The sequence below is a fragment of the Mastigoproctus giganteus genome, chromosome 8 (genome assembly GCF_048544385.1).
Source record: "Mastigoproctus giganteus isolate SK-2022 chromosome 8, ASM4854438v1, whole genome shotgun sequence".
In the NCBI taxonomy this organism is placed as follows: domain Eukaryota; kingdom Metazoa; phylum Arthropoda; class Arachnida; order Uropygi; family Thelyphonidae; genus Mastigoproctus; species Mastigoproctus giganteus.
In genome coordinates, this window is record NC_143582.1 from 213,901,731 (window position 1) to 214,032,276 (window position 130,546).

Genomic DNA, 130,546 nt, shown 5'->3' on the forward strand with positions numbered 1-130,546 from the left:
AGAGTTGGCAACACTGGTTTTAAGTTTTTAAGATGGCGATGCTGCAAGTCGCTGTTTTTTAAGACACATCCATTCCCCCACCTTCTGTATTTTATTTGTTTTCATTATATAAACCGAATGAAATTTATCGAATAATCAATAAGTTGTTCAGTGTAAAATCGAATTATTTATCGATAGCCCATGTCATTGGATAGTGCCCATCACTAGCATAGTGTACTGTATACGATAGATCTGCGATGTCTAAAGTAACGATGGCTGCGATAAAACGCGTGGTGGTTAATAATTTCTAAGTGAGGCTCTAGCAGAGAAGTACTAGCATTGATAAAATTATCACTGCTTATTCGTGTTTCGAAAGCACTCTAATTATGTCTGCGTTTTCTTCAGATAGGGTTGTATCAATTACAAATAATTTCAATGGATTGTGTGTGTTTTTCGGGTGGATTTTTATTTTTTAACCGTCAGGGCGTATGAGCTGGTTTTAAGCCTTGATGTTTATGAAACTGCGTAATTACTACAAAAATGATAATTTTCTAAAAATATATGAACTAAAAAAAACATAAACTATAAATAAAGGAACCATTACGATATTAGTAATTCATGCATACAGTATGTTTGCTGTACTTCGCACTCGAGTAGTTTTTTCTTTCTCAGAATTCAGTAGTTCTAAACGAGCGCTATCCTCTTATATCAAAAAACATGCAGTGGTTCAGTTTCAAAAAAGAGACCGTATGCTGTTGGTGTTTAAATATGACTGTTTAGATATGCCAGAGAAACTGTTTCGGGTCAGCTCTAACAACAGCAGTCCCTTGAAAACATTTTTTGTCCGTGTTGTTAGAGAGATATTGTATCACACGAGGAGGAAAAGTGAGGACATGCCAATTTTAGAATTTCATAGTTTTGTTAAGAACTTTAAAATTACTCTTAGTTTTAACGACGAATTTATTTCACCGGACGTGAAGAATAAGGATGCTTGGCAAGACGGAGCAGTATTTACTATTGGGGACACGAAATATGAAGTATGCGTGAATATGCCAAGGGTAAAATCAATAACATTGCCAGAATGTATCATGGCTGGTTTTCCAGTATGCCCTAAGGTCAGTTTTGAATTTGCAAGTGAAGAACATAGCCAGTTTGTGTGGTATAAATCTTTAACTGCAGATGAAGAGTATAAATCGAAGAGTGATGTGAAACAGACAGACGATGTTCACTCAGAAAACTCAAAATCGGGTACGTGGTTAGAAGCAGGCAGAGGTAATTTTTTATTGACAACAGCCAGTGATGTGGGGAGGCAATTAAAAGTTGGATGTACACCTAAGTTAGAAAATAAAGTTGGCTTTGAAGTTTTTTCATCAGGTATGGTAGAAGCAGCCCCAGGTGTTTGTCCATTTGAAGAAAGGCATGTGTACACAAAAGATTTAACAGACTGTAAAAGGTATGGAACACCAACATTAATAAAGTAAATGCAAAAATAAGTTAAGAGCAGCATTATGTCATCTTATGACATATCCATCACTCCCTTTCAATATACAGTGGCAGTTATTTAAAAATGATTTAGTTTGATTTCTATTGAGGAAATGAATTTATTTATTCCTTTTTAATCAGGGCCATGGTGGCTAATTTCAAGTATTGGGTTTATTCCGAAGTGTTTCAACCTTAATTAAATATACGCAATTTAGAGATGCGGTGCTTTATTGCCGAAGTTATCTTGACTTAAATTCAAAATATCGCAGCACAGTCTTTTCAGCCGACCGGGCTAGCCACGTGGGTAAAGTGCCTGCCTGACAACCCAAAGGTCATGGGTTCGAATCCCGCCTCGGGCTTGGATCAGAGTAAAATGCAAAAACTTTGGGAGGTGCATTGCATTATGGCCCCAGAAGCCAATGTGCCAACAACTAACAAAAAAAAAAAAAAGTCTTTTCAGTGCTGTTGATAATAGATTGGTTTAGTTGTTTCATTCAAAAATTTTAACAAGAGTGGCTTCACTATGTTTACTATTTATTTAGCATTAAAATAGGCAAGCATTATTTATTTTTATTTCAGCATACTTTGTAAAATTTTAAAGTATTTTATTTTGATCTTCTTCCTCATAGTTAATTTCTAAACTGCATTAGTGATTGCTATTACAAATGGAAACCAAGAATTGTGGCTCAAGTGTTCTTCCCAGAATCAGTCATGAATATAAAATACCATAGCTTTTCATTATTTGCAATTAGTTTTCTGCAAATTGATATGAAAAAAAAAATTGTAATTTTGATATATTGTCTTTTATCCACTTGTTAACAGCTATTTTGATTGTATTTTAATTTGTTCCATTACAGGATTGTTTGATGTCATTACAAGTGTGTTTTAAGGAAGAGTTTAATGATTTATGTAGACTGCTGCGTTTCTAAATAGAAATCCTGATAATGCTTCATTTTTAGCATTCATAGAACTTTCATTGCAGAAATAGATTTGAGCCCTAGAAAACAGTCCAAGATTGTGACCTTACATTGAATATACTTTGCTTACTCAGAAGGAAAGTGCAAAACAGTGTAAAGTTAATATAGTTAGGGAAGGATATTACATGGTTGTTTTCCTTTAAGATTATTACTAAATATAATACCACTTTTATAACACATGAAATTAATAATATAGTTTATTAAGCTATTCACCTAAACTACTATACATTAAGGTAACATTTCAGATATCTTACCGATACCCAACATCAGACTGTGCTGCTGCTGACAGACTCCTCTTGCCAATGCTCCCAGAAACTGATGTGCATGTGTTTTCCCATTACTGTGAAATTAATAATATAGTTTATTAAGCTATTTGCCTAAAGTTATATCTACGGTCATATTTAAACAACAACCCCATGTGGTCTTTTTTTTGGGAACTGAACCATCATGCACATCAGGTTTCTGGGAGCATTGGCAAGAGGAATCTGTCAGCAGCATGGTCTGATGATGGGTATCAGTAAGATACCTTAAATGTTACCTTAATGTATAATAGTTTAGGCAAATAGCTTAATAAACTTATTTATTAAGAGAAAAATATTAATTTCACATGGTATTATATTTAGTAATAATCTTAGTGTAAAGTTAGTTTTGGGGCTGTTAAAAAAATAATTAAGCTGAAACATTGGAGGCCTCATTTTAGGAAGGATGTAGATTTACTTGAGCATGTACAGAGAAGGGCATCAAGATTGGTGAGGAGAATGAAGGGATCCTCTTACCAAGAGAGGCTTAAGTTCTGCAAATTGCAGTGGCTGGAGACTAGGCACCTGCACGGTGATCTGATTGAGGTGTATAAGGCCTTGAATGGGTTGAGCACGCTGAATTCTGATGGGATCCTTCCACTTGTTCAGATTACGAACCTAAGGGGGCATAAATTCAAATTAAGAAAAGACAGATGTAGAATAGATGTGCGGAAATTTGCCTTGAACCAGCGGGTGGTTAATTGCCGGAACAAACTTCCATCTGTCGTGGAAGTTGATAGATTGAATAAATTTAAGGAGGAACTGGACAGGCATTTGGAGGGAATGGTGTGATTTTTTTTTTTTTTGGCTGATGCTGCATAAGCTCATACACATGCTTTCTTGCATCACATGCCACTACTACTATTACTACATGACAGATTTAATTTAACCTCAACAAATAGGTTGATTGAAAGGAAAAGAAAAACACCCAAAATGGATTCCTATGATCAGAAGCAGAATAGGCTGTCGTATGACCAGTTTGATTTACAAAAGGATTTGGCTGAAACCAGTATGAAAATACAGGATTCAAAAGGTCATTGCAGACTTTGAGATTGACAAGAGAGCTCTTAAATGATCATAAAGCAACTTTTTGACTCAAGCTACGAAGGGTGAACTGGACCAACCAACAGGCATAAATTTGTTTCTTTATTGGGCTAAAGAAGATTGGAGCAAAGTTCTTTTTAGGGTCCATAGTCTAACAAAGGACCCTTATAATATCACTCAGTTGTCTGTTTGTCTGTCCATCTGTCACAGCATTGTATCTCTGGAACCACTCAATCTATTAACTTGAATCAATAGATTGAGTGGTTGCAGTAAAAATTGATCTTTGTTGACAAAAATTTGTTTGAGAAATGGGGGGTCAATGTGGGGGGGACAAAAATGTTTTCAATAACCTGTAGTTTATTATATGCTGTTGGAAAGAGCTCAACGAGCAGTTTTAAAATATAATTTTAAAATATTTTTAAAATTAAAAATGGTGGCACCAGACAGGTAAATGTAATTTTTGTTTCCCCCCCTCTATTTCTGTCGCTAATGGAGCTAAAAATTTAAAAATCACATTAGCTATGCATTATTTGATGCTTATCAAGGGGAAACTATTCTGATTGAAATCTAACACTTACATTTGTGTTAAAATTAAAAAACCAATTTTTATTGCACTTTGATAGCGTGCTTCTTTGTATTAAGTAACTCTCCTTTTGGTGACAAAAAGGTTGCTAAATAGTTAATAATTCTATAAAGGTCATTTATAAATTTTGCGACGAGAAGGATTTTTTAACAGTTTTCAAAGCTGGAGTTGTCCCGGCAAGGAGTACTCTGAGAGCCAGTGTTCAGGCGACAGTGGTGGGAAGGTGCCTGCACATAGTCTTGCACGCCCCTCACCTCCCAGTCGCTTCTCCCCCAAGGCTATAATCGCTTCTCCAGGAAGAAGTCGGAGTTGCTTCTCCCACCCTTGTCATTCACAACAACTGGAAAGACTCAAATAGACAATGTTTTCGCGAGCTCCTCAGTTTTAGGCCAAGCTGGGGTACTAGAAACTTTATTCAGTTACCATAAAGCTCTCTATTTGAGAGACTACACTAACAACCATTTGTGATCACGGATCCTTCATCCTGAGTACTCAGTAGTTGACCGATTTATTTCTGATTAAGGCCACTTTGGGGTGCAGAGAATGAAATACATGTAAAGAGGTCAAAGGGAGACTGTATCTGCCAAGTATGTGCAGCAGACAGCTAAACAACTTATTAAATGTTTTGGGGTTGTTTTTTGTAACAAGATAATGTATCCCTTGTACCTATTTTTGGGATGATGAATAGTGACAAATACATTCTAGTTTTAACAACAAAAGTGTTGTTAGAATTGAATAAGCTAGAGGCAACTGGGAATGCCTGTTTTCATCAGGACTTTGCTTCCTGCCATTCATCCAAAAAAGTTATGCAATTTTTTTGGAGGAGGTAATATGAAGTGCTTGGAATGAACTGAAAACTTCCTTAACTTCAGTTTCATTGAAAATCTATGAGCCCTCTGTAAGGACTGTTCAAACACAAAAACAGTGAAAGAAAGGGACTGTACAAATACAATGAAAGAGAAGAATGCCAGAATGAGTAAAGGTGATTATAAAGGCCAAAGGAGATTATATTAAATATTGAAAAGTGTATTTCTTTGGTTTTTATACTTGAATTATGAAATAAAAATATCTTTCTGTTCACATTAATTTGCATAAAACTAAGTTTGTTTATATAGGGGAGAGGGTATAGCATTAGCAAAATGATGCAAGGAAGCAAGCAATGATTCTGTCACATCAGCCATAAAAAATCCTTTAATGAATCCTTTACATTTATTCAGGCTACCCACTTCTATGACACTAGGTGGAAGATTATTCCAACAATCAGTTGCTTTCTAGCTAAAAACATTTACTCATCCGTCCTGCAACTTCCCCTTATGTGTGTGATCTGAAAATGGGTAAAGATTCTATCAGTATTCAGTTTACTTCAAAGCCTTAAACACTTCAATCAGGTCTCCTTGCAGATGCCAAGCTTCCAGAAGATGTAATCCACATAACTCAAATCTTTCTTGGTAAGAGTATCCTTTGACTAATCTTGTTGCTTTTCTCTGCACCTGTTCAACTGATCTACATCCTTCTTAAAATGAGGCCAAACCTGTATGTGTTACTCAAGATGCAACCTAATCTGCCTTATATAATGGGATAATTACCTGTTTTTCCCTAATGATAAAATTTGTGTATATCATTGACAGAATACCATGAGTTTTCTTAGCAACTTGTCTGCACTGCTCAAAGAACTGCATCTTAGACTGTACAATTACACCTAGTCTTTTTCATTCTCAACTACCTTGAGTTTGGTACCACCCAAATTGTTATTATTCCGAGCTTACTGCTACCTGAATGATCCTTGTATTTATCAATGAAAATGGCAAACCTTATTTGCCATTTTCCAGTCAGTTTGCCACTTTTTTGTTGGAGTAGTATAACCTGATCACATCAGCAGACTTTGGTATTAAACTTGATATTAGCATTAGTAAAGGCACAATGCAAGAAAGCAAGCTTATATAGCATCAGCCAAAAAAAACCCTATCTAATTTCGCCCATCCACGTGCTCCAAATGTTTGTCTAGTTCTGCCTTGAATCTTTTTAAGCTATCAACCTCTACAACGACAGATAGAAGTTTGTTCCAACAATCAACCATACGCTGGCTAAAGGCAAACTTCCGCACATCTATCCTACAACTGTCTTTCCTCAATTTGAATTGATGCCCTCTCAGGCAATTATTCTGAGCAAGAGGAAGAATCTCATCAGCATTAAGCATGCTCAAACCATTCAAGGCTTTATACACCTCAATCAGATACCTCGCAGGTGCCTAGTCTCCAGACATTGTAATTTGCAAAACTTAAGCCTTTCTTCATAAGAGCAACCATTTGTTTCATTCACTAATCTTGTTGCCCTTCTCTGCACTTGCTCCAGCAGCTCTACATCCTTCCTAAAATGAGGCATCCAGACCTGTATGCAGTACTCAAGGTGTGACCTGACCATTGCCTTATACATGGGGATAATCACCTCCTTATCCCTGCTAGAAAAATTCCTGTATATCATTGACAAGACATCATGAGCTACTCTTGCAGACTGTCTGCACTGCTCAAAAAAACTTCGTATCTGCCTGCACAATTACTCACAGGTACTTTTCATTCTCTACCACTGTCAGTGTAAGTACCACACAGTTGATACGTTACTCTGGGGTTACTGCTTTCCATATGCAGTACTTTACATTTGTCAATGTGGACATGTGTATATGTAAAGGGCTGCTCCTAGAACGTTTGTTTAACTCTGCCTCGTATCTCTGTGAAGAACAGTATCACTACAAATGGGCCAGATGTGTGTGTTCTGTTCCGGCCGCTTGGCTACCTAGAAGCATCAGTCACCTGGACAGATGATTCTGGGTACTCGTCCACACCACGGGAAGGTGGGCCAGTCCATGTAAAGCACGTACTGTCTCAAGAGAGACTCTGACCCACCTAATGTTGTCAGAAGATAGGCCCATTCCAGAGGGGGGGGGAACGATCACCCATGGTGCTGGATTTGGAACTGAAATTATTAAAATAAAACATTTATAAAAATAAATTAATAAATAATAAAATAAATCAAAAAAATAAATAAATAAAATAAAAAAATGTTAAAACTTCAGTTGCCACCTCTCAGCCCATTTGCTCAACTTTTCTAGATCCTGTTGCAGCAGTGTACTGTCATTAAAAACCCTGCCAACCTTTGTATTGTCTGCAAACTTGGACATTAAGCCTGACATATATATTCACCCCAGGGGCTCACATCTGGTGAGTATGGGCTTGGCATACCCAGGGTCCTGAGCTGGATATCATCATTCTTCTCTTCCTTGGTGATTCCCTTCTCTCTCTCTCTCTCTCTCTCTCTCTCTCTCTCAGGGTAACTCAGAAATATTTTTTTGGCTAGTGCAGCAAAAGCCTCAGGCTTCCTTGCACCATATGGCTAATAATAATATACCATCATCAATCATCATTAATAAATACAAAAAACAACAATGGACCCAACACTGAACCCTGAGGTACTCCACTAATAACATTCGTCTACGAAGAGCAGTATCCATTGATTACCACTCTGTCTTCTCCCACTTAACCATCCCTTTATCCATAGCAGCAATTTACCTCCAATACCATACTGCTCCAGTTTGTTCAGTAGTCTTCCATGTGCAACAGCATCAAAAGCCTTTCTAAGATCCAAATATATGATATCAAAATTATTCCCTTCATCCAGTTTCTTTGTGACCACATCATAGTATCCAATCATATTGGTCAGACAAGACTTCTCTTTAACAAACCCATGCTGTGTTTGAGCTATAACTGAAGTCTTGTCTAGATGATCCTGCAGTGCTTCTTTAACCAGTGCCTCCATTAATTCCCCTGGAACAGAAGTTAAACTAACAGGTCTGTAATTACCTGTTTCTCCCTTTGATTCTCCTTTGTGGATTGGGGTCATATTTGCACTTTCCAGTCTATGGGTACCTCCGCTGAGTCTAAGAAAGCTCTCATAATTATGACTGTTTGCTTACTTCCTTTGCTGCCTCCTTTAATATAACTGGATAGATCTCATCCATCCCAGGTGCCTTTCTTATGTTTATCTTTAACAATTTCTCCTCCACTTTGCTCTCAGTTATTACAAAATCATCTCCTCCTGTGTGATTGTAGATGCAAAATACTTAGTTTGTTAGCTACCTGAGCAGGATCATCAACAGTTGAACCATCGATATCCACTGGACCAATCTGATTCATCCCCTTCCTTGTAGAGTTTACATAAGTAAAGAACTCTTTGCTGTTTTTCTTTGCATCTTTTGCCAAAGATTTCTCGTAATCTGCCCTGGCCTGCCTAACCTCCTTTGTAACTTGGTTACAGACCAGCTTATAGCTATTGTAGGCTTCCGTGTCACCCATTAATTTGTGTGTGACATCCATTTAGGCCTAAACCTTGAACAATATTTCTTAATTTGGACAAAAAGTCTAGTAGCTTCCAAGATTATTTCCTTGAATGCTTCCCATTTAGAATTTGCTGTTCGTAACGTCATCAGTTGGTCCCACCGTATGGACTTTAAAAACTGTCTGAGACATTCATAGTCACCTTTCTGGAAGCAAAAACCCTTCCCTTTACCTCTGATGGTAGTTACCTCTTTGAGTAAATCCCACTTCAGCACAATGTGATCACTGCCTACTAGTGGTTCCTTTATCTGCAGATTCTTAATGTATGAAGAATCATTACTGATAATCAGATCAAGAGTATTACTTCCTCTTGTTGCCTCCTGAACATGCTGCTGTAGAAAACAATCATCCAATAAATCCACAAAAGCCTTGCTAGTGTTGTGAGTGACCAACCCACAAATTCCAGTCAGTATCTGGGAAATTAAAACCCCCCATTATAAGACTCTCTGATCTACTGGCCCACTCTATTTCACTGTACAGCTGTTTATTATACTCATCAAAGTCATTAGGCCTATAACATACTCCTGCTCTCACTTTTGATTTCCCAGTGCTTATTTCACACCAAACTGACTGGACAATGCACTGTCCAGCCATGTTGGCTGGCTGTACTTCCTTGGATTTTTGTGTTTCTTAACTAATAGCATAACCCCTCTCCCTTTCCTATCCTGTCTATCCTTCTTGTACACATTCTACTCCCCAAATTCCATTTCTGCATTCCTTATATGTATGTGGCACCACGTGTCTGGCCGACCGGGCTAGCCGAGTGGGTAAAGTACCTGCCCGGCAACCCAAGGTCGCGGGTTCGATTCCCGCCTCGGGCTTGGATCAAAGTACTGCAAAAACCTTGGGAGGTGCAATATGGCCACAGAAGCCGATGCGCCAACAACTACCAAATCAAAAAAAAAAAAAAAAAAACCACGTGTCTGATATCCCAACAATCTCTGCTTTTGATGTTTTCACCACCACCTCAAATTCATCAAATTTAATTAACCCAATTCCTTACATTGGTGTACATGTAAGTATACATGCACCTGTTCCTATTCTTAGCTACCCTAACACAGCCCATGTGTTTACTTTACCACAGTGACTCCCTGCATCTTGTTTTCCAGGCTCATTCCAGTAGAAGCAGTGCAAGAATCACTTTCAACTCTGCCAGCGGCTACTGTTAATCTTTTAGTCTGTGTATCCCCCCAAGCTAGCAGTTTTCTGACTCACCTAACGCCTCGATAGCATCAGCAAATATTCTTGCACCCTTTTTATTTAAGTGTATCCCATCCCTGTAGAAGCAGTCTCTCCTGTTAACAAGCACAGACCAGGCTGAGAAAAATTCTACCTCTTGAGCCTTGTACAATCTCTCCAGGGCCGAATTGATTGTAAGGCTCTCATCATGAACTCCCTCCTATTGTGTGTGGGCAGAATTGCAGACACTTTCAAATGCAACACTAATTCACGGCTTTTTTCAACAGTGACCTGTACTTGTTAAGTAATTCCACTTGTCTCCTACTCTTAATATCATTAGTGCCAATGTGTACAACAATATCACTTTTTGTGCCCTTAAAAGATGATATCTGCACAATGTCATCAACCTTTGCCCCTTGCAGATATACCCTGGTCCTGTTCCACCTATCCTTTTTGCACAATATGTTCCCCATTTCCCTGACAGTAGAGTCACTGACTTGGAAAGTGTCTGCAATTCTGCCCAGACACGATAGGAGGGAGTATATGATGAGAGCCCTGTCGATCAATTCGGCCCTGGAAAGATTCTGCAAGGATCAAGGGGTAGAATTTTTTTCAGCCTGGTCTGTACTTGTTAACAGGAGAAACTGCTTCTACAGGGATGGGATACACTTAAATAGAAAGGGTGCGAGAATGTTTGCTGATGCTATCGAGGCAGTGTTAGGTGGGTCGGAAAACTGCTAGATTGGGGGGATACAAGGACTAATAGATTAACAGAAGCCACTGGCAGAAGTGAAAGTGATTCTTGCACTGCTTCTATTAGAATGAGCAGAAGCCTGGAAAACAAGATGCATGGTATTTCAGAGACTGCTGGGAGCCATTGCGGTACACGTAAACACATGGGTTGTGTTAGGGTAGCTAAGAATAGAAACAGGTGCAGGTATACTTGCGTGTACACCAATGCTAGGAGTTTAGTAAATAAATTTGATGAATTTGAGATATTGCTCAAAACATCAAAGGCAGATATTGTTGGGATATCAGAGACGTGGTGTCACACAGATATAAGGAATGCAGAACTGGAATTTGGGGAGTACAATGTCTACATAAAGGATAGACAGGACAGGATAGGAAGGGAGGAGGGGTTATGCTATTAGTTAAGAAATACATGAAATCCAAGGAAGTGAAGCCAGTCGACATCGCTGGACAGTGCAGTGTTGAGTCAGTTTGGTGTGACATAAGCATTGGGAGAGCAAAATTGAGAGGAGTGTGCTATAGGCATAATGACTCTGATGAGTATAATAAGAAACTGTACAGGGAAATAGTGTACCAGTAAATCAGAGAGATTGGGGGATTTTAATTTCCCAGATATTGACTGGAATTTGTAGGTTGGTCACACCCACTAGCAAGGCTTTTGTGGATTTATTGAATGATTGTTTTCTACATCAGCATGTTCAGGAGGCAACTAGAGGGAGTAATACTCTTGATTTGATTATCAGTAGTGATTCTTCATGCATTAAGAATCTGCAGATAAATGAATCATTAGGTGGCAGTGATCACAGTGTGCTGAAGTGGAATTTACTCAAAGAGGTAACTACCATTAGGAGTAGAGGGAAGGGTTATTGCTTTCGTAAAGGCGACTACGATGGACTGAGGCAGTATTTAAATTCTATACAGTGGGACCAACCGATGATGTTACCAAACCGATGATGTTACCTAAACCTTGAAATATTGTTCAAGGTTTAGGCCTAAATGGATGTCAGATGAACTAATGAGACATATGGCAGAGAAGAAAAATGCATGGGATACATACAAATTAACACATGAAACAGAAGCCTATGATAGATACAAATTGATATGTAACCAAGTTACAAAGGTGGTTAGGCAGGCGAAGGCAGATTACGAGAAATCTTTGGCAAGGGATGTAAAGAAAAACAGCAAAGAGTTCTTTCCTTATGTAAACTCTTCAAGGAAGGGGATGAATCAGATTGGTCCACTTGATATCGATGGGTCAACTGTTGATGATCCTGCTCAGGTAGCTAACAAACTAAATGAATATTTTGCATCGACATTCACACATGGGGAGTTATTCAGCGAGGGGAATGCCAGAGGTGTATTCAACTCTGGCAGTAAGCTAGAGAATCTTGTAATAACTGAGAGTAAAGTGGAGGAGAAATTGTTGAAGATTAACACAAGAAAGGCACCTGGGGTGGATGGGATCTATCCAGTTATATTAAAGGAGGCAGCAAAGGAAGTAAGCAAACCCTTAGCCATAATTATGAGAGCTTCCTTGGACTCAGGGGAGGTACCCATAGACTGGAGATGTGTAAATGTGATCCCAATTCACAAAGGAGGATCAAAGGCTGATACAAGTAATTATCGACCTGTGAGTTTAACTTCTGTTCCCGGAAAATTAATGGAGGCACTGGTTGAAGAAGCACTGCAGGATCATCTAGACAAGACTTCAGTTATAGCTCGGACACAGCATGGTTTTGTTAAGGGGAAGTCTTGCCTGACCAATTTGATTGGATACTATGATGCAGTCACAAAAGAACTGGATGCAGGGAATAACTTTGATATTATATACTTGGATCTTAGAAAGGCTTTTGATACTGTTGCACATGGAAGACTGCTGCACAAATTGGCGCAGTGTGGCATTGGAGGCAAATTGCTGCTATGGATAAAGGGGTGGTTGAGGGGGAGAAGACAGAGAGTGGTAATCATTGGACACTGCTCATCGTGGACTAATGTTATTAGTGGAGTCCGTCAGGGTTCAGTATTGGGTCCCTTATTGTTTTCTGTATTTATAAATGATATTGATGATGGTATATCAAGCTTAATGTCCAAGTTTGCAGACGATACGAAGGTTTGCAGGGTTGTTAAGGACACTACTGACACTATGCTGCTGCAACAGGATCTGGAAAGGTTGAGCAGTTAGGCTGAGAGGTGGCAAATTAAGTTTAACATTGACAAATGTAAAGTACTACATATGGGAAACAGCAACCCCAGAGCAACGTATCAACTCTGTGGTATTACACTGACAGCTGTAGAGAATGAAAGCGACTTGGGGGTGGTTGAGCAGTGCAGACGGGCTGCAAGAGTAGCTCATGGTGTATTGTCAATGATATATATAGGAATTTTTCTAGAAGGGATAAGGAGGTGATTATTCCCTTGTATACGGCAATGGTCAGGCCACACCTAGAGTACTGTATACAGGCCTGGAGGCCTCATTTCAAGAAGGATGTAGAGTTGCTCGAACGAGTACAGAGAAGGGCAACAAGATTAATGAATGGAACAAAGTGGTGCTCTTACAAAGAAAGGCTTAAGTTTTGCAAATTACAGTGTCTGGAGACTAGGCACCAGCGAGGTGATCTGATAGAGGTGTATAAAGCCTTGAATGGTTTGAGCATGCTCAATGTTGATGGGATTCTTCCTCTTGCTCAGAATAATCACCTGAGAGGGCATATATTCAAATTGAGGAAAGACAGATGTAGGATAGACGTGCGGAAATTTGCCTTCAGCCAGCGGATGGTTGGTTGGTGGAACAGACTTCCATCCCTTGTCGTGGAAGTTGATAGCCTAAATAAGTTTAAGGCTCAGCTGGACAGGTATTTCGAACGAACAGAGGGGTGAAGTGGAAGTGGTTATTTTTTATTTATTTATTTATTTATTTTTTTTTTTGGCTGATGCTGCATAAACTTGCTTTTTTGCATCAAATGCGTCTACTAATGCTAATGCTAACGCTAACTAGTAGTTCCTGTGATTCCGGCATATTCTTCCTTGTGGGTTGCCGCTTTGCTGCATAATGTTCAAGTGTAAGCTCTGGCATTGATGTGGGCAGCTGAGAGCTTGATGGGCCTCTCAATTTAGATCCTTTTAGGGCAACTACCCTGTCCTTCAAGTTCTCATATAGGCCCATAACAACGCTGAATATGCCTACATCAACATTTTTAATAAATATTAAAAACAGTAACAAGGCCCAAATATTTGAGAAAAGGCCTTTGGTTTCAGGTTGCATAAATATTAGAAATATATTGATACCTCCGAAAACACAGAAACTGATTTATTAAACTAAGATACAAAGCTCCTGTTTTTGTTCAGTGTATCTTAGTTTAATAAATCAGTTTCATTGTTTTCGGAGGTAGCAATATATTCCTAATAGTAATAAGGCCTGTCACTAAATGCTGAGGGATCATGTGCATAACATTAGCATATAATGCAAGAAAGCAAGCTTATGCAGCATTAGCCAAAAAAAACCCTTCCCATTTCTTCCATCCATTCGTTCCAAATGTTTGTCTAGTTCTGCCTTGAATTTATTTAAGCTATCCACTTCCACAACGACAGATGGAAATTTATTACAGTGACAAATACCCGCCGGCTAAAGGAAAATTTCCACACATCTATTTGACAACTGTCTTTCCTCAATTTCAGTTTATGCCCCCTCAGGTTTGTAATTTGAGTAAGAGGAAGAATCCCATCAGCATTGAGCCTGCTCAATCCATTCAAGACCTTATACACCTCAGTCAGATCACCTTGCAGGTGCCTAGTCTCCACACGATGTAATTTTCAGAACTTGAGCCCCTTTTCATAAGAGCATCCCTTTATTCCTCTCACCAGTCTTGTTGCCCTTCTCTGTACTCATTCTAGTAACTCTACATCCTTCCTAAAATGAGGCTTCCAGACCTGTACACAGTATTCAAGGTGTGGGCCGACCATTGCCTTATACAAGGGGATAATCACCTCCTTATCCCTGCTTGCAAAATTCCTGTATGTCATTGACAAGACCCCTTGACCTGCTCTTGCAGCCTGTCTGCATTTCTGATAAAACGTCACATCTCACTGCACAATTAACCCCAGGTCTTTTTTATTCTCCATTACCTTAAGTGTAACATCACCCAGTTGGTACATTTCTCTAGGGTTACTGCTGTCCCCATATGCAATACTTTGCTTTTGTCAATGTTAAACTTCATTTGCTGCTTCTCAGCCCATCTGCCAAACTTTTCCAGATTCTGTTGCAGCAGCATATTGTCATTACTGTTATTAACAGTCCTCCCAACCTTTGTATCATCTGCATACTTTGACATTAAGCTTGATATACCTTCATCAATATCATTGATAAATTTACAAAACAACAATGGGCCCAACACCACTAATAACATTAATTCATGAAAAGCAGTATCCATTGTAGCAACTTGCCCTTATTACCAAACCGCTCCAGTTTGTACAGTAGTCTTCCATGTGCAACAGTATCAAAAGCTTTCCTGAAATCTTATGCATTATCCCATGAAGAGCAGTGGCCATTTATAACTACTGTGTCTTCTAACACTTAGTCATCCCTTTATTTTACAAAAATCATTCATGTAGAACAGTATCGAAACCTTTAATGAAATCTGTGTCATCAAAATATTTTTTTTTCATCCAGTTCCCTTGTGACCAACTGTATTCCTAGGGAAGGGCCTATTTTCATGTTTTCAAATTAAAGGAATGGTAATAAATAGATAAAGTAGAAAAATCTGCATTAGGTTTGCTATGAGAATGAAAGTAGTGATAATCCTGCCTAAGTGACGAATAAAAGAAATTTTCTTTTATTGGTCTACAAGAAATTGCCACTTTTAGGATCATTTTAATCCTATTCAGTGAGGTTTCTTCAATTTTTAATAAGGAAAACTTTGGAAAAGAATTACATTGGAAAGGATTACAAGTTACTCCTGAGGTATTATTTCAACTGAGGTGTCAAAATAGTTTAAGAAAAAATAATGCAGAGAAATGTTCTTTTTCAAACTTAAGTTTTTCCTTAGTTTGAGAAAAGAACTTGTAAGCTATATAACTTGATGTTACATGGTATCCAAGAATTAAATGTCCATTTTGACAAGATAAATAATGTATGCAGCGTGTTACATTTCGGGTGCTTCAATTTTTTTTTTGTTTAAATTAATTTAATTCCATTTTCTGTGATTAATAAAAGTGAAAAGTAAATAACTAATTAACTTATTGCCAATTAATTATTAAATAATTAACTGATAATATAAGTAATTCTTTTCATTTAATTGCAAATACCTCACAATGTACTATTCACTAAACTTTTTGCAATACTTCACTTTATCCCCTTGGATTTTAATAAAAATTGAAATGCAACAGATAATGCATGGATCTTCTTTGATTTAATAAAATAAATAGCAACACATATCTCAAATTGTAATCCCCCTTGGATTTTAATAAAAATTGAAATGCAACAGATAATTCATGGATTTAATAAAATAAATAGCAACACATATCTCAAATTGTAATATGCACTTAACATTTTTTTAATGTACTTTCCTTATTTCCTGCTATATTTTAATAAGAATTGAAACACTGAACATTTCATGTTTATGCAGTGATTATTGTTGTAAAGAAACAGTAATAATTCATTATTTATACATTTAGTGAATTGATAACAATAGGTTGATAACAAGCTCTTCAGAAAGGAATAATTTTGATGTGTGTAGGACTTAAACCGAGAACTTTCCCTTTTTGTGCTGTAAGCGGCAATAACCTAACCAACCAACCCTTTCTGTGTACCACATTTCCCACGGGTGCCTCCGTAGCCAGGTGGGAAGGAGCAGCAGTGCGTAGCACACGCTTCTTGATTAGACCGGGGTTCGAGCCCGTCACCACCAAATACGAAGGACACGGAAAGGTCAGGGAATGACCACCGCATATCCCGGAGCAATATGGCCTTAGTTGCTAATGCTCCTAAAAACCAAATAACAACAACAACATTTCCCATGCATTCCTCCAATCAGCATATAGCAACCAGCATAATATCCAGATACTTCAGCTACAATGTATCATATGTGGATAATCTGTGATATATATGAAAAAGAGAAATAATAACTATACAATTTCTATTTGTCCAATTTTAATGAAATTTGGGTTGTCCTGACAAATCTTTCTAAAACAGTCCTATATACAAAATTTCATGAAAATTTGCCCACTGGGAGCCAAGTGGAATGACTTGATGTAGAAAATAGGCTCTTACCTATATGCCAAAGGTTTATAAAATATTTTTATTACTAAGAGAATACTTTTGAAACTATGGTGTATATTTTGTTATATATTACATCTCAGTGCAAACAACCCTTCTCTTTTCATTCCTGGTCTTGGCACATTATAGCCTTAGTTGCTAATGCACCAATAAAATCCAAGCCAATCAACCAATCTTTTCATTTCAAAGAGTCACCAGTTTGATTAAGAGTTCAAGTATGTCAAACAACAACTTGCCTTCTTGTTACTTGTTTCTCTGCATTTTTTTTTTTCTTTTCAATTTTAGTTTATTAAAATTCATAGCAATAGCATTTTAGTTTATCAATCAAACACTTGTTACCTCACAAAAAGCAGAATTTTTTTGTCATTATTTTTCTCATATCTTTAACATATTTCTTGAAATTATTTAATATTTAAAAGTGATGATTATTCTAGTTAATTGTTTAATATTGTGATTTTGTTTGTATACTGGGTGGTTTTTAATTAATTCATTCCTTTTGTATCCTTTTGGACCTAATAGGACAATTCAGTCAAACATGTAATTAACATGTTTGACTGAATTAATGCATCAAACAAATAGATTGTTTTGCATTATCACAGAGATTCAGTTCACTGGGATTCATCTTTTCTGCATCACAAAATCAGATGATCTGTAGTAACTGATCAGATAATTACCCAGATCAGATGTTGATAGGCATTTGCTGTCAGCATTGTGTATTGTGTGAGATTTTCCTCTGCTCAGGTATGTAGAGATTACTAGCTAAGCATCCATCCCCTTTGATGCATGCTGCTTCTGTGAATAGAATCCTAGTCAGAAACTGGGGTTGTGTACAAAATAGTAAAGTGGCTACTGGCAGGAGATTTAGGATTATCAGTCAGCAGTGATATTTGCACTTCTATACATGTTAGAGATACCGACAATTCTTCTGACTCCAGTATGTGCTGCTGCCTAGTGTGTGTCAGTACTTAAGTTTGTTACACACTTAATTCAGGATCCTCTATGTCACTTTCTGCATTGGTCGGAATGGCAGTTCTGATTACATATAGTCAAAAATCCGGAGAAAGAAGAGTGCTGTCTGCTACCATTTGTTTGATTCTCATCAATAACTGAAAAAAGTTGATGGGAATCAAGTAATGTAATTAGCTGAACTCTGGCAAAGGGGTTTCAGTGCTGTTAAAATAATCTGAATGTACATACTGCTACATGGTGCCTGTTACATTGCCATGATACTAAAAAGATTAGATTATAGCAGCATATCATTTGAATGAATATAATTCATTATCTGCTATCCTTGTTTCTTAATATCTACTGCATATTGACTTAATAATAATAATAGCAATAAGAGTTTAATTGACGGTATTCACCTCAATTGATATGCTTAGTTACATGGTATTGAAGTGGAATGAAGTTTAAAATAAGTTAAAATAAATAAAGCCGGAATTGTTAAAAACCCGTAAGTACCATGTAACTAAGCAGATCAGTTGAGGTGAGTACCGCCAATTAAGCTCATATTGCTATTGTTACTATTAAGTCTTACATAATGGTACATTAAGAAGCTCTATAAATTACCTAACTACTGTATATTGTTAAAAAAGTTAACCGATTGTCACAATTCAATTTTAACTTTGATTTTGTTTCAGTTCACTGAAAGGTGCATACTTGATTAAGGGTTAACATATGTGTATTTATTTTCTTCTATAATTGTTTTCAAGTTTTATTTTGTTGATGCTTTTATTGATTATGATAAAAATGTTTTATTTCAGTATAAGGTGTGTGACTTACAATATTCTGTCAGCTGCATTTGCTAGACCTGACTTCTTTCCTTATTGTCCTCAAAGGGCACTTACTTATGGATATAGGACACAATTGCTTCTCAAAGAAATATTAGGTAAGAATGAATATATTTTAAGTAAAATACCTTCTAATACCAACAATTAAAAAAATATAATTGCTAATTGAACTGCAAATATAAGAAAGACAATTTATTAAGTAGAATAGGAAGAGAATTTATTACATTATGCAAAAACTGTTTTGCCATTATTTTCAAGAGAACCTGACTAGGTTAACAGTAAGATTTGTCAGTTTTCTTTGTTCATCACCTTCTGCATAGCAAAGAACTGCTTGTAGTTCAAATTTTTAAATGAAAACAAAAACAACTTCATTTTCATTTAAAAATGAAATCAAATTTCTGATTTCATTTTTTAAATTAAGCAATTTAAAATATACTGTCTTGAATTGTAATTATTAGTGATTATTAGACAGTCAAAGTTAATTTATTTCATGTATTTCAGTTTAACCAAGATAGTTGGTTAACCCCTGAAGAGCCAGTTGACTAGAGTATGCATCATAATGACTTTTGCCGACATTTCTACTTAATAAATACATGTGTGCCTGGAAGCCATTAAATACAAACAAAAAGTCAAAGCATAATTATATGCAATAACCATTATTGTAATAAACACTGATTACCATGTGCGGAGTACAATATGTAGACACCCATTGTTCATTTGCAGTCATCATCTGTATCCTCAATTACCGATATTCCCAATATGGCCTAAGTAGCCCTTGCACCAGAAAACTCCCCATAACGATAATAACAACGACACCCATTACTTGGAACTGTTAAGTCTGAGAACACAGGTTTAGAAAGTATGGGATTTTTATGGGAGTGGAATGTTATGCATGCGGGCATTGCAATCTCATGTTGATCATCCATTACAGCTTCTTTATGACATGTTTCTGTAAATATTTGTGTTACATATCTGCAAAAAACAATTGCTGAAATCTTATCACACTATTTATACTTCATATTAAAAAACATACTAGAATACCACAACACTCATACTAGAGACAGCATTTAAACTGTGATCTTTATTTCTTAGTTAATATTTGTAGAAGAATAAGAGAAATTTACCTCAATATGATATGTAGAACACTTCTGTATGACACTCTCCAGAAATTAAAACGAATATAAGATCAATGCAAAATGATTACAGTAAAAAATAAATTGAAAACAATTAAAAAAACCAATTGAACATAATTAAAAAATTTAAAAAGTTTAATGTAAATTTTGAAAAACGATTTTAAGAAAGGAAAAATTTTGAAAGGAAAATTCTTTGAAAATTTTTCAAAATTTACGTTAACCTTTTTAAAATTTTTAAATTAAATTTGTAATTGTTTTTTATTGTGTTCAATTGATTTTTTAAATTGTTTTCAATTTATTTTTTATTGTAATCGTTTTGCATTAATGTTATATTCCTTTTAATTTCTGGAGGGTGTCATACAGAAGTGTTCTACGTATCATATTGAGGTAAATTTCTCTTATTCTTCTACAAATATTGAAATCAACGTAGAATGTATTGAGCATCATAGCTGTGGTTTATACTATCAATTTCTTAGTTAAGTATGTTACCCACAGGATCAATCTGACATTATATAGGTTAACAATTTGGCTTAATATGCTGGCAAGTGTCATTCTGTGGAGGTTATGGGAATTTAAGCTACTGTATTATCTAATGAAAATTATGAGTTATCTCTGAATACTGATAATATGTGCATAACTTTCGAAAAACTGGAATATTCAAAAATCAAGCATGTGCTTCTTCCCAGGGATGCTTGAGGTTCTCTTGTATATATGTTTTGAGGTTAATTTCATGAGGTATGTTGATATATGAATTGTTTTGAGACATTCAATTCAGCCCTCGACAGATTGTACAAGGCTCAAGGGGTAGAATTTTTCTCAGCCTGGTCTGTGCTTGTTAATAGGAGAGACTGCTTCTACAGTTAAACAGAAAGGGTGCAAAAATATTTGCTGATGCTGTCGAGGCAGTGTTAGGTGGGTCGGAAAACTGCTAGATTGGGGGGGGGGGGATACATGGACTAATAGATTAACAGCTGGCAGAGGTAAAAGTGATTCTTGCACTGCTTCTATTGGAATGAGCAGCAGCCCGGAAAACAAGATGCAGGGGATTTCAGAGACTGCTAGGAGTCATTGTGGTGCAAGTAAACACATGGGTTGTGTTAGGGTAGCTAAGAATAGGAACAGGTACATGTTTACTTGTGTGTACACAAATGCTAGGAGTATGGTAAATAAATTTGATGAATTTGAGGTATTGGTCGAAACATCAAAGTCTGATATTGTTGGGACATCAGAGACGTGGTGTCACACAGATATAAGGAATGAGGAACTGGAATTTGGGGATTACAACGTGTACAAGAAGGATAGGAAGGGAGGAGAGGTTATGCTATTAGTTAAGAAACACAAAATCCAAGGAGGTACAGCCAGTCACCATCGCTGGACAGTGCAGTGTCGAGTCAGTTTGGTGTGACGTAAGCACCGGGAAATCAAAATTGAGAGTAGGAGTGTGTTATATGCCTAATGTCTCTGATGGGTATAATAAAAAACTGTACAGGGAAATAGTGGGCCAGTAAATGAGAGAGTCTTATAATGGGGGAATTTTAATTTCCCAGATATTGACTGGAATTTGTGGGTTGGTCACTCGCACACTAGCAAGGCTTTTGTGGATTTATTGGATGATTGTTTTCTACATCAGCATGTTTGGAAGGCAACTATCAGGAGTAATACTCTTGATCTGATTATCAGTAGTGATTCTTCATGCATTAAGAATCTGCAGAGAAAGGAACCACTAGGTAGCAGTGATCACGGTGTGCTGAAGTGGGATTTACTCAAAGAGGTAACTACCATCAGGGGTAAAGGGAAGGGTTTTTGCTTTCGTAAAGGCGACTATGGAGGCTTCAGACAGTCTTTAAATTCTACGCAGTGAGACCAACATCAAATTCAAAATGGGAAGCATTCAAAGAATTAATCTTGGAAGCTACTAGACTACATACCAACTAAGAAATATTGTTCAAGGTTTAGGCCTAAATGGATGTCAGATGAACTAATGAGACATGTGGCAGAGAAGAAAAATTCATGGGATACATATAAATTAATAGGTGACATGGAAGCCTACGATAGATATAAGCTGGTCTGTAACCAAGTCACAAAGGAGGTTAGGCAAGCAAAGGCTGATTATGAGTAATCTTTGGCAAAGGATGCAAAGGAAAAAAACAGAGTTCTTTACCTATGTAAACTCTAGAAGGAAGGGGATGAATCAGATTGGTCCACTGGATATCGATGATCCTGCTCAGGTGGCTAACAAACTAAATGAGTATTTTGCATCTACATTCACACATGAGATAAACATAAAGGCACCTGGGGTGGATGGGATCTATTCAGTTATATTAAAGGAGGCAGCAAAGGAAGTAAGCAAACCTTTAGCCATAATTATGAGAGCTTCCTTGGACTCGGGAGGTTCCCACGGACTGGTGCAAATGTGACCCCAATTCACAAAGGAGGATCAAAGGCCGACACAAGTAATTATAGACCTGTGAGTTTAACTTCTGCTCCAGGAAAATTAATGGAGGCACTGGTTAAAGAAGCACTGCAGGATCATCTAGACAAGACTTCAGTTATAGCTCGGACACAGCATGGGTTTGTGAAGGGGAAGTCTTGTCTGACCAATTTGATTGGATACTATGATGTGGTCACAAAGCAACTGGATGCAGGGAATAACTTTGATATCATATATTTGGATCTTAGAAAGGATTTTGATACTGTTGCACATGGAAGACTTCTGAAGGCTGAGCTGGACAGATTTGGAACGGAGGGGTGAAATCGGAGTTTTTTTTTTTTTTGATGATGCTGCATAAGATTGCTTTCTTGCATCGTGTGCTTCTACTAATGTTAATGTTAAATTCCAGTATGTGACACCATCTCCTATCTGTGTTTCCAGCTAATAGTTTTTTATAATTTTTTTTTTTACAAATTTTGAAATATTTCTTCTGATTTGATTTTCGACCCTCTAAGGTGCCTAGTTTCCAAGCTCTGTAGCCCACGTATTCAAAATCTTTCCTCATTCAGTGCTCAATTTTCTACAAGAAATATGCACTTAGTTCTCTTGTGGAACGACAGATTATTAAATACTGTGTATAAATAAATTAGTCACATGTTAAAAACTATTAGTATTAACATTCTTGTATTCTTTGCTATTGACAAAACAAGCATGACTACAAAATGTGATATTTGTCATGGTTATGTTCCATGTTATTTTAACTTTTTTTTTAGCAGTTTTTTTTTTTTTATGTTGCACTTGATAATAGTGACAACCTAGTATTCTTAAAAGTAAACTTAAAACATCTTGTTTGAATGTACCTGTTACTTTTCCAAAGTTTTGTGATATTTGGCCTGTATGTCTGTGTAGCTGTGTAGTCTGATCAACTCAGGTGGTGCTTCTGTGTCCATCAGTGACCTTGATGGACAGAAGCACCACCAATTGCTTGTTTTTTTTTTTTTTTTAGCGTTTGTTAGGATAGTGATTTTTTTGTGTAATGTCAAAAAAATTTTCAGCTTCTGGAAATTATGACATTTGCTATTTGATATATAAAATATGAATTTAACTTAAATAAAACATCAGTTTACATTTTTTTTTTTCTTTCAAGGCAGTTACAGGAATCCAAATATTACTGTTCTGTTGAAGTAAATGTAATGTATGAAAATTTCATCATTGGAGAACCTGAAAGATGTGCAAATTCTGATATAAAATGCCTGTGAAATTCAGCTTTGTTTCTGTAAAAAAATTCATAGCCCTAGTTATGATTCATTCTTAGTGTATCCTTGATGTTATTGTGTAGATATGCTACCTTGACTGCTGGTGATACAGGCACTCTTTTTATCACTGCATTAAGAAATTATCATGAACAGTCCTCCCCACCATGCAAGGATATCAAACATACCACTTTGTGCCAATGTTAGTGAGCCAACAGTAAACATCTCCTGCAGTTACCAACACCTGCCTTCCTGCTAAACTGAAAAAACAACATGACCATAGTCATACGGACACTCGTCCCGGCTTTTTATCCCTGCATTAAGGATTAGGCCACATTTGTTCATTTTAGCTGGAAGGTGTTGGTGACTATAGAAGATGTTTGCTGTTGCCCCATTGACATTGGTTGTCGCCAAGTGGTATATGATTTCCTTTCAGGATGGATAAGAGTGTACATTAAATTGCTCAGTGAGTGTGTGTTCCTACATATATACATGTATATAATTGTTTAATTACAGGTTATAATGCAGATCTTATCTGCTTACAAGAGGTTGACAGGAAACTTTTCCCCAGAATATTACCTATATTTAAAGATGCTGGATTAAAAGGAATATACTCCGAAAAGAACAGCCAAGTAGCAGAAGGGATTTCTTGTTTTTACAGGAGTTCAAAATTCAGGTAATTTTGTAATTTTTAATTGTCAAAATAGATTATTAAAATTTCCAGTCAATTCCATGATTCACAGTGCAAGAATACCCAACTACTAATTTATCACTTTTACAAATTTAAATCATTTAAGTAACATTTAGGGTGGCTAGATGTTAACCCCACCCTAGTGCTAGCCCCAGGTGCAGCATTTTAAGGACACATTCGACCAGTTATATATTTTAAAATGATATACATTCATCAGTATCATTGATAAATATACAAAATAACAATGGGTCCAACACCGAACCCTGGGGAACTCCACTAATAACATTAGTCCACAAAGAGCAGTGTTCATTGATTACCACTCTCTGTTGTAGCAGTAACATTTAGGGTGGCTAGATGTTAACCCCACTCACCCCACCCTAGTGCTAGCCCCAGGTGCAGCATTTTAAGGACACATTCGACCAGTTATATATTTTAAAATGATATACATTCATCAGTATCATTGATAAATATACAAAATAACAATGGGTCCAACACCGAACCCTGGGGAACTCCACTAATAACATTAGTCCACAAAGAGCAGTGTTCATTGATTACCACTCTCTGTTGTAGCAGTAGTAGTTGCATGTGATGTAAGAAAGCAATTGTATGAGCTTATGCAGCATCAGCCAAAGGAAAAAAAAATTTCACACAACCATTCCCTCTAAATGTTTGTCTAGTTCCTCCTTAAATTTATTTACCTTATCAACTTCCACGACAGATGGAAGTTTGTTCCAGAAATTAACCACCCGCTGGCTAAAGGCAAATTTTCACACATCTATTCTACATCTGTCTTTCCTTAATTTCCTATATGAGAGCTTGAAGAACAGGGTGCATGCCCTCGAAGGAACTAAATTGAGGGCCCATCAAGCTCTCAGCTGCCCACATCAATGCCAGAGCTTGCACTTGTTCATCACGCAACACAGCGGCAACTGCCAAGGCAGAATGCGCTGGTCCCACAGGAACTAGTAGTTGTTGGTGACTATTGTCAGGGAAACGGGGAACATGCTTTGTAAAAAGGATAGGTGGAACAGGACCAGGGTATGTCTGCCAGGGGTAAAGGTTGATGACGTTGTAGAGCAGATATCATCTTTTAAGGGCACAAAAGGTGATATAGTTGTACACGTTGGCACTAATGATATCAAGAGTAGGAGACCGGCAGAATTGCTTAACAAGTACAGGTCACTGTCGAAAAAAAGCCATGAATTAGGGTCGAATTTGAAAGTGTCTGCAATTCTGCCCAGACACAATAGGAGGGAGTATATGATGAGAGCCTTGTCGATCAATTCGGCCCTGGAAAGATTGTGCAAGGCTCAAGGGGTAGAATTTTTTTTAGCTTGGACTGTACTTGTTAAGAGGAGAGACTGCTTCTACAGGGATGGGATACACTTAAATAGAAAGGGTGCAAGAATATTTGCTGATGCTATTGAGGCAGTGTGAGGTGGGTCGGAAAACTGCTAGCTTGGGGTGATACAAAGACTAATAGATTAACAGTAGCCACTGGCAGAGGTGAAAGTGATTCTTGCACTGCTTCTATTGGAATGAGCAGAAGCCTGAAAAACAAGATGCAGGATATTTCAGAGACTGCTGGGAGTCATTGCAGTACAAGTAAACATGGGTTGTGTTAGGGTAGCTAAGAATAGAAACAGGTGCATGTATACTTGCGTGTACACCAATGCTAGGAGTTTGGCAAATAAATTTGATGAATTTGAGGTTTTGCTCAAAGCATCAAAGGTGGATATTGTTGAGATGTCAGAGACGTGGTATCACACAGATATAAGGAATGCAGAACTGGAATCTGGGGAGTACAACATCTACAGAAAGGATAGACAGGATAGGAAGGGAGGAGGGGTTATGCTATTAGTTAAGAAACACATAAAATCCAAGGAAGTGAAGCCAGTCGACATTGCTGGACAGTGCTGTGTCGAGTCAGTTTGGTGTGACATAAGCATTGGGTGATCAAAATTGAGAGTATGAGTGTGCTATAGTTCTAATGACTCTGATAAGTACAATAAGAAACTGTACAGGGAAATAGAGTGGGCCAGTAAATCAGAGAGTCTTATAATGAGGGATTTTAATTTCCCAGATATTGACTGGAATTTGTGGGTTGGTCACTCACACACTAGCAAGGCTTTTGTGGATTTATTGGATGATTGTTTTCTACACCAGCATGTTCGGGAGGCATGCTGGTGTAGAAAAGGGGTAAAGGGAAGGGTTATTGCTTTCGTAAAGACAACTACGATGGTCTGAGACAGTATTTATATTCTATACAGTGGGACCAACTGAAGATGTTACCAACAGTAAATTCAAAATGGAAAGCATTCAAAGAACTTATTTTGGAAGCTACTAGGCTTTACATACCAACTAAGAAATATTGTTCAAGGGTTAGGCCTAAATTGATGTCAGATGAACTAATGAGACATGACAAAGAAGAAAAATGCGTGGGATACATATAAATTAACATGTGACTCAGAAGCCTATGATAGATACAAGTTGATCTGTAACCAAGTTACAAAGGACGTTAGGCAGGCAAAGGCAGATTATGAGAAATCTTTGGCAAGGGATGCAAAGGAAAACAGCAAAGAGTTCTTTACTTATGTAAACTCTAGAAGGAAGGAGACGAATCAGATTGGTCCACTTGATATCGATGGGTCAACTGTTGATGATCCTGCTCAGGTAGCTAACAAACTAAATGAATATTTTGGATCGACATTCACACATTATTAGTTATTCAGCGAGGGGAATGCCAGAGGTGTATTCAACTCTTGCCTGACCAATTTGATTGGATACTATGATGCAGTGACAAAAGAACTGGATGCAGGGAATAACTTTGATATTATATATTTGGATCTTAGAAAGGCTTTTGATACTGTTGCACATGGAAGAGTGCTGCACAAATTGGAGTAGTGTGGCATTGGAGGCAAATTGCTGCTATGGATAAAGGGATGGTTAAGGGGAAGAAGACGGAGAGTGGTAATCAATGGACATTGCTCCTCGTGGACTAATGTTATTAGTGGAGTTCCTCAGTGTTCGGTGTTGGTTCCATTATTGTTTTCTGTATTTATAAATGATATTGATGATGGTATATCAAGCTTAATGTCCAAGTTTGCAGACGATACAAAGGTTGGTAGGGTTGTCAAGGACACTACTGACACTATGCTGCTGCAACAGGATCTGGAAAGGTTGAGCAGATGGGCTGAGAGGTGGCAAATGAAGTTTAACATTGACAAATGTAAAGTACTACATATGGGAAACAGCAACCCAAGAGCAACGTATCAACTCTGTGGTACGACACTGACAGTGGTAGAGAATGAAAAGGACCTGGGGGCGCCTCCGTAGCCAGGTGGGAAGGAGCAGCAGTGCGTAGCACACGCTTCTTGAGTAGACTGGGGTTCGAGCTTGTCACCACCAAACACGGAGGATGCGGAAAGGTCAGGGAATGACCACTGCATATACCGGAGCAATATGGCCTTAGTTGCTAATGCTCCTAAAAACCAAAAAAATAATAATAATAATAGGACCTGGGGGTAATTGTGCAGGTAGATATGAATTTCTCTGAGCAGTGCAGATGGGCTGGAAGAGTAGCTCATGGTGTCTTGTCAATGATATACAGGAATTTTTCTAGCAGGGATAAGGAGGTGATTATTCCCTTGTATAAGGCAATGGTCAGGCCACACCTTCAGTACTGTATACAGGTCTTGAGGCCTCATTTCAAGAAGGATGTAGAGCTGCTGGAATGAGTACAGAGAAGGGCAACAAGATTAGTGAATGGAACAAAGGGGTACTCTTACGAAGAAAGGCTTAAGTTTTGGGAATTACAGTGTCTGGAGACTAGGCACCAGCGAGGTGATCTGATAGAGGTGTATAAAGCCTTGAATGGTTTGAGCATGCTCAGAGCTGATGGGATTCTTCCTATTGCTCAGAATAATCACCTGAGAGGGAATAAATTCAAATTGAGAAAAGACAGATGTAGGATAGATGTGCAGAAATTTGCCTTTAGCCAGCAGGTAGTTGGTTGGTGGAACAGACTTCTATCCCTTGTCGTGAAAGTTGATAGCCTAAATAAATTTAAGGCTCAGCTGGACCGGTATTTCAAACGAACGGCGGGGTGAAGTGGTTTTTTTTTTTTTTTTTTTTGCTGATGCTGCATAAGCTTGCTTTCTTGCATCATATGCCTCTACTAATTCTAATGCCAATTTGAATTTAAATATGCCACCTTATGTTCGTAATCTGAACAAGTGGAAAAATTCAGCGTGCTCAACCCATTCAAGGCCTTATACACCTCAATCAGATCACCGTGCAGGTGCTTATTCTCCAGCCACTGCAATTTGCAGAACTTAAGCCTCGCTTGGTAACAGGATCCCGTCATTCCCCTCACCAATCTTGTAGCCCTTCTCTGTACACACTCAAGCAAATCTACATCCTTCCTAAAATGAGGCCTCCAGACCTGCTCGCAGTACTCAAGGCGCCGACCGGGCTAGCCAGGTGGGTAAAGTGCATGCCTGGCAACCCAAAGGTCGGGGGTTTTGAATCCCGCCTCGGGCTTGGATCAAAGTACTGCAAAAACCTTGGGAGGTGCATTATGGCCACAGAAGCCGATGCGCCAACAACTACCAAAAAAAAAAAAAAAATATTCAAGGCATGGCCTGACCATTGATTTATACAGAGGACAATCAACTCCTTTTCCCTGCTAGCAAAATTTCTATATATCATTGACAAAACCCATTGACCTGCCCCATCAGCCTGTCTGCATTGCTCAGAAAACTTCATATCTGACTGCACAATTACTTCCAGGTCTTTTTCATTTTCTACCACCTTAAGTGTAGCACCACACAGTTGGTACATTTCTCTGGGGTCACTTCAACCCATATGCAGTACTTTGCATTTGTCAAGGTTAAACTTCAGTTGCCACTTCTCAGCCCATCTGCCCAAATTTTCTAGATCCTCTTGCTGTAGCACACTGCCATTGCTGTCATTAACAACCCTGCCGACCTTTGTATCATCTGCAAACTTAGACACTAAGTCTGATATACCTTCATCAATATCATTGATAAATATACAAAGCAACAGTGGACTCAACACCAAACCCTGTGGGACTCCACTAATAACATTAGTCCACAATGAGCAGCACCCATTGATTACCACCCTCTGTCTTCTCCCACTCAACCATCCTTTTATCCATTGTAGCAATTAACCCTTGATACCATGCTGCTCCAATTTGTACAGTAGTCTTCCATGTGCAACAGTGTCAAAAGCTTTCCTGAAATCCAAGTAAATGATATCAAAATTATTTTTTGCATCCAGTTCCTTTGTAACCACATCATAATAGCCAATCAAATTTGTCAGACAGAACTTTCTCTTAACAAACCCATGCTGTGTCTGAATTATTGCTGCAGTCTTGTCTAGATGATCCTGCAATGCATCTTTAACCAGTGACTCTGTTATTTTACTCGGAACAGAAGTTAAACTAACTGGTCTGTAATTATTCGTGTCACACTTCGATGCCCTTTTGTGAATTTGGGATACATCTGCATATCTCCAGTCCGTGGGGACCTCCCCTGAGTCCAAGGATGCTCTCATAATTATGGCTAAGGGTTTGCTTACTTCCTTTGCCGCCTCCTTTAATATAACTGGATAGATCCCCTCCACCCCAGGTGCTTTTCTTAGGTTTAACTTCAACAATTTCTCCTCCACTTTGTTCACCGTTATTACAAAATCATTAAGCACCCTGCTACAATTTGATAACCTTCTGGCATTTTCAAACCTTAATAACTGCTAATATGTGAATGTAGATGCAAAATACCCATTCAGTTTGTTTTCTGTCTGAGTAGGATCATCAACAGTCAAACCATCAATATCAAGTGGACCAATCAGATTCATCCCCTTCCTTTTAGAGTTTACATAAGTAAAGAACTCTTTGCTGTTTTTCTATGCATCCCTTGCCAAAAATTTCTCGTAATCTGCCTTCACCTGCCTAACCTCCTTTGTGACTTGATTACAGACTAGCTTATATCTGCCATAGTATTAAGGTTTTTTTTTTTATTTTTTTCTTCTCTGCCGCGAGTCTCATTAGTTCATTTGACAATCATTTAGGCTTAAACCTTGAACACTATTTCTTAATAGGTATGAAACTCGTCTCCCCCTCAATCATCCCTTTTCTCAGTGTAGCAACTTGCCCTTAATGGCATACCACTCCAGTTTGTAGAGCAGTCTTCCATGTGCAACAGTATCAAAATCTTTCCTGAAATCCAAGTGTATGCTATCAAAATTATTTTTTACATCCACTTCCTTTCTGAGTACATCATAGTATCCAATCAAATTGGTCAGACATGACCTACCTTTAATAAAAAAACCCATGCTGTGTCAACTATTACTGCCACTGCAATGCTTCTTTAACCAGTGACTCCATTATTTTTCCCAGAACACATTAAACTAACAGGTCTATAGTTACTTGTGTCCCCTTCTGAACCCCCTTTGTGAATTGGGGATACATTTGCACACCTCCAGTCCATTGTGGACCTCTCATGAGTCCAAGGAAGCTCTCATCTCAGTTATTACAAAATCATTAAGCACCCTGCTACAATTTGATAACCTGCCATTTTCAAACCTTAACTCCTCATGTGTAAATGTAGATGCAAAATACTCATTCAGTTTGTTTGCTATCTGACCAGGATCATCAACAGCCGAACCATCGATATCCAGTGGAAAAATCAGATTCAGACCCTTCCTTTTAGAGTTTATATGAGTAAAGAAATCCTTGCTGCTTTTCTTAGCATCTTTTGCCAAAGATTTCTCGTGATCTGCCTTCGCCTCCCCAACCTCCTTTGTGACCTGATTACAGACTAGCTTATATCTGCCATAGACTTCTGAGTCGCTTGATAATTTATATGCATCTCATGCATTTTTTTTCTCTGTCATGAGTCTCATTAGTTCATTTGGTAACCATTTAGGCCTGAACCTTGAACAATATTTCTCAATAGGTATGAAACGTTTAGTAGCATCCATGATTAATTCCTTGAATGCTTTCCATTTAGAATTTACTGTTGGTAACATGATTAGTTGATCCCACTGTACAGAATTTAAAAACTGTCTGAGACCACTGTACTCACCTTTACGAAAGCAAAAACCCTTTCCTTTACTCCTGATGGTAATTATATCTTTAAATAAATCCCACATCAGTACACTGTGATCACTGCCACCTAGTGGTTCCTTTATTTTTCAAATTCTTAATACATGAGTGATCACTGCTGATAACCAAATCAAGAGTATTACCCTCTCTGGTTGCCTCTCGAACATGCTGCTGCAGAAAACAATCATCCAATAAATCTACAAAAGCCTTACTAGTGTGTGTGACCAACCCACAAGTTCCAGTCAATATCTGGGAAGTTAAAATCCCCCATTATAAGACATTCTGATTTACTAGCCCACTCTATTTCTCTGTACAATTGTTCATTGTACTCATTCGAGTCATTAGGCCTAAACACACTCCTACTCTTATTTTTGCTTTCGCAGTGCTTATGTCACACCAAACTGACTCAACAGTGCACTGTTCATCTGTATCAACTGGATGCACTTCTTTTGATTTTATGTTTTTCTTTATTAACAGCATAACACCTCCTCCCTTCCTATCCTGTCTACCCTTTCTGTACACACTGTACTCCCCAAATTCCAGTTCTGCATTCCTTATATCTGTGTGACACCACATCTCTTCTATCCCAACAATATCCGCCTCTGATGTCTTGACCAACACTTCAAATTCATCAAATTTATTTACTATACTTCTAGCATTAGTATACATGTTCCTATTCTTATTATTAATTACCCTAACACATGCCATATACCCACCTGTTTCATGATGATTGCCATCAGCCCCTGAAACCACCAGCAACACTCGCTCCAGGTCGCTACTTATTCTAATGTGCAAGAATCACCTTCACCTCTGCCTGCGGCTTCTTTTAACCTATTAGTCTGTGAATCCCCCCCCAAGCTAGCAGTTTTCCGACCCACCTAACACTGCCTCGATAGCATCAGCAAATATTCTTGCACCCTTTCTATTTAAGTGTATCCCCTCCCTGTAGAACCAGTCTCTCCTGTTAACAAGCACAGACCAGGCTGAAAAAAATTTTACCCTTTGAGCCTTTCACATTTCCTCCAGGGCTGAATTGATTGACAAGGCTCTCATCATGTACTCCCTCCTATCGTGTCTGGCCAGAATTGTAGACACTTTCAAATTCAAATGATGTTAGAAAGCAAACTTATAAAATATCAGCCAAAAATCTGCTTCAGTAATTTATCTAGTTATTGCTAGAATTTTTCAAACTACCCACTTCAGCAACAACAGATGGAACTTTGTTCCAACAATCAATCACCGGCTGGCTGAAAGCAAACTTCACATCTATCCTGCAACCATCTTTCCTCACTTTGAATTTATATCCCCTCACATGTGCAGTCTAAGCAAGAGGAGGAATGCCATTGGCATCAAACTTGCTCAGTCCATTCAAAGCCTTAACCACCACAGTCAAATCACCTTGCAAGTGCCTAGCCTTCAGATGCTGCAGTTTGCAGAAGTGAAGCCTTCCTTGGTAAGATTACCTTTTGTTCCCTTTACCAATCTTGTTGCTCTAATCTGGACTTGTTCCAACAGATCTACATCCTTCCTAAAATTAGGCCTCCAGACCTGTATGCAGTACTCAAGATGTGCCCTAACTAGTTCCTTGTAAAATGAGATAATCACTTCCTTATCCCTGCTAGCAAAGTTCTTGTATATAATTGATAAATCCCCATGAGCTTTCCTGGCTGCATGTCTGCACTGCTCAGAGAACTTCATATCTGACAGCACAATTACCCCATGTCTTTTTCTTTTTCCACTACCCTGAGTATAGTACCACACAGTTGGTACATTAATATGGGATCATTGCTACTCATATGCAGTACCTTGCATTTGGGAATGTTAAACTTCAACTGCTGTTTCTCAGCCCATCTGCTTAATTTTTTTTTAGAGCTTGTTGCAGTAGCTTACCATGACTACTGTCATTAACCACCCTGCCGACCTGTGTGTCATCTGCAAACTTAGACATTAAGTATGATATAACTTCAACAATATCATTGATAAATACAGAAAACAACCATGGGCCCATCACAGAATCCTGAGGGATTCCACTAATAACATTAGTCTACAAAGAGCAGTGTTGATATCAAGCCAGGTGGGCAGGAGCAGCAGTGCGTAGCACATGCTTCTTGATTAGACCGGGGTTCGAGCCCATGCCTACCAAATACGGAGGATGCAGAAAGGTCAGAGAATGACCACCGTATATCCTCCCAGAGCAATATGGCCTTAGCTGCTAATGCTCCTAAAAACTAAATAACAAACAACAACAAACAAACAAACAAATGATATCAAAGTTATTTTCTGCATCCAGTTCCTTTGTTGTTATAGTATGCAATCAGATTGGTCAGACAAGGTAATCCCTTAACAAATCCATGTTGTGACTGCAGTATAATTGCCTTGCTGTGTAGATGGTTCTTCATTACTTCATTAACCAGTGACTCCATTGTTTTTCCTGAAACAGAAGTTAAGCTATCAAGTCTGTAAGTACTCATATCACCTTTTGACCCCACCTTTGTAAATTGGGGATACATTCATGCATCTCTAGTCTGCAGGAATCTCCTCCGAATCCAAAGATGTTCTCATAATTATAGCTAAGGGTTTGCTTACCTCCATTACTATAAATGGATAGATCCTATCCACCCAATATGTGAAGCTTCAACAATTTCTCTTTCACTTTCCTCTTTATTATCATAAAATCATTTAGCTCCTTGTTAATTTGATAAACTTCTGGCATCCCCCTTCACTAAAGGATTCGTTGTGTGTGAACGTAGATGCAAAAAACCTATTTAGTTTGTCAGCAACCTGAGCAGTATCAACAGTTAAAATCAACATCAAGGGTACCAAAGTGACTCTTGTAAAGAAATCTTTGCTGATTTTCATTGCATTCTTTGCCAGAGATGTCTCGTAATCTGCCTGAGCTTGCATAACCTCCTTTGTGACTTGATGACAGACTAGTTTATATCTCTCATAGCCTTCTGTATCACCTGATAAGTTATATGCATCACATGTATTTTTATTCTCTGTCACATGTCTCTTAAATTCTGTGCAGTGGGACCAACTGATGATGTTGGTAACATCATGAGTTGGTCCCATTGCGTAGAATTTTAGAACACTCTGAGACCACTATAGTCACCTTTATGAAAGAAAAAGTCCTTCCTTTACCTTGACAGTACATGACAGTATGTAGTTATGTATGAAGTCTGTTCAATTAAGAATGATCATCATAATTTTTCATGTACAACTGTACTACTTGCAGTTTCTAGCTGAGATGTGGAATTTAAGACCAAACAAAGCTGCATCACAACAACTGAGCCATTGATGCCTGTGCATGTTGTGACCTTGCCATTGGCAAGTTTGTCTGTTTAGTTTTACCTACATAACAATGGACATGACATGTGAGGAACAGCATGCTGCATTCAGATTTTATTTCCATCTCAAGAAAACATCAGCTGAAATGTGTGAAATGTTAAAAGAGGCTTACAGTGAACCTTTGTTTCTGTATAGCACAGCTCACATATAATTTAGAATGTTTAAAGATGGACATGATTCAATCACAAAAATTGGCAACCTGGAGCTCCAACCACTACTGTCACCACAGAAACCATAAACACTGCTTCTGTAATTGTGAGAGAGAATCATCCTATAACAATATAACATTGTAAAATGGTTGTATATGAAAAATTATAATCATTCTTATTTGAACAACTCTCATACATAGCTACTGTCAAGGGTAAAGGAAGGACGAAGTTTTGGCGCATTACAGCTTTAGTTGCTAATGCGCCAATAAAACCCAAAAAACCAACCAACCAACCAAGGGTAAAGGAAGAACTTTTTCTTTCATAATGGTGACTACATGGTCTCAAAGTATTCTTAAATTCTATGCAATGGAACTCACTTATGATGTTACCAACGTCATCAGTTGACCCCACTGCACAGAATTTAAGAGACATGTGACAGAAATATTGAGAATAGTAGTAAGAAGCATGAATAGTAATCTCCATCACACATTTGCATATGACATGCGTTTGTGCATGCTGGGTTCCAAGACTACTTACCCCTGAGCAATAGCAAGTTTGCATAGAGGTTTGTCAGCAGATGCAACAGATGGCTACTGAATATGGGGAGGTTCTGCACAAGGCGATAACGGCGGATGGGTCATGGCTTCATCTTTCCAACCCAGAGAGCAGCACCTCCGTAGCCAGGTAAACAGGAGCAGCAGTGCATAGCACATGCTTCTTTTTTCGAGCTCGTGACCACCAAATACGGAGGGCACAGAAAGGTCAGGGAATGACCACTGCATATCCCCGGAGCAATATGGCCCTAAAAACCAAAATAACAATAACCCAGAGAGTAAGCAACAAAGCTGTTTGGAAGTCTTTGTCATTGCCAACACCAAAATAAGCAAAAGTTGTGGCTTCTGCAGGAAATGTTATGGTCTTTTTTTTTTTTTTTTTTTTTTACATTCAAGGAATAGTTTACCAGCATGTTGTGCTATGCCACATGACCATTGAAGGACCTTATTACAGAACTGTAGTGCACACTTTGTGGGATCACATTTGTTGCAAATGTCCCAACTGCACACAAGTGGGTGGATGCTGCATCACGACACTGTTAGACCTCACATTGCTCTTACTGTCATTGAGTACTTAGCATTAATGTCAAATGTGTTCCTCGTCCACCCTACAGCTCTGACCTTGCAAACCTTGATTTTTTTTTTTTTTTTACTTCCAAATTTAAAGAAGTAGCTGTGAGGAAATAGCTTCCAGTCATCAGAAGTTGAAAGACATTGGAGGTGATTCTCAAATGCATGTCAAAAAATAGTTTTCACCGTATTTTTGAAGAATGGCAGAAGTGTTGGAGTGAGTGCATTTCATCAAATGGGGACTACTTTGAAATGGATCATCAAAATATGGATGATTAATAAAGATGTTGTGAAAAAAAATTATGATCATTCTTTATTGAACAGCCCTTATATTTAAGTAAATCCCACATTAATAATTACTGCTATCCAGTGGGTCTTTTACCTGCACATTCTTAATGCATGAGTAATCACTGCTGTAAAAAACAGTCATACAATAAATACACAGAAGTCTTGCTAGTGTGTGTGACCAACCCAAAAGTTCCTGATAATATCTGGAAATTTAAAATTCCTCATTATAAGACATTCTGATTTACTGACTCACTATTTGTCTGTACATAGTTGTTTGTTATTCTCATCATGGTCATTAGGCCTATTGAACATTCCTACTTTCATTTTCGTTTTCCCGTTGTCTTTGTCACATCAAAATGACTCAAATTATTTTGGGGGAGAGAGAAGAAAGCAAGCATGTTCTTGTACTTAAATTATATCGGGTTTTTTTTTTTTGAACAGGCTTTTAAGTACTCAGAGTATTATTCTTGGTGAGGCAGTACAGACTGAGCCAGTTTTCTCTGATATCTTAGATAAAATCTCCAAAAATAAGCAGTTAACTAACATATTCATAACAAGAGGTACAGTTCTCCAGGTAAGTTTTCATGTTTTTTTGTCAAAAATAAATCATATGTTAAATGCAAGAATATTATTTTGACATCATAAAAACAAATATAAGAACTACTTTATTTAAGGCATGTATGAAAATGGAGGGGTGGTAACAGTTCATTGGTATCAACCATAAGAACAAAAATAATTACAGTCGAAGCTCTTTATAGCAACCCTCTTTTTAACATCCCAACTCATTATAACGTCCTATGTGTTCCAACCAATTTCTCATTAACCTAATGCTATTTTACATTCATTATAATGACATTGAAAATAAAAAGGATTTCTCTATAACGACCATAAATTCCTACCCCTTAATCTGAATTTTTACTTTCTTATTACAATATTTGCACTTTAAAAATGACAGCACACTTCAAATATATTGAAGTAATTGACAGCTTGCAGCCTGACCGTGAGAAATCATTTGATAAGATTTCCCACGCACCTTTCTTATATTGAGGTAATCAAATGAATGTTGGCTAGAAGTTAATGTCATTAGTTGGAGTGTATGTTTATTGGTATGGCTCTTAAAAAAGCAATTAGTTTTGCCAACTGCAGATAAAATTAGGATTTTGCAAGCTGTAGATAATGATGTACATTCTAAGACTGACATCACAAAATGGTACAGCATTCCTAAGAGTACTCTGTTCACTATTCTGAAAGATTGGAAAAAGATTGAAAGTTTAGAGAAATCAGCTGCACTGGGTAGGATTTGAGCGTGACAGGCAAGTACCGAGATCTTGAAGAGGTACTTTTGGAATGGCTAATGATGATGCACCAACATTGAGCCACGATGATGAAGAGGTTGAAGAAATGTACACCGAAATTGAGAGTCTTTTAGATGGGCAGAAAACCCATTACACTATCATTATGGGGGAATTCAATGCTAAGGTTGGAAAGGGACAAAGCAGCACAGAAAGGGGAACAATAGGAAATTTTGGAATTGGTGAAAGAAATGAAAGAGATGAAAGACTTGTGAAATTTGCATGCAGAATTTTGAGGATTATCTGTAATGAACACTTTTTTCAAGAAATGGGTGAACAGAAAGTGGACATGGAAGAACCCAAATGGATTAACAACTAATGAAATCGACTTCATCCACACCAACCGAATATATATCGTGAATGATGTTACCATCGTGAACAAGGTAAATGTTGGAGGTGATCACAGAATGGTAAGATGCACAGTTGATATAGATGTAAGAGAACAAAGGAAAAACTGACTTGAGTAAATAATATGAAGGTCTTTGAGATAACAAAAGAGGAGAAAAAGCAGTATGTACTTGAACTTAAGAACAAGTTTGAGCTTCTGCAGACTGCTCAGGACCAAGATATTGACGAGGAATATTACAACTTTCTGAAAGTGATAAAGCCCAAGAAACCTATAGTTAATAAGAAATCCAAAGAAGAAAAAATTAGTCAAGAAACACTTGTCATGATAAACTGAAGACGACAAATGAAGAGCAAGATAAACACTGACAAGGACAAAATTAAGTATACTGAGTTATGCAAAGCCAGTAGAAAGAGACTCAGAGAGGACATAAGAAGATTTAACACAAGAAAAATAGAACAAGTATTAAGGGAAAACAAAGGACTTAAATCAGCAGCCATGAGCAGTAATACAGAAAGACAAATGATACTGAAACTGAAGAATAGCGATGGTGCACTTATAAATAGCAGAGAAAGCTTAATTCAAATAGCAGAAGTGTACTATAGAGAATTATACAAGGAGCAAGGGAATTGATGCCAGCAGTGGGGAAGATGGATCACAAATTAGTAACACATATGACATACACGATATCCTTCCTGATGAGGCAGAACATGCGTTAAAGAAAATGAAGAATCAGAAAGCCCCGGGGAAAGATGAAGTTACTGGAGAGTTGTTAAATTTGGGAGGAAGAGACATGACACAAAAACTGGCAAGACTCTTCACAAAATGCATTAGAAAAGGTGTGTGAAGCCTAAGGAGTGGAATAATGCAATCATAGTTTTGCTGCATAAGAAAGGAGATAAATCAGAAATTGGAAATTATAGAACGATTAGCTTGTTATCACATATCTACAAGTTGTTCACAAGGGTCATTACTAACAGATTAGAAAGAATACTTGATAAGAATCAACCGAAAGAGCATGCTGGCTTTAGGACAGGATTCTCAACTATGGATCACCTTCACGTAATATCGGCGCCTCCTTAGCCAGGTGGGCAGGAGCAGAGTGCGTAGCACAGCTTCTTGATTAGACCGGGGTTCGAGCCCGTAACCACCAAATACGGAGGATGCAGAAAGGTCAGCGAATGACCACCGCATATCCCCGGAGCAATATGGCCTTAGTTGCTAATGCTCCTAAAAACCAAATAACAACAATAATAACAACAACAACAACACATAATATCATAGTTAATGGAGAAAGCAAATGAATATAAAACACAATTATGCCTGGCATTTGTGGATTATAAAAGGGCATTTGACTCCATACAGCATAAGGCAGTGTTTTGGGCACTGGATAAACAAGGCAAATACCACATATATTATGATTTTGAAGAAAATATATGAGAACGCTACCTCCTTTATTAGACTAGACAAAGACAGTAGCAAATTTAAAATTGAGAAAGGAGTTCGACAAGGAGACAATAGCTTCGAAGTTGTTTACTGCTGCCCTTGAGGAAGCTTTCAGAAGATTAGCCTGGTTGCAGAAAGGAGTCAGTGTGAATGGAGAGTACCCAAGCCATTTACGATTTGCAGATGACATTGTGGTCATAAGCCACAATCCCAAAGAATTAGAGGAAAATCTTAATGAGTTATGCAGAGTTGGTAAGGATTTTGGACTAAAGATGAATATGGTTAAAACAAAAGTAATGATAAACAAGTATACCACAGAAAGGGATATAATGATTGAAGGAGCAGTAATTGAAAAGTTGGAGACATATACTTATCTGGGACAAGTCATTAGCTGTAATAATGATAAATGGCTGAAGTTAATTGAAGAATACAATTTGGATGGATAGCATTCAGGAAATATAGTCATATATTGAGGAGCAATATCCCAATTTGTCTGAAACGTTAAAATAATGAACCAGTGTATACTCCCCACCATTACTTATGGAAATGAAACTTGAGCACTCACCAAAAGAATGCAAGAGAAGCTAAGAACTACACAGTGAAGAATGGAACAAATTATGTTGGGAATCAGACTGTTAGATAAGAAGAAAAACACATGGATTAGTAGTAGTAGTAGTAGTGGCATGTGATGTAAGAAAGCAAGTGTATGAGCTTATGCAGTATCAGCCAAAAAAAAAAAAAAAATCACACCATTCCCTCCAAATGCCTGTCCAGTTCCTCCATAAATTTATTTACCCTATCAACTTCCACAACGACAGATGGAAGTTTGTTCCAACAATTAACCACCCGCTGGGTAAAGGCAAATTTCCACACATCAATTCTACATCTGTCTTTTCTTAATTTGAATTTATACCCCCTTAGGTTCGTAATCTGAACAAGTGGAAGGATCCCATCAGAATTCACCTCAATCAGATCACCGCGCAGGTGCCTAGTCTCCAGCCACTGCAATTTGCAGAACTTAAGCCTCTCTTGGTAAGAGAATCCCTTCATTCCCCTCACCAGTCTTGTTGCCCTTCTCTGTACACGCTCAAGCAAATCTACATCCTTCCTAAAATGAGGCCTCCAGACCTGTACGCAGTACTCAAGGCATGGCCTGACCATTGCCTTATACAGAGGGACAATCACCTCCTTTTCCCTGCTAGCAAAATTCCTATATATCATTGACAAAACACCATGACCCGCTCTGGCAGCCTGTCTGCTTTGGTCAAAGAACTTCATATCTGACTGCACAATTACTCCCAAGTCTTTTTCATTTTCTACCACCTTAAGCGTAGTACCACACAGTTGGTATGTTTCTCTGGGATTACTTCTGCCCATATGCAGTACTTTGCATTTGTCAAAGTTAAACTTCAGTTGCCACTCCTTAGCCCATCTGCCCAAATTTTCTAGATCCTGTTGGCATACTGCCATTACTTTCATTAACAACCCTGCCAACTTTTGTATCATATTCAAACTTCAAACTAAGCCTGATATACCTTCATCAATATCATTGATAAATATACAAAACAATAGTGTACCCAACACCGAACCCTGTGGGACTCCACTAATAGCATTAGTCCACGAAGAGCAGCACCCATTGATTACCACCCTCTGTCTTCTCCCACTCAACCATCCTTTTATCCATTGTAGCAACTTACCCTTAATACCATTCTGCTCCAGTTTGTACAATAGTCTTCCATGCACAACAGTGTCAAAAGCTTTCCTGAAATCCAAATATATGATATCAAAATTATTTTTTGCATCCAGTTCCTCTGTAACCACATCATAATATCCTATCAAATTTGTCAGACAAGACTTTCCCTTAACAAACCCATGCTGTGTCTGAATTATTGCTGCAGTCTTGTCTAGATGATCCTGCAATGCATCTTTAACCAGTGACTCCGTTATTTTACCCGGAACAGAAGTTAAACTAACTGGTCTGTAATTACTCATTCGATTAATTATTCGATCCCCCTTTGTGAATTGGGGATTCATTTGCACATCTACAGTTTGTGGGGACCTCCCCTGCTTCAGGGGGAGGTCTCCACAGCATTAGGCAGCAAACTCAAGTAAAGGACATTCTTAACAAAACTAAAGAACTAAATTGATCTTGGGTAGGACACATCTCGAAGACATGATGACAAATGGACTAAGAAAATAACAGAATGGTACCCAAGAGCAGCCGGAAGAAAACCTGGAAGACAATGATGGAGATGGACAGATGAAATTCATTAGTTTTTCGGTAGTAAATGGATGGCCATTGCACAAAATAGAAGGAACTGGAAAGTTGCTGGAGAGGCCTTCATCTTGCAGTGGATTGAAAATGGCTGATGAAGATGTGTGGCATACAACAACAATGACATCTTCAATGGTGATGTAACGGGACTTTTTTTAAATTGCTACCGAATGAAACACTTACATTTAAAAGGAAATGTAGTGGTGGGAAAAAAGCCAACCAATGAATTACTGTTCTAGCAGCAATTTCTCTGTACAGTGAACAATTGTACAGAGAAGTAGAGTGGGCTAGTAAATCAGAATGTCTTATAATGGGGGATTTTAACTTCCCAGATATTGACTGGAACTTGTGGGTTAGTCACACACACTAGTAAGACCTTTGGGGATTTATTGGATGATTGTTTTCTGCAGGAGCATGTTTGAGAGACAACCAGAGAGGGTAATACTCTTGATTTGGTTATCAGCAGTGATCATTCGTTTATTAAGAATTTGCAGATAAAGGAACCACTAGGTGGCAGTGATCACAGTGTACTGATGTGGGATTTACTTAAAGATATAATTACCATCAGGGATAAAGGAAAGGGTTTTTGCTTTCGTAAAGGTGTGTACAGTGGTCTCAGACAGTTTTTAAATTCTGTACAGTGGGATCAACTGATGATGTTACCAACAGTAAATTCTAAGTGGGAAGCATTCAAGGAATTAATCATGGATGCTACTAAAAGTTTCATACCTATTAAGAAATATTGTTCAAGGTTTAGGCCTAAATGGTTATCAAATGAACTAATGAGACTTGTGACAGAGAAGAAAAATGCATGGGATGCATATAAATTATCAAGCGACTCAGAAGCCTATGGCAGATATGAGCTAGTCTGTAATCAGGTAAAAAAACGAGGTTAGGAAGGCGAAGGCAGATTACGAAAAATCTTTGGCAAAAGATGCTAAGAAAAACAGCAAGGATTTCTTTACTTATATAACCTCTAAAAGGAAGGGGATGAATCTGATTGGTCCACTGGATATCGATGGTTCGACTGTTGATGATCCTAGTCAGATAGCAAACAGACTGAATGAGTATCTTGCATCTACATTCACACATGAGGAGTTATTAAGGTTTGAAAATGGTAGAAGGTTATCAAATTGTAACAGGGTGCTTAATGATTTGTAAAAACTGAGAGCAAAGTGGAGGAGAAATTGTTGAAGTTAAACAGAAGAAAGGCACCTGGGGTGGATGGGATCTATCCAGTTATATTAAAGGAGGCAGCAAAGCAACTAAGCAAACCCTTAGCCATAATTATGAGAGCATCCTTGGACTCAGGGGAGTTTCCCACGGACTTCAGATGTGCAAATGTATCCCCAATTCACAAAGGGGGATCGAAGGGTGACACGAGTAATTACAGACCAGTTAGTTTAACTTCTGTTCTGGGTAAAATAACGGAGTCACTGGTTTAAGATGCATTGCAGGATCATCTAGACAAGACTGCAGCAATAATTCAGACAGAAGCACCTCTGTAGCCAGGTGGGAAGGAGCAGCAGTGCATAGCACATGCTTCTTGATTAGACCGGGGTTCGAGCCCGTCACCACCAAATACGGAGGATGCGGAAAGGTCAGGGAATGACCACCGCATATCCCGGAGCAATATGGCCTTGGTTGCTAATGCTCCTAAAAAAAAAAATTCAGACACAGCATGGGTTTGTTAAGGGAAAGTCTTGTCTGACAAATTTGATAGGATATTATGATGTTGTTACAAAGGAACTGGATGCAAAAAATAATTTTGATATCATATATTTGGATTTCAGGAAAGCTTTTGACACTGTTGCACATGGAAGACTATTGTACAAATTGGAGCAGAATGGTATTAAGGGTAAGTTGCTACAATGGATAAAAGGATGGTTGAGTGGGAGAAGATAGAGGTGGTAATCAATGGATGCTGCTCTTCGTGGACTAATGTTATTAGTGGAGTCCCACAGGGTTTGATGTTGGGTCCTCTGTTGTTTTGTATATTTATCAATGATATTGATGAAGATATATCAGGCTTAGTGTCAAAGTTTGCAGATGACACAAAGGTTGGCAGGGTTGTTAATGACAGTAATGGCAGTGTGCTACTGCAACAGGATATACATAATTTGGGCAGATGTGCTAAGAAGTGGCAACTGAAGTTTAACCTTGACAAATGCAAAGTACTGCATATGGGTAGAAGTAACCCCGGAGAAACATACTGACTGTGTGGCACTACACTTAAGGTGGTAGAAAATTAAAAAGACCTGGGATTAATTGTGCAGTCAGATATGAAGTTCTTTGACCAATGCAGACAGGCTGCCAGGGCAGATCATGGGATTTTGTCAATGATATATAGGAATTTTGCTAGCAGGGAAAAGGAGGTGATTGTCCCTGTGTATAAGGCAATGGTCAGGCCACGCCTTGAGTACTGCATACAGGTCTGGAGGCCTCATTTTAGGAAGAATGTAGATTTGCTTGATCGTGTACAGAGAAGGGGAACAAGATTGGTGAGGGGAATGAAGGGATCCTCTTACCAAGAGAGGCTTAAGTTCTGCAAATTGCAGTGGCTGGAGACTTAGGCACCTGCGGGGTGATCTGATTGAGGTGTATAAGGCCTTGAATGGGTTGTGAGCATGCTGAATTCTGATGGGATCCTTCCACTTGTTCAGATTACGAACCTAAGAGGGCATCAATTCAAATTAAGAAAAGACAGATATAGAATAGATGTGCGGAAATTTGCCTTTAGCCAGCGGGTGGTTAATTGCTGGAACAAACTTCCATCTGTCATTGTGGAAGTTGATTGGTTAAATAAATTTACGGAGGAACTGGACAGGCATTTGGAGTTAATGGTGTGTTTTTTTTTTTTTTTTTTTTTGGCTGATTCTGCATAAGCTCATACACTTTCTTTCTTGCATCACATTCCACTACTACTACTAATTATTCGGAAAGCCCAGAAGCCTCGATGTTTTAAAGGCATGAAGGCATTACCGACTATGTATCGAGCAAACCAAAAGGCATGGAGAGCATCACAAATCTACGAAGAATGGATCAGAGACTTAGATTGCAGGATGAGTGAGAATAGAAAAATTTTGCTGTTTGTGGATAACTGCACCCCTCATTGTCAAGTAAATGACCAATGTGTAATCACTGTCGAGGACTTATCACCAAGTATGATGTCAGTTCTTGAGCCACTTGATCAAGGTGTAATCCAGTGTTTTAAGAAAAACTACTGAAGAATACTACATATTAAACAAAATTGTGCTGTCTTGAAAGCAAAAATTCAATGTGAAATCAGCATCCTGCAGGCAATGTGTTTCAGCATGAAATAAAGTCGATGAAAAAGTGATCGCCAACTGCTTCAAACATTCTGGATTTTATCTCCTTGAATGGCGCAATGTGTGAAGTTTTGCATGCTTCTTACTCTATTAATTAAGAAGAACAGTCCAATAATAGTGTAGAAATATTTGAGCATATGCGTTGTCACCTAAAATTGCAGGAAAACTTAAGCTTCAAAGATTACATAGAAGTGGGTGCGGACATTGAATGTTCAGAATATTCACAAATGAAGAGGAACTCTTTGCAGATGTAATCGAATCATCTGAAATTTGTAGAGATAAAGATGAGGAATCTATTGTAGTTGAACAAGAATTTTCAGTGAATGATGCTTATCAAGGATTAGAACTTGTACGTTGATTTTTTTTTCAAGTGCAGCCTAACTGCAAAAGTGAAATAACTGCTATCGCCACCTTCATAATCCTCTTTTAAAACATGCTCTGCAATTGAAAGTGTGTTTTGACAGATTATTTTAAAGTAAGAAACAACTGTCTTGATAGATATGTAGTGAAATTTATAATTTAATTGTAATCTTGCTATCTTCTACAATCAATGAAAAATTTACAGTCATAATTTTCTTGTTTGATACTGTAGTACATATTGTAAAGCTGGTCTCAGGCGATGGTAGCATCATTTTTTCTCCCAGAAACTTTGGTTTTTCATCTGGCAAACAGAAAATTGACTACAGAACACTCCCAATTTACAGAAAGTATACATGGAGCAATATGGCCTTAGTTGCTGATGCTCCTAAACTCTATTACAGCAACAACATATTATAAATAAGATTATATTGTATTAGTAGAATTACATTAAATGTTCAATTTTTTACTTGTTTTGTTGCTGATTTTATGAGCGATCGATATAACATCCTTCCAACATAACAACCATTTTTCTCATTCCCCTGGAGGGTCATTATATAGAGCTTTGACTGTATATGCTGGGTAGATGTTTGTATTAGATTCATGGACTTAGTAAAATGTGAGAAATTTGTTCAGGCAAAAATTACGGAAATAAGAAGTGTAAATCGATTAAATCACCTGATTTAGTCCACTGTTAAAATGCTTTCTCAGAAGTAACCTGATTGTTGTATTTATGGCTTTAGGAAGGTTAAATAAACTGAAGGATCTCTCTTTTTTTCTCATGCAACATGCACAGGCCGATATTTTTAGATTGAGAAATGATAATAGCAAACTAGATGTAAGAAAATTTCTTTTAACCAACCAATTGACTACCGATATGAACTACCACCTGATTGTAGAAAGCTTATATAAACTTGAGGCACTGGATGAAATAGATAAAAGAAATAACAGATAAAAACTCAACAGTTAATGAGTGCTTAATTTAGAGCTGTAATAAACTTTATTTAAAATTGATAAAAACTGCTGCTGTGCAGGTTTAATAAGGACACTTTGCAACAGGAAGTATTTAATTAGTTTATTGGAATGAAAGGACAGTTATTAAGATAGACCCAAACAGTCCCAACAACTTAATAAATTGTCTATGTTTTGGATTTCTCTATTGAAATTCATCTTCAGCCCTGGATTTTTGTTTTTGTAATATATACAAAAAAATTTAACTATACACAAAGAGATGCAAAGTTAATTAAAAAAGGTTAATGTAAGTTTTTGAAACATGAATCCAATGATTTGTTTGGTTGGATTCAGTTTTCAATGAAAATTTAATTTTTATTCTAAATTAATTCTCAAAATGAAACACTTTTCTTAGATGGATATATTCTAAATAATGAAGATTACTATGTTATAGATATTATAGAGGTTAACATGGTATATACAGAGGTTGCTTTCCAAAGGACAAGTTCAAGAGGATTGGGCCAAGGCATTAGTTTTTTCAATATATAAAAGAGAAATGAAACAATATGGAGATCACAAAGGAGTGAAATTCCTATGTATTCCAGGTAAAATTTATGCAAGTATCTTAGAGGAAAGGGATGTTGAATGTAACCTTGTGGAAGAAAAATCAGGTTTTAGGCCCCAACAGTGGATTCCAGAATTGAATATTCATGCTAAGACAAATTACAGACAATTAATGAGAACTTAAAAAGAAACAAAATTTTGGATTTTTTGATGTTGAAAAGCATAAGATAAAGTGCCTAGAAATTCTGTCCTTTAAAATTTTAGATATGATATGAAGGATAATCATTTAAGGGGAATAAAAAGTTTACCTAAAAATGGCAAATCAGCAGTGAGGATTGAAGGAATCTTTGTAAAATGGTTTAAGGTTAAACTTGGTGTGAGACAGGGCTCAATTGTATTGCTGCTCCTTTTTACGATTTTCACAGATCATTTATTAAAATGATGTAAGTTATTGACAAAGTTTAGTGTGGGAGATATAAAAGTTGGATCATTATGATATGTAGATGTTATTGTGCTGTTAAATAGTAGCCTGCAAAATCTTCAAGAATGCTCGAGTAAATGAGATTTTGGAAGAGACAATGAAAATTTAGAATCTAGTCTAAATAATTAAAAATTGAAACATGTTAGTAATTTTATGTATCTAAGAACAGTGTTGAATGAAGAGGGAATATTATACATGGAAATAAAGAATATAAGTAAAGCAGAAAGTCCCTGTAGGAAGTCAGTTTTTGAGGATGTGACGTTTCAGCAAAGTTTGTGCCTTGCATCCTCACTGATGATCACATAGAGTAGTAAGTTCTTCATTAACGTGCTGCTACTAACCTACTTTGGTTCTTCCATTATTACTGGCAACGAATCATGGATGTGTGGCTGTGACCCAGACACAAAGGCCCATCCCCTCAGTGGAAGATTCTATATTCTCCAAGGCCCAAAAATAAGCAAGACAATCTTGATTAACTATGAAAATTATGCTTATTGCATTTTTTGACTCAAAGGGCATTATTTATTATGAATTTGTCCTACATGGTCAAATAGTGAACCAGGAATGCTACAAAATAGTTCTACAGTGATTGTATGATGTTTGGAAGAAAAAAATAGCCAGAAAAGTGGACACTTCATCATGACAATGCTCCAGTACACTTGCCCTTTCCATTCAAGAATTTCTTTCAAAGCACTCCACTGGTCTCCCATTTGCGATGTTCATCAGATTTAGCTCTCTGTGATATTTTATTTCCCAAGTTTAGTCTCCTTGAAAGGTCACAGATATATAGTGACCAAGGAAATTATTCAGAACACAACACAGGAACTATTAGCAGTTCCAATCAAAAAGGCTTCCAGAGTTTCAGAAGCATTGATTTGGTGAATTTTTATTTTTTTTTTTTATGTGAACCCCAAACACGAGAGGTATTAGAACCTATAGTACTTAGTACCGTGCTTGGGTTGGAGGTTGAGAAGACAAAAGAAGATATTTGTTGACATTGGACTTGAACTCCTGTAGATTGTAATTTTCAGGAAATATGTATGAAGGAAGATTGTTCCAGAAAACGGCAGTTGAATGAATAAATGAGGAAGATGAAAAGTTGGTTCTGTGGGTTTGAAGTTGGACAGTAAATGGATGTTGGCTGGTGGCGGCACGTGTTCGGACTGTTTTGAAAGAAAGAGCGGGAATTATAGAAGCCAATTCAGAAGAACAGTGCCCATGGAAGTGTCTGTAGAAGAGGCATGCAGCAGAAACAGTGCGTCTATGAGAAAGCGCGTGGAGAGACTCTGTTAGAGATGAATCATTAATTAACCTAACTGCCCTCTTATGAATGGAATCAAGTGTCAGGGAGACTATTTTGAGGGAGATCCATCTGAATAGCTAGTAACTTTCATTTCCAAAATATTAGTTCAGTTCCTGAATGTTTTTTGATGAAACCTTATATATGATTGAAATCAGTATTTTGTTAGTACTGTGCTGTGTCATAAGTATATTATTTGCTATTGCAGACTGTGCTTTTAGAATGCATTAGTATACCTGACCATCAGATATTAGTTGCAAATACTCATCTCTGTGCTTATCCACTTGCTGATGACATTAGATTACTTCAGGCTGCAGTGTGTTTACGGTACTTAGAACGAATGCTGCAGAACTACAAACAGCAGGTAAGGTTTTTAAGTAATTAAAAAGGTTACTTACATTATATATAGTGTGGAAACAGAAAAATATCTGTTGAATTTGTTTAAAGTAAGATGTTACTATGTAATATTTAATTGTATGTATATTTTTCACACGTTCATAAATAATTTTTCCATTCTTTTTCATAGAAAATTTAAATTTTACCTGAGAATACTGTTGTCACTGGCACAATTCCCTTACACAACTGGATGTTTTTATAATTAATGTCAAGGCAGCCTTGCTATTATATGATGCTTTTTATATAATATTTTATTATAATGCTTATTATATAATATACACTGAGTGATCACTGAATTATGACCACCTACCTAATACTTTGTAGGTACTCCTGTTTGCTTCCTTTGCAAATTGTTCAATTCCTTAATCCTCCTTTTTGTCTTATATTAGGATCCTTCTCTAACTATTGCTGTGATGTTTTGTGGAGACTATAACAGTACTCCAGAGTTTGGGGTGTACCAATTAGCAACTACAGGCCAAGTATTTCAGGAATCAGCTGACTGGAAGAGTAGTATGTTTTTGTTTTAAATGACTAATTGATATAATATCTAATATGAAAAATGAAAGGAAGAAACTATATCAAAATGAAAAAAAGTTGTTTGTACAATTGTCAAGCATATAATACCCGTTCTGATACTTGCTAAACTTATTTTTGTAGACTCTGGATTTTTGGCTTGATGATCAAAAGTTGTTCATCAGGCAAAAAACAGGGTTCAGTTTTATAATTTCAATTCAAAATTAAAATTAAAACATGCAGATGATAATAAGTAGGAATATTGAAAAAAATTTTGTTGCATTTGTAAAATTACAAATACAGTAGAGCGTAGAAAATCTGAACATTGATAATTCGAATGAGCCAGCATTTATTTATTTTTTATGCTGGTGCCATAAAATAATTACAGTAACACCGGTTATTGTAATCACATTTGTGAATTGAATTTTGATTCTATTAAATGGCAATTCTAATACGTGAGAATCGCAGGAATATTATCTACAGGCTATAAAAATGAAGATATAAAGCACAAATTTGCACTTTTATTACCTCGCCAAATTAAGAAAATTATATGATATACAAATATCGGAAGGAGGTTATCCACAGGTTGGCAAAATAAATTTGCACTTACGTGCATAGCTTAATTAATATACATACAGTACTAACTAAACATAACACTTTGTAATCTGTTATTCAACACACTTTGTAATTGATATTTCTGTTCACTGACTTTTTTTGGGTTGTAAAATCTAAAACAGTAAAAAAAGTCAATCAGTAACAAAGAACATGGCATGCAGAAATTGCAACTTAGCACGATATGCATGTAAAATATGGAGTAAAAAGTTTACAGAATTTTGTTTTACCATACTGTTGTTTTGCCGTTTTCTTCTTTATATTTTAAAAGGAAGCAAAATTTTTTAACAATTGAATTGAAGATTGAGATTTTAAACCGACTTTCAAAGGGAGAAAGCAGATATTCATTAGCAAAATTTTACAAGGTTGTAAAATCGACCATATCAGACATTAGAAACAACAAAGAAAAATTTTATAAAGTTTGCATTGAAACTCGATTAATTAGACAGTCCCTCAGATTTTAAAGCCAGTACAGGCTGGCTAAAAAACTTTAAATCACTGCATGGCATTACACTGAAGGGTAAATTTTATCTTGTGATTTTGCTGCAGCGGAATCGTTTAAAAAAAGTTTATCAATGTTATGGAAAGTGAAGGATATTCCAAAGATGGCGTATACAGCGTTTCTGAGACTGGAATAAACTGGAAGTCATTGCCTTGAAAATTTCTTGCATCTTGCTGTAAAACTGCTGCTCCTGGATTTAAAGTGAGTAAAGAGTGAGTTACAGCTATGGTTTGCACTAATGCCAATGGGACTCATGCTTTTCCATTGCTGTTGATAGGAAAATCAAAGAAACCCCATTGTTTTAAAAATGTCTGTTGCCTCCCTGTGAGTTATAAAGTTCAAAAAATACATGGAAACTCAGCAGTGTTTACTGATTTTTTTTTACCAACGATTTTATTCCAAATATCAAAAAAGTATCATGAAAACAAGAAGGCAAAATGGGCAAGGTCTTGCATTATCGTAGACAATGCAGCATCACATCCTTCAGTGGAAACATTAAACAAAATAGATGACCTATTTGGGGTCATGTTTCTTTCACCAAACATTATTTCACTCCTCCAACCGATGGGCCAGGGAGTCATTAAAAAGTTGAAGAGAATCTGCAAAAAACAAGTTGTCATTTGCTTTTATCAGAAAACATCGTAGCTTTTTCGAAAAAGCTCAGTCTCAAGGACAGATGTTACATGTTAGCTGACTCATGGGAATTACTCACTGAGCAAATTTAAAAAATGCGTGAGAAAATCTGTGGCCTATTGCAGAAGAAACTATAGGAGATGAGATGAGGGACAAATGCTGAATGAGATGTTCAACTTGTTTCAGTCAATCCCTGTGTTTGAAGATTGCAATGAAGGTGTTGCAAGGGCATGGCTGAAAATGATATTGATGCTACAGGATTTCTAGTTTTAAATGAAAATGAGATTGTGAATGTAAAAGAAACTGGAGCTCCTGAAAATGATATGGACAAAGACTGCACTAAGAAAATGATATCAACACTGGGCCTATGCATGTTGAGGCATTCGCCACGCTAGAGACTACAATAGCTTGGTACGAGCAACAAACTGAATGCTGTCCAGCTCAACTGCTCTTGCTAAAAAGAGTAAGAGATTGAGATCTGCAGCAGGGAAACTAAGTTTGAAAATGGTGCAGCAAAAAATAAGTAATTATTTGCATTAAAGACCTAACATATGAGGCAGTGACTTCCAGTTTATTCCAGTCTCATCAACGTTGTATATGTCATCTATGGAATATCCTTCACTTTCCATAAGATTAATAAACTTTTTTTAAATGATTCTGCTGCAGCAAAATCACAAGATAATTTCTCCTTCAGTGTGAAGTTCTCTAATGCTGTGCCATGATTTAAAGTTTTTTAGCCAGCTTATACTGGCTTTAAAATCTGAGGGACTGTCTAATTTTTTGTTAAAAGCCAGCACCTTTTCACACAACAAAGATCCAGATATGGGTTTTCTTCATCTTCGTCTCTGTGTGAATCACAAATAAACAGCATCTTCGAGTGAAGGGTCATTAGCTGTTCTTATAGTTTCTCTTTTTCTTTTTTTTTTTTTGGACCATCATCTGAATCAAGTTTCAATGCAAACTTTATAAAATTTTTCCTTGTTTTTTTCTAATGTCTTTAATTGTTTACTTTACAACCTGTTAACGAAGATCCGCCTTCTCCCTTTGAAAGTCTGCTAACATATGTGTTATTGTGGCTGAAAGGTCCATTTGTTTTGTAACTATGCCAGTATAAATTAGTGTTTTTATTTCTAAACTTACTAAACCTTTTTTTTAGTCTTCAGAACAGTGTTTATCATAAGTTTGAAAATCCGAACAAATCAGAAGTCTGAACTACCCCGGTCCCAATCAGTTTGGATTATCGACGCTCTACTATAAATACATTGCAATTTGATGAATTTGAAGTGCTGGTCAAGACGTCAAATGTAAACATTATTGGGATATAAGACACTTGGTGTCACTCAGATATAAGGAATGCAGGAAGGTATACAGGAAGGACAGGAGGAGTGGAGGGGTTATGCTCTTAGTTAAAAAGCATATTAAATATAAGGAAGTGCATATGGTCAGTATAGGTGGCCAGTGCAATGTTCAGTCAGTCTGATGTGATTTAAACACTGGGAATGCAAAAGGCATGTAGGAGTGTGTTATAGCCCTAATGACTCTGATGCATACAGCAACTGTGCAGAGAAATAGTCTCATAAAGGGGGATTTTAACTTTCCAGATATTGGCTAGAACTTGTGGGTTGGTCACTCAGACTAGTAGTAGTAAATGATGCAAGAAAGCAAGCTTATATAGCATCAGCCAAAAACACACACACATCACCCATCCTTACCCTCCAAGAATTTGTCTAGTTCTTCCTTCAATTTATTCAAATCAACCACTCGCTGGCTAAAGCCAAACTTCTGCACATCTATTCTGCAACCATCCTTTCTAAACTTAAATTTATGCACCCTTTTGTAGTCTCTCAGCAAAAGGAAATCTCATTCAGCTTAATCAATCCATTCAAGGCCTTAAACACCTCAATTTGAACAACCAGCAGGTACCTAATCTCCAGAATATGCAATTTGCAGAACTGAAGCCTTTCTAGGTAAGCGCACCCTTTTGTTCCCTTCACCAATTTGTTTGCCCGTCTCTGCAGCAGTTCCAGCAGCTCTACATCCTAAAGTAAGGCCTCCAGACCTGTATACAATGCTCTAGATACAGCTTAACCATGACCATGTGCAAAGAGATAATCACCTTCTTATTGCTACTAGCAAAGTTTCTGTATATCATTGATAGAGAATTTCCTATCTGTCTGTGCAATTATCCCTAGGTCTTTTTCATTTTCTACCACCACGAGTGTAGTTCCATACAGTTGATAAATTACTCTGAGATTACTGCTACCCGTATGCAGTACCTTGCATTTGTCAGTGTTAAACCTCAACTGCAATTTCTGAGCCCATGGCGCACCATAGCCTTAGTCGCTTTTGCACCAATAAAATCAAAATCCAATCCAATCTGAGCCCATTGACCTAATTTTTCTAAATCTTGTTGCAGTAACATACTGCCATTACTGTCAATTACCACCCTGCCAACATTTGTATCATCCACAAAGTTTGACATTAAGTCTGACATTCCTTAATTAGTATCATTATTAAATATTGAAAAGAACAATGGGCCCACATTGAACCCTGGGGAATTCCACTGATAACATTATTCCATGAAGAGCAGTGCACATTGATAACCACTTCTGTCTTCTTCTACTTCTTCTTCTTCTTCTTCTTTGGTCCTTAGCTGGCAGCTGGGGGAGGCGGTTGGCCACGCAACCAGTATGCTGCTGTAGGTGCCGCAGGGTTTCGGACTTGCTCTGTGATGTTCTTCCATACCTTACGATCCATGGCTTCAGTCCTGGCCTGGTTAAGGTCGAGACGTCGGCTCTTCAAGTCATCTTCCACTTGCTTGGCCCACGTTTTCCTAGGCGCGGTCCGTTGGATGCTCCATTGGGTGGGTCGTTGTCTCCAAAGGAGTGTGGATGGTATTCTGTTCGTGCCCATTCTACATACGTGGCCAAACCATCTGAGCCTTCGCTTCTGGATTTGGTCGGCAATGGTTGGTTGCTGTTGGCATCTGGCGCGGATGGTATCATTAGTGATGCGGTCGCGAAGAGAGATGCCCAAGATCTGCCGCAGGCATCGCATTTGGAATACCTCAAGTTTGTTCAAATCTAACTTGAGACAAATCCATGTTTCCGATCCGTAAAGAAGAATGGGCAGGATCAAAGTCCGGAAGAGTCGGATTTTAGTCTTTGTGGAAATGTTGGTCCTCTTCCACAGACACCATTTGAGCGAGGCGAACGCAGTGGCCGCCTGTCCAATTCTGCTGTGGATTTCCATGGTGGATGCAACTTTCTTCTCCTGGACCAGCGACCCAAGGTATTTAAAGTCCTGCACTTGCTCGATCTGGACGCCTTCGAGATAGATGGTGGCTTGCGACCCATCTGTTGTCAGGGCCTTTGTCTTACCAGCATTGATCTTCAAACCGTATGGCTGGGCAATGCGGGCAATGTCGTAGAGGATGTCCGTGGCTTCAGCGTCGTTACCGGCAAGAATAGCACTATCATCAGCAAACATCAGGTCAGTCACATAGTGATCCTTGTCATATTGTATGCCCTGTCTGTTTCTGAATGCTTGCCTCATAATGGCGTCGACCACGATGTTGAAAAGCAACGGGGAGGCTACATCCCCTTGGCGGACTCCAGTTTGGATGGTAAATTCCTCAGATAAATCGTTCTGGATGCGCACCTGGCTGGTTAAACCGTTGTATGCAGTTTGGAGGAGTGTGATGACTTTTCGAGGTACATGTTCAACCTCTAGTAGTTTCCATAAGGCAGGCCGGTGAACACAGTCGAAAGCAGACTTAAAGTCAATGAAAACAATGACGGTTCGCTGTCCACACCGGATCCTCTCCTCCATCAGCTGACGAATGGCAAAGATTTGATCACAGCATCCTCGCCCGGGTCTAAATCCTGCCTGTTCTTCTCGACTGGTTTGCTCGCGATGTTTTTGCAGTCTTGACTGGATGATCTTCATAAAGACCTTTCCGATGATGGAAAGGAGGCTGATGCCACGGTAGTTCTTGCAGTCCCGGTTATCACCTTTCTTGTGGATCGGTACGATAATGGCTTTCCTCCATGTTAACGGAATTTGTTCAGTGCACCAGATGGTTTTGAGGAGTGAGTGTAGTCGTCGAAGCAGTACATCTCCCCCGGCTTTGATCGCTTCTGTGGTGACTTGGTCCACTCCTGGTGCCCTGCCATTCTTCAGGGATTGTATGGCTGCTTTCACTTCTACTGTAGGCTCAACATCGACCATGGAGACCTCAGGGGGGTCGATCGAGAGTGCTGTTGCTGGCGGTCCCTGAGGTGGGTCGTGATTATACAAAGCTTTGAAGAATTCACTCCACCGTTGCAGGCGTTCGGATGGTGATCGCACGAAGGTCCCATCAGCATTCTTGATGTTGTCACTAGTCAATTTGGTCTTTCCACTCAGACATCTGAGGGTGCGGTAGAGAGTGCGGTACTCGTTTTTGGATGCCGCCACTTCAAGATCGCCTGCCACTTGGTTCCAGTATGCTTCTCTTTCTGCTGTCATTCTTTGTCGGACTTCTCGGTTTAGCTGCCGGTACCGTTCAAAGTCGACCAACTTTGCCTGTTTCCGTTTGTCCACGAGGTCGAGGCACTCGTCTGATATCCATGGTTGTGTTCGACGTCGGGCAGGTGGACATAGGGGCTTGGCACATTCCAGGATGGCATCAGAGATCTGCTTTTCTTCTTCATTTACCGGTTCGAGATGCTGGCACAGCCAGCATCTCGAACCGGTTGGATAGGGCGATCTGATATGCCTGTTTGTTGGCAGCATTCATTAGCTGCCTCCAGTCCAGCTTGGCTGACCGAGATGATCTTTTTGCATGCCGTAATTTGAGCTGCACCTTAGCCCGGATGAGGTAGTGATCAGATCGCAATCAGGTCCCCTCATGGCACGAACGTCCATGAGTGATGAGCGAAATCTGGCATTGATCAAAATGTAGTCCAGGATTGCTGAGTCCTTGCCAGATGGATTTCGCCATGTAAGTTGATGTTTTTGAGGGTGCTGGAAATGGCTGTTTCCAATGATCAGGTTGTTAGATGCGGCAAAGGACAACAAACGTAAGCCGTTGTCATTGATCTTCCCATGGCCAAACTTGCCCATTGTTGTTTCCCAACCAGATCTGTCCACGCCAATATGGGCATTAATGTCCCCTGCGAGGATGATCACTTCTGTCTGCGGAATTGAATCCAGCGTATGTTGGAGCTGGTTGTAGAAGTCATTCTTGGTCGGGTCCAGGCTAGTCTCAGTTGGCGCATAGGCGGAGATAATATGGGTCTTGATGGTGCCCTTGACAGTAAGGACTGCCAGGCGGTCCGATATTGGTTGGAAAGCGATCACACTACTGGTGGCCTGAGCATCGACCATAAAGCCCACTCCTGCTTCTCGTTTCTCACCACCAGAGTAGAATAGCATAACTTCTTCTACTTAACCATCCCTTTATCCATAGTAGTAAATAGTAGTTAACTTGCCCTTAATGCCGCATTGCTCCAGTTTATACAGCAGTCTTTTATATACAAAAGTATCAAAAGCCTTCCTGAAATCCAAGTATATGATATCAAAATTATTTTTTGAATCCAGTTCCCTGATCAATGAGTCAGAGTAACCTATCAGAATGGTTAGACAAGACCACTTAAGAAATTCATGCTGTGACTAGTGTAATTGCATTCCTGTCCAGATGGTTCTGCATTACTTCCTTAACCAGTGACTCCAATATTTTCCCTGGAACAGATGTTAAGCTGTCAGGTCTGTAATTACACCTGTCACCTTTTGATCCCCCTTTATGAATTGGGGATACATTCACGCATCTCCAGCCTATAGGGACCTCCCCTGAATTCAAGGATGCTCTCATAATTATTTCTAAGGGTTTGCTCACCTCCTCTACTGCCTCCTTTAATATGATAAATAGATCCCATCCACCCAAGGCATCTTTTTGTTGTGAAAACATCTTTGGTGACACCTACTATATTTTCGGGCTGAAGCAAAACCAGTTGGTAATAAAAATGTCAGATGGAAGTGATGTCATTTCCGTTTCACCTTTTCGTCAAAGATGCTTTCATATAAAACATCTTTTGTGTATACAGGGTAAACACACACTTTTTTATGTTTAGCTTCAACAGTTACTATTCAAATTTCTTTTCTATTATCACAAAGTCATTTAGCTCCTTGTTGTAGTTTGATAAACTTCTAACATCTCCGCCCATAAAGAATTCCTCGTGTGAATGTAGATGCAAAATATCTATTCAATTTTTCAGCAACCTGAGCAAGGTCATCAACAATTAAACCATTGACATCAAGTGACCCAATGTGATTCAACCCTTTCCTTCTACTGTTAATATAAGCATGGAAGTCTTTGCTGCATTTCTTGACTTTCTTTGCCAGAAACTTCTCATAATCTGCCTTAGCTTGCCTAACCTTCTTTGTAACTTGATTACAGACTAATTTATATCTACCGTAAGCTTCTGTCTGTCCTTCGTGTATACACTGTACTCTCTACATTCAAATTCAGCCTCACTTACGTGTGAGTGTTACCACGTCCCTACTATCCCTACAATGGCTGCTTTTGATGATTTAATCAGTACGTCATGTACATCAAATTTATTTACAATGCTCCTAGCATTAGTGTACATGTACATGTTCTTACTCTTAGTTACCCTTGCACAGCCCTTGTATTCACTGATTCCATGATGACCCACAGTAGGGCCTGACACCTCTTACTTTCCATGCTGCTGCATTTTTCAATAGAAGGAGTGCAAGCATCAACTTCACTTCTGCCTGTGGATCTAGTTAATCTATTAGTCTGTGTATCCCCCAAGCTAACAGTTTTCTGACACACCTATCAGCCAATATTCTTGCGCCTATTTTGTGTATCTCATCCCTGTAAAAACAGTCTCTCCTGTTAACAAGCACAGACTATGCTAAGAAAAATTCTACCCCGTGTGCCTTCTACATTTTCTCCAATGCCAGAATGATTGACAGGGCTCTCAACATGTACTCCCTCCTATTATGTCTGGGCAGAATTGCAGAAACTTTCAAATTGAATCCTAATTCATGACTCTTTCCAACATTGCTCCGTACTTGTTAAGTAAGTCCTCAGATCTCCCACGCTTAATATCATTAGTGCCATGTATACAAGCCCAGCAAGGACTAGCAAGACTTTTGTGGATTTATTGGATGACTGTTTTCTCTAGTAACATGTTAGAGAGGCAACAACAAGGAGTAATACTCTTGATCTGATTATTGGCAGTGATTAGTAATGCACTAAGAATCTGCTGATAAAAGAACCACTAGGTGGCAGTGATCACAGTGTATTAATTTGGATTTATTTAAAAATGTAACTACCATCAAGTGTAAAGGGAAGAGGTTTTGCTTGCAGATAGGTGACTACAGTGATCTCAGACAGTTCTTAAATTCTATACAATGGGACCAACTGACGATATTACCATCAAAAAAATTCTAAAGGAAGCATTCAAGGAATTAATTGTAGAAGTGCCTAAGCTTTTCATACCTTCAAGATATAGGCCTAAATGGATGTCAGATGGACTGATGAGACTCGTGACAGAGAAGAAAAATGCATAGGATGCATACAAATTACATTGGTCGGCAAAAAAAAAATTTTTTTTTTTCTTCTCCCTGTTAAAATTCAGGATGATTGTTATAGATTTTGTCATTGCTGAATTCAAATATGGCAACCATATTGCTATAACACCCACCAATTTTAAAGGAGAAAGGATTAAAAGTCAAAGTTTCTAATAAAAAAGATTTCATGTATTTTAAGAAAATGTTACATACCGTACTAAACTTCTTGCATCATTTGCTAAGTGTCTTTACACCATCAAGGTAAAAATACAAAGTGAAGGGACTGTATGTGATGTGATATTGAACAAAAGGTCTATTAACCTTATTCTATTTACAAAAATGTTAACTGATAACAAATTTATTGTCATTTTTTGCCTTTTATAGTTGTCCATTGGTATCTCCTGCATGAGATTCCAACAGTAGTCTGCGAATAAATTTGGATTCAATTTTCCATGGTATGTTTTTTCCATTTGAGAATTATCTTGGTGAAACCTTCTGCCTTTTTCATCAGAAACTGCTCCCAAGTTTTCAGGAAATAAATAAATGGGAATGTAGGAAATGAAGCTTTAACCACAGGTCTTGGTTTTTAGTTATTAACCTAGGATACTTAAAATCTGAGGGTGATGAGAACTTTTTAAGCACATATCTGAGTTTTTGAGCATGTTTCCTATGAGAATCTGTCAAAATTATTCCAGGGAGGAAATTGATACAGCCTAATGTTATTAGATGACACAGAAGCCTATGGTAGATGTGTAGATGTAAACTAGTCTGTAATCAAGCCACAAAGGAGGTTAAGTAGGCAAAGGTAGATTATGAGAAATCTTTGGCAAAGGATGCAAGGAAAAACAGCAAAGACTTCCTTACTTATGGAAATGCTAAAAGGAAGGGAATGGATCAGATTGATCCACTTGATATTGATGGTTCGATGTTGATGATTATGCTCAGTTTGCTGAAAAACTGAAGAGTATTTTGCATCTACATTCACACATGAGGAATTCTTTAGGTAAGGAGGATGCCAGAAGTTTATCAAACTAACAGAGCTAAATTATTTTGTAATAACCGAGAGGAAAGTGGAAGAGAAATTGGTTAAGTTAAACATAAGAAAGGCACTTGGGGTGAGCAGATCATCCAATAATATTAAGGGAAGCAGCAAAGGAAGTAAGCAAACCCTTAGCCATAATTATGAGAGCATCCTTGTGTTCAGGGGAGGTACCTGTAGTAGTAGTGGCATGTGATGCAAGAAAGCAAGTGTATGAGCTTATGCAGCATCAGCCAAAAAAAAAAAAAAAATCACACCATTCCCCCCAAATGCCTGTCCAGTTCCTCCTTAAATTTATTTAACCTATCAACTTCCACAACGACAGATGGAAGTTTGTTCCTGCAATTAACCACCCGCTGGCTAAAGGCAAATTTCCGCACATCTATTCTACATCTGTCTTTTCTTAATTTGAATTTATGCCCCCTTAGGTTCGTAATCTGAACAAGTGGAAGGATCCCATCAGAATTCAGCGTGCTCAACCCATTCAAGGCCTTATAGACCTCAATCAGATCACCGCGCAGGTGCCTAGTCTCCAGCCACTGCAATTTGCAGAACTTAAGCCTCTCTTGGTAAGAGAATCCCTTCATTCCCCTCACCAGTCGTGTTGCTCTTCTCTGTACACGCTCAAGCAAATCTACATCCTTCCTAAAATGAGGCCTCCAGACCTGTACGCAGTACTCAAGGCATGGCCTGACCATTGCCTTATACAGAGGGACAATCACCTCCTTTTCCCTGCTAGCAAAATTCCTATATATCATTGACAAAACCCCATGACCCGCCCTAGCAGCCTGTCTGCACTGCTCAGAAAACTTCATATCTGACTGCACAATTACTCCCAGGTCTTTTTCATTTTCTACCACCTTAAGTGTAGTACCACACAGTTGGTACGTTTCTCTGGGGTTACTTCTACCCATATGCAGTACTTTGCATTTGTCAAGGTTGAACTTCAGACTAGAGATATGACTGTGGACTAGAGATATGTGAATACAGGCAGTTCCCAGTTTACAAGTTTTTCCGTTACAAGTTCTCGGGTTTGATACTTAAGGGAAAAAACCTCAAGTATCAACAAATCGAAAATATGAACATTAATTGCAAAAAATGAATGTTAAACATTCATAAATACTGCATTTCAAACCACACTCGTAGCTATACAATACAGTGTACCCCCACTATGATATTAAAATAATCCATTCCAGAGGCACCATTGTATCGTGAAAATATCATAATGTTGAACCCAATAACACATTGTTTTTTGGTTATTCGTTCCAAGAGCTTGGAAGTTAAAATTTTTACTGTATGACTAAGTCATTTATCTCTTCAAAAGGTCATTTTTTTAAAGAAAATTGTATTAGTTACCAATTCAAATCATTGAAATGCACTGCACTTTCATCATTATCATTTGTTCTGTTATAAGAATCGATTTTGAATGCCTTTGTGATATTTTTCTGTAGCGCATTTCTGGAGGTCACTGCCATAAAACAATTTGCACTTTCCGATTTATTGGGCTTTTCTGTTAGTGCAATCAATTATAAACAGGTAGTAAACTCAATGTTATTGCATTTATGAAAATACCGACAGCTGGAATTGTGTGGGTTTTTACGTTAATATGGTGAAATGTGTTTCCCCTTCACTGAAATCTTTAATCATATAAAAAACATAAATTTTCAGAATTTTCTCTTCATTCCTTTATTCCAAGATTGGTTTTCACATCAATTTGTGCCTGGAGTAAAACAATGTTGTGAAGATAAAAATTTTTCTTTTGGGTGATACTAATTTTAGATAATGCACTTGGCCACCCACCATTTCTGCAACATCACCACCCTACTGTTAAAATAAATTTTTTGCCACCAAATATGACACCACTTTTTCAGCCAATGGACCAGAGTATTATTTAAACATTTAAAATACATTATCTTTAGGAGATATTTGACATGCTGATTAATGCAACGTATAAGGAGGGAGGTCTAACTGTTAAAGAATTTTGGAATGAATCACATATTTTAGATGCAATTAAACAATACAATGAACCTGGAACAAAATTACAGAGAAGAACTTGAAGGGTGTTTGGAATAAACTGTGTTTGTATTTAATATTAATTGTCAATAAACTAAATAAATAAATTGTATTTAGTTTATTGACAATTTTGAAGGATTTCAAGAACTAACAGAGATTGTACAAAATGAAACACAAGCAGATTGCTAACCAGTTACTTGACGTTTCTTCGACTGATGGCACTGATCTGTTTCAAGCACACAATGGAGAGCTCACAAATGAAGACCTCTTCGAAACAGCAAAATGTGAAGAAACTGAGGAGGAAGATGATTTAACAGCTGAAACTCCTGTTAATTCCTTCACTCTCAAGGGGTTAGATGAAGATTTGAGTCACAAGATTCAAATTTGGAGCATACTAGGAAGTTGCTACAGATTTAAAAAATGCTTATGCATGCTATTGTGAAATTTATAAAGAAAACAGAAGACTATCTTGAAAACAAATGCCTCAACACATTTCTGAAAAAGACGACTCCTTGTGCCTCCAACAGACCAACAACGAGTGCCGAGACTACAATGAGTGATCAACAAGTGTGCATTTAGTTGATGATGATGAAGAAGAATAAACATTCTTTAACATTTGTAAGTCATAAATAATTTCTTTATTATTATAATTTGCTTGATTTTACAATCTATGTTTTTATTTCTTTGGATAAATCAATCATTGTTTAAGCATAAACTAATTAGCTAACTAATTTCATTGTTGAGAACGTAACCCCTGATTTTAACATTATTTCTATAGGGAAAAAAATTCCCACTTTGAGTTTTTGCTTTACGAGCACGCACTAGGAACGAATTAACTCGTAAAGTTGGGAACTACCTGTATATCCCCCCCCAAAAAAATCACATCATTCCCTCCAAACTGGACAGGCAATTTGGAGGGAATGGTGTGATATATTTTTTTTTTTTTTGGCTGATGCTGCATAAGCTCAATGCACTTGCTATCTTGCATCACATGTCACTACTACTAATTCACAAAGAGGGATCAAAGGGTGACACAAGTAATTAGACCTGTTAGTTTAACTTCTGTTCCAGGAAAATTAATGGATTTGCTGGTAAAACAAGTAATGTGGGCGCATCTAGAGAAGACTGCAATTATACTTCAGACACAGCATGGGTTTGTTAAGAGGAAATCTTGTCTGTCCAATTTGATTGGATAGTATGATGTGGAATTGGATGCAAAAAATAACTTTGATATCATATACTTGGATTTCAGGAAAGCTTTTGATACTGTTACAAATAAAAGACTGCTGTACAAATTAGAGCAACGTGGCATTAAGGGCAAGTTGCTGCCATGGATAAGGGATGGTTGAGTGAGAGAAAACAGAGTGGTAATTGTTGGACACTGTCCTTTGTGGACTAATGTTATTAGTGGAATACCCAGATTTGGTGTTGGGACCATTGTTGTTTTTTCTATATTTATCAGTGATATTGATAAAGGCATGTCCAGTCTTAATTGGCAGGGCGTTATTCCTATCATTAACAATGCAGACAGGACAGCTCATGAGGTTTTATAAATGATATACAGGAATTTTGCAAGCAGAGATAAGGAAATGATTATCCCATTGTATGAGACAATGATCAGGCCACATCTTGGGTACTGCATGCAGCTCTGGAGATCTCATTTTAGGAAGAATGTACAGCTGCTGGAATGAGTGCAGAGAAGGACAAGGTTGGTGAGGGGAACAAAGGGGTAGTCTTACCAAGAAAGTCTTCATTTCTGTATCTGGAGAATAATTACCTGCAAGATGATCTGATCGAGGTGTATAAGGCTTTGAATGGATTGAGCAAGCTCAATGCTGATGAGATTCTTCCTTTTGCTGAGACGGAAGGACAGTTGCAAGAATAGATGTGCAGAAGTTTGCTTTTGTCAGTGAGTGCTTGATTGCTGGAACAAATTTCCATCTGTTGTTGTGGACGTTGATAGCTTAGATAAATCCAAGGAGGAACTAAAGAAACTGTTGGAGGGATTGAATAGATGAAATGGCAGGTGTCTTTTTTTTTCTTTTTGGATGATTCTGTATAAGTTTGCTTTCTTGCATCATTTGCTAAATGTCGTTATGCCATCAAGGTAAAAATACAAAGTGAAGGGGTTGTATATGATATGGTGATTAAATTTTACGAAATCATGAGGCTGATATATAATCAATTTTTGTTGAATCGATTGTTACGGAGATTGTCTGGTTACAAGGTTATCACAAAACAAATAAATACTTTGTTGAAAGATTAAATATTGATGAAGAAAAAAATTAAAAAGTCATGGATTAACAGCAAAAACAATACTTGTACTTGCTTATTAAAGACAATAAATACAATGAAAAAAGGTTATATCTTATATTTTAAATTATAAAATTAATGCTCTGGCTAGATACCTTATGTTAATCTGTTCTTAATGTTAATTAAGAATAGATTATGTTAATCTGTTCTTAATGTTAATTAAGAATAGATTAACATAATGGACAGTTAGGCCAAAGAAAAGGAAAAAGTCTCTCATCCCACAACAAACTCTGCCACTACCCCTAATTGCAATGAAAGGAGAAGACCATAATCTGATCTTGTGCTTAATTATTATGTGAATGTTATCCATGTCTTCTGTTCTATAGGTATTAGTGGAGTTGATACTTCTCTGGAACTGTGGAGGGCTTGTGTATCTGTTTAGTGTTATCAGGAGGTTCATGATCAAGAGGACTCTGGTTCCTGCTTGCTGGTTTTGACTCTATTACACTCGTGGCCAGCAAATAGGGATAACCTTATAAGTCTCTTCAACAATAATTGTGTTGTGATGCCATTCCCATGATTCATAATTCTTAATCTCCTTCCTGTATGTAACCCCAGCACTCCCTTCACTTGACACATCAGTTTCTATCTTGATGGTGTGGAGATGTGCTTTGCTGTATCAGGTAACCTGGTCATCTTAATTATAAGATGACTAATTTACCATTATAAGGTAACCGTTATAAGTAGATTAACACCATAAGTAAAATTGTAATTTTACAAATGCTTCAATTTCATTGTTTCTGTTTAGTATATGCATGCATTTAATTTTTTAATTTTCTTTCTAGAATAAAAGAATAAAACCCCATCTCTGACCTGATGTTGGGATCACATCCAGTTTATCCATAAACATGACCTGCTAAACTTAGTTTTTCAGTTTATCATACTAGATGTGACATAAAATATCCTTGATAGCTCTCCAAAAATAAAAAAATTCTGCCACACAGAAATGAGTGTTTTTGTTTCATTAAATATTTTTAAGTTTTTATATTTTACATAAAGACATAAATTCAGTATATTTGATATAAGATGATTTTTACTTCTTGTGTTTGATTTTTTTTTTTTTTTCATCTCACTACCCACACCCTGAAAGAAATCTTAAAGTTGGAATTTCTAGGAAGATAATTTAGTTTTAAGATGAGAATTTTTATATAGGCATACCTATCTGTTACTTTTTCTTGATCTTTCTGCCTGCCTTTATGAGCATTCATTTTCATAAGAAACATCTTTCATAGTTGTAATTGTATTTGTTTATAAAATTACAATTATTAGGAACAAAATTTTAATTTGGTTTTGATAGCCTAAAAATTCATCTCTTCCCATCTCTCACAATGTACATCATGAAGATTTGTATATCAATAAGAGTCTATAACCAGTCAATAACTTCTGCTAAATCTGAACAAAATACAGTTATAAGTATTCAGTATAGTTTCCCTGCTTGTCTATAACAGTTTTCTGTCATTGGGGAAAAGATGGCTAATGATGTCAGGCACTCCTTCATAGTGATACTTGCACAATCGTCCACAGATATACTTAGTTCATGTAGGTGGAAAATCTTGTCCCTCCCCTCCACAAAAATTTCCCTCATCTTTGAAAACAAACCAAAATCTGGGAGATAGATTTGAATCGTATGTAGGTGGGATAAAATCTCTCAGTTTATGCCCACAATAATGCAGACATGTTTTCTCCCTCCTGCAAAAGAATGTCTGACCAGTTTGATTGGATACTACAATGTGGTTACAAAGGAACTGGATGCAAAAAATAATTTTTATTTCATATACTCGAATTTCGGGAAAGTTTTTGATGGAAGACTGCTGTACAAATTGGAGCAGTATGGCATTAAGGGCAAGTTGCTGCTATGGATAAAGGGATGGTTAAACTGCTCTTCATGGACTAATGTTATTAGTGGAGACCCCCAGTGTTCAGTGTTGATCCCATTTTTGTTTTCTATATTTATCAATGATATTTATGAAAGTATATCAGGCTTAATGTCCAAGTTTGCAGATGAAGAAGGTTAGCAGGGTTGCTAATGACAGTAATGACAGTGTGCTAATGCAACAAAAGGTAGAAAAGTTGGGCAGATGGGCTGAGAAGTGGCAGCTGAAGTAACATTGACAAATGTGACGTACTGCATATGGGTAGCAGTAACCCCAAAGTAACGTACCAGCTGTGCAGTACTACACTCAGGGTAGGGGTGAATGAAAAAGACCTGGGGGTAATTATGCATTCATTATGAAGTTTTCTGCCTGCACTGCTCAGACAGGCTGCCAGAGCAGCTCATGGGGTCCTGTCAATGAATTTGTCTGATTTTGCTAGTTAATGCAGTGATTATCCCCTAGTATAAGGCAATGGTCAGGCCACACCTTGAGTACTGCATACATGTCTAGAGACCTCATTTTAGGAAGGATGCAGAGCTGCTGGAATGAGTACAGAGAAGGGAAATGAGATTGGTGAGGGGAACAAAAAGTTGCTCTTACCAAGAAAGGCTTAAGTTCTGCAAATTGCAGCATCTGGAGACTACACCTGCGAGGTGATCTGATTAAAATGTGTAAGACCATGAATGGTTTGAGCAAGCTCAGTGCTGATGGGATTCTTTCTGTTGCTCAGATTATGCACCTGAGTTGACATAAATTCAAATTGAGGAAAGACAGTTGTAGAATAAATGTGTAGAAATTTGTCTTTTTCCAGTGGGTGGTTGATTGCTGGAACAAACTTCCATCTGTCATTGTTGCAGTTGATAGTTTGAATAAATTCAAGGAAGAACTGGGTAAAATGCATTTTTTTTCCCTTTGGCTGATGCCATATAATCTTGCTTTATTGCATCATATACCTCTACCAATGCTAAATGCTAATTTCCCTCATCTTTGAAAACAAATCAAAATCTGGGATATATATCTGGATTGTATGTAGGTGGGGTGAAACTCAGTTGTATGCCCACAATAATGCAAACATTTTCATGCAGAATCAGTGGGTCTTGCTTTACCAGGTATCTGTTTATTTTGCAGTGCAGATCTCAAAAATTACCTTAGAAAAATAAATATTCTCTGTTGACCCAGTGAATGCGAAGAGTATGAAAGAAAAAGTGTAATAAAAGAAAATGAAACAATAATAAAAGAGAAATTAAACCCATTAAATGCAAAGAATACTCTTGTTGAGTAGTCAAACTGTCTTGAGTATAGTTACTGAAGGATAGGACTGTTCAGCAGATTGTCCGTTTTATTCATGTTTAAAAAACTAACCGTACTTCATCAGTTGCAATGATTCATTGTAAAGAAGGAAACATTTATTTTCCAGTAGGATAGCAAGATGCAGTTTGCTGAAAATTGTCTCTTTGACCATCAGACTGAAGATAAGCATACCCAACAAGATGCTTTCTCTTCTTTTTTTTTTTTTTTTTTTTTTTGACCCAAATATTCCATCAAAATGGTGTAAATTGTGTTGGTTCATGCCAACAGCATATGTATTATTATCACAAGCCAGTTTTTGGATCTTGTAATATTTCTTGAATTTTTAATAATTTCCTTGGCTGTACATGTTTAGGCATGCCTAATTGAGATTTGTCATCGGTGTTGGATTCAGCCATTAAGAGTATGTAAGCAAATCTCTTGCAAAGATTTAGTGTTTTATATGCAGATTTCCCATGTGCCATTTCAGTTTTTACAAATGTTCTCTGCTTCTCCTTTATGAACTCTGTTTACATTGCTGTCATTGTATCATGTTTTCACATTTGTCACGTACAACACAGAAAGTGATATTAGTGAATATGATTGTGTGCATTCCCTAATACTCAACAAAAAAATGCTGTATAAACACAATTACACACTTATATTTTAGGAAATATTGAGAATGTGTGCAGAACTTATTGACTCCTCATAATACTTATTTTGCTTTTATGACTAATATTTAATTCTGTTTTTATTGAATATTTTGTTGTTTATAGTATTTTGCAATTCTTGAAATCCAATGCCCTTCCTGTAAGTTTTCTTTATGGTTATCATTAGAATGAATTTAATAAAATTAGTAATCCATACAAGAATTTTAATAGTTCTTTTATTAGTTTTCTGTTTCAGGAAGACTATAAACACTGCTTCACTCAATTTATCATTTCTTTTCAGATGAAGGAGAGGCAATGCTTGATTTTCATTTTAGCCATAGTTTACCCTTAGCTAGTGCCTATGGTTGTATACCTTACACAAACTATGTTGGTGATTTCTCAGGATGCCTGGATTATATATTCTATGACACAAGCAAACTTCAGGTAACTGAAGTTGTTCCATTACCTTCTCATGAACAAGTTATCGAGAACACTGCTTTGCCTAGTGTACTTTTTCCATCTGATCACTTAGCCTTGGTGTCAACATTGCACTGGAGATGATGTCGATACCTATATTGTATAGTATAGATTAAATTGAATATTTTCTTCATTAAATTAATTTGGTATTTTGATTGCTGTTTTTTTTTTTTTTTTTTTTGTTAACACATTTTTCATAAGCATTCGGAATATGATTTAAATTCTGCTGTTACAGAAGCAGATATCACTTTCAATTTCTTTAATTGCTAAATAATTCAAATACGATGAAAGGGTAAAAGAATTTATACAGGGTGTCTCAAAAATATTGGTACAAACGTTTAGGGGAGGTAGGTAACAGCTAAAGGAATGTGAATCGCATAGGAACCCATACCGGAAATGTCACTGTACGTCGGTTAGACAGCGTTGTTCATCAGTTCGTGAGAGGGAAAATTTCTGGTTTACTCATTCAAGCGACGCCTCCGTAGCCAGGTGGGCAGGAGCAGCAGTGCGTAGCACACGCTTCTTGATTAGACCGGGGTTCGAGCCCGTGAACCACCAAATACGGAGGATGCGGGAAGGTCAGGGAATGACCACCGCATATCCCCGGAGCAATATGGCCTTAGTTGCTAATACTCCTAAAAACCAAATAACAACAACTCATTCAAGCAGTAGTCGCTGCACGAAGAGCATGCATCGATATACGAACTGTGAGCTGGCAGACATGCACCTAGTGTATGGATTAGCAGAGGGCAATAGATGAGCCGCTCAACGAATTTATGGAGAATGCTTCCCAGACAGACATGTACCAGACCACCATTTGTTTGCATGTGTGCATCAAACTTTGTGCGATTATGGGTCATTTAGAGGTAACAGGAGTAGTGCGGGCAGAACACGTTTGATGCAAACTCCCGTCATGGAAGAAAGTGTGTTGAATGCTGTCCAGAATAATTCTCCTACCAGCACACATGCCATTGCCTCTGCCTTAGGAGTGTCTCGTTGCAGTGTACAACGTATCTGGCAAGACGATTCCTTACACCCCTTTCATCTCCAAAGGGTTCAGTTAATACTCCTGGCGCCTCCGTAGCCAGGTGGGAAGGAGCAGCAGTGCGTAGCACACGCTTCTTGATTAGACCGGGGTTCGAGCCCGTCACCACCAAATACGGAGGATGCGGAAAGGTCAGGGAATGACCACCGCATATCCCGGAGCAATATGGCCTTAGTTGCTAATGCTCCTAAAAAACCAAATAACAAACAGTTAATACTCCACCAAGATCATCCTGCACATGTGGCTTTTGTGCTGTGGTTTCTCCAAGAAAGTGTTCAAGGCTAGAATTTTCCAGCCTATGTTTTGTTCACGGATGAGGCTTATTTCACTCGGGAAGGCTTATTCAATCAGCACAATGCTCATGTGTGGGCTCGCTCACGACAACCCACACGGTGTGCGCCCCCATGTGGCACAACATCGCTTCACAATAAATGTGTGGACAGGTATGGTCGGTGACTGCTTAGTCGGCCCATACCTGTTACCATCCCGCACAAACTCCGCTAAATATCGGATCTTTCTTGAACTTCTACCAGGGTTACTTGACGATGTTCCAGCAAATGTGAGATGCAACATTTGGTTTCAACATGATGGGGCGCCTGCCCATTATGGAAGGTGTGTTCGTGACCATTTGAACGCATTTTGGGCCTCGATGGATTGGCCGTGGTGGACCCGTTGCCTGGCCCCCACGCTCACCTGATTTATCGAGCCTTGATTTCTTTCTGTGGGGGACCCTCAAATCTATTGTGTATGAATAGCCTGTGGAGACTGAAATGGATCTCATGGCGAGACTCGTCTGCGCTGCTGCTACTGTCAAAGAAACTCCAGGTGTGTTCGCATGTGTCCGCCAATCCATGCTGCGTCGGTGTCACGCATGTATCGCATCTCATGGTGGAACCTTCGAGCATCTGTTGTAACATCATGAAATGCATCCATCTCATACTCCATTGTTAATATTATGTCAAATAACTGTTTTCCACTAATTACTGTCTTTTGTCATTTCTGCTTCTTGTGCCTCTGCTACTACTTTCCCGTGACATTTCCAGTTGTGGGTTCCTATGCGATTCACATTCCTTTAGATGTTACCTACCTCCCCTAAATGTTTGTACCAATATTTTTGAGACACCCTGTAGATTCAAAGAGTATATATATGTTCTTCCCCTGCATTTTTTATGGTGATTGTCCCAAACAAAAAGTTTTGGCATCTGTAGCACTCTTAGAGTGGATTAGGTTTCAGAAAAGAAGAAACCTCGAGAGTTGATTTGAATTTCTGTAGATTGTAAATTTTTTGGAAAAACAGAAAGAAGGTTGCTTAACTTGTTGACTGCTACAGCTTATTTGGGTGAACGGGTCTCCGACGCCAATCTGAGTTAGGCAGCTTAAATTATTCAAAACCCAAATTGTAATATATATTCATCACCAAAACCACTAAAAAAAGCTTATTGTTATAAAAAACAGCTTCTCGATTTATCTCGTAGATGGTGTGTGATAGAAAATTCCTCGCGGCAGCCAACTACAAGTTAACTTGAGGCTTATTGTTACCTATAGAATTTGCCGTATATGAGTCAGCACTGTGCGTAAGGCTGTAGTAGTGACATAGCCTAGGCCATGTATGTTCGTTGTATTTAGTTTTACGTGTTTCTAAAAAAAAAAACAAAAGAACTTAAAACATGTATAAGAAGAGACCACTGACCGAAGAACAGCTTGAGCTGTATGCTAATATTAGGGATCCTGAATGTGAAGAAATTTTTGACAAGCCGTATGGTTCTGGTTCCAACAGTTACAATTGTGAACCTAATGATTCATGTGAGGATTGCGAAGGTGAAGCCAGCTCCATCCCAAAGATAATCATAATTCTCTGCAGGCAAGTACGTCAAATAATGATAACAATTTGTGGAATGAGATAGCACAAAATCCTTCAATTTATTTTTGAAGAGAACGTTGGTTTGAAAATTTACACAACAGAACTTAGTGTACAAAAACTGGTAGAGCTATATTTTTCAGAATTTCTTACATTATTAGTGGCACAAACTAATTTATATGCTAGGCAAGAAATTGAAAAATGTGGACAATCGCAAAAATATTCCAGGTCGTCAAAATGGAAGGACACTGACATCTCAGAAATGAAAGTGTTTCTTGGACTTTTGTTGCAAATGGGTCCTTGTTCTTTTCCTTCAATAGAACATTACTAGAGTACAAGTGCATTCTACAATGTTATGTTTTGGCGTTATTTTACGAGTCTAAATAGATTCCAGTTGATACTACAATATTTTCACTTTGCAGATAACTCATTACCATCTGCTGACAAGCTATACAAGGTAAGACCAATTTTGAACCATTTCATTAATGTTATGTGCAATAATTACATACCTGATAAAAACATCTGTATTGACGAGTCAATGGTGTGGCGTGGAAGACTGAATTTCTGCCAGTACATAAAAAATAAAAAGCACAAATACAGAATCAAACTTTATGAACTGTGCGAGTCCAATGGCCTTGTTATGAAAATAAAAATTTACTGAGGTAAATCAGAAGAAACTGAACAAAACAGGTCATACTGCTGAAGGACTACTTAGACAAGGGATATGTAGTGTATATGGACAATTTTTATAATTCTGTTGCTCTGATGAAATTGTCTGCTCAAAAAATTTATGTGGAACATTATGCACCAACAGAAAATAAAATCCAAAAGATCTGATGATGAGAAAATTGAAGAAAGGAGAAGTTGCATGGCAACAAAATAGCCCTGTTGTAGTTTGTAAGTGAAGGGATAAAAGAGAAGTTCTCACTATTTCTAACAAACACGTTGAAATGGATGAGGTACGCAACTGAAATAGAAAATTTTCAATAAAACCCATCATAATTTGAGATTACAATAGCGGAATGTCCGGCATAAATTGATCGGATAAAATGTCATATTATTCAGCACTAAGAAAAACCATCACATGGCCGAAAAAAATTGCATTACATCCTTTTCCGTTAAGTTACAGGTTCCACCATAAAGTCTCTAAAATTCAGAGAAACATTCATTGAATCTTTGATTGGAGAAAAAATTCTAAACATTCCAAAAAAGATTAGGTCAGAACACGACATTCATTATTTAGAGGCAAAAGCACCCCCGACTAAGCTGTGTCGATTATGCACCAGAAATAAAAAAATGCCGAGATACATGTTATTATTGTCCAGTGTGCCAAGAAAAGCCTGCTCTTTTGTAGAGGAATGTTTCAAAAAATATCACAAATAAACACTAATATTACGTGAGTTTTAGTAATACTCTTTTCTTTATTTATTTGTAAATAAAATATTTTTTTTCGTGAATAAATTTTCTGTTTTCTGATGCCGCGGTTGATTTTTCATTCTTATCCCAGAAGCCACTATCCATCAGTTGCATGTATTTGCTACAAATCTACTCGTAGCTGCGCCTGAAAGTCAAGTCATACCAGTCAGAGTTAACTCGCCGGCGTCCTGGGCCAGATCACCAAATAAGAGTTAACTTGTATTTGGCAGTCAGTGTGTTAAAAAAACAGATATAAAAGGAATAAATGAAGAAGAAAAAAAGTTAATTCCTTAAGTAGGAGAGTTGTACTGTGAATAGATGCTGGTTATTTGATGTACATTTGCTGATATTTGAAGTATCCTTGGATTCAGGTGGATATCTGTAAGGATTGGAGATGTGCAAATGTCTCTCCAATTCACACAGGAGGGATCAAAGAGTGAAGTGAGTAATTAGAGATCTGTAAACGTGATTTCTTTACCAGAGAAAATAATGGAATTATTAGCATAAAAGTAATATTTTATTGAAGAATTTTCATCCAGCATAAATATAGCATTTCAGCAGTAGCAAATGAAGATGTTTCGGGAGTTGAAGCAGCCACCACTGCTTCTTAATAGTTGAACAGTCGGGCAGAAAAGCAGTTCTTTAATATTCAGCATTATGTCTCTCCAATTCACACAGGAGGGATCAAAGAGTGAAGTGAGTAATTAGAGATCTGTAAACGTGATTTCTTTACCAGGGAAAATAATGGAATTATTAGCATAAAAGTAATATTTTATTGAAGAATTTTCATCCAGCATAAATAAACATTTCAACAGTAGCAAATGAAGATGTTTCGGGAGTTGAAGCAGCCACCACTGCTTCTTAATAGTTGAACAGTTGGGTAGAAAAGCAATTCTTTAATATGCAGCATTAAAGGATTGCTTCTCTTCCTGGTGTGTCTATCTAAATGACATATAATACAATATATTGAACTACATGGCTTGAAATCAGTTTTTCTGATTATTAGCATTCATAAAAAATTTTAGTTCCATTCTTCATTTCATTTTGTTCATGTGTAATTGCATTTTTAATTTCATTGATGTGGTTGCATTCTTCATTTCATTCATGTGGCGATAGTGTGCATATCTATGATAAAATATAAGTTAATATTCATGAAAGTAATTGTATTTATGTTAATTAAAAGTAATTTTTTAATTATTTTTATTATCTTTTTTGCATTTAATCCTTTGTGGGCATACAAATTTGTTATTTTAAAATTTATTTTATAATTTATTTTCAATAAATTAAGTAAATTTATTTTAATTTATTAAAAATAAATAAATTTTCTTAATTATGAGTTAACCCTTCACTGCGCACTTAAAAAATAATGTTGTTTATCTCTATTCCACATAAGCAGATGCCTGGTGGACTTTCTCCATTATTCAGTTATGCTTAATAAAGGCAAGGAATAATTTAAAATTATACACATTGTAATTTTATACATTATTTTCACCTTAGTGTTCACAGGAGTGAATATTTAATTTTTTTAAACTAATTTAAATTAATTAAAAAGATTACAGAAAAAAAAAAAAGGTCACATTTTTTTTTAAATACAAGAATGACCAAAAAATTAATACAATATAACACATAGTACATATTTATAAACAAATGCACATTTAAAAAAAAAAACATATTACTTTTACTGATATTAACTGTTTAAATAGATTTTAAAAAATTTCGAATTTGTTTTACAGTAGGTTTTAACCTTGTGAACCCAATGCAGGGTATGTGAGATCCTTTTAGGCCCTTTGCACTCTTCAACCTTATCAATTCAACTGAAACTTATCCGGCCTTCAAAGAAAAGTATTTTCCTTAATTTTTTTTTGTTGAAAATTGGAGAGTTACGATATCTCTGTTAATTATCAAGCAAACAGGAAAATAGCAGTATCCAAATATGAAACTCCTATCAGCAATTTGCTTAATAAGGTCACATTTTAAAATCAAGCTGAAAAAAGCAGCAGAAAAGATTGTTGCAAAATAGGGAAACTTCTTGGTTTACTGCATAATGCAAAAATTTTTTTAGTTGGCTGCAAAGATAGAGTTGTATTTCACTGGAGAATTGGCTTTTCCTAAGGTAACAAATGTGATTTCTGTAAACTTCAGCATCTCAGTTGATTCATTAAAAAAATGAACTCCATTCATCTTACATTAAACATAAAATCAAAAATTTATATATAATAGATTTTTTGAATACTTAATGTGTATATTTTATCTAAACAAACTTCAAAAAATATCAGTTGACACTCAGTATATAACCTGTGCAAAGACTTTTTATTGCATTCAAATAAAAGAAAAAAGTGCATAACTACACAAGGAATTTTTTTTTTTTTTTAAATGTTATTGTAACATCTTTCATTGATATGTACTTAACAGAATTTCTAGGAAAATTATCTATTGGCAATTACATTATAAATTTATAATGTAAATTTATATATATTATAAATTTATATAATAATCAGTGCCAAATTGAATTGCAAGTTGAACCACTTTCCTTTTTCACTATGAAAATATTGCACATTACTCTTAAATTATTTTTTGAAAAATTGCGTTAATAATATTTTATAAAATAATTTACAGACTTTCTTCAATGTTTGTGATCTAGTTACAGAACTTCCAGGAAAATTATTTATTGGAAAGTGTGTTTTACTAACAGACAGGAATCAAATAGAAAAATTGGCAAACATTTTATGTATAAGAGAACTTTTTTTGCAAATCAAATTATAGGATTTTGCTTGGATTTGATTTGATAGTAAAATTTAATGGAAAAATGTATATTGATGGCCATGTTATAAATTTCTAAAAAGAGACAAAATGGAAGAAATGAGATTTTTTTAATAAAAAAAATTACTAGATTAAAATTAAGATATTTTAATAGCACAAACTACACTGGCATGCAAAACTTAAGGATGAACGCTTTCAAAAGGTTACAACCACAAAATCTTTACTTAAGGTACTCTTTACTCATGAGAGTGGATTCAATCTCAGCAGTGATTCTGGATGTCAGCTCTGGTTGTCTGGCAAACGTTTTGCACACGGTATCACTCTGCAAACATCACCGAAAGGGATCAATATGGTGGTCGAGGTGTTCTCGTCTGGGGAGGCGTTATCTTGGATAGACATGCACAACTCCAGATACTGGAAGACAGTACTGTAACCGGTGCATGCTACTGTGCTGAGGTAATCCTTCACCATATGCGTCTGTTCCGAGGTGCCATTGGCCTCTAGTTCGTGTTTATGGATGATAACGCCACACCCCATCGCACTGCAGCTGTTTATATGCTTTTGGAAAGTGAGGACATTGTTCGTATGGATTGGCCTGCCCGTTTCTCTCGATCTAAATCCCATCGAACACATACGGGACACTCTGGGGAGACACCTAGCGGCACGTCGACACCCACCAGAAAATTTTCACCAGCTGAAGGTGGGGCTGACAGATGAATGGACGATGTTACCGCAAGAACTTATCAGCAACATTGTTCTAAGTATGGACAGGTGGTGCAAAGCCTGCATTGACATTAGGGATGGCCATATCTCCTACTGAGGACCACCTCTTCCCTTTGTTCCATCTTTGGCAGTGATGCATTTGTATCATGACAGACAGTGCTATGGTGCCATTTTTGAATAAAGTCCCTCTGTACCGTTTTGTTTCCGTTGTGTCGGTGTTGTTTCCTTCATCGTTTCTGTACCTCAGGAGGTTCCTTTGGCATGCTTTTCCCATATCCAGGCCACTCCTATCAGAAGCTACAGGTGAAAACCTGACTGATCCTTAAATTTTGCGCACTAGTGTAGATAGTATTGTTGATCATGAAAAAGAAAAGAAATTTTAATTAATGCTGGCACTGTTGAATTTTTAAAATTGGAGATTCTTCAGCCATGCACAACTTGATGTGAAAGAGTGCTGGCATGAGTGCACACATTTTAAAATCATAAGACACGTATGCTTCTATACAACCTGCAACATAACTGAAATTAACAAACCTTGTTGATGTAAGAAAAAAGTAAAAATTAAAAATGAAACAAAAAGCATAATTGGAATATGAATTAAACTTGCATGATCAATTATATAAAGTTTTCTAACAGTAAGAAAACTATATTATTATTGTAAGCTGTTATTATTGTAATGTTAAGCTAGATAACAGATTCTTTTATGGATTCCACATGAAAGACTACACAAATTGGAGCAGTGTGGTATTTGTGGAAAGTTATTGCTGTGGGTAAAGAGATGGCTGAGTGGTAGAAGACAGTAATTATTAATGTTAATGGGCACTGCAACTCTTGCTAATGGTATTAGCAGAGTTCCTCAGGGTTCAGTGCTGGTGTCATTGTTTTTAATATTTATTAATGATACTGATGAATGCATACCTACTTTAGTGTCAAAGTATGAAGATGATACAAAGATCTGGTGGGCGGTTAATGACAGGAGTCAAAAGTGTGTGCCTTCATTCGTATTGCACTACAGCAACGAGATCAAGAAAAATTAGGCACATAGGCTAAGTTGCATTTCAGGTTTAACAGTGATAATGTAAGGTTTAAATTTATTCTAATGCATTTATCCTAATAGAATAATTAGTATACCCCAGTTGGGTGATACCACACTCAAGATAGTGGAGAAGGAAAAAGACCTGAGGGTTAATTATACAATCACATGAAGTTATCTGAGCAGTAGAGACAGGCTGAGACAAAAAAATGTCATATTAGGCTACTTGAGAATGACCTTGATCTGTGTATTAAAGCCTATAAATTGTGTGTTCCCTGGTCAATTTGCCTGTTTTGATGAACAAAAAACCTTAGTAGGTGAGAAAACATTACTGTTCACTCCTGAAACCAACTAATTCAGACACAGAGTAAAAGAAGTCCGTTAAAGTTAATTACTTCATTGAAGGTATTTGAATCCAGCCTTTTTCCACCCAGTGGGGGTAGAATGGTGTTATGATTACTGTGCTACTGCTCAGGCATGTTTTTAGAACAGCTCATGGGGTTCTATCGATATACTGGAATTTTTCCAGCAGAGACAAGAATGTGATCATTCTTGAATAAGGCAATGGTTAATACAGTACTGTAGGTGCACCTTGAGCACTGTACATAAGTCGGAAACCCTAATTTTAGTAAGGATGTGGATCTATTGGAATGGTTGCAGAGAAGAGCAATGAGATTAGTGAGGAGAGTGAAAGCGTACTCTTACCAGGAAAGGCTTCCGTTTTGCAAATTGCAGTACCTAGATAATAGGCATCTGTGAGATCTGTCAAGTGTTTAAGGCCTTAAATGTATTGAGTAATTTATGTGGGTTGCATCCTAACTCTTGCTTGGATGTCAGTCATAAGGGACATGGATTTAAATTCAAAAAGGACAGATGTGCAAAAATTTGCTTTCAACCAGAGAATGATTATTTGAACGAACTTCCATCTGGTGTGGAGATGGGCAGTTTGAATAAATTTGTCAAATAGGCAAATTAGAGAGAATGATCAGATGAGGTGCATTTTTATTTATTTTTTGGCTAATGCTAAATTTTCTTTCTTCCTTGTGGTATTTTCCACTGTCAATACTAATACTAATTTGTTTAGATGGTTGAGGATGGGTAAATATGTTTTGCAAATTTAGAAATAAGTGAAATTAGTTTTAAAAGTAAATAAACAAGAACTTTACCTATTAATAGAGCAGTCTTGTTTTTATTTTGTTTGAAATTATACTTGTTTCTTCTTTACTATGGCAGTTACCCAAGCTTGATTACAAGAGTAAGTTTCCTTTAATTTTCAAATGAGATAAGTTATTTTTATCATTTTGTTTATTAATAATTTTACCTGTTAGATAATTTTATTAATAAATCCCTTGATAAACATCAACTGGACCAATTAAAAGGAAGCTGTGAGGCTTTCAAAATCTACAATTAAAAAAAAAACAAAAGTCCATTGACATCAAATAATGCTACTTCAAATGATGAACATCTCGTAGTTTTCCAAATATTGCAATTTCTTACAAATTGTTTCTGGTCTTCCTTCGACATTTGTCACTGAAGAACATTCTTTTTTAATTAAAATCAACTTATTTTCAATCAATAGTACCCCAGAATAAGCCATCAGATTTAGCAATAATTCACATGGTAAATGAAATGTGCACTGCTCTGCATAGAATTATTAATATATACAGTATATATACTGGGTGTCCATATATTGACCACATTAATTATATAACAAGGACTAAAAGCGATGTCGGAAAATGGTTTTCTTAAATGAAAACAACTGAAAAACTTAAGTGTGCATGTGGGGACCATTTGTAGCATGTAGGAAGTCCAAACAGTTCACAATTTCTTGCCAAATGTTTACTAGAATTTTTGGTATCACAGGCAACTGCAGTGATTGACTTGCAAAGTTCATTCAGATTTCCAATGGGCCTTCACATAACCCCACAAAAAAAGTTGTGGGGTTACATCCACTAAGTGAGGGGGAATTGGTGTTACCTGTCCAAGCTATCGGGCTGGACAATGCATGCTGAAATTTTTCTAGAGTCAAAGCCCAATAAGGAGGGACATCTGCAGACTTACAAAATACTCTAACATGTCCAAATACTTATTATTTATGGAAGTTAGTATCAGAGTACTAATTTCTGTTCTGTTTCAATTTGCAATAAGCAAATTGAAACAGAACAATTCACGGGCATATATACCAATGAGCCAAAACATGACCAACAAGTCGTTATGCAAATCGAAGCAGTTGCAGGTAAACTACGGTGTGTGCACGTGTCGAGACAGTATAAAAAGCACCTGATACTTAGCTTAAACAGTGTTTAGCTTGGTATCGGGTGTTACTCTTGTTCAGATGGTAAAAGATAGTGGACTTAAATGAGTTTCATGAAGGCCAAATTGTAATGCCCAGATGACTGGGTCAAGGCATATCCGAAACAACATGGCTGGTGGGATGCTCATGGTCAGCCATGTTAGTACCTACCGAAAGTGGTCTCAGGAGAAAAAACCCAGGAACCACCAACAAGTGTTGGACAACCAAGACTCATCGAAGAAAATTATGAATAAAATGTTCCAAAATATAATGGCATACAGGCAATAATAATAATAAACTATGCATTATATCACCAATCTCCAAAAACGAACGCTTATTATTTATTTTTTGCATAGAAAAGTGGTATGAAGGTAAGTATAATCCAAAACATTAGCATTAGTAGAGGCATTTGATGCAAGAAAGCAAGCTTATGCAGCATCAGCCAAAAAAAACCCAGTTCCACTTCACCCCTCTGTCCGTTCGAAATACCTGTCCAGCTGAGCCTTAAATTTATTTAGGCTATCAACTTCCACAACAAGGGTTGGAAGTATGTTCCACAAACCAACTACCTGCTGGCCAAAGGCAAATGTCTGCACATCTATCCTACATCTGTCTTTCCTCAATTTGAATTTATGCCCTCTCAGATGATTATTCTGAGCAAGAGGAAGAATCCCATCAGCATTGAGCATGCTCAAACCATTCAAGGCTTTATACACCTCTATCAGATCACCTCGCTGGTGCCTAGTCTCCAGACACTGTAATTTGCAAAACTTAAGCCTTTCTTCATAAGAGCACACCTTTGTTCCATTCACTAATCTTGTTGCCCTTCTCTGTACTCGTTCCAGCAGCTCTACATCCTTCTTGAAATGAGGCCTCCAGACCTGTATACAATACTCAAGGTGTGGCCTGACCATTGCCTTATACAAGGGAATAATCACCTCCTTATACCTGCTAGAAAAATTCCTATATATCATTGACAATACACCACGAGCTACTCTTGCACCCGTCTGCACTGCTCAGAGAACTTCACATCTGCCTGCACAACCACCCACCCCCAGGTTCCTTTCATTCTCTACCACTGTCAGCGTAGTACCACAGAGTTGATATGTTGCTCTGGGGTTGCTGTTTCCCATATGTAGTAATTTACATTTGTCAATGTTAAACATCATTTGCCACCTCTCAGCCCATCTGCTCAACCTTTCCAGATCCTGTTACAGCAGCGTAGTGTCCTTGACAACCCTGCCAACTTTTGTATCGTCTGCAAACTTGGACATTAAGCTTGATATACCATCATCAATATCATTCATAAATACAGAAAACAATAATGGATCCAACACTGAACTCTGAGGGACTAAACTAATAACATTAGTCCACGATGAGCAGTGTCCATTGATTACCACTCTCTGTCTTCTCCCCCTCAACCACCCCTTTATCCATAGCAGCAATTTGCCTCCAATGCCACACTGCTCCAATTTGTGCAGCAGTCTTCCATGTGCAACAGTATCAAAAGCCTTTCTAAGATCCAAGTATATAATATCAAAGTTATTCCCTGCATCCAGTTCTTTTGTGACTGCATCATAGTATCCAATCAAATTGGTCCGGCAAGACTTCCCCTTAACGAAACCCTGCTGTGTCCGAGCTATAACTGAAGTCTTGTCTAGATGATCCTGCAGTGCTTCTTTAACCAGTGCCTCCATTAATTTTCCTGGAACAGAAGTTAAACTCACAGGTCAATAATTACTTGTGTCAGCCTTTGATCCTCCTTTGTGAATTGGGGTCACATTTGCACATCTCCAGTCTGTGGGTACCTCCCATGAGTCCAAGGAAGCTCTCATAATTATGGCTAAGGGTTTGCTTACTTCCTTTGCTGACTTCTTTAATGTAACTGGATAGATTCCATCCACCCCAGGTGCCTTTCTTGTGTTTATCTTCAACAATTTCTCCTCCAATTTACTCTCAGTTATTACAAGATTCTCTAGCTTACCGCCGGAGTTGAATGCACCTCTGGTATTCCCCTCGCTGAGTAACTCCTCATGTGTGAATCTCGATGCAAAATATTCATTTAGTTTGTTAGCTACCTGAGCAGGATCATCAACAGTTGACCCATCGACATCAAGTGGAAAAATCTGATTCATCCACTTCCTTCTAGATTTTACACAAGTAAAGAACTCTTTGCTGTTTTTCTTTGCATCCCTTGCCAAAGATTTCTCGTAATCTGCCTTCGCCTGCCTAACCTCCTTTGTAACTTGGTTAAAATTCAACTTTTATATATCATAGGCTTCTGTGTCACGTGTTAATTTGTATGTATCCCATGCATTTTTCTTCTCTGCCATATGCCTCATTAGTTCATCTGACATCCGTTTAGGCCTAAACCTTGAACAATATTTCTTAGTTGGTATGTAAAGCCTAGTAGCTTCCAAGATAAGTTCTTTGAATGATTCCCATTTTGAATTTGCAACATGAATTTGAATTTTAATTGGTAACATCAGTTGGTCCAACTGTATAGAATTTGAATACTGTCTCAATCCATCGTAGTCGCCTTTACGAAAGCACTTAACCCTTCCCTTTACCCCTAATGGTAGTTACCTCTTTGAGTAAATCCCACTTCAGCACACTGTGATCACTGCCACCTAGTGGTTCAATTATCTGCAGATTCTTAATGCATGAAGAATCACTACTGATAATCAAATCAAGAGTATTACTCCCTCTAGTTGCCTCCCGAACATGCTGATGTAGAAAACAATCATCTAATAAATCCACAAAAGCCTTGCTAGTGTGTGAGTGACCACCCCCAAATTCCAGTCAATATCTGGGAAATTAAAATTCTCCATTACAAGACTCTCTGATTTACTGGCCCACTCTATTTCCATGTACCGTTTCTTATTATACTCATCAGAGTCATTAGGCCTATAGCACACTCCTACTCGCAATTTTGATCTCCCAATCCTTATGTCACACCAAACTGACTCGACACTGCACTGTCCAGCAATGTCGACTGGCTTCACTTCCTTGGATTTTATGTGTTTCTTAACTAATAGCATAACCCCTCCTCCCTTCCTATCCTGTTTATCCTTTCTGTAGGTGTTGTACTCCCCAAATTCCAGTTCTGCATCCCTTATATCTGTGTGACACCACGTCTCTGATATCCCAACAATATCTGCCTTTGATGTTTTGAGCAATACCTCAAATTTATCAAATTTATTTACTAAACTCCTAGCATTGTTGTAAACGCAAGTATACATACACCTGTTTCTGTTCTTAGCAGTGGCGGATTTAGCACCTGAGAAGACCCAGGTGAAGTTCAGTTTTGAGGCCCCAGGCGCAATTCAATTTTGAGGCCCCCCCCCTCGAAATATTTTCGGTACCACTACAGTATGCATTCTACTCGCACGTTTTAGTATAGCACGCGCTCTAGATTTGGTGTTGCGGTTTTAATCATTTTGTTTGCGCAATTCTTTCATACATATTTTATTAATTGGGAATTAAAAAATTAATTCCCAATTATCATTTTTTGTAAATGTCACGCCTCGTCAAGCAATTCAGTTTTGATAAATACGTAAACAATACATAAGTTATTACAGATACTTACTTAATAACAAAACAAAAATACTCCTACACAAAAACACCAACCACACCAAACTCTAGTAATTTGTAACAGATTCGTGAGTGATATGTTAGTTCCGAAAGCTATTAAAAATGACCATGCTCCGTTACATGTGAGCCAGAGCAGTAGTGATTTCCGAGGCTTTAAAACTGCGCTTGCTTATTGGTTCTCAATTAGTTGCGAATAGTTTGAACTGCCTCCGCGAACAAATCTAATATCGTTTCTTGAGCAATATCGTTACAGCATTCTTCACTCGTGGAATTACCTCCACTAGGAAAAAACTGAAAGTGTTTAATTTAAGCATTAATGATAATATGTATTCTACTACAGGCTCACTTAGTTCGCATAGATATTTCATATAATATGTAGGGATATTCGCATAAGAGTTTACTAACTTCTCATCTTAAATTATAGTTTTATTCAGTAACGGTAATAAAGATGAGTAAAAATTTAAAATGAAACAATTTTTTTTTAGACCTGAAATTTGAGGTCCCCTCGATTTAAGAGGCCCCGGGTGCGCGCCACGTGTGCCTGTGCGGATATCCGCCACTGATTCTTAGCTACCCTAACACAACCCATGTGTTTACTTGTACCGCAATGACTCCCAGCAGTCTCTGAAATATCCCGCATCTTGTTTTTCAGGCTTCTGCTCATTCCAATAGAAGCAGTGCAAGAATCTCTTTCACCTCTGCCAGTGGCTATTGTTAATCTATTAGTCTTTGTCTCCCCCCAAGCTAGCAGTTTTCCGACCCACTTAACACTGCCTCGATAGCATCAGCAAATATTCTTGCACCCTTTCTATTTAAGTATATCCCATCCCTGTAGAAGCAGTCTCTCCTGTTAACAAGTACAGGCCAGGCAGAAAAAAATTCTACCCCTTGAGCCTTGCACAATCTTTCCAGGGCCGGATTGATCGATAAGGCTCTCATCATGTACTCCCTCCTATTGTGTCTGGGCAGAATTGCAGACACTTTCAAATTCAACCCTAATTCACGGTTTTCAACAGTGATCTGTACTTGTTAAGTAATTCTGCCAGTCTCCTACTCTTGATATGATTAGTGCCAACTTGTACAACTATATCACCTTTTGTGCCCTTAAAAGATGATATCCGCTCTACAACGTCATCAACCTTTGCCCCTGGCAGACATACCCTGGACCTGTTCCACCTATCCTTTTTACAAAGCATGATCTCCGTTTCCTTGACAATAGAGTCACAACAACTACTAGTTCCTGTGGGACCAGCGCATTCTGCCTTGGGGGTTTCCGCTGTGTTGCGTGATGACCAAGTGGAAGCTCTGGCGTTGATGCGGGCAGCTGAGAGCTTGATGGGACCCTCAATTTAGTTCCTTCGAGGGCATCCACCCTGTCTTTCAAGCTCTCATATAGGTCCATAACAACGCTGAGTTGTTGCCTGATTTCGATACACTCCTTGCATTGCGCACACACAAAGACATCCCCTATGGCAATATCATGTCCCGTACGTGAATGATCCACAAACATCATGCAAGCAGTGCATTTTAAAAGGCTGTGATTGAGAAGGCAACTGCCCCCCTCAGTTCTCCTCTGAGCCACAGTACTTCCATTAGCTTGAGCCTTTTGCTTTGCTGCTCTGGTCTGAGTCATGATTTCTGTGCTTGCTATTTATTGCTGGACATTTATGGAAGAACTCTGGGTGTTCCGCATAATGAGAAAGCTGTACTCAACTCAAATATCATTTTGCTAAAGCATTTTAAATGATTTATTAATAATAAAGTAGTAAAACAAATGTTAATTTTTTTAAAATCAGATGTCATATAATAAGGTTTTGTTTGTTTTCTGTACTACAAGCGAATTTCATGGAAAAAACGAATTCAATTCTCTTTATTTTATTTATTATTATTATATATACTGTATTTTTTATGTTACGTGGGAAAAGGCGAAGACAAAAAAGAAGACATATTTTTTATACATAAAAAATAGTGAGAGGGCAGTAAAGTATATTAAAAACTGTCAGAAGCGTGTATCGTTTTTGGTGAAGATGTGGATTTGTGTTTCTAGTTTAGTGATGCCAAGTTTATCGACTGATTTTAGTAATCTGCAGTCATATTTTCCAAATTACATGAAGATGGGATTAGTATATATGTGCTATTTATAATTCAATATATTCAGATATTTCAAAACCTTGTTTTTTGTTAGAGTATAGCTCAGTTTATCAACTGTGTCCCATAAGATGTTATTTTGTGCTATATATTTATAAAAGAACGATGATGAATATTTCTATCAGTGAGCAAGCAATTGTTAACTTTGAAGAGAATGAAAAAGATATGGTATTTACTTTTAAATATGGATGTTGCAATATGCCAGAGGCGCATATGAAATTCAACCGTTCCAAAACTGAGCAATTGAAAAAGTTGTTTACCCGCGTGGTTACGAAAATCTTAGACAATTCCGGTGGGAAGAAAAAGAAGAAAAAGATGAGAAATGAAGAAGCAGCTCATTCGGAAGCTGAGATGTCTGCGAAAGACTTAGAAATATCCCTTAGTTTTAACGGTGAAATTATTACTCCAGATGTAACGAATGAGGACGCGTGGAAAGACGGAGCAATATTTACAGTAGGGAAAATGAAATACAAAGTATCTGTTAATGCCCCAACCGTAAAGTCAATAACTTTGCCAAAATATATCATGACGGGCTTCCCAGTATATCCAAAGGTCATTTTGCAGTTTGCTAACCAAGAACATAGTCAGTTTTTATGGTATAAATCTCTAACAAAAGAAGATGAATTGCATCAGAGCAGCAGCGAACAGACAGAAGAGAGCAACATTTTGAAAAAATCAGAATCGGGATTATGGCTGGAAGCAGGAAGCGGTTATTTTTTACTGCCATCAGTGGAAGACATAGGAAGAAGATTAAAAGTTGTATGTACTCCTAAATCAGAAAATAAAAGTGGTTTTGAAGTTGAAGTTGATTCATCAGGCACAGTGGAAGCAGCACCAGGCATTTGCCCCTTTGAAGAAAGACATTTGTATACAAAAGATTTAACAGGTAGTAACAGGTACATATAACCTTTAATCTTTAAATATTGTCAGTACTTCATTAGCAATTTTTGGTCTTGGCTACAAGGCCAGTAATTGCACCCTACCAATAAATGTACGCAATGATGAACTGTATGATCTTTCTGCTCTTTCTTTGACAAATGCACAACATTCCACAGTGCATCATGAGCATGACTGCTTATCAATTATCAGTGGTAGTCCCAGGTGAAGGGGCTACAGCCCCCCCTCCCATGATCAAAATCAATGTGACAATGAGGTTCAGTTTTACTGAGAAAATATGGGAGTACAGGTTTATTAAAATCCTTTTAACAGGAAACACATAAGATAAGTAAAAATAAGTTAAAAATAAATATACATCCATAGCTTTTGGGCATAAGTTACTTCAAATCCTGTACAACTGGCCATCACATGCACTAAACTCCTGGACAATGACCAAACCTGGTCAGCAGAACTTTGCTCTCTACCAACGATGTTTGCACTGCCCTTAAGTTGTGCCTGATTGGTGGTGTAGTTATGTGTGGTGAATCCCTTTGCTGACAAATTCATGACACAGCCATGGGTGTTCCCATCAGCTTGGTTATCGCTATGGAAAAGCTAGAAGATCATGCGTTTGTAGGGCTGCCAGCCCCTATAGCCTTTTGGTGTTACTATGTTGATGACGTGTTCAATATCATCTCCTGCAGGTCAAGAGACCGACTCTTGCGACACCTTAACTCTCTTTCGCCCTTTATTCGGTTCACCATCGAACTGGAATCGGACAATGTTCTTCCATTTTTGGAAGGTTGTTCAACATGAGGGCACGCGTCTAAGGACCTCAGTCCATCGCAAACCGATGTGTGCTGGCCAGTTCACCAACTATCTGTCAGCACATGCTCACAGTCAACTTCTTGGTACAGTGTGTGCCCTACTAACCCATGCCTGGACCCACTCCAGTTCTGCAGATGAGAGGCATGCTGAGATCACTAGAGTGAAAGCAGATCTGGCTGAGTGTGGTTACCCTACCAGTGCCTTAGATAAATGTGTTTTTGAAATTGCAGCTTTATGAATTCATATTTAGTGAACTTTATTTGATTTTTGAATTCATTAATTTTCAAAGCATTTAAATAGAAATGAAGTTTATAATACCTTTTGTTTTTTATTTTATCGTTTTCCTCTAGTGTTTTCCCTTTTCTATAATTTTTTTTTGTATTATGGTTTTTTTTCCCCGCAAATGTGGTAACTTCATTGGAATTACTACCATTCTACAGCTTATGAATACCATTTTTTTTTAAGATAATTGCACGTGCATGCATAGAGGAAGGCCTTGCTTAAAGTTGCTGTGCTTAATTTTGTTTTAAAGTTGCATTGTCAAAAATTACAACTAAGCCTCAGTTAATGCTGCAGTTTTAAAATGTCAATACCCCTTACTCTCCATCTGATTTGAATAAGCAAGTTAGTGTATAGACTGTCTTGATCTCATACAGACACAGTCTATATGATTGTGATATTCAGACACAGTTATATTAGAAAATGCATCATATTATTGAGCCAGCACAGTATTCACATAACATGACATGCTGAGGAGAAAATGCATAGCCATTGCTCAAACTTGTGAGACATAAAATCAGCAGAACATAAAACAGACAAGTAAAGGCCCTAGGATGGACTGTATATACCCAGTTATTTTAGATTTAGGTGATTTGCTTTGGATTAAAGAAACACCAGTGTATTACCAGTCCATAAAGATAGTTCCAGAGATGGAGTAACTACAGCCTGGTTTGTCTCACTTCAGTGCTAGGGAAAATCGTGGAGGTTGTGATTAAGATTGCATTATATAGGTCATCTAGGTAGAAATGGTTTTCTCAAGGGAACATAGTTTTGTAAGAGGAAAATCTCGTTTAACTAACATGAATGTCATTCACGAGTTTGATGTAGGAAATAACTGACATTGTTTATTTGCACTTTTTTTTTTTTTTTTTTGGTAGTTGTTGGCGCATAGGCTTCTGTGGCCATAATGCACCTCCCAAGGTTTTTGCAGTACTTTGATCCAAGCCCGAGGCGGGAATCGAACCCGCGACCTTTGGGTTGCTAGGCAGGCACTTTACCCACCCGGCTAGCCCGGTCGGCATTATTTATTTGTACTTTAGCAGTGTTTGATTTGATTTAATGTGAGAACTGAAACATATTGGGCCCACAGGCAGTGTTAGATTTAGGCTTTCTGAAGCCTTGGTCCACATTTTTAATGGCCTCTCCCCACTTGATATTGTATGCAAAAATTTTTTTAAGAGAATTTAATTTTTAAATTTAAAATTTTTAATTTTTTAAGAGAATGTTTTAACTCACAGTATTTAATGAAAAATTGTTATTTACTTTATCTCTAAGTAACAGTAATGGAAATCTCAAAGCTCCATTATCATCAAATTTTTGTCCAGAAGAAAACAATTCAAAATATTAGTCACTATACTACAACCACCAGGTGTTTTTTTTTATTTTTTTATTATGCATCTATCATTGAATTTAAATGTAGCAGAAATCTGTTGAAGATGGTGCAAGGTTTAGAAGACCATCAGATGTTTCTGATGTTTTCAATACTGAAAAAAATTGCTATAGAAAAATGAATGGCATAAAGTTTCAGTGATTGCCAGAGAAGACTATTTCTAAAATTGTTACTAGTGATTAGATATGAGTTCATTAGCAGGACTGTGAGATAAATTCAACAAAACAGTGGAAGTGCATAGTGTACCCCTGTTCCCAAAAGGCCTAAACTCAGCTGTCAGCAGGCAAGATTATAGTCATGATGGGATTGTGATGATGAATGCTGTTAGTTGATTACGTACCATAAGGTATCCAAATGAATAGCAAATACTATCTATGCTTTTGTAATGTGCACACTGTGGGATGTCATTATGAGCAGTTAAAGTGCTCATCCCATACCCCAAATTTTGTCTTCCGTAACTGTTATATGCTTAGAACTCTTAAATTTAACCTTCATGGGAAACAGATAATGGGTAGGAGGGGCAATACAATACACTGATATGAGTATTAAAACATTTTTTAGAGCCCTTGTATCAGCATAATGAGATTATCTAATTTTTAGAGACTATGCATATATATTTTTTTAAATTACTAATTCTTTCTTTTATATTTACTTTTCATTCAGTTCAGACTGATTCCAGTAAAGCAGAACTTTTTATTTTATTACAGAATAAGGTGTGTTACGTACAATATCCTTGCCGACTTATATGCTGACTCAGAGCACTCTCGTACTGTTCTGTTTCCATATTGTCCTCCATATGCCCTTTCATATGACTACAGGAGACAGTTACTTCTGAAAGAAATTTTAGGTAAGCCTTAAACCTTCATAGAGTGCTAGTAAAGAATCCAAATTAGCTACAGTGTGTAACTTTGTAAAAGGTACTCTTTGTAATAAGAATGGATGCAGGAATAGGAGAGAGAGAGAGAGACACTTGGGATACACTCTTTTAGAAGCTGCTGAATATGCTTTTAGATGCAGCTGTATATGAATATTTCTTTTAAATCAGGGATTTCAAACTCAGAAGGGTTCATGGGTTCCATAAGAGGTTCTTGTGGGACTAGCAGACCACACTAGTGTGCACACAACACACCATTGACATTACTGAGAGAAATGTATTAAATATTTTCATGTATTTCTCCTTGTGCAAAAATACGCAATCTCACAACAGCAACATTTATGAAAGTCTATATGAGTTACAAATTTTATTTAAATTTCACTTTAGTAACATGTAGGTTAGTGCAAAAGCATCATTTTAACGTAGCCATCTACCAAAGTAGCTAAATTAATTAATTAAATTAATTTCATAGTCTATTTCACTTTAGTGTAACTCATTTAAGTATTACCATTATTTTCATATAGGTATCACACTGCGAACCTTTGAAAGTTGACAGTACTTTCAAGGCTACACAGCTGTGGGCTGCCAGTTTGACATGCATGTATTAAATGTTTTTCTCTTACTGTTTAAGCACTACAAGTGTACTTTACATTTATTACCATGATAGTATTTATTTTAAAAAGATTCCTTTGCAACATAATTGGTCAAATGGAATATTTTTAAAAGCAATTACTCAGGTATATGTGATAGAGATATATATATATATATATATATATATATTCTCAGTCTGTTGTAGTTTTCAGCTACTATAGAATTTTATTTGATAACTGGAAGGAAACCGGAAATTAACTTTGAAAAAAAATTCAAGGTAAAAATCCATAAAAAATTTAATTTCTTGACTGGTTGATATAATTCTGAGATTACAGTTTCTAAAAGTTGTTATTCTGGTTGTCCACCTTTCAGTAGTGATGTGCAACTTTCGCCCTTGTGTGGAACTCAAGTGGCAGTTTTGCAATGTACATCTAGTGCCAAAGGTGAATTTTAAAAATTAGGGAAATGTATGGAAACTATCTTTGGTTATTTTGTGAAAGTAGGTGACACAGGAAGTTTTTGAAATGAATTCAGGGTGCATGACCTTGAAATACAATTGAAACATGGACTAATCTGCCTTTGTGACAATTTTGTAGCAGTGCCTTTTTGAGATGATTAAATGAAATTTTTTGTGCATTTTGGGATTGTGTTAAGCCCCCACATTTTTTTGCCCCCTGTAGTAATATGAAACCAGCATTCTGGCTGAGTCTTTCAGACTGTGATTGATTGATATTTATATTGTTTCTTTACACATAATTATTAGATTATTAGATTGTTTTGGTTATATCTCATATTGTGAATGCCTTCACAATGAGTTGCCATGGTATTGTACTACCTCGAATAAATAACACTTCACCAGTGGAGAAGACTACTGTTGTTTATTCTCAGCGGATACCACCACCCAGACGACACTGTTTGAAATATGGTATGAGATAAAGATCTCTGTTATTCTCATACTATCCCTATTAGACTTAGGAAAGCAAAAAAGATGTAGGAAGGTAATAATAGGAGAGGAAGAGGAAGGAAATGCCGTAGAAGGAAGAAAGGGACAGTTACTCCTTCAACTCACACTACTCAAGAGCTCATAAATTCCTCGAATAGGCAACGCTTCCCCAGTAGAGAAGACTGTTGTTACCTATTCTTGGAAACTCTGTGAATATCAGGCTTCCCCTGGTGACCGTTTCAAGGCTATTGGCCTATCATTGGTGGGTGGGCAGGTACCCTGGTGTTGCAATAGTGACAACCCAGTTATGAAGTGTAACTTCACAATATGAGAGATGCCTGATGGTGTGCAGTGATATAGACTATAAAAACTTAATAATTGGGTAGTCACTATTGCAACACCAGGGTACCTGCCCACCCACTGAAGAGAAGAAAACAAGCTTTGAAACGGTGCCGTCTGGGTGGTGGTATCCGCTGAGAATAAATAACAGTAGTCTTCTCCACTGGTGAAGCGTTATTTATTCAAGGTAGTACAATACCATGGCAACTCGTTGTGAAGGCATTCACAATATGAGATATAACAAAAACGATGCCAATTTAATTAATTAATTTAACTACTTTGGTAGATGGCTACGTAAAAATGATGCTTTTGCACTAACGTACATGTTAGACCTGTTAGCTTAACTTCTGTTCCAGGAAAAATAATGGAGTCACTGGTTGAAGAAGTGATACAGGACCATCTGGACAGTAGTGCAGCTATACTTCAGTCACAGCATGGGTTTGGTAAGGAGAGAGATTTTCTGACAAATTTGATTAGGTACTATGATTCAATGACAGAGGAACGGGATGCAAAAATAAATAAAATAAAATAAAATAAAGAAAGCTTTTGATACTGTTAAACATAAAGACTGCTGTACAAATTTGAGTAGTGTGGCATCAAGGACAAGTTACTGCTATGGATAAAGGGATGGTTGAGTGGGAAAAAATAGAGTGGTAATCAAAGGATACTGCTCTTTGTGGACTAGTGTTATTAGTGGAGATCTACAGGGTTTAGTGCTGGGCCCATTGTTATTTGTATTTATTAATGATATTGGCAAACTTTAAAATTTTTTTATTTGTTTTTAACGTCTGTTATGGTTGACTTTCCAACCTTGTAAACTTTGCTGAAGAAGACCTGCTTTCTCTCTTTGAAAGTCTGTTTAAAATCTCAATCTTTAATTCAGTTGTTAAAAATTTCTGCTTCCCTTTAAAAGACAAATAAAAGTACAGTATGGTAAAATTAAACTCTGTAAACACTCTGTTCAGAATCGTTTTACTTCATATCTCACTTGCACATATCATGCTAGTTGCAATTTCTGCATGCCGTGTTCTTTGTTTATCTATTTTTACTGTTTTAGATTTTACAATCCAAAAAAAAATGTCAGTGAACAGAAATATCCGATTACAAAGTGCGATGAACAAATTACAGAAGTGTTATGTTTAGTTATTACTGTATGTATATTAATTAAGCTATGTACATAAGCGTAAATTTATTTTGCTAACCTGCAGATAATATTCTTTCGATTTTCACATACAGGTGACCCCCGCTTAACGCTGATAATTCGTTCCGGAAAAACAGAGCGCTAAGTGAATCTGCGCTAAGCGAGCGCTGCATTCCCATAAGGTAACATATGTATTTGTGAGTTGCGGTCAGTGCCATAGGATATTTCCTAATCAATAATAAACGGTAGTGAAAAGATACACAAATGTCGGTCAAAATATTTAATATTCAAATATTTGCACATATAAATATTCTGCATTACATGCGTATATAATTATGTGGTAACTACTTACGTATCAAAATTAAACTTAAAATTCCAATTAAAATCATGAATTTAATTGATCTAAATTGATTTAATTTAATTGATGAATTTAATCTTGAAAAATGTATCGATTTTGGGTTGAACTTTGACCCTCTTCCAAATAAACTAAAAGGGGTATTAATTTTAAATCCCCCGCAGCGTTACCACTCAACAATAAAGACAACCGATCCTTCGCCGCTTTGAAACCTGGCATGTTTTTTCCTTCTTTCAATATGAAACTTCTTTTAAGCATTCGTTTCCACAAAAGTCCTACTTCATCTATGTTAAAAACTTGTTGAAAAGTATAACACATAATACCCCTCTTCAATAATTTTAACAAGTTCTTTTTTGAAAGTTTCGGCTCCTTGATCTGCACTTGCGGCTTCTCTCTGGATTTTAAATCTATTCAACCAGTCCTTACTGGTTTTAAATGGTTCCAATTTTTTTTTTTCTTTTTTTTTTTTTTAGGTGAGTTTTCTTCAGATCATCATATAGGCTAATCTCTCAATCTTTTTTTTTTTTTTTTTTTTTAATAATATTTAACTTAACTGAATTCTGCAATGGATATTATCTTCAATAAAATTAGTTCAAAGTCTTTCCATTTCAATCCTAATAGCCGGCCTAGCCCTAGTTGCTTGCAGTGGAACAGCTGTCTTTCCCAATGCTAAAATTAATTATTTTTTTTATAATTGTTCTTACAGTTAAACTTGCAAGTCCTAAATTATGGCACACATCTGCTTGTCTTTGACCAGAATCGATTCGCTTCAAAACGTCTAATTGAATTTTCAAATTCAGTCTTTTTCTTACATTCATAGTCTTCGTACTGCGCCCAGACGTTGTTGTTTTTTCATTCTTATCGGCCATTATTAACTCTTCGAAAATGTAACTGTGTTGGTTGCATTAATTATGATACAATGTTCAAGTAAACTGTCTGTTACGCACGATGTCTAATACTGTACTGAGTGATGACTAGACTTCAGATAAATGCATATAACGCAAATATTACAAACAATATACTTGATCATTTTTTAAAATATTGATCTCGGAACTACGTAACAAGTCACTGTACTGCAATTAAATTAGCGTGCGAGAAAATTTCACTGAGCATGGGAAACATTTTAACCGTATTTTTATATTCATTTTCAAGCTATCGCCTCCATCAAATGAAACAATTTCATTAAATATGCCAAAAATGCAATATGTAAAAGAGCGTTATAGTGATCTGTGACAGCGTTATAGTCATATATGGGTTATAATATAAGAACAGCATTGTAGTGAATCAGCATAAAGCAAACCACGGGGCCTGCTGTAATTTAATTTTGTTAATTGATAAAGGGAAAAAAGGTGTAAATATGTGCTTTATATCTTCATTTTTATACCCTGTGGATAATATTCCTCTGATTTTTGCTTATTAGAATTGCCGTTTAATAGAATCAAAATTCAATTTGCAAACGTGATCACAATAACCAGCATGTACTGTAATTATTATATGGCACCAGCATAAAAAATAAATAAATGCTGGCTCATTTGGATTATTGATGTTCTACTGTATATACACCAAGTGATCACTGAATTATGACCACCTATCTAATGCTTTGTAGGTCCTCCTTTTGCCCTCAGTACAGCAGCTATCCGACATAGCATTGATTCAACAAGATGTCGGAAGCATTCGAGAGGTACAGCCAACCAAACTATGTAATGTGGTCAGCAATGCAGGTATGGAGGTGATTGGTGTATCCAGACACCTGATATGTCTTTCCATAGTGTCCCACAAGTGCTCTATGAGATTGATATCGAGGGAGTTCAGAGGCCAGTCGATATGCTGGAAGTCAGAACTGCGTTCCTCAAACCATTCCTGCACAACAAGTGCCCGATGGCTCGGAGCATTGTCATCTTGGAAGACACTATCGCCATTCGGGAAAAAGTGTAACCTACTCAGCAAGCAGTTGACGATAGCGGAGACCACTGATATGTTGTTCCACACGCACCAGGGGTCCAAGTTCTTTCCAGTGAAACGTGCCCCACACCATACAACAGCCTCCACCGGCCTGCACTTTTGATACAATGCATGATGGATGAAGAGCCTCATGTTGTTGATGCCAAATCTGTACACGACCATCCACAGTGTGGAGTAAATAACGTGATTCATCCGACCAGCACACCTTCTTCCAGTCTTCTAACATCCAACTTGCATGCCCTTTGCACCAGGCGAGTCTTTTAAGCTGATGAACCTTGCTTAGGAGAAGATGCCATAGGGGTCGTCTGCTGGTATAGCCCATACGTGTGACGCATGGTCATGCCAGATATTGTTTCAGGTTGGCTCATATTATATTGGGTAGTCAACTCTTCAACAGTGCTGCGCCTGTTTGTCTGTACAAGTTGTCGGACCCCGGTGCTCACCTCTAACATCAACCTTTTGCTGACCTTTGCAGTTTTGTTGTTGGGTCGTTGTTTGACCATTTCGACGCCAGTCCTGGTACACTTTAACTACGGCGGCTCTCGAACATCCCACCAGTTCAGCCATTTGGGAAATCAAGGCACCAGCTCATTGAGCACACACAATTTGTCTATCAAAGTCCGATAAATCCTTCCTTTTACCCATCACGCTTGGAATTTTACTACCTACTGAACCACTGACACCTTATCTATGCTACGTAGGTCGACTAACTCCGCACTCTTGTACCTCACGTGGTCAACAGGTTGCCTTCAGTTTTCATAGGGGTGGTCATAATTCAGTGATCACTTAGTGTATATATCTCATACATAAATAAAATAATAAATAATTATTTTTTCCAACTGCAGGTTATAATGCTGATCTCATTTGTTTACAAGAAGTCGACAAGAAGTTTTACTTTGGTGATCTTTCACCTTTATTTAAAGACGTAGGATTAGAAGGTATATTTTCTGTTAAAGGTGGTCACGTTGCCGAAGGACTTGCCTGTTTCTACAGAAGTTCAAAATTGAGGTAATATGAATTTTATGTATTTGTTCACTCTTTTTATTTTTCTTCATTCCTAGTTTTTCCAATAATTGAATTAAATTTCACCTTACATGCCATCTACTTGCATTTGAAATATCATGGATATGTGATTGCTTTATGTGAACTTGATAAATAGTCATCCTACACATGGTGGCACAAGTGTGAAGTATGCAGTTATGATATCTAATGTTGAACATCACAAGCACATGTTTAAAATAGGATATTCCAAAATTCCTTTCAAGTTCTTTTAAAGGTGTAAACCTTCTATTTACAAAATAGATTTACAGTACAAGAGTCGCAAGCAAAAAAGAAATATTTTGCATTTCTTAAAAAAAAAACAAAAAAACTTTCCCATCTTATTTCCATAGTCAAAAGTTGCCTATTTAATTCTTCCTTGAGATTTGCCAAGCTCTCCACCTCAGCCACCATAGTAAATTAACTTATTCCAGCATTCAACAACACTGCCCAATGGTCTAGTCTACTCCCTATGATTTTATATCTCTGCTCTCTGGTTCTAGTGTCACTCACTAGTTAGAACATTCTTCCCTCATTTGTTTTACTAATTCCCTCACTGTCTTATACACTTCAGTCAAATCAGCCGTAAGACATCCAGTTGCTAAGCTCTGCTGATCACAGTTTCTAAGACACTCCTCATAGGGATAGCACTCTCCACCAATCTAGTGTTGCTTTCTCTTTCTCCTCTTGAAAATCCTTTAATTCCTCTGCACTTAATCTATAAGCAGCTGGGTTTCTCTTCCTCAAGCGCAATACTTTGTGTTTGGTAGTGGTAACTGTTAGCTGCCATTTTTGTTTTTTACCATACTAGTAGTCAGTTCAAATCTTTTTGAAGCATCATAGCCCAGTTTTTATCATTAATTACCCTTTCAACCTTTAAGTCATCAACAGACTTTGATAGTTTTCTCTGTATTCCCTTATCAGTATCATTTAGAAAGATAAGAAACAAGAGGTCTGAGCACTGATCCCTCTGGGACCCCACTTGCTACTCATCCACTCTGAAGACTACCCATTTATGGCCACTCTCTGTCTCCTGTTTCCAACCAATTATCTTCCATTATTCCAACCTGCTCTGAGTCATACAATAATCTCTCATGAGGAATTGTGTCAAAAGCCTTACTAAAATTCAGATGTACCGGTTGTCTCAAAAATATAAACAAACATTTAGGGGAGGTAGGTAACATCTAAAGGAATGTGAATCGCATAGGAACCCGTAACCGGAAACGTCACAGCAAAGTAGTAGCAGAGGCACAAGAAGCAGAAATGACACAAGACAGTAATTAGTGGCAAACATTTATTTGAAATGAATCACTAATATTAACAATGGAGTACAAGATGGATGCATTTCATGATGTTACAACAGATGCTCAAAGGTTCCACTATGAGATGCGATGCATGCACGACACCAACGCAGCCTGGATTGGTGGACACGGTCGAATATACCTGGAGTTTCTTTGACAGTAGCAGCTGCATAGACGAGTCTCGCCACGAGATCCATTTCCGTCTCCACAGGCGATTCATGCACGATAGATTTGAGGACCCCCCACAGAAAGAAATCAAGGCTCGATAAATCAGGTGAGTGTGGGGGGGCCAGACAACGGGATCACCACAGCCAATCCATCGACGCCCAAAATGTGTGTTCAAATGGTCATGAACACACCTTCCATAATGGGCAGGCGTCCCATCATGTTGAAACCAAATGTTGCCTCTCACATTTGCTGGAACATCGTCAAGTAATCCTGGTAGAACTTGTTCAAGAAAGATCCGATGTTTAGTGGAGTTCATGCTGGATGGTAACAGGTATGGGCCGACTAAGCAGTCACCGACCATACCTGCCCACACATTTATTGTGAAGCGATGTTGTGCCGCATGGGGGTGCACACCGTGTCGGTTGTTGTGGGCCCACACATGACCATTGTGCTGATTGAATAAGCCTTCCCGAGTGAAATAAGCCTCATCCATGACCAAAACATAGGCTGGAAAATTCAAGTCTTGAACACTTTCTTGGAGAAACCACAGCGTAAAAGCCACATGTGCAGGATGATCTTGGGGGCGCATTAACTGAACCCTTTGGAGATGAAAGGGGTGTAAGGAATCGTCATGCCAGACATGCTGTACACTGCAATGAGACACTCCTAAGGCAGAGGCAACGGCACATGCTGGTAGGAGGATTATTCTGGACGGCATTCAACACACTTTCTTCTATGGCGGGAGTTTGCGTCAAACATGGTCTGCCCGGACTACTCCTGTTACCTCTAAATAACCCATAATCGCACAAATTTTGATGCACACGCGCAAACAAATCGTGGTCCGGTACATGTCTGTCTGGGAAGCATTCTCCATAAATTCGTTGAGCGGCTCATCCATTGCCTTCTGCTAATCCATACACTAGGTGCATGTCTGCCAGTTCACAGTTCATATATCGATGCATGCTCTTCGTGTGGCGACTACTGCTTGAATGAGTAAACCAGAAATTTTCCCTCTCGCGAACTGATGAACAGTGCCGTGTACCGACTTACGGTGACATTTCCGGTTATGGGTTCCTATGCAATTCACATTCCTTTAGATGTTACCTACCTCCCCTAAACGTTTGTACCAATATTTTTGAGACACCCTGTATAATGTCAAAGTTGTTTCTTGCATACAACTGCTTTATAACCTCATCATAATAATTTACCAGGTAATGTTTACCGTTTCACAAAACCATGCTGAGATCCATTTTAGGATGCTATTCTTGTCAAGGTGGGCCCATGCTGTGTCTTTAACTATAGATTCCATAATTTTACCAACCACAGAAGTAAAATTTGCTGGTCTGTAATTGCTAATCACTTTTTTAGCTTCTCCCTTATGAACTGGGGAGACAATAGCAGTCCAAGGGAATAATTCACACATCCAATGGTGATCTCATTAACATTACTACTGTTTGAATGCACTCACTTGGCCCCAGGTGCCAAGCGTTTCTGTGGCAAAGCGATTTTCTGAGCTCTATAAAGCGATTCAAAGCATTCTCCTTTAAAGGAATCACTCTTCTCTTTAAGTTCCCCATTAGTTTCTTTTCAGATCTTTAAAAAAAGCACAGTAGACTTCATCTTACAAGTTGTAAGTTAAGTCAGAAAAGAAAAGACAACTTTCCTTTTAATTTTATTAGAGTTGCTAACCCAACTAACCTAACAACCACTTGGCCACTTGTGGCATGACTCCTGCCTCCCCGTAGCGGGGCTATTAACCTGAGTGGGAAAGTCATCCCTCAGGGCCAAAAGGAGTACAAAATGGACAAAGAAACCTTTCCCTCACTTGATCAGTTGATCACCTACTGATCAATACCAACCCGATCGTGACTCCTATCAAAATAAAAGACAAAAAACAGATCTATGTTAACAAGATCACCCAGCCTTTCTCCTTATTCATTCTGTATCAGATTCTCCTGTTAGCAAATTATCCCCATTTCTAATCCAGAAATGCTTGGAAAATGCTAAAGGATCTCTGAAGATGGTAAAGCGATTACAGTCTGGAGATCTGCTGGTAGAGATAATGAAGCCAAAACACTCAAAAATAGTATTGAAACTGACTACTTTTGGTGGAATTCCTGTGAAAATAACGCCTCATGCCACTCTGAATACATCTAAAGGAGTTATAGCAGAGTGGGACCTGATTAACATCTCAGAGGATGAAATTGTACAAGAATTGACAGATCAAAGAGTAATACATGCAAAAAGAATATTAATCCGGAAAGAATGAGAATTAAAGCCAACAAGGAACATAATACTGACCTTTAGTACCCCAAACTTACCAACAATGGTTAAAGCAGGGTATCTGATTTTTTTTTTTTTTTTTTTTTTGATTTGGTAGTTGTTGGCGCATCGGCTTCTGTGGCCATATTGCACCTCCCAAGGTTTTTGCAGTACTTTGATCCAAGCCCGAGGCGGGAATCGAACCCGCGACCTTTGGTTGCCGGGCAGGTACTTTACCCACTCGGCTAGCCCGGTCGGCTCAGGGTATCTGAATTGTCGTATACGTCCATATATACCGAATCCCATCAGGTGTTATAAATGCCAGAAATATGGACACTCCCAGGTAGCATGTTGTGGCACTATGATTTGCCCAAACTGTGGTTCAACAGAACACACTCAAGCTGATTGTACCGTAACCTCCTTCACCTGTCCCAATTGCAAAGGTAACCATCCAGCATATTAAAAAAATTGTGAAATGTGGAAAGTTGGGTAAGAAATACAAAACAGAAAACAAAATAACGTATCAGGAAGCCAAAAAGCATATTATACAGTTTATGCCGAAACGCACGTATGCACAAGCAACCCAACACAATCATTCTATTGCTACTCAAACTGACATTGCAGTCCCTCCAAACATTTCTTTTGCAGATAGGGCCGCCAGGTCCATGCTTAATGCTAAGCCACAACCTGCCAAACACAAGCAACTGGAACAAGGAATTAATACTCCAATTTCAGTTCCGCCTAACATGCCTGAAACTACGAAAAAGCAGACAAAACAGTACCAACAGATCATGCTCAGACCAAGAAACAATTCCCTATACATATGGATGTTGACAACAATACTGACCAAGAAGAAACTATATTAGAACTTCATGCAGAAGAACACATGGATACAGAGAGACCGGTTTTCCCCAAAAAAGACAGAAATAAATCAGATCGTTACAAACAAACTGCTTTAAAAAAACAGACAGATCAAAACTCCTAAAAGCAAGTAATGCAGCACATACTTCAATGGAATTGCAGAGGCATACAAGCCAATACTGATGATATATATGACCTGATCAATAAGTACAATCCAGTGAGTGTTTGTCTGCAAGAAACAAATTTAACACCACAGGTAACTCTCTTAATTAGAAACTTCACAATGTACAGAAAAGACAGGAATACTGCAAAATCCGCAAATGGAGGAGTAGCAGTACTAGTTAACTCTTAAAATCCCAGTTCGACATATCCCTCTACAGACTGACTTAGAAGCTGTTGCTGTGCCTATTGCGCTTGGAATAACACTAACTCTTGTTTCAATATACCTCCCACCAAATAGACTTTTTATGCTTAAAGAACTAGAAGATTTTATAGCACAATTGTCAGAACCTTTCTGCCTTTTTGGAGATTTCAATGGGCATCACCCGTTGTGGGGATCTTCAAGCATGGATAAAAGAGGACATATGATAGAGACATTACTGAATCAACAGCAGTTAACCTTGCTAAATACTGGCCATCACACTTATGTCCATCTACCCACAGGCTCCACTTCGGCAATTGATCTGTCAATCTGTTCTCCCATACTGTTCCCCAGTATGGAGTGGTCAACCTTATATGATCCACACAACAGCGATCATTTTCCAATTATATGTAAAATACAAACAAAACAATCCCATTCTCCAGATTACAGAGTAAAATGGAAATTCACAAAAGCGAACTGGACAAAATATTCAGTCTGTGTTTATTTTGATGATCAATTTATTAAATCACAACCAATAGATAAAGTCACAGAGCACATTACCGCACAAATTTTGGCAGCAGCTTCTGAGGCAATTCCTCAATCCTCTGCAAACCAAAAAAGACATGTAAAACACTGGTGGATTGAGGCCTGCAACAGTGCAAAACGAGAAAAAAATAAAGCTTGGAACCTATTTCGTAGATTTCCTACACCAGCCAACCTCGTTTTATATAAAAAAACAAAAGGCAAGGGTACGACAAATCAGAAGACAAGCCAAAAAAGAATCGTGGATAATATTTGCCAGTACCATCATGAAGGACACCAGCAGTCAGTTAATATGGAAGGAAATCCAACAATTAAATAATAAGTACATTCCCTTTTCTGCTCCAATCTTGATTAAGAATGGACGAAAACTGTCTTCCCCAAAGGAAATAGGCGATTTCTTTGAAGAGACTTTCAGTCAAATATCATCAGCTTCTGCGTACGACAATTCTTTCCTGAAAATCAAAACCTCCGCAGAAAAATTTAAATTAAATTTCAACACCACCCAATCCCTTCCTTATAATCAGCCATTCATCCTAGCTGAACTCCAAGAAGCTCTGAACAGATCAGCAAACAGCTCAGCAGGACTGGACGGAATCTACTGTATAATGCTTAAACATCTAAATAATATAGCTTTAAGATTATTACTAGTTTTCTACAACCGGATATTTCTTGAATGTGTTTATCCTTCCTCATGGCATCATTCTGTAATTCCTGCCTTTCCAAAACCAGGAAAGGATCAATCGCTTCCACAAAACTACCGACCAATTTCCCTAACCAGCTGTTTGAGTAAAACACTAGAAAAAATGATACATAGGAGATTAAAATGGATACTAGAAAGCAAAATGCTGCTAAATATCAACCAATATGGTTTCCGACAAAACAGATCCTGCTTGGACCTTATTGTAAGAGCCGAAACTAGCATTCGCAATGCATATGTTAAAAATGAACATCTGGTAATGGTGAGTCTAGTATTGAAAAGGCATTCGATACCACATGGAGGTATGGCATTCTTCGAGGGCTGTATGCCCTAGGGTTGAGAGGACACGTACCTCAATTCATCCAGAACTTTCTCAAGTGCAGAACATTTCAAGTTCGTCACCAGAATGTACTTTCACAATATTTTATTCAAGAAGGGGTGTCTCAAGGGTCCATACTTAGTCCTACCCTCTTCGCAATTAAGCTAAATACCATGATGCAGAATATTCCCAAAACCATAGAAATATATATGTATGCCAACGATCTTGCTATATCATGCCATTCACCAACCATTAACAGCATAGAGAGACAGTTAACAACTTTCCATAAATAAGTTAGAGACATGGACTGTACAAAATGGTTATCACCTGTCAAAGCAAAAGACAATTGCAGTTCATTTCTGTAAAAAGCACGGATTACATCCAGAGCCTGAACTTAAATTAAAAAACCAACCAATCCCTCTTGCCAGCAATATCCACTTTTTAGGTTTAATATTAGATACTAAACTTAATTTTACCATGTATATAACTTATCTCAGAACTCTCTGCTTGAAAAAACTCAATATACTCAGAGCCATCTCTGCCATAGCATGGGGTGCAGATAGATGCACTCTCCTGCATTTGTATCATTCACTCATCAGGTCCCGTCTAGATTATGGTTCAATAGTATACGACTCAGCTAGGAAAACTGTACTTACAAGACTGAATACAATACAGCACAGTGCTCTTCGCACTGCTCTTGGAGCTGTTCGAACATCTCCGGTCCAAAGTGTCTATATAGAGGCAAACGAACCACCACTCCACCTCAGAAGGAAGATGTTACTCCTCACCTATGCAGCCAGGATTAAAAGCCTTCCAGATCATCCAAATCAACCGCTACATTTCAATCCTGAAAGGGTAACATTCTATAACAACAAACCCACTGAAAATAGACCAACTGGTATTAGACTACAAGATTTGATGCATTGCTGGAATGTTCATTTTGAAAACACACTCAAAGAAACCAAAATATCTGATCTGTCTTGGTCCTCAAACCCACCTTACTGTGACACCTATTTCCAACAATGGGGGAAAAAGTCCATGGAAAACTGTTACATCAAGCAACTGCACGAAGGACATGCTGCAGCAGGTTCTGCAGCAGGTTCTGCAGCAGTCTTTCCCACATTTACAGTATCTGTATCTCTCCTGGCTGAATGTAGCAGTTATACTGCAGAACTTTATGCAATCCACCTAGCTATATACAATATCAATACCTGTCTCAACACTAATAGTTTAATATATACAGACTCCATGAGTGCGCTTTCCGCAATAAGTAACAATTTCTCAACCCCACATCCCATAGTAAAAGAAATCCGGTCTCGTCTAAATCATTTGAGGAATCTGAATCATACTGTAAGTTTCTGTTGGATCCAGGGCATGCTGGAATCACAGGTAACGAAACAGCAGACCAGGCAGCCAAGCACCCAAAGAGCAATGCACCTCCATCTTGCCAAGTACCCTATATAGATAGGGTACTTGGTAAGATGGAGTATCTGTAGGGACCAATGGTTAAATATTTGGAAGACACATACAACAATAAATTATTTGAAATTAAACAAGAACCACAAATATGGAGCTCGAGCTTGAGGAAAAACAGACATGAAGAAGTAATACTGGCAAGATTGCGCATAGGGCACACACACCTGACCCACTTGTTCCTGCTCATGGGCGATGGCCCTCCTGTATGCATGAATTGTTCATCACAACTTACAGTTCGACATATTCTGTTAGATTGTTCGTATTATTCCCATATCAGAAATACTACCTTTCTTTCTCTGACACAAATGCAAGAACCTTTATCACTAACCCACCTATTGGGAAACAATGCCAATCTGGATGAGCTTTTCGCTTATCTCAAACATATTAGACTTTATGAATATATCTAATATCAAATAAGGCAAATTCCGGTACCATTCCAAATATTTGAATAGGCACATTTTGGCCTCAGTTGCCCTTGTGCCACAAAACCTCTACACCACCACCACTCACTTGTTACCCTTTTTGTGTAACTGGAGCTTTGCACTCTCTTGGCTTCAGCAGCTTTACAGAAAGGCACTTTTCTGATATCATGTCACTTACTTTACAATGGTTCAGCTCAGCTTCACTATTCCCCTCCCTGGCACTATTATGGTTTCAATTGTTTTGATGAAAATTTGGGCAAAATTTCAGCTGGATTGTTGATTATATCCCCACTTTGAACTTTCAAGGAACCTGTTGAATATACTTTGCATATTTGTATTTGAGTAGAACTCCTTTTCCTCATTCTTAGCTCTCTTTCCTATCAATTTTCCAATATTAACTCCATCAGTATTTTTACTAAATATTTACTTATAATTATCATATAAAGTTTTGTCACATGAATTGCTTGCCTGTAACTGTCCCATACTTTTTTTTCTTTTGCTTTTGCCCATTTTGTCAGACTGTCCCACTTCCATAACACTAGATGCAAGCTTTTTCAAACAATCAGTTACTCTCTGGCTGAAAGAAAATTTTCGTACATCCTGCAACCATCCTTTTACAGTTTTAAATTTATGTCCCCTTGTATGTGTCATTTCATCATCTTAGGTGATACATACAAGGAAGAATGTAGTTTATTCAACCCATTTAAAGCCTTAAACACTTCAATGAAGTCTCCAACAGTTGTCTAGTTTATGGACAATGCAGTTTACAGAACCTAAGTCCTTCAAAAAGAAGAGTGCTGTTTTGTGCTCTTGACTAATCTTGTTTCCCCCCCCCTACACCTATTCCAACAGATCCAATATCTTTTCTAAAATGAGGCTTCCAAACCTGTATGCACTACTGAAGATGTTGCCTGGCTATTGCCTTATACAACTTGATAATCACCTGTTTATTCCTACTGGTTTGTTGTTATTTGGTTTTTAGGAGCATTAGCAACTAAGGCCATATTGCTCCGGGGATATGCGGTGGTCATTCCCTGACCTTTCCGCATCCTCCGTATTTGGTGGGCACGGGCTCGAACCCCGGTCTAATCAAGAAGCGTGTGCTACGCACTGCTGCTCCTGTCCACCTGGCTATGGAGGCGCCTATTATTCCTGCTGGCAAAATTCCTGTATGAACTCTGTGATCTCTTCTAGTAATCCCTGTCTATGCTGCTCAGAAAACTTTTTATTGGACTGTACAATTACCATGGGTCTCTTTCATTCTCCATTTATCAGTGTTAAACATCAATTGCTGTTTTTCAGCTGTCATTACTGTCAATGATAACTGTCATTAAACTTAATGCTCCTTCATCAATATCATTATTAAATATTGAAACAGTAAGAGTTCAATACCAAACTCTGAGGGATTCCACTATTAACATTAGTCCAAGAAGAACAGTGCCCATTAATAACCATGCTCTGATTCCTCCTATTCAACTATCCTTTTATACAGTAATTTATCCTTAATGCCCCACTGCTTTTGTACAGCAGTCATTCTTGTGGAAGAGTATTGAAATCTAAGTATATGATGTCAAAATTATATTACATCCAGTAAGACTATCTCATAGTAGCTAATCAGATTAGCCAGCAAGATCTTCCCTTAACATATCCATGCTATGACTGCATTCCTGTCAAGATGATCCTTCATTACTTCTTTAATCAGCAATTCCATTATTCTTCCTGGTGCAGAAGTCAGTCTTACAGGTTTGTAATTATTCATTTCATCCTTTTATGTATAGGAGAGAGAGAGATTTGCATATCTCTGATCTATAGGGACTTCCCTGAATTCAAGGATGCTTTCATAAATATGGCTAAAGGTTTGCTCACCTCTCTTGCTACTGCTTTTAGTATAATTGGATAAATTCCATCAACTGCAAGTTTTAGGGTTTACTTAGGTGGATTTTCTCGTAGCTCATATGCCCTCAGTAATCAGCATTTAGTAAATTTTTTCTTTTTTATTTTATTGCAGCTGTTGGTAATGCTATTTATATAAATATTTTTTTGGCTAATCTTGATGAAAATGTTTAATATTAAATCATTCTGGCCATTAGAGTATAACAAAATACGTAGTTATTATAACAGGAATTTTGTCTCCTGTTTTATAAAAGAATGATTCTGGCAATAACCAGAATCATTCTTTTATAAAAGAATGATTCTGGTTATTGCCAGAGTTAAAAATTGTTGTGAAATCAAGTGGGTGACAGTGGAGGGAGGGTGATGTTGGTATGTTACCTTTGGTAAATTAAATAAAAATATTGATTCCAGATGCAGTCCTAAACTATTACTGTTTTTCAGGCTGTTAACTAATCAGAGCCTTACCCTTAGTGAGGTCTTGAAGACTGAACCAGTTTATTCTGATATTTTGGACAAAATTTCAGAAAATGAAAATTTAACTAAAAGGTTCCTTGAAAGGACTACAGTTCTTCAGGTAAGATCTTATGTTAAATTATGGTTTTTATTTTAAGCATGTTTCAATTTTATATAACATCATTGACCAGTACTGATGTATTTTTAACTGAAAGGTAGGGAATGGTAAACTTTTGTTTTAGCAATGATGTATGCGTATGTTATTTATCTTCCTTAAATTATCAAAAGAAATCCAATACAGATTTCATGAAACCTGTACTGGATTATTTTTGATTGAATCGATTGGATTGTTCTGGGCAATGCAAAGAAACCCTTACAATATTCAATAGGTTGTCTATTTCCTTTTCTTTTATTATTTATTTTATTTTATTTTTCTATTATTATTTTACTCTTTTTTTTTTTTTTTTTTTCTCTCAGTGTTACTCATTACTCATCTCAGTTACTCATTAAAAAAAAAAAAAAGGCCAGAAAAATGTACTGCAAATGACAGGAATCAGAAACTGTATTTTTGTCGCAAAAGCTGAAGAGGATATATATTGTTGTTGATGGTAGAAAGTAATTTGGCACTGAGCTGCTCAGATCATTTTTGTCTGTTTTTTTATAAAAATTTTTCAAAAAAGTGAAATATCCTTCTATCTAGCACATTGTATCATGGTTTGGTCATTATTATAATCCTTTGTGCTTTTTTGTAAATTTATCCTTCCACACTATGTGATAAGGGCACATTCAGATCCTGTCTCGATGGAAGGTAATTTTATCTACTTACTTTTTTATATACAGTAGTCGCTCTATATAAAAAATTACTCAAATTGGTTTTGAGTAAGGGCCACATGTTTTTTCTCTCCTGAAAACTTTTTTAATCCCACAAATAGGCAACATGGCCATAGAATTTGTGCAATTTACAGGTGTATAACAATCACAAAACTAAAAATGTTAATGTTAGATGTCTCCTAGGTACATCAGACTTCAGCTTAGTGATGATCTTCTCTCTAGCAATGTCTCTGGCCTGAGGTTGTTTTCGGCCTCGTTGTTTTTTGGCATTACAAGAGTACAAAGTTGGATGATATGTATGATTTCTATTAAAGGAGCAGGGTACTATTTTTATTTTTTTTTTCAATGAAAACACCAAACATGAAAGGTATTAGAACCTATAGTACTATATATTGTGTGAGTTGAAGGTTGAGAAGATGAAAGAAGATACTTGACATCGCTGGTTCGACTGTTGATGACCCTGCTCAGATAGCAAACAAACTGAATGAGTATTTTGCATCTACATTCACACATGAGGAATTATTAAGGTTTGAAAATGGCAGAAGGTTATCAAATTGTAGCAGGATACTTAATGATTTTGTAATAACTGAAAGCAAAGTGGAGGAGAAATTGTTGAAGTTAAACATAAGAAAAGCACCTGGGGTGGATGGGATCTATCCAGTTATATTAAAGGAGGCGGCAAAGCAACTAAGCAAACCCTTAGCCATAATTATGAGAGCGTCCTTGGACTCAGGGGAGGTTCCCATGGACTGGAGATGTGCAAATGTATCCCCAATTCACAAAGGGGGGATCGAACAGTGACACGAGTAATTACAGACCAGTTAGTTTAACTTCTGTTCCGGGTAAAATAATGGAGTCACTGGTTAAAGATGCATTGCAGGATCATCTAGACAAGACTGCAGCAATAATTCAGACACACCATGGGTTTGTTAAGGGAAAGTCTTGTCTGACAAATTTGATAGGATATTATGATGTGGTTACAAAGGAACTGGATGCAAAAAATAATTTTGATATCATATATTTGGATTTCAGGAAAGCTTTTGACACTGTTGCACATGGAAGACTATTGTACAAATTGGAGCAGAATGGTATTAAGGGTAAGTTGCTACAATGGATAAAAGGATGGTTAAGTGGGAGAAGACAGAGGGTGGTAATCAATGTGTGCTGCTCTTCTTGGACTAATGTTATTAGTGGAGTCCCACAGGGTTCGGTGTTAGGTCCACTGTTGTTTTGTATATTTATCAGTGATATTGATGAAGGTATATCAGGCTTAATGTCGAAGTTTGCAGATGATACAAAGGTTGGCAGGGTTGTTAATGACAGTAATGGCAGTGTGCTACTGCAACAGGATCTAGATAATTTGGGCAGATGGGCTAAGAAGTGGCAACTGAAGTTTAACCTTGACAAATGCAAAGTACTGCATATGGGTAGAAGTAACCCCAGAGAAACGTACCAGCTGTGTGGTACTACACTTAAGGTGGTAGAAAATGAAAAAGACCTGGGAGTAATTGTGCAGTCAGATATGAAGTTTTCTGAGCAATGCAGACAAGCTGCCAAGGCAGGTCATGGTGTTTTGTCAATGATATATAGGAATTTTGCTAGCAGGGAAAAGGAGGTGATTATCCCTCTGTATAAGGCAATGGTCAGGCCACGCCTTGAGTACTGCGTACAGGTCTGGAGGCCTCATTTTAGGAAGGATGTTGATTTGCTTGAGCATGTACAGAGAAGGGCAACAAGATTGGTGAGGGGAATGAAGGGATCCTCTTACCAAGAGAGGCTTAAGTTCTGCAAATTGTAGTGGCTGGAGACTAGGCACCTGCGCGGTGATCTGATTGAGGTGTATAAGGCCTTGAATCGGTTCAGCACGCTGAATTCTGATGGGATCCTTCCACTTGTTCAGATTACGAACCTAAGGGGGCATAAATTCAAATTAAGAAAAGACAGATGTAGATTAGATGTGCAGAAATTTGCCTTTAGCCAGCAGGTGGTTAATTGCTGGAACAAACTTCCATCTGTCATTGTAGAAGTTGATAGGTTGAATAAATTTAAGGAGGAACTTGACAGGCATTTGGAGGGAATGGTGTGATTTTTTTTTTTTTTTTTTTTTTTGGCTGATGCTGCATAAGCTCATACACTTGCTTTCTTGCATCAAATGCCACTGCTACTACTACTACTATTAGTCTTGAATTTCTGTATATTATAATTTTCGGGAAATATATATGAAGGGAGGTTATTCCAAAAAATGGAAGTTGAAGGGATAAATGAGGAAGAAGAAAAGCTGGTTCTGTGAGGTTGAAGTTGGACAGTAAAAGGATGGTTATGGCACATGTTTGGACTAGTTTAGAATTATAGAAGCAAATTCAGAAGAACAATGCCCATGGAAATGTCTATAGAAAAGGCATGCAGCAGAAACAATGTCTATGAGACAGAGAGTAGAGAGACTTTGTTAGAGATGGGTCATTAATTAACCTAACTGCCCTCTTTTGAATGGAGTCTAGAAGCCTGAGAGAGGTTTTGGAGGCACTGTCCCAGATGTGAAAACAATATTCCATGGCAGGGTAGATTTGAGATTTGTAAAGAGTGAGTAGCTCTTTGGAAGAAAAGTAATGCCAAGAGCAAAGGAGGAAGTTTTTTAGATGCAGAGGAAGCAATATTTATTATGTGCTTTTGTCAATGGAGATTAGAAGTCAGGGTAATCTTTAATAGAGAAATGTGATCTTGTCTAGAAATCTGAGTGTCATTGTAGATAACCATAGGAGTAGAAGAATTATTTTTGTGAGATATAAGACAGGAACAGAGTTTTAGATGGATTGTGATCAACTAAGTTATCCTTTTCCCACTGGAGAATTATCTTAAGATGGATTGTGATTTAAGGAATTGGTAAAGGATATTCAAGAAGTTGAAGCTGCTTGTGCAGGACAAGGTTTCTGAAACTGGAAGGTGGAATTCAATGTCCTGTGGATAGGATTTCAGGAAAATGAACATAACTGTTTTTACAAGAAGTAATAAATCTGAATTTGACAGGTGTTTTATGAAACTTTGGAATGAAATAAACAAAGAGAAATTTAAAATTATTAATATTTAGTTTTAATTTCTTATTTAAAGCTAATTCTACATTGATACATTAAACAAAGAGCTACATGAGAATGATACAGACTGGTGCTTTCCTCTCCTAACATTATCACTAAAAATTAATAGCTGTATGTTCACTTTCCTGGAATTGGGACCACTGTTGTTTTTGATTTTCTTAAATGACATTGATGAATGGATGAAGGGCATGATGTCTAAATTTTTAAATGATGAAAGATTGGTAGAGTACTTAATGATCACTGCCAAGCAGAGCTTCTTCAGAGTGACTTAGATAGACTTCAGGGATTTCAGAAAAGTGGCAGCTATGCTTTAATTCAGCAAAATGCAAGGTCTTACACCTGGAGAACAGCAACCCCAAAATAACTGATACACTTAGTGGAGTTGAACTAAAGTTAGTAGTGGAAGAAAGGGACTTGAGTTTCAATACGGTTAGACCTGAAGTTCTCTGATCATTGTAGACAGGTTGCAAGGAAGGCCCATGGTGTCCTATCGATGATTTATTGAACATTTTCTAGTAGAGATAAGGACGTCATAATCCCTTTATATAAGGCTATTGTTAGACCACACTTGAAATACTGTGTTCAAGTGTGGAGACAGCACCTGAAAAAAAAAAACAGAGCTTCTTGATAGGGTCCAAAGATGGGTAACTCACCTGGTGAGATCAGCAAAAGGGCATTCTTATGAGGAAAGACTTTGAATATGTGGGTTGCACAGCTTGGAAACTAATCACCTTAGAGGAAACTTGATTGAGCTGTTTAAGGTTCTGAGAGGCAAAAGTAAAATGAATTAGGTTGAAATTTTCACAGTTATAACTGATTCTAGAACTAGGGGCCATAAATTCAAGTTACGGAGGGAGATGTTTAGACTGGGTTGCAGGAAGATTTATTTTAGCCAGTGAGTTATAAATTACTGGAATAAGTTACCTACATAGGTGGTAGAGGCTGACAGTTTGGGGAAATTCAAAGGTAAGCTGGATAGTTACCAATGGGAGTCTATTTCCTTTTCTTTTATTATTTATTTAATTTTATTTTTTTATTATTATTTTACTCTTTTTTTTTTTTTTTTTTTGGCTGGTGCATCATAAGCCTTAGGCTTCCTTGCACCATATGGCCATTACTAATACTAATTACATTAAGACAGTTACTTAAACCTGTCTTGGGTATTTTACATAACAAAAAAATTATTCTTAATAATTTATCTGTCTTGGAAACATTAAAATCATAAATTACAAGATATTCAAACTTTAGAATATGGCTGTTCTTTTAGAAATTTTCCATATATATAATGTTATTAATAGCAACATCACTTTTTTGGAATAACTTGATCAATCTTTGTGTCTTTAATAACTATGTTTTTGATGGTTTCTGGGTATATCAGCAGATCAAGGGTACTCCCATGGGTAGCCCTGCCTCTTGTATTCTTGCAAATTTATATCTTTACTGGTCCAGAATTTCTCTTCCTCAAAACATACTGTTATTTAGGTATATATTGCTTTGCATAATCAATTATACTAACTTTATTAAGGATTTTAGCCATTTGTATCCTCCTGAACTTACTCTAGAAAAAAGTAATTCCTGTAATAACACCACTAATTATTTGGACCTTAACATTAATATTGTTGTGATCATACTTCAGTTGATCTTTACAATCAGACTCTTTAAACTTTGAAGTTATTTTTTCCCATTGGATTTCCAATATTTCTAAGTGTCCACTCTAATGTCATTACTTCCCAATGTGTTAGAATTGCTACTGTATGTAATAACTACAATATTGCTATTTCCAACCTTAAAAAATTTTTTCTTAAACTTACTGGCAATTATTTTCCTTTATCTTATTTAAATTATCATTCCCTTAATATAAAAAAAAAAAGGGAAAAAAAAGTAAACTGCGTCATTCCACTGTAGGATTGAAGATTCCAACAATTTATGTTGAGGGAAATGGACCATAATCTGCCATGCCGGTCCAGTGCAGGTTGGCAGATTGACCGTATTTAGCAGTCAGAGCCTTGAACCCTGGTATACTCAAAGAGCATGTGTTACTGCACTCCTGCTCCTGACCACTCAGCTACAAAGGCCGTTGGTGCTCGAGTGCCGGTTTCATGGCACAGGATCCCAACACAGCCGACTCGAACGTCGGCCTTCACTTTCATTGGGCCTTTGCACTTATTCAAGACCCATTGACTCGCACACGTTAGACACCTTTGTCCGTGTTTCAAGATGGGTTGGGTGGGTGACTGACCTACTCGCTGGCACTTCCGTGGGCAACTCTCCAAACCAGTGGCCAGAGAGCCTCTTAATATAATCAACCATAAAAAATTTTGTTTAAAAATGCATTACATTAATACAGATTTCTTATTATTTTATTATTATTATTATTATTTATTTATTTATTTTTTTTTTTGTTCTTTGTGGTTTGCATTGTGTATCTTGTGATTTTTTGCATACTTTTTGACCTCAGTGTTACTGCCAGGTGCCAGTCTAAATTTCTCACTTTTTTGGCTTAATTTGTAACTTACCGTATTTCCCCATGTATCTTCATCATCATCATCATCAGCCATTTTCAATCCACTGCAGGATGAAGGCCACTCCGGCAACTTTCCAGTTCCTTCTGTTTTGAGCACCGGCCATCCATTTTCTACCCAAAAACTCATGAATTTCATCTATCCATCTCTGCCTTGGTCTTCCAGGTTTTCTTCTAGCCCCTCTTGGGTACCATTCTGTTATTTTCTTAGTCCATCTGTCATCATGTCTTCGAGCTATGTGTCCTGCCCAAGACCATTTTAGTTCTTTAGTTTTGATAACAATGTCCTTTACTTGAGTTTGCTGCCTAATCCATGTGTTTCCTCTTCTTATCTAACAGTCTGATTCCCAATATAATTCGTTCCATTCTTTGCTGTGTAGTTAGCATTAGCATTAGCATTAGTAGAGGCATTTGATGCAAGAAAGCAAGCTTATGCAGCATCAGCCAAAAAAAAAAAGAAAAAAACCCACTTCCACTTCACCCCTCTGTTCGTTCAAAATACCTGTCCAGCTGAGCCTTAAACTTATTTAGGCTATCAACCTCCACCACAAGGGATGGAAGTCTGTTCCACCAACCAACCACCCGCTGGCTAAAGGCAAATTTCCGCACGTCTATCCTACATCTGTCTTTCCTCAATTTGAATTTATGCCCTCTCAGGTGATTTTTCTGAGCTAGAGGAAGAATCCCATCAGCATTGAGCATGCTTAAACCATTCAAGGCTTTATACACCTCTATCAGATCACCTCGCTGGTGCCTAGTCTCCAGACACTGTAATTTGCAAAACTTAAGCCTTTCTTCGTAAGAGCACCCCTTTGTTCCATTCACTAATCTTGTTGCCCTTCTCTGTACTCGTTCCAGCAGCTCTACATCCTTCTTGAAATAAGGCCTCCAGACCTGTATACAGTACTCTAGGTGTGGCCTGACCATCGCCTTATACAATGGAATAATCACATCCTTATCCCTGCTGGAAAAATTCCTGTATATCATTGACAATACTCCATGAGCTACTCTTGCAGCCCGTCTGCACTGCTCAGAGAACTTCATATCTGCCTGCACAACCACCCCCAAGTCCCTCTCATTCTCTACCACTGTCAGTGTAGTACCACAGAGTTGATACGTTGCTCTGGGGTTGCTGTTTCCCATGTGTAGTACTTTACATTTATCAATGGTAAACTTCATTTGCCACCTCTCAGCCCATCTGCTCAACCTTTCCAGATCCTGTTGCAGCAGCATAGTGTCAGTAGTGTCCTTGACAACCCTGCCAACCTTTGTATCGTCTGCAAACTTGGACATTAAGCCCGATATACCATCATCAATATCATTTATAAATACAGAAAACAATAATGGACACAACACTGAGCCCTGAGGGACTCCACTAATAACATCAGTCCACGATGAGCAGTGTCCATTGATTACCACTCTCTGTCTTCTCCCCCTCAACCACCCCTTTATCCATAGCAGCAATTTGCCTCCAATGTCACACTGCTCCAATTTGTGTAGCAGTCTTCCATGTGCAACAGTATCAAAAGCCTTTCTAAGAGCCAAGTATATAATATCAAAGTTATTCCCTGCATCCAGTTCTTTTGTGACTGCATCATAGTATCCAATTAAGTTGGTCAGGCAAGACTTCCCCTTAACAAAACCATGCTGTGTCTGAGCTATAACTGAAGTCTTGTCTAAATGATCCTGCAGTGCTTCTTTAACCAGTGCCTCCATTAATTTTCCTGGAACAGAAGTTAAGCTCACAGGTCTATAATTACTTGTGTCAGCCTTTGATCCTCCTTTGTGAATTGGGGTCACATTTGCACATTTCCAGTCTATGGGTACCTCCCCTGAGTCCAAGGAAGCTCTCATAATTATGGCTAAGGGTTTGCTTACTTCCTTTGCTGCCTCCTTTAATATAACTGGATAGATCCCATCCACCCCGGGTGCCTTTCTTGTGTTTATCTTCAACAGTTTCTCCTCCACTTTACTCCCAGTTATTTCAAGATTCTGTAGCTTACTGCTAGAGTTGAATACACCTCTGGCATTCCCCTCGCTGAATAACTCCTCATGTGTGAATGTCGATGCAAAATATTCATTTAGTTTGTTAGCTACCTGAGCAGGATCATCAACAGTTGACCCATCAATATCAAGTGGACCAATCTGATTCATCCCCTTCCTTCTAGAGTTTACATAAGTAAAGAACTCTTTGCTGTTTTTCTTTGCATCCCTTGCCAAGGATTTCTCGTAATCTGCCTTCGCCTGCCTAACCTCCTTTGTTACTTGGTTGCATATCAACCTGTATCTATCATAGGCTTCTGTGTCATGTGTTAATTTGTATGTATCCCATGCATTTTTCTTGTCTGCCATATGCCTCATTAGTTCATCTGACATCCATTTTGGCCTAAACCTTGAACAATATTTCTTAGTTGGCATGAAAAGCCTAGTAGCTTCCAAGATAAGTTCTTTGAATGCTTCCCATTTTGAATTTGCTGTTGGTAACATCATCAGTTGGTCCCACTGTATAGAATTTAAATACTGTCTCAGTCCATCGTAGTCGCCTTTACGGAAGCAATAACCCTTCCCTTTACCCCTAATGGTAGTTACCTCTTTGAGTAAATCCCACTTCAGCACACTGTGATCACTGCCACCTAGTGGTTCATTTATCTGCAGATTCTTAATGCATGAAGAATCACTGCTGATAATCAAATCAAGAGTATTACTCCCTCTAGTTGCCTCCCGAACATGCTGATGTAGAAAACAATCATCCAATAAATCCACAAAAGCCCTGCTAGTGTGTGAGTGACCAGCCCCCAAATTCCAGTCAATATCTGAGAAATTAAAATCTCCCATTATAAGACACTCTGATTTACTGGCCCATTCTATTTCCCTGTACAGTTCCTTATTATACTCATCAGAGTCATTAGGCCTATAGCACACTCCTACTCTCAATTTTGATCTCCCAATGTTTATGTCACACCAAACTGACTCCACACTGCACTGTCCAGCGATGTCGACTGGCTTCACTTCCTTGGTTTTTATGTGTTTCTTAACTAATAACATAACCCCTCCTCCCTTCCTATCCTGTCTATCCTTTCTGTAGACGTTGTACTCCCCAAATTGCAGTTCTGCATCCCTTATATCTGTGTGACACCACGTCTCTGATATCCCAACAATATCTGCCTTCGATGTTTTGAGCAATACCTCAAATTCATCAAATTTATTTACTAAACTCCTAGCATTGGTGTACACGCAAGTATACCTGCACCTGTTTCTATTCTTAGCTACCCTAACACAACCCCTCAGGGCTCTCAGGGCTCAGTGTTGGGTCCATTATTGTTTTCTGTATTTATAAATGATATTGATGAGGGTATATCAAGCTTAATGTCCAAGTTTGCAGATGATACAAAGTTTGGCAGGGTTGTCAAGGACACTACTGACACTATGCTGCTGCAACAGGATCTGGAAAGGTTGAGCAGATGGGCTGAGAGGTGGCAAATGAAGTTTAGCATTGACAAATGTAAAGTACTACACATGGGAAACAGCAACCCCAGAGCAACGTATCAACTCTGTGGTACTACACTGACAGTGGTAGAGAATGAAAGGGACTTGGGGGTGGTTGTGCAGGCAGATATGAAGTTCTCTGAGCAGTGCAGACGGGCTGCAAGAGTAGCTCATGGAGTATTGTCAATGATATACAGGAATTTTTCCAGCAGGGATAAGGAGGTGATTATTCCATTGTATAAGGCAATGGTCAGGCCACACCTAGAGTACTGTATACAGGTCTGGAGGCCTCATTTCAAGAAGGATGTAGAGCTGCTGGAACGAGTACAGAGAAGGGCAACAAGATTAGTGAATGGAACAAAGGGGTGCTCTTACGAAGAAAGGCTTAAGTTTTGCAAATTACAGTGTCTGGAGACTAGGCACCAGCGAGGTGATCTGATAGAGGTGTATAGAGCATTGAATGGTTTAAGCATGCTCAATGCTGATGGGATTCTTCCTCTAGCTCAGAAAAATCACCTGAGAGGGCATAAATTCAAATTGAGGAAAGACAGATGTAGGATAGACGTGCGGAAATTTGCCTTTAGCCAGCGGGTGGTTGGTTGGTGGAACAGACTGCCATCCCTTGTGGTGGAGGTTGATAGCCTAAATAAGTTTAAGGCTCAGCTGGACAGGTATTTTGAACGAACAGAGGGGTGAAGTGGAAGTGGGTTTTTTTTTTTTTTTTTTTTTTTGGCTGATGCTGCATAAGCTTGCTTTTTTGTATCAAATGCCTCTACTAATGCTAATGCTAACCCATGTGTTTACTTGTACCGCAATGGCTCCCAGCAGTCTCTGAAATACCATGCATCATGTTTTTCAGGCTTCTGCTCATTCTAATAGAAGCAGTGCAAGAATCTCTTTCACCTCTGCCAGTGGCTACTGTCAATCTATTGGTCTTTGTCTCCCCCCAACTAGCAGTTTTCCGACCCACCTAACACTGCCTCGATAGCATCAGCAAATATTCTTGCACCCTTTCTATTTAAGTGTATCCCATCCCTGTAGAAGCGATCTCTCCTGTTAACAAGTACAGTCCAGGCTGAAAAAAATTCTACCCCTTGAGCCTTGCACAATCTTTCCAGGGCCGAATTGATCGACAAGGCTCTCATCATATACTCCCTCCTATCGTGTCTGGGCAGAATTGCAGACACTTTCAAATTCAACCCTAATTCTCGGCTTTTGTTCAACAGTGACCTGTACTTGTTAAATAATTCTGCCGGTCTCCTACTCTTAATATTATTAGTGCCAAATTAGTTCTAATTAGTTCTAATTATTAGTTCTCAGCTTCTCTTCCATTCTTTTGGTGAGTGCCCAAATTTCACTTCAATAAGTCATGGTGGGGAGTATACATTGATTCATTATTTTAAGTTTCAGACAAACTGGGATATTGCTCTTCAGTATGTGACTATATTTCCTGAATGCTATCCATCCAAAATTTATTCTTCTCTTGACTTCCAGCCATTTATCATTATTACAGCTAATAACTTGTCCCAGATAAGTATATGACTCCACCTTTTCAATTACTGCTCCTTCAATCATTATTTCCCTTTCCGTGGCATACTTGTTCATCATTACTTTTGTTTTAGCCATATTCATCTTTAGTCCAAAATCCTTACTAATTCTGCATAACTGATTAAGATTTTCCTCTAATTCTTTGGGATCGTGGCTTATGACCACAATGTCATCTGCAAATCGTAAATGGTTTAGGTACTCTCCATTCACATTGACTCCTTTCTGCGACCAGTCTAATCTTCTGAAAACTTCCTCAAGGGCAGCAGTAAACAGCTTCGGAGATATTGTGTCTCCTTGTCGAACTCCTTTCTCGATTTTAAATTTGCTACTGTCTTTGTCTAGTCTAATAAAGGAGGTAGCAGTCTCATATATTTTCTTCAAAATCATAATATATAACGGGTATCTATGCCTTTGTCTTTCCAATGCCCGAAACATTGCCTTATGCTGTATGGAGTCAAATGCCTTTTCATAATCCACAAATGGCAGGCATAATGGTGTTTTATATTCATCTGCTTTCTCCATTAGCTGTGATATTACGTGAAGGTGATCCATAGTTGAGAATCCTGTCCCAAAGCCAGCTTGCTCTTTCGGTTGATTCTCATCAAGTATTCTTTCTAATCTGTTAGTAATGACCCTTGTGAACAACTTGTAGATGTGGGATAACAAGCTAATTGGTCTATAATTTCCAATTTCTGATTTATCTCCTTTCTTATGCAGCAAAACTATGATTGCATTATTCCACTGCTTAGGTGTCACACCTTTTCTAATGCACTTTGTGAAGAGCTTTGCCAGTTTTTGTGTTGTCTCTTCCTCCCAATTTTAACAACTCTACAGTAACTTCATCTTCCCCCGGGGCTTTCCGATTCTTCATTTTCTTCAATTCATGTTCTGCCTCATCAGGAAGAATATCGGGTATGTCGTATGTGTTGCTACTTTGCAATCCATCCTCCCCACTGCTGGTATCATTCCCTCGCTCCTTGTATAATTCTCTATAGTAGTCTTCTGCTATTTGAATTATGCCTTCTCTGCTGTTTATAAGTACACCATCGCTATTCTTCAGTTTCAGTATCATTTGTCTTTCTGTATTACTGCTCATGGCTGCTGATTTAAATCCTTTGTTTTCCCTTAATGCTTGTTCTACTTTTCTTGTGTTAAATCTTCTTATGTCCTCTCTGAGTTTCTTTCTAATGGCTTTGCATAACTCAGTATACTCAATTTTCTCCCTGTCAGTGTTTTTCTTTCTCTTCATTTGTCGTCTTCAGTTCATCATGACAAGCGTTTCTTGACTAATTTTTTCTTCTTTGGATTTTTGTTTCCCTATAGGTTTCTTGGGCTTTATCACTTTCAGAAAGTTGTAATATTCCTCGTCGATATCTTGGTCCTGAGCAGTCTGCAGAAGCTCAAACTTGTTCTTAAGTTCCAGTACATACTGCTTTTTCTCCTCCTCTGTTATCTCAAAGACCTTTGTATTATTTACTCGAGTCAGTTTTTTCCTTTCCTTTCCTACATCTATATCAAGTGTACATCTTACCATTCTGTGATCACTTCCAACATTTACCTTATTCAGGACGGTAACATCATTCACAATATATCTTCTGTTAGTGAGGATGAAGTCGATTTCATTAGTTGTTAATCCATTTGGACTCTTCCATGTCCACTTTCTGTTCACCCTTTTCTTGAAAAAAAAAAAAGTGTTCATTACTGACAGTCCTTGAGATTCTGCAAATTCCACAAGTCTTTCACCTCTTTTATTTCTTTCACCAATACCAAAATTTCCTATAGTTCCTCTTTCTGTGCTGTTTTGCCTTTTTCCAACCTTAGCATCGAAGTCCCCCATAATAATAGTGTAGTGGGTTTTCTGCTCATCTAGAAGACTCTCAATTTCGGTGTACATTTCTTCAACCTCTTCATCATTATGGCTCGATGTTGGTGCATAAATCATTATAATCTTTAGCTTGTACCTCTTAGAAATCTTGAGTATTAGTCTTGACACCCTTGGTGATGTACTTTTGAATTCCAAAATGTTGTTTTTAAAATCTTTATGGACCAGAAACCAAACTCCACCTTCACTCCTTTCACTGTTTCCATTGGTGTACAGCAGATTTCCACTTGATAAACCTATAAGTGATTCATTTCTTCTTCTTGTTTCAGCCAAACCGATGATATTCCAATTTACTCTTTCTAATTCCTTTTCCAGCTCTAATATCCTGTCTTCACCGATGAGTGATCGTACGTTATAACAGGCCAAGTTCAGTTTCCGTGCATGGCAGCCTGGTCATACCCAGAGATTCTTAGCACCCTCTGCTTCCACTGTGATCCTCTCGCTGCCGTAAGAGGGAGAGTGAAAGCTGCTGGGGACTGAGGGCCATTTGTATTGTTGTGCTCTCATATGCTGGAGGGTTTGGCCTTTTCCTCTTCACGCTGACCAGGCGTCTTGAAGAGAACCACTCTACACGTTCGTTGCCACCTAAGTGACATAACAGGGCTTACCATCGAGAAGGTGTGCATGAGTGGATTTTAGGGAGGCAGGCCAACCAGACTTCTCCTAAACTTCTGTAATAGAGAGATATTGGATCCATCAGTGTTTTAGGCTGAGTGTCTGATAACACACAGGATACCTGTTCCCCTCTAAGCCCCTGTATAAGACATGTATAAGACCCATGTATAAGACACCTTAATTTTGGGGCCCGAAATTTAAAAAAAAAATGTATTACATAAAGTTATTGAACTCAAGTTTTATTCATCATAAAATTCATACAACTCCTCATCACTGTCAAAACATCCATTAGCTTGTCCTCATCTGTGTCTGACAACGAATCACTGTCTTCATATATTGCCTTGTCCTCAGTTCCATTTATGGCATTTGAAATGCCACACTTCTTAAATGACTTGACAACGATCTCAATCTTGATATTATCCCAGGATCTTTTCACCCAGGTACAAACTTCTCCTATAGTTGGTTTCTTCACTCTTCCTGCTGGTGTCAAATTGTCCCCAGAAGACTTCATCCATTGGTTCCATTCGTCTCTTATGGCAGGTTTGAAGGGTTTGTTAGTGCTGACATCAAGTGGTTGGAGCTGGGATGTCAAGCCTCCAGGTATGACAGCAAGTTTTGTTTTTTGCTCTGCAGCGATCTTCTTTGTGTTTTTTGTTATGTGTGCCCTGAACTGATCAAGCACCAATAGGGCAGGTTTGCATAAGAGCCCACCTGGTCTCCTCCAAACTTTCTCAAACCAGATCTTCATCCTATCCTGATCCATCCAACCCTTGTCATGAACGTGGACAATCACTCCTCGAGGAATGTCTTCTTTTGGCATTGTTTTGCATTTGAAAATCAGCATAGGAGACAGCTTGGTTCCGTCGGCACAACAAGCTAGAGCAACTGTATAATGGCTCTTTTCATGTCCACTTGTCTTCACAGGCGCCTCCGTAGCCAGGTGGGAAGGAGCAGCAGTGCGTAGCACACGCTTCTTGATTAGACCGGGGTTCGAGCCCGTCACCACCAAATACGGAAGATGCGGAAAGGTCAGGGAATGACCACCGCACCGGAGCAATATGGCCTTAGTTGCTAATGCTCCTAAAAACCAAATAACAACAACAACAACTTGTCTTCACAGTTACAGTTTTCACTCCCTTCTTATCAACAGTTCTGTTACTTGGGACATCAAATTGAAGGGGGACTTTGTCCATATTTGTAATCTGTCCCAACTCAAACTGATGTGTCTTCCGACATTGAATTACAAAACTATGAAATTCAAGGACCTTCTGCTCATAGCTTTCAGGCATCTTTTGGGCAAGTCTGGTGTGTGTACGCATGCTTAGTCCATTCTGTTTCATGAACCTGAAGCACCAATTGTGTCCTCCTTTGAAATCAGTAACTTCTTTTTCATCAGCAATTCTTCTTGCCTTATGCTGAACCATCTTTGTGGACACAGTAATTCCAGTTGCCCTTTGCTCTTCAATCCATATCTTCAATTCCCTCTCTAAATCAGGCCATTTTGCTGACTTGCCTCTCATGGCCTTCTTCTGCCGTGGCATTTTCAGTAGGGTTTCTTCTTCCGGTAGCCAGTCTTGGATTGTTTTCTCAGTTGGAGGAGGGCCAAACTTACACTCAGCAGCACGATTTCCATTCACTTTTGCAAACTGGATCACTTTTAACTTGAATTCAGCACTGTACGAAAATCTTTTCTGAGCCATTTCTGGGCAGAATGTGGCAAAACGTAACCTAATATACCGGTAACAAGTGCAAAACAATGAGTGCAAAGACAACAACCGTGAAAAAGCGGGAAATGCAAGTAAAAAAAATCTACAACCACTGTATAAGACGCGCCCAGTTTTTAGTCCCACCCCAAATTTTTCAAAAAAGGGTGTGCCTTATACATGGGGAAATACGGTAATTTATTTCAAAAATATTTTCAGATATGTATTACTTTCAAACTTCATCCTACTCTATTTTTCCCACATTTTTTTCCTCTGGGCTTGTAGGTTATGTATATAGCATACATTTAATAGTTTGACTACATTTAGTATGTCTCTATGTATGATGTTTCTTTTTACTGTTTTCAAATTTCTTTAGCTTTACTTGGATTAGACTGATGAGTTATATGTTTCTAGAAATTTGTTGTCGATACCAGTTTTTAATTTCTCATCTTCATAGTTTCAGTTGTAAAGTTCACAAACCATTTTCAAAATACCCCCTTTTTAATCCTTGTAAGAACATTTTTAATTTTCTCACAAAAATTTAATTTTCATTTATTTTGGTAACAATAACATTTTATTCTCATTTTTATTTATGTTTCTGCTTTTTACCCTTTTGCTTGTGGTTTACATCAGAAATAAAGATATATGTTGCTATTTTGCTTGCAATTTCAATCCTGGCCATTGACATCTGATGAGAGGCCAGTATTGTAAGTTGTGTGGCAACATCCTTATTTTATCAATTTTGCAATTATTTATCTCTTATACTTTTTTTTTTTTTTTTTTTTTTTGTTACTTTCTGGCCCCCTTCTATCATTCTCTAGCTCACTCACTTTTTTTTTCTTCACTTTATTGACCTTGCTCTGCATAGGCTTAGCGTTTGTTGCCTTAGACTATATCCTCTTTTTTTCCTTCTTGTTATTCAATATATATATATAACCAATAATTCATATAAAAATAAAACATAAGCCAGTAGTATGGCAAAAAAATAGAGCGAAAGTTAACATAAAAATAAATATAAATAAACCAGGAGGGGGAAGTAAATGTAAAGGTAACAAGACAGAAACGGTAGCCAAAAGTCCCAAAATAATTTAGAGCTTTAAATCCAATTTAAATTTAAAATAATGCCAATTATATAATAATTTATCTGTACCCCCCCCTTAAAATATTCTCGGCTTTTGTTCAATAGTGACCTGTACTTGTTAAGTAATTCTGCCGGTCTCCTAGTCTTAATATCATTAGTGCCAACGTGTACAACTATATCACCTTTTGTGCCCTTAAAAGATGATATTCGCTCTACAACGTCATCAACTTTTGCCCCTGGCAGACATACCCTGGTCCTGTTCCACCTATCTTTTTTACAAAGCATGTTCCCCGTTTCCCTGACAATAGAGTCACCAACAACTACTAGTTCCTTCGGGACCAGCACATTCTGCCTTAGGGGTTGTCTCTGTGTCACGCGTGTCTCTGTGTCATTTATTTTATGTTATTCTATATATATACGAAGAATTTGTAGAATATAGGTCAGTCTATAATTTGTTATTTTGTTTTCTTTTAGTAGTTCTTTTTAGTCCCTTTTTGGTGATATTTCACCTTTTTTGGAACTGGTACCTTACAGGGGGTACCGCTAAATTATTATATAATTGGCATTATTTTAAATTAAAATTGGATTATTATTATTATTATTATTATTATTATTAATTGGATTTAAAGCTCTAAATTATTTGGGAACTTTTGGCTACAGTTTCTGTATTGTTACCTTTACTTCCCCCTCCCGGTTGATATATTTTTATGTTAACTTTCACTCTACTGTTTTTTTTTCCATACTACTGGCTTATGTTTTATTTTCATATGAATTATTGGTTATATCTGGGCATCATATGGAGGATGTGCATTTTGCTGCCTTTAATGATAGCTTAATATTTATTTATTTTCTTATTTTATTTTATGTTATTACATTCTAACTTTTAAGCCATTATTTAAATATAATATATATATATATATATAAAACAATTTTTTTAGTTAATTTTAATACCAACTAGATAAATTGGAGAATTTAACATAAAAGTATTAGGGGTGAAAACTATACTCATTAGTTCAATTCAACTTATATTCTTCTACATAACTTCTTGACCTTGAAAAAAAAAAAAAAAAAAAAATATATATATATATATATATATATATATAAAGCATCCATAAAATTACTGAGTTTAGGTTGTAAAGATGTAAAATTATAGTTAAAGTGTAATATATAGAACACCCAATTAATGCCATCAAACGATCGAACATTACATCGGACGTTATGTATATACTAAATAGATACGTTATAGTGTAAAGTTAATATCTTTAAAGTTTGAAAATCCATATAGCCATAGTCCTGCCATATCTCCAGTATACATGAAAACCAAAATATAAATCATATTAAGTAAATTAATAAAATAATAAAATAATAAGCCCAACACAGGAAAATTATTTTGCAAGGAACTTTGTCGAGGGCTAAACCCTTACAAAATAACCAACCCATACTAGACTGAGCCATCGGTTTCTGTTATCATCTGCCTGTATACTAAAGCCAAAATAATATAATAGTGGAAATGTGGAATAATTTAGTATAACATTAACGTAAGATTTGAGACAAATGTAAGTCTAGAATGCCAAAACAACAAGTGTCGTACCGTAATACATAACAACAATTTATAAATGATACAGGCTGGATGATATTTAGCCCGACCGATCGCTACCACATTATAAGCACAACTGAGTAATTATTAAAATTTTTGCTGAACACAATTTAGCATAAAATTTTGCAGAAAATAGCTAATAAAGCTAACCGAAGGAGAACGGAAAAATGTATAGTAGAGCAATAGTACCTCACTCCCCCTCGAATTACTCTAATAGTTCGCGAGGTATGAAAAATAAGGCAAGAGGAAAGCTAAAAGCAAAAAGAAAGAAAAGGTCAATTTATCGATAGTACATCGGATATTAACCGGGAGCGTAACTTCCCGACCCTAAAAGTAGGGATCCTGGTTAGGTAGTAAAGGCCTGTAAAAATATATCAATCGAATAAAAAGAAAAAGAAGAAAAAGAAAAAGGAAAAAACGGAATGGCTAATTCCTAATAAAGTTTACTTTAAGTAGGACATAAATAATGTCAGATAAAGTCAAATTGTCAGTAATGCTAAGAGAACGAAAGACGGAACCTGTCAGATAAGGTCGGATTGTCAGTAATGCTTAGAGAACAAAAGAGGGGACATGGTAAAAACCCCGTAAGGAATCTACCAAGCATACTTTACCGTAGCCCAAGGCGGGAAAAACAAAACGCCTGCAGCAACCTCACTAGACTTATATAACTACAAAGCGTCATGCGCCACCTAAGATTTGTCAAGAATTAGCCGGTGTTTTTTGGATGAACAAAAGCATAATAGCGCCCTCTATAATAGAGAAAACAAAACCAATAATACTCAGATGTAGAAGAGAAATCCTAGTATAATATAGAATTCATTCCTACTGTAAAGAACCCATATAGGTACCACTTTTCTAAGGCGTAAGCTATATATAGCGAGTTCAAAACAGCAGTCCCTAGTATGTACATGTATATACAAAGGCTAATTAGTACACCACTCGCTATATCTATACCCTATATTAAAAAACAATAATGATTACATTAAGACCACGGCAATATCCAAAATGTATATAACAGTTTAATAAACTGCCTGCCTAATATTTTCGATAATTTCCAACTGGTTTAAATTATCGTGGTACTTTTTTAGTGCTATGGATAAAGCAGTACTCATATGTTTCAAAATGAAATTATATGGGAAACCGTTATCCAATAATTTATGCTTAAGATCGATAAGCGCATATATAACATCACTTTTATTATTACAAATATATACTCTTCTGATAGTTTGTGTCACTATAATGTTTTTAAGTATACGTACAGAGATATTAGTACCCCAACGGGTTAAGTCTATAGTTTTGAAATTGAATTCTTTGCGTTTGTCAAATAGCTTGGTAGATAGTGTATTATTATTAATCTGAATATCTATGTCCAGATATGCTACTTTAAAAGGGTCACCGTTGTTAGTGACTTCTAGAACCAACTCCTGCGGGTAGTGTTTAACCGCTTCTGTAAGAAAGCTAGTATTGTTGAACACAATTAGGTCATCAATATATCTGAACATATGGATATCTTTAACAAAGTTGTTTTCAAAATGATGCAGATATAAGTTGGCGATGAGACACGAGCTACTCGCCCCCATGGCAATGCCAGCATGCTGTATGAAAATATTACTACCATTATAAATATAGCTGTTGGAAATACAAAGATTAATCAAGTTATCCCAATAATTACGTTGGCAGGGTAAAATTTGGCTATATTCTGTAAAATAATTATTTAACACCAATTTTAGACTATCATGTGGGATGCTAGTAAATAAATTTTTGAAATCATATGTATTTATATGTTTGATGCTATTCATATTGTTCTTTATAAAGGTTAAAATAGGTCTATTGTTATTAATAATTCTGGAGGAATCTATAGCCTTGAAAATCATGCTGAGCAATTCAACTAGCTTACTATGTGGGACTTTTGAGTAGCTATTTCTACAAGATGTAATAAATCTGAAACTAATAGGCGATTTGTGAAACTTGGGAATACCATACAAATACGGAAAATTAGTATTATAGTTACTAATTTTTAACCTTTTTTGTATAGCCAGTAGCTTTTTGGTAATAGTACCAAGGTTACAGTTAGATTTAGTATATGTAGCACTGCTATGTAGTTCATTGTATAATAGTGTGGCATAGAATTTTTTGCAGATGAAACTGTAATTATTAGCGGCCTTATCTATAGTTGTTATGATAAATATATCCTGTAACTCCTTTAAATGTCGTTTGATTAACTGCATATTATATCTTTTGCTATCTCTAATGGTATGATGCTTCCTATGTAAAAGCATACTAAATATATGTTGTTTAAAATCGCTATTAGTAAGAACTAGCCAATTATAGAAGGCCTCTAGTGGTAAATTAAACTTATAGGCCAATTTAAGGCAAAAATGCATAAGGTCAGAATGTATTAGTTTGGTTATAAGATTAGCATTAAGGCTAGTGTTAGGTCTGTATTTAAAACCGTAGGAAAGAACAGATCTCAATTCCTGGTGAGGAACCAGGTTAAGATTACCAGTAATTACATGCCCATGATGTAAGTCAACGAAATCATGGTATTGTGGTAAGTGGCAGTAGCAAATAGCATCCTGGTAGACATTATCTAAGTTGCAGGCTAGCTGCTTATAATTACAAGCAGTAAGCCCAAAAGGTTTATTGTAACTAAACCTAGTTACTATATTCCTATTACTGAGTGGAAAACTGCTAACATGTTTATTTAATATCTCCTTTAACGGTAAGTAGTCAAATATAATGTTACTGAATTTAATATTGATATAGATGTTATGGATAACAGGTTTATTACATAGACGATATTTAAAAATATCCCTAAGTAAGTGGTCAAGATGCTGGTTACGATGTGAATATGTCTGGTTAATTTTTTCTAAGGCTTTTAACTTGCTATGCTTGAGGCCGAATAAGATATCATGTATGAGTTTAATATTTATAACATTTTTATCCCAAGTATCCAGCATGTCGGTAAATTTTCCTAAAGTATGCTTAGTGCGCATTTGAATGCCAGTACCAGTATTGTTAAAAACTTTGTTTCTCATCTTACTACGTGGCAATTTAGGCTGGGATCTATTAGCCATATGAAAAAGTTTATAAACACAAGTATCTAAACTACCAATATTATAATTACGTCCATTAAACAAACTATTGAGACCATAAGGGTACAGGGTTTTATATTTAAGAATAATGCAGTTTTCACGTTGTAATCTAATGCTGTGTCTATGTTCAATATCTAATATAGTAATAGAAATATTATCGAAACTATGTGTTTGGAAGTGCTGCAGTTCAATGTCATTTTTATTAACAAAATTATTAATATGGGATCTGTGCCCATTAATTCTAATATGTAATTCACCTCCTGTTTGTCCAATATACTTAGCCATACACGTATTACATGTAATTAGGTAAATAGCTCCCCTAGAATGGCAGAAAACCGGATCATAGGTATTATGGGAGACATGTTTAATGTTCATGGCCGGGCAAGTTTGACATCTCATATTGTTGCATTTGTTGAATTTTAAGTATAGCTCCGATGCAAAAGTCCTCGTGTCCAAATGTAAGTTATTGTCTATAGTATCATTAACCGGGCGGTTACTTGGTAAGCCTAATACATTAGATGCAACATGGCTATTTTGGTTACTTATCGGATCACTCATAGCCATAGTAGAATCCGCGGTACAGTTTAGCCTACGCGACCGACGTAGTATCTTATGATTATTCAAAGTGTAGTAACTCATGATAGTATTATAAGGTAAAAATAACTAAAAAATGGGGGAAATACAGTTAACCATCGACTATATATCTTACCAAACTCACAGAGTATGATAACTAGCATAATAGTATCCTTATACTTTAATATAGCGAAAACAAAAATATTGATATAAAAAGATGTAGAAATTTAATGTAATTAGATAACGATAACGATAAGGAGAATCCTTGCAGACCAGTCAATACATAGGCAAACTCCTAATTAATAAAGCATCCATAAAATTACTGAGTTTAGGTTGTAAAGATGTAAAATTATAGTTAAAGTGTAATATATAGAACACCCAATTAATGCCATCAAACGATCGAACATTACATCGGACGTTATGTATATACTAAATAGATACGTTATAGTGTAAAGTTAATATCTTTAAAGTTTGAAAATCCATATAGCCATAGTCCTGCCATATCTCCAGTATACATGAAAACCAAAATATAAATCATATTAAGTAAATTAATAAAATAATAAAATAATAAGCCCAACACAGGAAAATTATTTTGCAAGGAACTTTGTCGAGGGCTAAACCCTTACAAAATAACCAACCCATGCTAGACTGAGCCATCGGTTTCTGTTATCATCTGCCTGTATACTAAAGCCAAAATAATATAATAGTGGAAATGTGGAATAATTTAGTATAACATTAACGTAAGATTTGAGACAAATGTAAGTCTAGAATGCCAAAACAACAAGTGTCGTACCGTAATACATAACAACAATTTATAAATGATACAGGCTGGATGATATTTAGCCCGACCGATCGCTACCACATTATAAGCACAACTGAGTAATTATTAAAATTTTTGCTGAACACAATTTAGCATAAAATTTTGCAGAAAATAGCTAATAAAGCTAACCGAAGGAGAACGGAAAAATGTATAGTAGAGCAATAGTACCTCACTCCCCCTCGAATTACTCTAATAGTTCGCGAGGTATGAAAAATAAGGCAAGAGGAAAGCTAAAAGCAAAAAGAAAGAAAAGGTCAATTTATCGATAGTACATCGGATATTAACCGGGAGCGTAACTTCCCGACCCTAAAAGTAGGGATCCTGGTTAGGTAGTAAAGGCCTGTAAAAATATATCAATCGAATAAAAAGAAAAAGAAGAAAAAGAAAAAGGAAAAAACGGAATGGCTAATTCCTAATAAAGTTTACTTTAAGTAGGACATAAATAATGTCAGATAAAGTCAAATTGTCAGTAATGCTAAGAGAACGAAAGACGGAACCTGTCAGATAAGGTCGGATTGTCAGTAATGCTTAGAGAACAAAAGAGGGGACATGGTAAAAACCCCGTAAGGAATCTACCAAGCATACTTTACCGTAGCCCAAGGCGGGAAAAACAAAACGCCTGCAGCAACCTCACTAGACTTATATAACTACAAAGCGTCATGCGCCACCTAAGATTTGTCAAGAATTAGCCGGTGTTTTTTGGATGAACAAAAGCATAATAGCGCCCTCTATAATAGAGAAAACAAAACCAATAATACTCAGATGTAGAAGAGAAATCCTAGTATAATATAGAATTCATTCCTACTGTAAAGAACCCATATAGGTACCACTTTTCTAAGGCGTAAGCTATATATAGCGAGTTCAAAACAGCAGTCCCTAGTATGTAC

The 130,546-nt window shown here is 37.4% G+C and overlaps 2 protein-coding genes across 2 annotated transcripts in view; both read left to right on the forward strand.

Moving 5' to 3' along the window:
• Positions 1-563: 563 nt before the first annotated feature.
• LOC150082256 (2',5'-phosphodiesterase 12-like) lies at positions 564-68,660 on the forward strand. The gene is made up of 7 exons (XM_090380463.1): positions 564-1,432; positions 18,716-18,840; positions 24,076-24,235; positions 36,727-36,859; positions 48,895-49,050; positions 49,472-49,592; positions 68,401-68,660. The coding sequence occupies exons 1-7, from the start codon at positions 609-611 to the stop codon at positions 68,658-68,660; spliced, it is 1,779 nt and encodes a 592-aa protein (XP_090236589.1). The 5' UTR covers positions 564-608.
• Positions 68,661-85,490: 16,830 nt separating this feature from the next.
• LOC150082257 (2',5'-phosphodiesterase 12-like) overlaps positions 85,491-130,546 on the forward strand; it is a 66,906-nt gene continuing 21,850 nt past the window's right edge. Inside the window, exons 1-4 of the mRNA XM_090380464.1 lie at positions 85,491-86,342; positions 89,527-89,666; positions 95,870-96,032; positions 106,807-106,939. Coding sequence (XP_090236590.1) covers positions 85,552-86,342; positions 89,527-89,666; positions 95,870-96,032; positions 106,807-106,939 — 1,227 coding nt within the window. The 5' untranslated portion in view covers positions 85,491-85,551. The remainder of the gene's footprint in view (positions 86,343-89,526; positions 89,667-95,869; positions 96,033-106,806; positions 106,940-130,546) is intronic.

Excerpts from the sequence above, each read along its gene's own strand:
- LOC150082256 (XM_090380463.1), top strand. The coding sequence starts at position 609 with ATGTTTGCTGTACTTCGCACTCGAGTAGTTTTTTCTTTCTCAGAATTC. Across the intron at positions 24,236-36,726 it reads TACAGGAGTTCAAAATTCAG|GCTTTTAAGTACTCAGAGTA; the intron begins GTAATTTTGTAA and ends TTTTTTGAACAG. Across the intron at positions 36,860-48,894 it reads CAAGAGGTACAGTTCTCCAG|ACTGTGCTTTTAGAATGCAT; the intron begins GTAAGTTTTCAT and ends TTGCTATTGCAG.